This window comes from Prionailurus viverrinus, chromosome A2, assembly GCF_022837055.1.
Source record: "Prionailurus viverrinus isolate Anna chromosome A2, UM_Priviv_1.0, whole genome shotgun sequence".
Classification (NCBI taxonomy): domain Eukaryota; kingdom Metazoa; phylum Chordata; class Mammalia; order Carnivora; family Felidae; genus Prionailurus; species Prionailurus viverrinus.
Genome location: NC_062562.1, coordinates 76,130,791 through 76,274,969, shown reverse-complemented (window position 1 = coordinate 76,274,969; position 144,179 = coordinate 76,130,791). Strand labels below are relative to the sequence as shown.

The 144,179-nt window shown below is 40.6% G+C and overlaps 1 protein-coding gene, 1 pseudogene and 2 gene segments (V, D, J or C); 1 reads left to right on the top strand and 3 right to left on the bottom strand.

Annotated features, from left to right (window-relative positions):
* Positions 1 to 20,633: 20,633 nt before the first annotated feature.
* On the bottom strand, positions 20,634 to 21,525 carry LOC125160550 (cyclin-dependent kinase 1-like; annotated as a pseudogene).
* Positions 21,526 to 46,701: 25,176 nt separating this feature from the next.
* LOC125160794 (STARD3 N-terminal-like protein) lies at positions 46,702 to 97,192 on the top strand. Of its 2 annotated transcripts, XM_047850148.1 has the most exons (10): positions 46,702 to 46,900; positions 55,398 to 55,662; positions 73,702 to 73,969; positions 80,783 to 80,860; positions 83,121 to 83,198; positions 85,394 to 85,447; positions 85,562 to 85,679; positions 87,618 to 87,713; positions 95,443 to 95,518; positions 96,697 to 97,192. In XM_047850148.1, exons 3-9 carry the CDS (start codon positions 73,745 to 73,747, stop codon positions 95,499 to 95,501), a joined length of 708 nt encoding a protein of 235 aa, XP_047706104.1. In that variant the 5' UTR covers positions 46,702 to 46,900; positions 55,398 to 55,662; positions 73,702 to 73,744; the 3' UTR covers positions 95,502 to 95,518; positions 96,697 to 97,192. The 2 variants fall into 2 exon arrangements, with proteins under 2 accessions (XP_047706104.1, XP_047706103.1); XM_047850147.1 differs by lacking the exon at positions 55,398 to 55,662.
* Positions 97,193 to 101,499: 4,307 nt separating this feature from the next.
* Positions 101,500 to 132,851, bottom strand: LOC125160117 (T cell receptor gamma constant 1-like). The segment is given in 6 exon segments: positions 101,500 to 102,103; positions 104,588 to 104,635; positions 109,105 to 109,434; positions 116,504 to 116,564; positions 132,273 to 132,574; positions 132,670 to 132,851. Coding segments are annotated over 6 exon segments (975 nt in total).
* A 3,163-nt stretch (positions 132,852 to 136,014) lies between these two features.
* On the bottom strand, positions 136,015 to 137,886 carry LOC125160119 (T cell receptor gamma variable 4-like). The segment is given in 3 exon segments: positions 136,015 to 136,618; positions 137,273 to 137,551; positions 137,640 to 137,886. Coding segments are annotated over 3 exon segments (354 nt in total).
* Positions 137,887 to 144,179: the final 6,293 nt, after the last annotated feature.

Genomic DNA, 144,179 nt, shown 5'->3' with positions numbered 1-144,179 from the left:
GTGTTGTTTTTATATCTTGGTCTAAAATGTATTCCTTTGAACCAGATTTAAGTGTCGTGAGGAACTGTCATCACCTGAGGCTCATTTGGATGTGTTCTAGTCCTTGTAAAGGCAGGTAACAGCAAGCAGGACCTGCCTTTGCTTTTATTAAGCTTCTCTTGTGTCTCGTAGGAACCATAACTGTGGAAGGAGTCTCTCTAATGTCTTTTGCCTGAAATTTCCTACCTCATTCTCTGTATCAGATGCCACTTGTGCCTGCCTTACACCTTCTCAGCCTCATGTCTGATTTCAGCCATGTCACGGCAAAGAGCTCTGTGAACATTTTGTCTCATGGCATACTAACGGGACTAACACCTCAAGCACCCAGGGCTTCTCGGTGTCACAACAGAAGACACAGAAGACCACTCTGCATGAATACATTTGCAGCCAAAAGCTCAGGGAAAAAAGCCAAAGTTCCTGTTGAGGAACTGTCAACCAATGGGGGTCAGGGAGGGATGGTGAATCACTGCTCTCTGTTACTCCTCAGGAGGATAATTCTAAGAGGCATCTATCACTCCTCAGGGATCCAGCCCCATTAACTCATGGAGATGACTTACAAACTTTTGAGCGCACAGCAGGGGTGAATGAAAAAAAGAGTGGTGGGACTTCTGCTAAGGATCAGTTGGTGCCATGCTGGCAAAACAGGAAGAATGGGGGGAAGCACATAAAGGAAAACCAGCTATTAGCCACCCCATCTGTCAGTACACTGCATCCTTCCCTTATAATCAAAAGAGAAAGACTGCAGTAAAACATGCTATGTCTACCGAAGGCTCACAGGGAAATGCAAATGAAGATGAGTACACAACCAGTAATCACGATACATCTGTGGAAAGACTACAAAGCAACGGAGTTAATACAGCAAACTGCATGGAACTTTGGAAAATGTATAAATGGAGACAGCTTCCTCCCAGAGAGGCTCAGGAAGACTTTGTACCCCTCAAATACTCAAATAGAGATTTACAGTATTTAAAAGCTGATCATTATTTTAAAAGAATACTCTAGAGATTGGATACCCAGAAAAATGAACAAAGCTAAAAGACAATTAGTGAGCTAAAGATCAAGCTAAGGAATTCTCCCTAAATGAAATCCAAAGGAACCAACTGACAGCATGGAAGAAAGGATAAGAGACATAGCATGTACATCTCTAGAGATTCCAGAGGCACTTCCAGAAGAAGACAGCACAGAGGACAAAGTGTGTGGGGGGTGAGGGGGGTGGGGGGCGGTGGTGGTACATAAAATAAATTAAAAGAAATAAAAGAAGGCAATGTGTGAGAACTGAAGAGGCTTGGTGCAAGATTGAACGTGTCTGCTTAAGTGTCAAGATTAAAAACCTTGATTAAAAATAGATTAAAAATAAATCATACAGAAAGCTTCAGCTTTTGTACACACAAAAGTAAAATATCAAAGCATCAAGGAAAAGTTCTAAAATTAGAAGATAAGGAAATATAAAATATTAGTTATAAAATAATAAGGATTAATTTTCCTAGATGATGAGAAGATTGTGCCTCCTAGAAGACTGTCCTTATTCTTTAGAGAAGTATCCTGAATAATTAAAGGTGAAATCCCATGATGGCTGCAACTCACTTTCAAATAAATGGTTAAGCAAAAGAATGAACACACGTAGAGAGAGGGGGACACCAAGCAAATACGGCTAAATGCTCATGTAGGTGGCAGGTACCTGCATATTTCCTATACTATTCTTTCAACTTTCCTATTGATGTGAACAGTTTACCACTATGAAGTTAGGGAAAAGTTCTCAAGATCTTGTTGACTGTCAACTAACCAAAAATTATCTACAAATGACCAGGTGTCGGATTGAAATTAGACATCTTTCTAGTAACACTAGATACAAGAGGATAATGGTATAGCACCTCTGAAGTTCTGAGGCAAATATCTTTTGGCTTTCCCAGCTAGAAAAACTATTATTCAAATATAAAGGTGAACTATATTTCAATACAATTAAAATTAATGCGGGTAAGATAAAGTCAAATTAAGCACTAATACGTGGAGTCAGTAAACTGTTCATCTAATAGCCCTCCTAAAAATCTCCTAAAAATAATATTAAAGGAAAAAAGGTCTAAACTGACAAATACAAAGAGAACATGGGAAGGGGAAGGGGGACAGTAACGGAGGAGGAATTTCCAATCAGTTTCTAGAAAACAACATCTATGGATTTAATGAGACTGAGGAAACTATGGTCACAAAGCCAGACGGTGCATGCAGAGCAACAGTTCACTTGCTAGTGCTGGGAGAGACTTAGGGTTAGGAGAACCAAAGTACAGAGGCAAGTGATGAGGACACGCAGGGCAACACTGAATTTCTGTGGACACCACAAAGGTTGTACACAGTTAACTCCTCCATCCTCCTTCCTGTGCGACCCAGTGAGCTAAGCTCCTCCCATCTCCCGCCTTGGGCAAGAGACTGGCAGTTTCTTCTCTGCAGAGCTTAGTGGTCCTTGGGATATACCTCTACTAATGGTATTTTGTGGAACAAGAAAAACCATCAATGAGTGAGTAGTCTTCAAGCTAAACCACACGTGGCATCCAATTGGCTTTTCAGAGTCTCTCTATGAAATATTCATGGGAATGAAATTTTAGGAAGCATTTGAGAAAGATGAAAGTAGGGAAAACAATTTTCATATTTTCCAATATGAAAATAGGAAAAAAAAACAATCTTAGAGCTTTTTAAGGTTTTCTTCAAAACTGTTATCTTTATTTTAATATCCTCAGAGCAATCAGAGAAGATATTCTATAAAACAAGAACACAATGCTATGGAAAATGAATTGAAGAACAAAAAAGGGCTCCTAGAAATAGAACTATTTAAGGACAATCGCAGGTTTAATTAAAAGATGAAAATTAGGGAAATCTCACAAAAAAGCATGGCCAAAACCCAATGATGAGTGGGGAAACATGATAAAAAAGACAATGAGTTGAAGAGGTCCAATATCTTACTAATGACACGTTCATAAAAAGAGTAGAGAAAAAGGAAAGGGATAAAATGTTAACAGAGTAATGCAATCAAATTTCCTGAAGAAATTTTCCCACATCAAAATGGCCCACAAAGTATCTAGCACAACAGGTGGCCTTTTATTTACTTAATATTTTATATTCAATTAATATGTCAGCAGATATAAAGGAAAAATATTAAGTACATTAAATAACTAAATTTGAATCACTGTTTGTAACAAACTGCCTATGTCTCAAATTAAGAATTATGGTATTTAAAAAAAAAGAATTATGGTATTTTAGCTTTTGAATATCAAAAATTTCAGAAAACTCTTCCAGAGTTAATGAGCTAAAACTTCTAGTCCAAATCCAATCTGCAGTCCTTGTCATACAGCCTAAAGCTAAGAAGGGTTTTTACATTTTTAAATAGAAAAAAACAAAGAAGAATATATGAAAGAAACCATATGTGGCCCATAAAACCTAAAATATTTGGTACCTTGGTTTACTGACCACCTATACTAAGCATAACAATGAAATCTATCTGCTGTCTTTCCATTATGTTAGTCCTCTTCCAGAACATGAAAGAGGTTCTAAAAGACTCCATCCCTAAGACACTGAGAAATAGGGGTATCTTAGATTCACGGATGTCTAAACAGCCTCTGCCAAGTGGTACCTTACACCACAGGGGGTCTGAATACAAATGATTTGGTGCTGGGTTTGTTAGTTACATGAGAAAACACCTACAGTTGTCAAATGCCCAGGAGCAGTGGACGGGCCGGTAAGGAACTAGAGAGAACATACCTGAACTAAAGACATTCACATTAAAAACACACAAAAAATGTGCTGTTGCTGACTAATCAACACATCCTATTTGTATAAATTTGTGTGATTTGTACTAAAGTCATTGTCATATGGATGGATGTCAGGTTCTAGAATTTCTGCTGCCTCTGTAACTTAATTTGCTCATTTTCATCGATACCTAAGAATGAAAATTTTGCTTATACTGAGACAATCCCCTCTTCTCATATATTTGTAAATTTCTTGGATTAAAATACTTCAGGATGAAGATTTTCATGAGATGTGATAGAAAAAATATCTTAAGGCAAAAGGAGATGTGGCTTTGGGCTGAAGCTTATAAGATCTAATGCGATAGACCAACTTCCCGATGACCCCCAATAATCTCTGCCCCGTGCTAGTCACACTCTGTGTAATGCCCTCTGCTGGAATGAGGGCTGGACCTCTGACTTGTGCCCACTAGGCATGGATTAGGTTACAAAAATGATGACGTCTGTCTTGCTAGCAGACTCTCTTGCTGGCTTTAACAACATGTCTGAGAAGCCCACATGACAAGGAACTGTGGGCAACCTCTAGCCAACCATCAGGGGAGAACCAAGTCTTTCAGTACAACAGCCAGTGAGGAAGTGAATCCCACTGATGTCCACTGAAATAGCCTAGATTCAGGCCTGCCCCAGATGAACGTGGGGATGGCTACAGGCAACATCATGATTACAGCCTTGTGAAAAAAAAATGGAACCAGGAGACCTAGCTAATCTGGGCCCAGATTCCCAAATAGAGACTGAATGATAATCAGCACGTGTTGTTTTAATTTTGTAAGTTTTGGTGTGATTTGTTACACAGCACTAGATGACTAATACACATTATCATAGGAAGAACATGTTTTGAGTGTTGTTCTAGGACCAGTTTGTGATTCTGACAGTGTCTCAAGACGGTGAATATTCTACAGTACGTGTGAGGAGCTGTACCACACCAAGTCTTTAGTTCAGTTAAATTCTGCACCCACACATTACTTCCTCTCTGACTTACCCATTTTCTTATTACTATAACCCACATATCTAAAATTTAAAAAAGTAAGAGTCATCTCTAGTCTCAGTGGAAATTCATGTGTCTCTTTGGGAGATGAATTAGTACCTTGCCAGATACCCCTTACCAAATAACAGATCCTGTGATATGTAGAAACATTTATTTTAGAGTATTTTATTACTCTTCAAATAAATAAGGAGATAGTGTTATCAAGTAATATTCATTCAAAACATTTTAATACTGAAAAGTGTTCAGTAATTTTTATTTCCGCAATCACATATTTGAGAGCTTAATAAGACACATGTGACAAAGAGATAATATTATTTTATTCTTTTCTTCTGTTTTAAAAGATTACAGTCCACACTATGAGACTTCACATGGTTTTGCTTTTTAGATCATGTTTATGTCAGTTTCATATCCTTTAAAATGATATCTTACCTCATTTAATAAGATCCCAAAGTTGATTAAAATTTTATTTAGTGATATGATTCTGTAATTTGCTACAAAATAATGCATGTGGCAGAGGAATAAAAGGAATGACTTGGGGGCTAGGTTGTTGAAGCTGGTGGTAGACACATTATACTAAACTCTCTAGTTTTGTATAATATTTGTAATTTTCCATGTGTGTGACAAACTTTTATATAAATATTTCATTTTTCCCAAGGATCCTCCTATTGTAGTATTATGTGGTTTTGTTTTTCTATAAAACCACATGCTGCTTTCAAGTTTCTTGCTACACCAACCAGCAAAACAAACACATTTAACATTCTCTATTTCCAACAAGACTGCTTATTTTGCAGGGGACATGCTGTAGAGGCAGTTTTAGTAACAGCTTTTAATAATGACTAAATTTTATTGGTGACTAACAATGGAACAGACATTATGCTATATGCTTTACATGAATTATTTCACTTGAATCCGCAAAGGGATAGATTTATCCCAGGGGTGAGAGGTGACTAGGAACTTACCTGTGTAATTTACCTGAATAAGTTACTAGTATAACTTCTACGTGAGAAACTTATCTCAGAAGCTGAGTATAAGTCAGAATCTCTGTGAAAGACAGTGTACATTGTAAAGCATTGTACCCTCCACTGTGGCCTTATTTTCTCTTATCGTATAATGCTTCTCTGGAAAGTTCTTTGATGTCCTACCAAGTTTGATACCTTTTCTTTAAATACTTGGCCACTGTGCCTCAAAATACTTCCTGGCACAGATTCTGGTAGATGTTTATATTTTATCTTTGAAGGGCAAAGAACATAAATGATTCAGTAACTATTTTCACTGAGATCCTGCCTAGGGTGGTATTAGAAAATTATACACCTGAATAGTTTGATTTAACATTGGTTAAAAGTCTAGTCAACACAAGAGACCACTAGATTTCAAAATGGTTGAAAAGAAAAATCTGCAACAATAAGAAGGTAGTTGACATGAGGATCTGTAGAATTCAAAGCAGTGAGCAAGCTATTTGGAGAAGCCACAGAATACTTAAATCCTATTATTCTGTATACTGGCATAAAAATTTTGAGTTTGTTTTTCCAAGAAGTTTTCCTATGGTCTGCTTTTGCATAACAAAACACCAGAAAACAATGATGTTTATTTTGTTTTTGTGGGAAATTGTATTGATTCATTGTTTGTTTTCTATAGTTAAACTTACTCATCACCCTTGCAGAATTCAACCCACTGTCTGTGACGTCACTGGTGTTGCTATAATCAACACAACCGCCAATACAAAAGCAGTGTAGATTCTCTAGGAGTTAGAATAAGCACTTGTAAGCTTTTCCTTTCTCCCATATATTGTGACAGATTTGGGGGTTTTTTTTTAAATTTTTTTTCAACGTTTGTTTATTTTTGAGAGACAGAGAGAGACAGAGTGTGAGTAGGGAAGGGGCAGAGAGAGAGAGGGAGACACAGAATTCAAAGCAGGCTCCAGGCTCTGAGCTGTCAGCACAGAGCCCGAAGCGGGGCTCGAACCCACAAACTGTGAGATCATGACCTGGGCCGAAGTCGGACACCCAACCGACTGAGCCACCCAGGCGCCCCATGACAGATTTGTTTTTAAAATACAACGTAAGTTCTCAAACTTTCATCTCCACTTAGTTACAGAGTTTGCTGTCCTAATAAATTATCTGGGTTTGGATCCTGGCCCACCTTATACTCTGTGGCCATGGGAAAGCCTCTTGGCTTTTCCAAGTCTGCTTTTCAATCAGTGAAATGAAACCCAGGCCTTGATGTGAAGACAGTTATATGGCATATGGCATAAGAATCATAGTAAATGCTCAAAAAAGATCATTTCCTGACTTCATATAAGGGGCATGTTAATTTTCCTTTTATTTCTGTAGAAACCTTTCTTTTAAACAAATAATAGCAGTGTTTAATAAGGAATTAGAATTCTCATTTAGTTAAAAGATGCTGGGTAGGCAATTCAATATGATTATATTATTATTATGGAAGATGAGGCAGAGGGGAAACTTAATGGGTATGAATCTGATAAATCATCATCCTCAAACTTAAAAAAGATTTAAGGTATCAACTAGACATTCCTTACTTTAAAAAATGGGATAGTTATTTCTAAATACATGTATAATATTTGTAAGTTGAGTGCTCTATTCCTTTTTTTCTCAGAAATATTTCCCTATATTAGCTCAATGTTTCCAAACTTGCCTGACCATGAGGCTCTCCTAAGTTAAAAATAGAGGTTCAGATCCCCTCCCCCCAGAGAGGCTGATACATTGGCGCTGGGGCAGGAATCTGTACGTTTAACTGTGGTTCCAGGTGGTTCTTAGGCTCAGGCAAGGATAGGAAAGAGTGCATCAGCTGATCTTCCCATTTTGCTGATTGAGGGAAAGTGTATACGTGCAAGTCAACCACTAAAATTACATTTTTCCTAAGTCATAGCATACTTAAATTCAAACACTGATTCCTCAGAGTTAACAGCGGGTTAGCAGCCTGCAGAGATGAAAACTTAATTACAGTGAAGACTGAGAAGGTGATTTTGCCTCACGGTCTTTCCGAGCCAGGGTTAGATTTCAGAGTTAATGTACGTGCTTTCCAAGCAATTCTCCCACCCAGGGCTTTCTCACTAGTACACTGAGGACCTCTCTTCCTCCGTCCTAGCCTCCTTTCTTCCCTCTGTCCTTCCTTCCTTCCTTCCTTCCTTCCTTCCTTCCTTCCACCCACCTATTCACCTACCTAGCAAACACTAATGTAGAAATAAAGACTAAAAGAAGCTGTCTTAGTCTGTCTGGACTGCTGTAACAAAATACCATAGACTGGGTGGCTTATAAACAGAAATTTATTTTTCATAGATCTGGATGCCAGGAAGCCCGAGATGAAGTCTCCAGCAGATCTAATGTTTGGTGAGGGCCCGCTTCTTCATAGACCACCATCTTCTCACTGTAACCTCACATGACAGAAGGGGCTAGGGAGATCTGAGGGGTCTCTTTTATAAGGGTACTACTCCCCTCCATTAGGACTCCACCCTTATGGTGGAAGCACCCCCCAAAGCCTCGACCCTAACACCATCACACTGGGCATTAGATTTCAGTATGAATTTTGGGGAGACACAAATATTCGGGTTGCACCAGAAGGCTTTGGCTTCTGTGTCACAGTACGGTCAGGAGACATGCTTACCAAGATGAGATCAACATACAAGAAAGAGACAGGAAGCCAGATAACAAAAGGGAATGGGTAAAGAGTGGCAGGCTCACTGAAACAGAATATATATTCTCTCAGGGTGCCTGCGTGGCTCAGTCGGTTAAGCGTCCGACTTCGGCTCACGTCATGATCTCACGGTTCGTGAGTTTGAGCCCTGCTATGTGCTTATAGCTTGGAGCCTGCTTTGGCTTCTGTGTCTCCCTCTCACTGTCCCTCCCCTGCTCACACTCTGTCTCTCTCTGTCTCTCGCTCTCTCAAAAATGAAAAACATTAAAAACTTTTTAATAAATAATAAAAAATATATGTTCTGTCAAGTCATGTTGTCCCTCTCCTCCATTCGATCACATATTTATGCACCAATTACCAGTCTGATTGCCCTTTATTAGTAACACCTGTGTATAAATGCCATATTTGTGTCTTGCCAAAGTGCCAGAAAGCCCTAAAGGACATGGCGTCTTCCGTTATTGTATCTGCCTATTGTAGCTACTCGGCAGAGGACCTGGCACATAAAAGATGGTCTTATGTTTTTGTCAATTTTAAAGTGCTACACAAAGTGATTCACATCATTAAATGTGAAACAAAAATGTTAATGATTAACCATGCCTATCTGGTTCTCACCCTCCACAATCCCCTCTCTTCCCAGGACTCCAATATTTATGGCACTAGAATAAATTCTAACCCTGGCCACAATTCCTTATCTCTTTTGCTAACAGTCTGCTGTGGCAGTTAAGTGATCCTTGATCTTGCTTTGGTTCTGACCTTTTGTCCTGATTCTTATAACTAGACTCCTGTCTTATTCTTTGTTCCCTAGAACATTTCTGTGTAAGCTGACCACTACTTCTCTGGTAACTCTTAGACTGGGTTTAGTCTTTGTTATGGGTTGAATTGTGCACCCTCTAAAGTTATGGTGAGGTCATAACCCCCAAAACCTCAAATGTGTCACCTTCAAGTGTGACCTTATTTGGAAATAGGGTATTGCCAGAATAAGATGGGCCCTTAATCCAGTATGATCAGTGCTCTGATGAGAAAAGAAAGATGACTGAAGACAATACAGAAGGAGAGCACCATGTGATGACAGAGGCGGAGACTGGAGTGACACAGTCACAAGCTAAGGAACACCAAGGACTGTGGCCACTGCCAGAAGCTATGAAAAGGAAAAGAAGGATATTCCCTAAAACTTTTGGAGAGAGCATGGTCCTGCTGACACTTTGCTTTCAGGTTCCTAACCTCCAGAACTGTGAGATGAGAAATTTCTATTGTTTGAAGCCACTCAGTTTTGGGGGTACTCGGTTAAGGGAGCCCTAAGAAACTAATGGAGTCTTGTTGCTAGTTTCTTTGTAGACACTACCGACAAGTGCTGAATGTTAGCAATTGCTTATGCCTGCTGCGTGCACATACATCAGAACACCCATAACTAATGGAAATCTGGGCGAGAAACCTTTATTCATAGGAGTACTCCTTAGATATCTGCTGGGCAAAATACCTTTTCTTCAACTTCCGCAATGATTGTCTTCTCCAAGTATGTCACAAATTCCACGGCAGGGTGGGAGGGGGGCAAGGTCCAACTCTAAGTCCTCCAAAATATTAAAATAGTGCCTAGCCATGTATCAACACATTTTCTTTTTCCTTGCTGATGTTTATTAGTAGCTTTAAAGTTGGAAGAACAGGAAGAAAGCACACAAGAAAAAGCAACAAATATAAAGGCTCATCTACATGAATGGAAGCCTACTTAGCCAAAGATGGATTTATTTGTAATTCAATAAATAGCTGTCTGTCCTCTAACCTGTCAAAATGTGATATGTAATATCTTCATGAATAAATGTGATTTCAAAAGAGAGAGAGAAAAAAAAGAAACACTGCATCACTATCTTTGAGAGAATGGAAAGTATTGTATTTTATATGCAGGGAAAATGATAAATAACTATTGCATAGATGTGAAAAATCACAATGCATCTTTTTTTTTTGATAGTAAATCGAATGCTCCTAGTGAAGTTGATAAATTGATGGCTCAGCACATCTAGGGACTTGTTTACTCTAGTCTGCAATTGTCCTTGCCACAAAGGCTAAATTTTGCTCGCTCATGGTTTGCAGGATATAAGGACATAAAATAGATTTGTAACTCCTGGGTCACAGAAATCCCCTCATTCTTGTATCTAACTATGAAACCCTTAGGATTAGGCTAGTGTACAATACATTCAATCAGTCATGTACATGTGTGTATACATACGTAAGTGCACACTTGTATATGTGTACTGTAGTGGTAGCGGGATAATTTCTCTCTTTTTTTAAAAGTTTATTTCAGGAGAGAGAAAAATGCATGCATGCAGAGGGGAAGGGCAGAGAGGGAGAGAGAATTCCAAACAGCTGATGTGGGGCTCAATCTCACGTGAGATCATAACCTGAGCCAAAAACCAAGAGCCCGACGCTTAACCAACTGAGTCACCCAGGCACTGCACCATTTTTTATTTTAGAGAGAGAGAGAGGGAGAGAGAGAGAGAGAGAGAGAGAGCACACAGAAGCAGGGGAGAGGGGCAGAGAGAGAGAGAGAGAGAGAGAGAGAGAGGGAGAAAATCTTAAGCAGGACTCATGCTCAGCACAGAGCCTGATGGGGAACTCGATCCCACGACCCTGGGATCTTGATCTGAGCTGAAATCAAGAGTCACATGCTCAACGGACTGAGCCTTTGAAGCACCCTGAAATAATCTTTTTTTTAAAAAAAGTGTTAAAATATATCAACATATAAACATTATATTACATGAAATATAAACACACACCCAGATGCACACTAACACATCCCACCTACACATACATATGCTGCATGCAGCAAGAGTAAAATTATTATTTGAATTTGAATATTATAGTAAATTACTTTTTCATATGAAGAAGACCATAAAGTGATAAAGAAACCAAAGCAATTCCTGTAGAACCAATTTGTCCCACCTGCGAGAACTTCCTCACCGTTTTAAAATAATAGACAAGTTCCCTATCTGAAGACTGACTGAAGGATACCATTCTCACTCTAAAAGCTGACCACATGCTTCTCTGTCCATTCTAGGGCTGAAAAAATGCTTGGAAACTCCTAAAAAGTGGAAGCTCGAGAAACACAGAATCATGTATATTAAACTTCAGGCAGAGAGACTAGTTGAATACCATCCCCCCACCAACAAATCTTCTTGGGCAAATTATAAGTAAATTGTGGATGTACTGCTAGTCATGTTTGAGAAGAGATACATGGGTAGGGAGAAGTAATTGAAAAGGGAGGTAATGATATTGTGATAGATGGATATTTGAAAGCCTGAGCAATGTCAAAAACCTAGAGGTTAAAGCAAAATGGAATAGAAAACTAGAAAGCACCTAGCCTATGATGATTAAGATTTAGTGGGAAAGATGGTCAGTCAAAGCATATATATGACTTCTCTTCTCTCTAATGGCATTCTTTTAAAAGTACCCAAGAAGTGTGGGTGTGCATGTGTGTGTGTGTGTGTGTGTGTGTGTGTGTGTGTGAGAGAGAGAGAGAGAGAGAGAGAGAGAGAGAGAAAGGGAGAAAGAGAAAGAGAGAAAGAAAGAGCAAAAGAATAACCTGAATTATTAGTACAATAAGTTGATAAGAGATGCCAGCCCCAGGGAACAGACATTTGCTAACAGTCACCCTAGATCTAGAAACCTCAAGAATATTTACTGTACATGGTGCCAATAAGACCAGATTGGAACTGAAACAAATAAACAGAAATGCTCTTGGGTTCCAAAAATGTACTCCAGTTATGAAGGCAAAGGCTGGAGGCAGGGTTTGAAAGACTGAGAGAGACTCAGAACAACTGCCTTGGCCAGGGAGAAGGGGAAATTCAGGGACGACTGGGTAATGAAGTCAGATGCAGCAGAGGCTTTCCTGGGTAGCAGGCAATGGGGGCAGCAGCTCCGGGGTAGTGTCTCAAGTGTCCCTCATTGATTCACTGGCAAGCGCCTTGTTGAAATCAGACCCCAGGGAACAGGCATTTACTAAGAACAGCAGGCCACAGACAATGTAGCAATGACTTTGAGGTATGGTTTTCCCAGGTGATCAGGCTATTTTGCTAATATATTGAAGAACTTCTTGGTAAATTAGGCAGGGGGCTGAGTATTATGTGTAGTGACATCATAAAGCAGGCCATCAGTGGTGGCAGAGTGAGGACCATCTTCCTCAAAAGACAGGGTTGTTCTACATGAGCCAAGAGGTCTGTGCACACTGGGCCTAGATCTGGCAAGGTAACATTGCCAAACAGGAAATGGGTGGCTGGAAAAGGACAAGAACTAACAGATGCATTAATGGTATGGGTCTCTCTCCTACTTGTCCAGGCAATGCTGGAGAACTAAGAGAATGCCTAAGATAGCATCAAAATGGAAAATGAGAATCCAGGAAGAATCCACTCACCTGAGAAGATCAGACCAGGGTAGAAACCTCCCTGAAGAATAATTAGGGGGAAAAAGCAGCCTATGGAAAAGGTTTTGTGACTTAAAGAGCACCTAGGAAAGGAGATATAAATGACTAAAGAACACAAAATTTTAAGAATACCTTCTCAGTATTAAAAGTCTTTCACAGGAATTACAGAGCCCTTTGTGGCTTAGCACCGTATACTTTCCTGATCTCACCTTGTGCCACACTCAGTCACTTCTGGAATTCTGTCCCCCACCCAATAATAACAAAGCACCCCTCCTTATTCCATAACCACGTAGTGTCAGAGAAGACCCACCGGGGAGTTAGACACTCATCAATTGTGAACGCAACTCAAATGGAATGAAAGAGATAGTTTTAGCAAAGAAATAGAAGATATAAAAGGGTGGAAACTTTATAACTGAAAATCACAATAACTCAGTGTGTGGGATCAACAACTATCCCTTCTGAATAACATACAGAGAACAGAGACTGAAGAAAAAATGATAAATTATTACAACACTGTGGGACAAGATCTTACATTGCTGTAATCAGAGTCCTGGAAGACGAGGAAAAATGTGCAGAGCTGAAAAAGTCAAGAAATAATGGCTGAAAACATCCTAAATTAAGCAAAATACATACTTCTTACACATCTGAGAGCTGAGGGAATGCCAAAGAGAATGAACCAAAAGAAATCCATACCAAGATATGTCACAGTCAAACTTATAAAAACTAAAAACAAAGAAAAAATCTTGAAAGCAGCAAGAGAGAAGTGACACCTGACTTTTAAAGGAAAAACAATTCAAATGGCGGCAAATTTCTCATCAGAAACAAAGAAGGCCAGGAGGAAGAGACACAACACTTTTCAAGTGCTAAAAGAAAGCAACTCAACTTAAATGGTATATCCAGAGACAATAACCCCTTCAAGAGTGAAGGGGAAATTAAAACATTCCCATATGAAGGAAAACTAAGAGAACTGCCCACAGAATTATCCTCAAAGAATGGCTAAATAAAAAATAGAAATGAAATGATAAGAGAGAGAACTTTGGAATATCAGAAGGGAAGAAAGAATACAATAAACAAAATTGTGGGTATGGGGCATCTGGGTGGCTCTCTTGGTTAAGTGTCTGACTCTTGATTTTGGCTCAGGTCATGATCTCATGGTTCTGTAAAATCAAGGCCCCTGCTGGCTTGGGATTCAGCACAGAGCCTGCTTGGGATTCTCTGTCTCTCTCCCTCTGTTTCTGCCCCTCCTGTGCATGCACTGAATAAATACATAAACAAACATTTTTTAAATGGGTAAATACAATAGACTTTCTTTCCTCTGAGTTTTCTAAATGATTTTTGTTGGTGTAATCAAACATAACATCAATGTGCTTTTAAATGTATATAGAGGAAATATTTAAAGCAACTATATTATAAATGGAGACAGTAAAGGGATACAAAGAGAAGTGACTTTTATATTTCACTCAAAGTGATAAAATGATGACACCAATAGATTGTGATAAATTATGCACAAATATAAAGTAATACCTGGAGTAACCACTATAAAGGCTATACAAAGAGCTATACCCCAAAGTACTATAAATAAATCAAAACAGAACTCTTAAAAATGTCCGAGTAACCCACAAGAAGTCAGGAAGAAGGAAACAGCAAAACAAAAAACAAAAACAAACATAAAACAGGAAAACAGAGTTACAGACTTAAGCCTTACCATATCAACAATTAGATTAACTGTAAATAGTCTAAATAGGCCAATTGAAAGAGAGATTGTCAGAGTAGACTGAAAAACTTGTCCCAACTGTATGCCGTCTGTAAGAAACTCACTTCAAGTATAAGAAGATAGGAAGGTTAAAAGTAAAATGATGAAAAAGATATATTCTCCAAACATAAATGGAATAAAAGTAGAAGAAAAATAAAAGCGACAGCATTAAGTGGACTTCAAAGAGAAGACAATTAGCAGAGATGGAGAGACACATTTACAAATGATAAAGGGCCAAATGCCATGAAGACATAGCATTCCTAAATGTGTGTGCACCAAGAACTGGTAGAGCCAAAATGAGAGGTAGATGAATCACAAGAATCATTTGAGACTTCAACATCAATCTCTCAAAACTTGACAGAAATAAAAAAAAAAATCAGCAAGGATCAGGAATAACTCAACAACACCATCAACCGATGGTATGTAACCAGCATTTAGAAATGACTTGCTTTCAAAAACACCAGAATGCAAGTTCTCTTCAAGTGCACAGGAATCATGTATCAAGATAGGCCACAGACTGTAAAACAAATCCCAACAAATTCAAAAGAATTGCCATCATATGGAGTGCGCTCTCTGACCACATTAGAATCAAAGTAGAAGTCAATAACAGGAAATCTTGAAAGTCTTGAAAACTAAACAATACTTCTAGACAATTCATAGGTGAAAGAGGGAGTCTCAAGGGAAATTAAAAAGTGCATTAAACTGCATGAAATGGAGATGCAGCACATCAAAAATTGAGGGACATAAATAAAGTAGTTCAGAAAAGAAAATTTATAGCATTAAATAATATTTAAAAAGAGGAAAAGTTTTAAATCAATAGTCTAAGGTCCTACTTCAAGAAACCAGGAAAAGAAGAGCAAAATAAAACTGAATCAAGCAGAAGGAAGGAAATAATAAAGGTAACAGCAGAGTTCAATAAAACTGAAAACAGAAAAAGCAATAGAAAACACCAATGAAATAAGAGATGGTTCTTTTAAAATATCACTAAAACTGGCAAACTTCAGCAAAATTGATAAAGAAAAGAGGGAAAAGATACAAATTATCTGTATCAGGATATCTCTACAAAAGGATAATAAGGAAATACTACAAATGACGCTACACTCATAATCTTGACAATTTAAATGATATGGACCTATTCCTTGGAAATACAAATTACCATAACTCACCATTATGAAAGAGTTTGAATAGTCCTATAACTATTAAAGAAATTGAATGTGTAACTTAAAAGAAATATCCAGATCCAGATGGTTTCATTGGAGAATTATAAAGCTACACCAATCAAGACACTGTGTTATTTGTATAAAGACAGACATACAGATCAATGGAGCAGGATAAGGATTCCAAAAATAGACCCACATAAGTAGAGCCAATTGATTTTCAACGAAGGTGTCAAAAAAATTCAATGTGGAAAGGATAGTTCTTTCTTTTTTTTTTAATGTTCATTTATTTTTTGGGGGAGGAGCGAGAGCGGGGAAGGGGCAGTGAGAGAGGGAAATGCAGAATGCGAGGGAAATGCAGAAAAGCCCAAGCAGGCTCCAGACTCTGAGCTGTATGCACAGAGCTTGATCCAGGGCTCAAACCCATGAACCGCAAGATCATGACCTGAACTGAAGTCGGACACTTGACAGACTGAGCCACCCAGGTGCCCCAGGATAGTTCTTTCAATAAATGGTGGTGGAATATTTGGGCATCCACAAGGAGAGGAATCTCGATCTATAAAAGTTCTAGAGAAAAACACAGGAGACAATCTTATTGACCTAGGGGTAGGCAAAGATTTCTTATATAGGAGTACAAAGTGCACAAACAAAAAAAAAATAAGTAAATTAGACATTATTAAGTCATAAAGTTTGGCTCTTCCAGAGACAGTCAAGAAAAATGAAAGGCAAACCACAGACAAGGAGAAATTATTTGCAAAACCTATATTCAACGAGGAATTTATTTCCAGAATATGTATAGAACTCTGACAACTCAGCAATCAGCCAAACAACACAATTAAGACTTGAGTAAAAGATTTAAGCAGACACTTTAGAAAAGAAGACTCAGGGGTGGCTAATGATCACCTAAAAAGAAGTTCAAAGTCATTAGTCACTGGGGAAATGCAAATAAAACCACAATGAGCTATCACTACATGCGTATTATCATGGCCCCAACAAAAATAACCAACTATCAAGTGAAGGAAATAAAAGATTAGTATAAATTCTTGTACACTGAGCAACTGCAATGTTCACAGATTGCTGATGAGAATATAAACTGTACATTTTGAAAGTTTGGTGATTTTTTATGAAGTTATACAAACAGTCACTATATAACCCAGCCACGTACTCTAGGCATTTACTCATAGAAGATGAAAATTTGTGTTCACATAGAAACCTGCACGCAGATGCTTATAGCAACTTTAATTAACATCCAAAGGGGAAACAACACAAATAACCAAATGGGCCTTTATATACAATAGAATACCATGTAACAAAAAGAGACAAATTAAGGATACATAAAACACTGTGGATTCATGTTTAAAGCATTATGCTAGATGAAAGAAGCCAAATAAAAAGTAGCTCATACAGTATCATTCCATTTTTATGATATTCTAGAAGCGAAAATTATGGTAACAGAAAGCCAATCAGCGGGTGCCAGGGACTAGGGAATGGGAAGAAGGATTAATCACAAAGGGCATAAAGAAACTTTTTGGGGTGACAGAAATGTTCCGTGTTATGATGATGAATATATCTGTTGACGTAATCAAGTCTACACTCACAAGTTGTAAATTTTATGTATATTATATCTCAATAAAGTTAACTCCAACACAAAACAAGTGAACCAAACTCTTCATCAATTTAAAAAACACAACCACATGGGAAAAATATAATCATTTCAAATAATTTTGTAATATATTACTCTGACCAAATACACTGATGCATAAGAATAAATCTTAAACATCATATTGAGTAAAAAAGAGCAAACAGAAAAACAAGTAATTCACTTATATTACCTTCAGAAACAGAAAAAAAACTTAGTTTTATTAAAGGATATAAACATAGGGGGGATAAAAAGTAAAAAAAAGGAAATAAAGAATTAGTATAAATTCTTATACATGATAATTGCTAAAAAAGGAGGGAAGGAGAATAATCCAGGAGGGCCCCATAAAAAGATTCTGGGGTGTGATGATATTTTTTTTTTTGGTCTTGGTATTGGTAAAGATGTGGACATTTCATAACTGTTCTTTAAAAGAATGAATATGGTGTCATAAACTTCACTGTAAGAATGTCATATATCTCTGTATTTAAAAAAACTTAATTATAGCCATTAAAGAATAGAGATACAATCAACAGCTTCCAAACTAATAAAGGGGAAAAAGTACCATAGAAATTCTATTGATCCAAGGCAGGGAAGGATAAAATAAAAAAACAAAAAACAAAAAACAAAAAAAGACACAGCTGAGACTAAAAACAAGATAAACATCTCTTTGAAACAGAAACTGAAAAAAAATGCAAGCGGTCAGCAGGGCTGAGCCTACGGGCCTGCTGAGCTCTGGGTATGGAAGCAGCAACTGGGAGTTTCAGCTATGTAAGGTGACACACCAGAAAAAGATCCATCCAGCACAAGGAATTAGAGAGCTAGAATCACAACTCAGTGCCAGGGACTGGGGTGGAGTTGCCCTGGTCATGAAAGGGCACCGGGAAGGAAAAAATCAGCAAACTGTGGCTGACCAACACAACATGTGGCTACAGCTTTTAAGAAGCTACGGGCATAAGGAAATGGGAAGACACATAAACAGCCTCGTAAACAAGAATGGAAACCAACCACCTGCTGGCTCAGATCATGATCTGCATTCTGTCTATGCCACAGGAGAACTTGCGCATTAAGCTCTCATTATATTACATAAGACCTGGTTCTGGACTGGGAAGCCATATGATTCTAGTGGAGGCAACCAAACATGTGAGACTAAGAGACTGAGAGAGAGACAGAACTTCCCACTCCTAATGAAGCTGCAAACTATATCCCAAAACATGTGAAATAACTACACACAGTCAAAAAAATCACTAATTAGAGTGTGTTGACAAAAGCTTTAAAATCAGTGGGTTTTGAATGTACCTGAAAATAAAAAGGAATGAAGTTCTCATACATGCTACAAAATAAACACCCCAAGACATTTTGCCAGGTATAATAAACCAGCACAAAAGGACAAACACTGTAGGATTCCATGTAGGTATCTAGAATAGACAAATTAATAGAGACAAATAGCAGATTAGTGATTATCAGAGCCAGGGGGAGGAGGAATAGGGAGCTGTTGCTTAATGGTTACAGAGTTTCTGTGTGGATTAATCAAAGTTTTGCAAACAGCCGTGATGGTTACCTAACACTGTGAATGTAATTAATGCCACTGAATTGTACTCTTCGATACTGTGAAAATTGTAAATTTTATGTTATACATCTTATCACAATAAAAATAAAATATATAAGGCAAAATAGAGCTCAAGGAAGGTATACACATCCACAATTACAGTTGGGGAGGGGGGTGCTTACATGCACATTACCTATCATAAAATGATAGAACTAGTGAACAAAATTAGAAAGGTTATAGTACACTTAAATAACAGACCTAAACTGCTTGATTTGGTATACTTACACATGTGTGTATATAAAGACTGCTCCCAAGAAATACATAAAATATATTATTCTAATGTGTACATAGCATATTTAGAAAAGTTGCAATGCTTTGGGTATTCTTTCTTGGTATCTGGTCAAAAGAATCAATAGTGTATAAATTATAATCTCTGCAATAAAATTAGAAATAAATTTAACATTGTTTAAAAGGAAATTTGCCTATAACCTCCCATATTTGAAACCTTTAAAATGTAAAGAGGCTATCATAATAGAAAAATCATAAATGAACACATGTGAAAGTGCTACATATCAAAATTTATCAGATGCAGTTAACTGGGATTTAGAGGTAAATTTACATAATTAAATATATATACATATATACTATGTATAGGTGCATAGTATATACATATATACCTACATATAATCAAGTGATTTTAGGGTGCCTGGGTGGTTAAGCATCCAACTTCAGCTCAGGTCGTGATCTTACAGTTCATGAGTTTGAGCCCTGCATCAGACCCTGTGCTGACAGCTCAGAGTCTGGAGTCTTCTTCAGATTCTGTGCCTCCCTGTCTCTCTGCCCCTCCCCAACTCTCTCTCTCTCTTTCTCTCTCAAAAATAAATAAACTAAAAAATTAATTTAAAAAATGAAATGATTTAAAATTAATTAGTTCAAGATCAAGACATTAGAAAAGGAACAAGAATAATCTGAAGAAAATAGAATATAGAAAATAATAAATATGAGATCAAAAATCAATGAAATGGAAAATAAAAAAAAACAAGAGGGAATTCACAATCTTTTTTTTTTTTTTTAGTTTCAGGTGTACGATTTAGTGATTCATCACTTATATACAACACCCAGTGTTCATCACAAGTGTCCTCCTTAATACCTAATACCCATTTAATACGCCTCCCACCTCCCCTCTAGCAACCCTCAGCTTTTTCTCTACAGTTAAGAGTTTGTTTTATGGTTTCCCTCTCTCTCTTTTTCCTTCCTCCTCCCATATGTTCATCTGTTTTGTCTCTTAAATTCCACATATGAGTGAAGTCATTTAGAATTTGTCTTTCTATGACTGACTTAGCTCACATAGCATAATATTCTCTAGCTCCATCCATATCATTGCAAATGGCAAAATTTCATTCCTTTTTATGCCTAAAAGTAGATTTATACTTTTATTATGGTAACAAATAGTTGTTGAAGTGAGATCTATAAACATATACAGAATTATTATATTTAAATTCATATAGAACAATATTTACATTTTTAAGTTATAGTTTTGAAATCAGAAGACTAAGTACAGCTTAAGTTTGCAAGAAAGAAAGAGAAAAACACAAAACAAAAATAGACAAAGCAGTAAAAACATAACTATCTGTTTCTGATACGTAGAAATGCTCAGAAAGCTACATCTTCTTAATTTTATTGTCCAAATCATTAAAATATGGATGATTCAGTGCCATTGTGCCAGAAACTCATTTGGCAGGATCATAGATCAACATTTTTGAGAACAGACCCAAGCCATTTCCATCCAAGTTTTTGACACGGGATGCGAGACTTCCTGGTTTCCCCTTGGGAAATGTATTCTTATAGTCCTATAAAGATTCCACTTCTGGCCACACTTCATTATTGGGGGTGGCCAAAGCTCTGAAAATTCTGAAGAGTTAATCAATTTCTGAATCCCCATGGAAAAGTGGTTTCTTAGTTGTTAATTCTGTAAACATGGTGCCTAAACTCCAAATGTCAACTGGAGTTGAGTAGCGAGCTGACCCCAGCATTACTTCTGGAGATCTATACCAGAGCATCACTACCTCATGTGGTATATTCTAACAGGTATTCCAAAAGCTCTGGCAAGGCCAAAATCAGCTAGTTTAATTGTTCCTTTGTCATCAATCAATAGATTTTGAGATTTTAAGTCTCTGTGCACAACTCTTCTGGAGTAGCAAAACACAGTCCCTTGTAGGATTTGGTACAAGTAACTCTTAACAAGTGAAGATTCCATGAACCGACCAGGAGGGATGGAATCTAAGTATTTCTTGACATCCATGGAAGAGAATTCAAAGATGAGATATAAGCTGGAAACTTGCATAAGCACGTCTTGAAGACGAACTATATTTGGATGACAAAATTCTTTTAATAGAGAAATTTCCTGAATTGCAGTACTAGAAACCCTTCCTCTTCACTTTCTAGTCTGATTTTCTTCATGGCTACCACTTGACCTGTAGTTTTGTGTCTACCCTTACACACAACTCCACAGGTACCTTCTCCAATTTTTTCTATTTTGGTATAGTCTTCCATAGTTAACCAGTGAGGTGGTACGTCCCGGCTTTATTATCCCATGACGAAAGTGGCGGTGGCTACCACATCGGCGTCACTCTCGCTTCAACTTCCGAGAGCCAGGTTTTTCTTTTTTTCTTAAGCACTACGTTTTTAATATAATTGTTTAATCACGAACAGAGCTTAGTGATTGAGAGAAAAACTGTGCCACTGACTAACAACAAGGAAAAGTATAATTCAGACCTAAAGGGAAAAATACAAAAACCTTAGCATCAAACAGACCAGGAGTCAAATCTGGACTCTACCATGTCCCATTGGCGTGACCTTTAGCAAATATCATTTCTCTGATTCGGGGTTTCCTCCTCTGCAGAATAAGGATCACACTGCTCACCTCACAGAGAGCCGGGAGAATTAAATGAGAAATCAGGTGTTCAGAGGTCAGCATTACTGCCCAAATCATGGTAGGGGTTCAACAAATATTAGTTCCCTCCTACTGCTTCCCATGCAACTTTTATCAGCAAGCATCATAAAAGGGTTTGGAAACTGCTAAAATGTATTTCCTCATGTCTGGATTCACATTATATATATACCACAATTTCTTGATCCATTCATCGGTCTACGGACATTTGGGCTCTTTCCATAATTTGATTACTGTTGATAATGCTGTTATAAACATCAGGGTGCATGTATCTATCCCTTTGAATCAGTATTTTTGTATCCTTTGGGTAAATACTTTGTAGTGCAATTGCTGGGGTTGTAGGGTAGTTCTATTTTTAATTTTTTGAGGAACCTCCATACTGTTTTCCAGAGTGGTTGCACCAGTTTGCATTCCCACCAGCAATGCAAAAGGGTTCCTCTTTCTCCGCATCCTCACCAACATCTGTTGTTTCCTGTGTTGTTAATTTTAGCCGTTCTGATGGGTGTGAGGTGATATTTCATGGCAGTGTTGATTTGTATTTCTCTGATAATAGTGATGCTGAGCATCCTTTCATGTCATATTGCTTTTTAACATTAGTTTGCTAGTTAAAACAGTAAGGAAAAATAAACATAGGGTAGTAGAATTGAGACATAAGAGCCCAAACTGTTTGTATTTCAGATTTGACTATTGTCTACATAGAAAATTCAAGAATATCTATAGATAAACCCTTAGAATCAGTAATGTGGTTAGTGATGCTACTAGATACAAAGAAAAGAATCTACAATCCTCATATATCTCCAGTTATGAAGTAGACTTTTTTCTACTACTATTAGGGTAGTAGAAAAAAATATTCCATTTATAACAGTGACCAAAATTTATGGGTGTCCAGAAAGAAATCTAAATGATTTTTTACAAAATAAACTACAAAACATTATTGAAGGATGGAAAAGAAAACATAAATTAAGAGGAAAAAATGCCAACTCCAAAAATTGGAAGACTCTCCAGCAAAGACGGAAATTCTCTTCAAATAAATCTACAAATTAAATATAAGCACAAAGCCCCACCAGAGTTTTCCATGGAAATTGACAAAGAACCAAAAATCTGAAAGACAAATTTGAAGAACAGGAAGGGAGACATGTTATAAAGCAACAGTATTTAAGACTGTCTAGTATTAGCCCAGGGACAGATAAATCAAGCAAATAAAACAGAAGTGAGCAGTAGACTCAAAATAGCCCTGCTCACATATGGAAACCATATACAACAAGTATGTTCAAATGGATACACCATTCAATAAAAAGTCTGGTCCAACTGATTATGAATACAGAATAAAATTAGGTTACTACCTAACATAATATACTGAAAAAATCCCAGTTGGATGAATAGCTAGCTGCAAAAGACAAACTAGTGTTTTAGAAAAAAAAAAAGTAAGGTAACATCTTTATGACATTATTGATAGTGATAGTTTTTATTTACATTACAAATAAAGACTTGGCATAAACCAAGAATATAAGGTAAAATGACATTCTATTGACATCTCACCACTTGCAGATTTACTTTTGAACATGTGGGCTTTAAAGTTGCCAAGAAAGGGGAGTGGAGAGCTTTCAACCGGCTTGGAAGTAATATGTAACTTCCACTTAACACTCAATTAACCATGATCAGTCCCAACTTAATTGCAAGGGAGCCTGGGAAACATGGGGGTGCACTTGGAACCTGGGTGGTAGGGGTGACTAATACTTGGCTCTTCCACAGGTTCTTGATCTATGATTTCTATATTTCATTTAATCAAGCCCTTATTAATTTTCTATTGCTGCTGTAACAAATTACCAAAAACTTAATGCCTCAAAACATCTTCAATTTATTGCATTGCACATTTGGAGGTCAGAAGCCCCACATGGATTTCACTGGGCTGAAACCAATATATTGGCAGGGCCATGTTCCATCTAGAGGCTCTATGGGATAATTCATTTTTTCTTGTCTTTTTGATCTTCTAGAGGCTGCCAAAATTCCTTGAACATGGCCCTGACCAACAATCAGATCATTTCAATCTCTGCTTCTATCATCAACTCTCCTTCTCAGACTTTCCTGCATTTCTCTTTCACTTATGAGGACACTCATGATTACATTGGACACACCCAGATAATACAGGATAATCTCCCCATCTTGGGATCCTTACCTTAATCCCATCTGCAAAGTCCCTTTTGCCAGATAAGGTCACATATCCACAAGCTGTGAGCATTAGGATGTGGCCCTATTTGTAGAGCCATTATTCTGCCTACCACACATGGAATGATCCAATTCTTATAAAACATACAAACACACACACATAACTGGAAATTTATATGTGCCTATAAATGCAATTCTATATGTGTAACAGGATGTTAAATTTAAAGATGTAATAAATTCTATTCTAAAAGGCTTACTACACTATCTTCAGAATTTGAAATAGGGTAAGTAAAACTGGTTGAAGCTAAGAGATTTTGTGAGAAAGATTTCTTTAGAACAAACTATGAGTGTTTGTCACATACACACCCAGTGGAAGGGTGGGGGGGTATGTTAGAGGGTACTAACTTCTCTCAGGAAGGAGTCCTGTAAGAGCACTTAGAGGGTATGACATAAGTTTCTTGGAGGTGTGGGCTGGATGTCACAGAAAACTAATATGTGACAAAGGCCTCAGGATTCTAATGGAGAGGGGCTGTCGCTGTTATCCTGGGGTGGCAGAAGAGAGAAAGCGAAACCGGGCTCTGTTGGGAACATGCTAAACTTACACTGACGTGTGGCAAAGGATGCAAGAGTATTTCCTGTGGATCAGAACACAAAGGAGAGAGCTAGCCTGGAACCTTTACAACTCCTACTCATGAGGTTGACATTGAGATGGGACCCCAGAAGAACATCGGAATGGAGTACACGCTGAAATAACAGAGACTGAGTGGTATAGCTACCAAAAGATGAGAATGCAATTTTATATGTGTAAACAGGATGTTAAATTTGGAGATAAAAACAGGTATATTCCAAATTACTTACTAAGCTATGTACAGAATTTGAAATAGAGAAAGTAAAACTGTCAGTGAATGAAGAACATGTAAAAAAACACCAATGCCCAGGAGTGACACCAGCATGATGGTGGAACAGGAAGTCCCAGTCTCTTATTTCCCCACAGAGACACCAACTCAATGATATACAGACTAAACTGCCTTTGTGAGAACTCGAGAAACCAGTTAAGAATTTGCAGCACCCCTGGAGAGGGCAAAGTCAAGAAGAGCCACATGGAAGCTGGTAAGAAAGTTTGTTGCATTGACCCGGCATATCCCCTCCGCTTCTGCAGCACAGAACATTGGTAGAAAATGCCCAACCTGTGGCTTCTCCCTAAGGAGAGACAAAGAAAAGTGGAACATCTATCAAACACTCTGGCCTTTCAAAAGGCTGTCCCAAGGACTAGTTTTTGTCTCATTTAACTCAGTTCTGACAGGAACCAATATAGTTTGGATGCCTAGGGGCCACTGAGAACAAAGGCTAGCATGGTGGCTTGTTGCAACACCAGAGAGATTGAATTACCACGGGCAGTCACCAGGGAAAGGAAATATTATAAGCTCCTGAAAAGAAACAAGGCAAACTTCTTTAACAGAGAAATCACATGCACAAGCTCAGAGAAGTCACATATGCATAAGTGAGTTGAGATGCTCCAGAATCTCTAGCCAGCTTGATTTTTGAAGATCTTCCCAGTGCAAAGCCAGTCCATAAAGACCAGGAGAGATGGCTATTTTTTGAAACGCCCAAATTTCAATAAAATCACAAAGCATGCAAAGAAACAGGAAAATACAGCAAAAATCAAAGGAACAAAATAAATCTCCAGAAACCAACCCTAAAGAAATGGGGATCTATAAATTACCTGACAAAGAACCATTAAAAACAGCCTAAAAGATGCTTGATGAGCTGAAAGAGAACACTGATGGACAACTAAATGAAATTAGGAAAATAATGCATGAACAAAATGAGAGTATCAGCAAAGAGATAGAACCTATTAAAAACAAGATCAAAGAGAAATTTTGAAGCTGGAGTATACAAAAAGAGAATTGGAAAATTCACTCACAGGATTCAACAACAGACTTGATCAAGCAAAAGAAACAGTTAACATGAAGACGAGTCATTTGAAATTATGAGTCAGAATTATAAGAGAAAAAAGAATGAAGAGAAGTGATAGGAGCCAAGGGACTTATGGGACACCCTCAAAAGTATACTACTCAAAAGTGGTAATATATGCATTATGGGAGCCACAGAAGAGACAGGGAAAGGGGTGGATGGTCTATTTGAAGAAATAAAGGCCAAAAATGCCCCAAATTTGAGAAAGGTAATGGATACACAAGCTCAAGAAATAAAAAGAACTCCAATTGGGATAAATACAAAAAGGCTCATGCCAAGACACATTATAATCAAATTGTCAAAAGTCCCAAAGAGCATCTTGAAAGCAGGAAGAGAAAAGTGACTCATTACATATAAGGGAGCTCCTATGAGATTATCAGCAGATTTCTCAATAGATAGAAATCTTGCAAGCCAGAGGACTTGGGATAATCTATTCAATGTGATGAGAGAAGAAAACTGCCAAACAATACTGTATCTGGCAAAGCTGTCTTTCAAAAATGAAAGGGAAATTAAGATTTTCCTAGACAAATGAGGGCTGAAAAAGTCCACTGCCACAAGAACTGCCTTACAGGAAATGCTAAAAGGAGTTCTTCAAGTTAAAGTAAAAAGACACTGGATAGCAAATGAAAACAAAATTATAAAGCTCTCTCTCTGGGAAAGATCAATATAAAGACAAACAGTACTGTAATGTTGACATAAATCGCTTTTAATTCTGGCATAGAATTTAAATGACAAAGGCATTAAAAATAACTATAAATCTATGTTAATTGGTACACAGTATAAAAATATGTAATTTGTGGGGCACCTGGGTGGCTCAGTCGGTTGAGCGTCCGACTTTGGATCTTGTGGTTCGTGAGTTCAAGCCCCGGGTCGGGCTCTGTGCTGACAGCTCAGAGCCTGGAGCATGCTTCAGATTCTGTGTCCCCCTCTCTTTCTGCCCCACCCCTGCTTGTGCTCTGTCTCTGTCTTTCAAAAATGGATAAACATAAAATTTTTTTAATGTAATTTTGTGACACTGGTAACATAAAGCTGAGTGAACAGAGATGTAAAGCAATAGAGTTTTTCTACACAAGTTAAGTTAAATTATTATCAGTTCAAAACAGATTGATACGGGGGGGGGGAATGAGTGAAATAGGTAGAGGGGATTAAGAGTACTTTAACTTGATGAGTCCTGATAATGTATAGAATTGTTGAAGCACTATATTGCACACCTGAAACCAATATAACACTGTGTGTTAACTACTGGAATTAAAATTAAAGAAAAATAAAATAATAGAGTAAATTGCTGTAACTTTAAGATGCTTCTTGTAATCTTCATAGTAACCACAAATAAAACACTATAGAAGATACATGAAAGAAATGAGAAAGGAATCAAAGCATATAACTACAAAAGAAAATCAATGAAACAAAAAGGAAAGTAGCAAGCCAGGAAGAGGGACAAAATGGCTACCAGACACATGGAAAATCAGTAACAAATGGCCATAGTAAGTCTTACCCTATTATTAATTACTTTAAATGTAAATAGATTAACCTACCAATTAAAAGACATCGAGTTATTGAATGGGTGAAAAAACACAAGATCCATCTATATGCTGTCTACAAGAGACTTAGCTTTAAAATCTAAGAGCACACATAGGCTGAAAGCAAAAAGAGGGAAAAGACATAATGTGCAATAGTAAATAAGGCAGGGGTGAACATAATCATAACATAAAATAGGTAAGTTAAAAACTGTCACAAGAGATAAAGGACCTTTTATAATGATAAAAGGATCAATTTATCAGAAAAATGTAAGAATTATAGATACATGCACCTAACATCAGAGCTCCTCAATATATAGAAAAAAGTTGACAGGATTGAAGGGAGAAATAGACAGCAATACCATTATAGTAGGAAATTTCAACAGCCGTCTTTTAATAATGGTTAGAATTACTAGACAGAAAATTAATAAGGAAACAAAAGTCTTGAGCAACACTACAGACCAATTAGACCTAACAGGCATAAACGAAACATTCCATCCAAGAACAGCAGAATACACATTCTTCTCAAATGCACACGATACATCCTCCACAAGAGACCCCACGTTGGGCCACAAAACAAGTTTTAACAAATTTAAGAAGACTTAAGTCATGCCAAAGATCTTTTCCAAACAATGAGATGAAACTAGAAATCAAGAGCAAAAGGAAAACTGAACATTCACAAATACGTAGAAATTAATACTCTTAAACACCCAATGAGTCAAAAATGAACACAGTATCTTCAGACAAGTGAAAATAATAGAAAAAACAGCATAGTAAAACCGATGGGATGCAGTGAAATAGTATTAAGAGGGAAGTTTATGACAGTAAACAATTACATTAAAAAAGAAGAAATATCTCACATAAATGACCTAACTTTCAACTGTAAGGAACTAAAAAGGAACAAACTAAATCCAAGTTAGCAGAAGGAAAAAATAATAATAAATTTTACAGCAGAAATAAATAAAATAGAAAACAGAAATGTTGAAAAAAATCAAGAAAATATAGAGTTGGATTTTTAGGAAATCAACAAAATTGGCAAACTCTTAGCTAGACTGAGAAAAAAAAGAGGACTCACATAAATAAAATCAAAAATAAAAGAGGAGATATTACACCTGATGCCAGGATTATAAAAGGAATATAAGAGACCACTATGAACAATTATACACCAACAAGTTGGATAATCTAAAAGAAATACATAACTTACTAGAAATATAGAACCTAACAAGATTGAATTATAAAGAAAAAAAGTCCAAACAGACCTATAAACACTAAGGAGACTGAATCAGTAATCAAAAATCTCCCCCAAAATAAAACCTCAGGACCAGATGGCTTTTCCAGAGAATTCTACCAATATTTAAAGAAGAAAACAACAATACTCTTCAAACTCTTCCAAAAAATTTCAAACTCAGTTAGGACTCCAGCATTACCCTGAGACCAAAACCAGAGAAAGACATTATAAGAAAAGAAAACTAGAAGCAAATAACCTTGATTAATATTGATACAAAAATAGTCAGCAAAATACTAGAAAACTTAATTCAACAGCACATTAAAAGCATTCCACATAGTTACAAACAGAGAGGGAGGGAAGCAAACCATAAGAGACTTTTAAATACAGAGAACAAACGGAGGGTTGATGGGGGGTAGGGGAGAGGGGAAAATGGGTGATGGGCATTGAGGAGGGCACTTTCTGGGATGAGCACTGGGCATTGTATGTAAGCCAATTTGACAATAAATTATATACAATAATTAATTAATTAATTAATTAAAAATAAATAAATAAAAGAATTCCATAGTGACCAGGTGGGATTTATTCATAGAATGTCAAGATGGTTCGACACATGAAAACCAATCAATTTAATATACCACATGAACAGAATGAAGGGAAAAAAACACATGCTCGATTAATGAAGAAAAAGCATTTAACAAAATTCAACACATTTTCACAATAAAAATACTCATAAAACCAGGAATCAAAGGTAATTATCTCAAATAATTAAGGGCATATATGAAAAGCCGTCAACTTATATTATACTCAATAGAGGAAAACTCAAAGCTTTTCCTCTCAGATAAAGAACAAGAGAAAGATGCCCATTTTCACCAGTTCTATTCAACATAGTACTAGAAATCCTAGCCAGAGAAATAGGTCATGACAAAAAAAAAAAAAAAAAAAGACATCCAAATGCTAAAGGAAGAAATAAGATCATCTCTGTTTACAAATACATGATCTTATATGCAGAAAACTAAAGATGTGCACACACATACAAATGCTGTTAAACAAATTCAGCAAAGCAGCAGGATTCAAAAACAACAACCCAAATCAGTTCCATTTGTACACGCTAACAATGAACAATTCGGAAAGGAAATTAAGAAAACAATTCCATCTACAATAACATTAAAAAGAACAGAATACTTAGAAGTTTTATTTATTTCCACAAATAAATGGAAAGACATCACATGTTCATGAATTGGAACACTTGATAACAATAAAATGTCCATATTACCCAAAGCAATCTACATATTTAATGCAATCCCTATGAAAATCCCAATGACAATTTACAAAACTAGAAAAAAATTCTAACATTATATGGAATCTCAAGGAATCCCAACTAAATCTTGAAAAAGAACAAAGCTGGAGGCCTCACACTTCTTGATTTCAAAACATATTACAAAGCTACAGTAATCAAAACACAGAGTGGTACCATGGAAAGACAGACATATAGACCAACAGAAGAGAACAGACAGGCTAGAAATAAACCCTCATGTATTTGGTCATATTACCTTGGACAACATGGCCAAGACCACACAATGGGGATAGAACAGCATCCAACAAATGATGCTGGGAAACCCGGACATTCACAAGGAAAAGAATAAAGTTGGATCTTTACCTTATAGTATACACAAAAATGAACTAAAAATGGATTAAATACCTGCAGGTAAAACATGAACCTACAAAATAGGAAGAAATATTTGCAAATCACAGATATGATAAGGGGTTAATATATACAATATGCAAAGAACTCCTATAACTCAACAACAGCATCCTGATTTTAAAATGTGCAAAGCACCTGAATAGACATTCCTCCAAAAAGAAAAAAATACACCAACGGCCAACAAGCTTAAGAAAAGATGTTGACCATCACTAATCATCAAAGAAGTGCAATGAGGTGTCAAAAAAGTAAACCAGAAAGTAACAAGTATAGGTGAGAATGTAGAGAAATTGGAACCCTATGCACTGTTAGTGGGAATGTAAAGCTTCTCAAAAAATTAAAAATAGAATTACCACATGACCCAGCAATCACACTTCTGGGTATGTATCCAAAAAAATTGAGACAAGGATTGAAGACATTCGCACACTCATGTTTATTGTAGCATTATTCACAATGGCCAAAAGGTGGAAGCAACCCAAATTTCCACGGAAGAATGGATGGATTAAAAAAAAGGTGATATATACATACCATGAAATATTATTCAGCCTTAAAAAGAGAAGGAAATTCTGTCATATTCTACAACATGGTTGGGACTTAAGGACATTAAGTCAGTCACAAGAAGACAAATAGTGTATGATTCCACTTACGTGAAATATCCAAAGTAGTCAGACTCATAAAACAGAAAGTAGAATGGTGGTTGCCAGGGGTTGGGGGAAAGGGGAAATGGGGAGCTGTTGTTCAATGGGTACAGAGTTTCAGTTTTGCAAAATGAAAGAGTTCTAGAGAGCAAGTGCACAACAGTGAGAACACAATTAACCCTATGGAATGGTACACTTAAAAATGGTTAAGATGGTAAATGTTACCATATTTTAACCACAATTAAAATAACACAAAACACCCAGGCCCAGAGACCCTGAAACCTTCTTATAAAATTCATTAGAGTTTAACACTTTCCTGCCTACCTCCCACACCCATCTCCCCTTCCTCCCTATTTCCCATCCCTTTAGATTCAACTAGAGTGGGTCAGATATCACTGCTAGTGACAGGGAAAGAAGTAGCTAGGAAGAGGGGAGAAAAGGGGCAGGTGGTCTCCAGCAGCAGGTGGTCCATTTATAGTGAGCCCTGGGAGGGGAAGGAGGGATGGCTTGAATTTGCGAGATTGAAGTGCTGATCCATACATAGCATTTAGCATTCTAATTTCTAATAGAGGACTATAATTTAGAACTTAAGAGTTAACTAGGAAGGAGCAGATGAGTCAATAGATATGCCCAGTGGTAACCTATTGGCAGAGGAAGAAATTTCCCACTGAGCCTGTTTAAAGAGATAATGGAAAGCAAAAATAAAAACTGTTTTCAATTTATATCCAATGCATTTTACCTGTCCAGTATACTGGCTTCAACCGCTAATGTACATAATGTTAATATAGAGGAAAAAGCTGGGAAGGCTGTACACTAAATGATTAATAGTAGCCATTTGTGGGACTGGATTAAAAATGGGAGCATTTGGGGGCACCTGGCTGGCTCAGTCAGAAGAGCAAATGACTCTCGATCTCAGGGTCATGAGTTCGAGCTTCATGCTGGGTGTACAGATTACTTTAACAAATAAATACTAAAAAATTTAAAAATGGAAATGGGAGCATTTGAAAGATTTTTATTCTTCACTCATTATACATCTATAATATTTTAATTATTTGTAAGGAGTCTATTCATATATTAGTTATATAAGTGATATGTAATTTTTATTTATTTTTTATTTTTTGATATGGAATTTTTAAAGTCAGAATTTGGAATTAACATATTATGCAGGTTTATTTCATATATAGGTAATTGGTCTGTCTAAATACTGTCTACTTTGTTATAACCAGACACTAGTGAACCTCTTGGGAAAGACAAACTTTCTTTGAAATTGTTGGTATCCAGCATTAAAAATGAGGCCAGATGTGGGGCACCAGGGGGGCTCAGTTGGTTAAGCATCTGACTCTTGATTTCAGCTCAAGTCATGATCTCACAGTTCATGAGATTGAGCCCAAGTTGGGTTCCATGCTGACAGTAGGGAGCCGGCTTGGGACTCTCTCTCTCTCTCTCTCTCTCTCTGCCCTTCCTCTATGTGCACCCTTGCATGCTCTCTCTTTCTCAATAAACAAACATTTTTTAAAAAATGAGGCCAGATGTGAAGACTGGGTTTTCTATTTTTTTTTCCTTTTTCTATAGCAAAAAGAAGAAGAAGGAAGAAGTAAAGGAAGGAAGGAAGGAAAGAAGGGAGGGAGGAAGTGAGGGAGAGAGGGAGGGAGGGAGGGAGGGAGGAAGGAAGGAAGGAAGGAAGGAAGGAAGGAAGGAGGAAGGGTGAGGTAAGTCCAATCTCCTTTTCCCTATAAATTCTTAGAAAAAACTTACTAACTCTATCAGTTCCTGCTCATAGTGAATTTCACAAAGAGTGGATATTAGCATTATAGTGTTCTCTGTATTATTTTTCTCTTTTAAAACATCTTTATGGATAGCACAATCTTATGTTGAAATTTTGAATCAATATGGTGCTTTCTAAAGTTAAGAGTTACTAACAATGTCTTTACTCTTTTTTTCTTTTAAACACAGAAAGGACATCAGCTTACAGACACACACAAACAAAGACTAGGGGAACCTCCAATTGGTCAAAAAAGCAATGTGGAAAACTTTCTTTGAAAATAATTAATGACAAATGGTAAACATTACTTTCCTGGATATTCTGCCATTATTCTGGCCCTTCCTCATATGCTACCACTAGAATCTTATAGGAGCTGCTTCCTGCCAACATAAGCATTGTGTGAAAACTTTACAAACATCACTGGGAAGAATAAACCAATGACCTCTGTATGACTTCTTAGCAACTTTGCAAGCCAGAGGCCTAATTTGACATGTGGATTTGGTGGTTTGACCAGCCTTGGCTAACATCAGGTCCACATGTAAGAGGGGTGTGCAGTGGCTCCATACCCCAGGGAACCAGCTCAGTCTCATGCGCCATGAGTCACAGTGGAGAGGAGAGCCTCCTTCCTGGCCGTCTTGACTCACTGCGGAGCAGAAGAGGATGCTCATTGGGGTTGTGGTCCCGTTACGCGAGAGACCGCGGTGAGCTAAACAACTGCACCAAGATGCAACCAAATCCCTCAAATTAGGAGAGAACAGGATGAGAACGACCAAATTCACTGATGGTTTGAGTTGGCAAAATTCTATGAAGTTCTAACATTAGCTCTACGCTCATAAATCATGTTTTCCTTGGTCTTCTCAACTTCTAGTAATTAAACTGCTGCACCTCAAGTTGCCTTTTCAACAAATTCTATAGGAATTTATATTCTGCTTAAGAGTGGATTAAATTTAAAAGTCTATCTTGGATCAGACTGGATCAGTCTCAACTTGTCTCAGAACCCATGTCTCTTTGGACGGTACCTATCCTGCCCTTCCCAACAGCCATCCACCATTGGGTTCTTCTCTAGGGTTGGTGGTGTGTTGTTTCTTTTTAATTGGAAGCTTGAATCCCAGGTTTTTAACTTACTTACCTATAAAATAGCATCATTTTATGGGAACTAAACTGTAATGTATCCTAGTGATTTGCCAAATTCCTAAATTACTAGAAAGATTGCCCCTTTCAGACAAACTGTGTACTGTTTTAGTTGCAAACTAATAAACAATAAAGGGAATAGAAGGAAAACATTAGAAGAAAATGTGTTAATCCCTCTTCATCATATGACCAAACATAGCCTCTCTTCGAATCTAAAGTGACTTATCAGCTTAAATCACTCAGGGACCTATAGTTTCATGTACCATTCACTCAAGGCTTCCCTCAAGGCGGCTCACACACTGCTACCTCGACTTCTTTTCCTATAATTCTTGCCCTTCTCTATCTTCTGCTTACTTTCTTACTGCTCTACACCACTCACATCATTAAAGATACAGGTTACAATTAATCTTGAAGTAAATATTGCCATAGATGCCTCACTCTGCTGGGATTTCTATTCTGTAGTCACTATTTATTATTACTTTTGAAGTATAATTTACACAATGTTATATTAGTTTCAAGTGTAGAACATACTGATTCAACAATTCTATACGTTACTCAGTGCTCAGAGAATCACTAGACATATTATTACAATATTATTATTATTTTTTTTTTAATTTTTTTTTTCAACGTTTTATTTTATTTTTGGGACAGAGAGAGACAGAGCATGAACGGGGGAGGGGCAGAGAGAGAGGGAGACACAGAATCGGAAACAGGCTCCAGGCTCTGAGCCATCAGCCCAGAGCCCGACGCGGGGCTCGAACTCACGGACCGCGAGATCGTGACCTGGCTGAAGTCGGACGCTTAACCGACTGCGCCACCCAGGCGCCCCTTATTACAATATTATTGACAATATTCTGTGTGCTGTACTTTTCATCAATATGACTTATTTATTTTATTACTGGAAGTTTGCATCTCTTAATCTCATTTATCTGTTTCACCCCTCCCCCAAACCCCTCTCTTCTGACAACCACCAGTTTGTTCTCTGTAATTAAGAGTCTGTTTGTTTGTGTCATCGTTCATTTGTTTTGTTTTTTAGATTCCGCTTACAAGTAAAATCATATGGTGTTTGTCTTTCTCTGACTTATTTCACTTAGCATAATACCTTCTAGGTCCATCCATATTGTCACAAATGGCAAGATCTCATTCATTTTATGGCTGGATAATATTGCATTGTGTGGTGTGTGTGTGTGTGTGTGTGTGTGTGTGTGTGTGTGTGTGTGTATACATATACATATACACACACACAAAAATAGACACGCAGATAAACAGAACAGAATAGACAGCCCATAAATAAACCCATGTTTATGTGGTCAATTAATTAATGATAAAGGAAGGATGAATATACAATGAGGAAAAGACAGTCTCTTCAATGAATGGTGCCAGAAAAACCAAACAGCTACATGCAAAAGAATTAAACTGGACCACTTTTTTTTTGTTAACTTTTTTCATGTTTATTTATTTTTGAGAGAGAGAGAGACAGAGAGAGACAGAACATGAGTGGGGGAGGGGCAGAGTGAGGGATACAGAATCTGAAGTAAGCTCCAGTCTCTGAGCTGTCAGCACAGAGCCTGACACGGGGCTTGAACTCACAAACTGTGAGATCATGACGTGAGCTGAAGTTGGATGCTTAGCCAACTGAGCCACCCAGGCACCCCTAAACTGGACCACTTTCTTACACCATACAAAAAAATAAACTCAAAATGGATTAGATACTTAAATGTAAGACCTGAAACCATATAACTCCTCCAAGAAAATTTGGGCAGTCATCTCTTTGACATAGGTCTTAGCAACATTTTTTCTATGTATGTCTCCTCAGGCAAGGAACACAAAAGCAAACATAAACTATTGGGACTACACTAAAACAAAAAGCTTTTGCACAGTGAAGGAAACCATCAGCAAAATGAAAAGGCAACTTACTAAATGGGCAACTGTATATATATGCAAATGATATATCCAATAAGGGGTTAATATCAAAAGTATGTAAAAAACTTACCTAACTCAACACCAATAAAAGCAAATAATGTGATTAAAAATGGGTAGAAGACCTGAATAGACATTTTTTCAAAAAAAGACCTACAAATGGCTAACAGACACATGAAAAGATGCTTAGCATCACTAACCATCAGGAAAATGCAAATCAAAACCACGAATAGATATCACCTTACATCCGTCAGAATGGCTAGAATCAAAAAGCCAAGAAATAACAAGTGTTGGTGAGGATGTGGAGAAAAAAAATCCTTTTGCACTGTTGATGGGAAGGTACAGTGGTGTATCTACTATGGACAACAGCATGGAGGTTCCTAAAAGAAATTAAAACAAGAAAAACTCTATGATCCAGTAATGCCACAACTTTGGGTATTTACCCAAAGAAAACAAACACTAATTTGAACGGTATATTCTGTATTCTCTTAATTCTTGCTGACTTTGACTTAAATCTTTACCACTCCATCATTTTCAAGACATGGTTTTCTCTAGTCACTCATGACTCTTCTCCTGGCACTTTTCTGAGCTTTGAGTTCACTGTGTCTAAGTTTCCTTTTAGTCTCTTCTGCTTCCACCTACTCCTTAAATGATGATATTCCCTAGGATTCTGTCCTGGGTTCTCCTCCTTTCTCAATCTGTATTCTCCCTGAGTGATAACAACCTGAAGTGTCTATCCTAAACTCTTTAAGTTTATAATCTAGATGCCTGCTAGACACACAATTCCAAATGAACCACACCTATTTCAAACACAAAATGTTCAAAGGGGAGTTTATAACACAGACCCTGCCCAATCCAACTTTCCTCCTGAGTTTCTAATTTAAGTTAATGGTAAAATTCTCCAACCAATCCCCCTTCTCTATTCTTATTTTTCCAAAGACAATAGTCAGATTTTGTCTATTTTATCTTTTTAATAGCTTATATACATATTCATTGCTTACTTTTCAATCCACACTAATGAATATTACTGATTTCCATTATACACATAACTATTGCAAGCCTACAGGCTTTCATCACATCTCATAGAGACTAACTCATAGTGTCACTCATAGTGACAGTATAGAGGACAGTTTAGATGAGAGCATTGTATTTGCATGAGCATTGTAAAATGCTTATTCATCGTGTCATCATTCAACAAATATTTCTAAGTACCTGATCTGGGACAGAAAAAAGGTATAGCTAGCCAAATGCAAAGCTGGAGGGGGAGGGGCAGATGAGTTGGGCATATAATGGTAGAATTTTCTGCATTAACTTCTATCTTTACACTTACATAGCTTAAGTAGAACAGTGTAAATATGTTCCATGTGATTTAGATAATTCTTCCATATTTAAAATAGCTATAGGTCTCCCCACTACCTCAAATCCATGGAAGTCTGGGAAAGAGAAGAAAACTCATTTAAACATTTTTCTTTGGGATGGAGACAGGTTACTAAATTGTTAATTATTGAACCAAAGAAAAGTTCACATAACATAAAATTACCATTTTAAAGTTAACAATTCCGTGGCTTTGATTTGATGCATTTTAAATGTTGTGCAACCACCATCTCTATAAAGTTCTAAAACACGGTCATCACCCCAATGGAAAATCTCTCATTTTCCTCTTATTTCCTCAAGCACTTGTTCCTATTCTACTCCTCCTCCCCTAATAAGCATAAATGTACATTCTCTCTATCGATTTACCAATTGTGGGAATTTCATATAAATGGTATCATATAATACCTGATCTTTTGTGTCTGTATGGTATCATACAGGATCTTTTGTTTCATTCACACTGTATCATGTTTCAGTACCTTATTCCTTTTTATGGCTAAATAATATTCCATTGCATACATATACACCAAATTTTGTTTATCCATTCATCCATTGATGGATGTTTGAGCTGTTTCCACCTCTTTTTTTAAGTTTATTTTATTTATTTTGAGAGAGAGAGGGAGAAAGGGAGAAAGAGAGCGAGCACAGGAGGGGCAGAGAAAGAGGGGGAGAAAGAGAGAATCCCAAGCAGGCTCTGCACTGCCAGCACAGAACCTGACACAGGGCTTGATCTCACCAGTTGTGAGATCATGGCCTGAGAGGAAATCAAGAGTCAGATGTTTAACCGACTGAGCCACCCCGGTGCCCCAAGCTATTTCTATCTCTTGGCCATAGTGAATAGTGCTGTGGTGAACATGCATGTACATGTATTTATTATCTTTCTTAATTATTATTTTGTGTCTACACCTAAAAGAAATGTTGGGTCACACTATAACTTTTTGAGGACTGCCAAACTGTTTTTCACAAAAACTGCATCATTTTACATTCCCATCAACAATGGACAAGGGTTCCAATTTTTCCACATCCTTGCTAATACTTTTATTTTCCATTTTCATTGGGGGAGTTGTTTTGTTTTTTTTGTTTGCCATTCTTGTAGGTGTGAAGTGGTACTTCACTGTGTTTTGATTTTCATTTCCCTAATAACTAATGATGGATGTTGAGAGTCTTTTCACATCTCATTGGCCTAGTATGTATCTTCTTTGAATAAATGTCTATTCAAGTCCTTTGCCTATTTTTTCATTTGGTTGTCTTTTGTTGCTGAGTCATGAGAGTTCTTTATATAATCTGGATACTAGATTCTTATCAGATACATTATTTGCAAATATTTTTTCTACCATTCTGGGGTTTTCACTTTCTTCTCTATTGTTCTTTCAGGCACAAAAGTGTTTAATTTTGATGAAGTCCAATGTATTTACTTTTGTTGTTTTTCATACTTTTGTTGTCAAAGCTAAGAATCCACTGCTAAATCCAAGGACATAGAAATTTACCCCTATGTTTTCTTCAAAGGGTTTTATGGTTTTATCTCTTATCTTTAGAGTACTTGCTCCTTTTGAGATATTACATCTGCCTACTATCTATGTATCATCTAACTATCTATATCTATATCTACCATTGATGTAGGGGTCCAATTCTACTCATTTGCATACGTATGTCCAGTTGTCCCAGCATGATTTGTTGAAAAGACTATTATTTACCCTATTGAATGGTCTTAGCATCTTTTTTGAAAATCACTTCGCTATAGATGTTTGAGTTTACTTCTGGACTCTCAATTCTATTCTATTGATTATACATCTCTATTCTAGTATCACACTGTCTTGATTATTGTAGTCTTTTATTAAGTTTTTTAAATTTATTTTGAGAGAGAGAGAGCACACAAGCAGGAGAAGGGCAGAGAAAGAGGAAGAGAGAGAGAGAGACAATCCCAAGCAGGCTCTACACTCGGCAAGGAGCTGGATATAGGGCTTGAACCCACCAACTGTGAGATCATGACCTGACTCAAAATCAAGAGTTAGACACTCAACTGATTGAGCCACCCAGGCGCCCCTATGGTAGCCTTGTTGTAAGTTTTAAAACCAAAAAATATGAATTCTCCAACGTTGTCCTTTTTCAAGATTGACTTGTCTGTCTGGGCCCCTTGAAATTCTATGTGAATTGGGAGATTAGCTTTTCCCTTTCTGGAAAAACCACTATTGACATTTGGTAGAGATTGTATTGAATCTGTAGATGGCTGTGAGAAGTACTGCCATCTTAACAACATTAAGTTTTCAATCTATGAACATGAGATGTCATTCCATTTACTGAGTTCCGAAATTTCTTTCAGCAATGTCTTATGGTTTCCAGTGTATAAATCTTTCACCTTGTTGGTTAAATTCATTCCTAGTTTTTTTCTATGTTTGTATAAATAGAATTCCTTTCTTAATTCTACTTTCATATTTTTACTTCCGGTGTATAGAAACATACCTGATTTTTTGTGTTGATGTTGTATCTGCAACTTTGTGAAGTTCATTTATTAGCTCTAGTAGGGTTTTTAAAACATTCTTTGTATTTTCTACATATAGGGATATACCATCTTTGAATACCTATAGTTTTACTTCTTCCTTTCCAATTTGGATACCTTTTGTTTCTGCTTGGTTCCTTCCCTACCCAGGGACCAGGGTCACCGACTGGGAACACAGGCTGCCATCTTCAACACCACTACAGAGCCTGGAGGGGCCTGGTTAACGGCAACTAAAAGCACCCAAAACTATTTTATTATTCAAAGTTGCCCCTTCCTTGATTCAGCACATGCTTGTTTCTGTAAACTTTTATCTGTTTTCCAGACTTCTCAGAGAGTTTATTCCAATAGTGTTTGCTTAATATTTTAATGTTTCTATGGAGGAGTAGGTTATTGGAGCTGCCTGCTCCACCATTGTCACCAATGTCATCCCAAATATTTTTCTTGTGGTGCATGGCACTATTCTAGGCTAAGGAACACCAAAATAATATTATTCACACCTGTCAACATGCTCGATCCATTTTGAGCTATAATTGACTATTTGGTATCGGACCAACTTCCTACCAAGGATAACCACAAGTCTGAAAAGAAAACAGTTGCATCTTAGAGTAACCAAAATAGCCAGGAGAGCGAGCTTAGGTATCTCACCTTAGATAGCCTAGTAGAGATTTTTATCACCAGCAAGTATACTCTAACAAAGAATGAAATAATTTCAAATGTAATCCCAGAAAAGCAAAAAGTACTAGAAGGCAAAGTAAAGTGCATATGCATATATATATATGTAAATATATGTAAATATATATATATATATATATATATATATATGGGTAAATCTAAATTTCTCTATATAAAGCAAAATACTATTTTGTTGGGTTTGTAAATTTAATAAAATTAAAATACATGACAACAAGCACTCAAATCAGGAGTTGGGTAAATGAAATTAATGTTCTAAAGTCCTTGAATTGTCCAGAAACTAGAAAAGTATTAACTTATAGTACATTCTAGTAAGTCAGAGATTCATTTTGTAATAATAAAGTAAGCCACAGAATAAGAAAAATACACACAACACATATAACTGACATAGGAGTCATATCTAAAGTATAGAAAAACCTCTTGAAACCAATAAGAGATGGATAGCCTAATTTTAAAATGGGCAAAGGACTTGAACAGGAATTTCACAAAAGAGAATATCCAAATGGCATACAGACATATGAAACAATGCTAAATTCTTTTTTATCATCTGGGAAATGAAAATTAAATCAACAATGTGATACCTTACATATGCATCAGAATGTACAACATCACAAAAAAACCTCCATGCTCTTTTCCACAGTGGCTATACCATTTTTACATTCCCACAAACAACATACAAGGGTTCTAATTCCTGCATATCCTTGTCAACATTTGTTATCTTTTACTAACATCTATCCAAACTGGTATAAGGTGATATTTCATAGTGGTTTTGATTTCCATTTCTCTGATGATTCGTGATGTTAAGTAGCTTTTTATATATCCTGTTTGCTATTTATATGTCTTCTTTGGAGAAATGTCTATTCAAGTCCTTTGCCTATTTTTTTAAATTTTTTTTAACATTTTTTAATTTTATTTTTGAGACAGAGAGAGACAGAGCATGAACGGGGTTGGGGCAGAGAGAGAGGGAGACACAGAATCAGAAGCAGGCTCCAGGCTCTGGGCTATCAGCCCAGAGCCTGACGCGGGGCTCAAACTCACGGACCGCAAGATCATGACCTGAGCCGAAGTCGGACGCTCAACCGACTGAGCCACCCAGGCGCCCCTCAAGTCCTTTGCCTATTTTTAAATGGGGCTATTTGTGTTTGTTCTTGTTTTCTTTGTTAAATATTTTTACAAGTTCCTTATATATATTTTAGGAAGTGGGGGGAATTAATATCTTATCAGACATGTGGTGTGCAAATATTTTCCTCAGTTTTTAGGTTGCCTTTCCATTCTGCTTTCTCCCTTTACTGAAGGAAGCTTTAGTCTGATGTAGTCCCACTCATCTTCTTTTGCTTTTGTTTCCTGTGCTTTTGATGCCATATCCATATATTCATGAAATTATTGCCAACACTAACATCATGGAATTTTTACCATTTTCCTCCAGAATTTTTACAGTTTTAGGTCTTATGTTTAAAGCTTTAATCCATTTTGGGTTGGTTTTTGTGTATGCTGTAAGGTAGGGGGTTATTTTCATATTTTACATGTGGATATCTAGTTTTCTCAACTAGAAAAGAAGAGATGACCTTTTTCCCACTCTGTATTCTTGACACCATTGTTGAAGATTAGTTCCCTATATACATGTGGGTTTATTTCCAGGCTCTCTATTAGGCTCTATTAGTCTGAGTCTGTTTTTATGCCAGTATCATACTATTTCAACTATGGCTGCTTTGTAATATATTTTGAAATCAGGAAGTGTGATGCCTCCAGCTTTGTTCTTTGCATTGACTATTCTGGGTCTTTTGCTCTTCCACATAAATTTTAGGACTATTTTTCCATTTCTGCATAAAACGCCCTTGGAATTTTGATGGGAATAGCACTGAATATGCAGATTGCTTTGGTAGTATGGACATTTTAATGATATTAACGCTTCCAATCCATGAACGCAAGGTGTTTTCCACTTCTCTATATTTCCTTTAATTTGTTTTATCAGTGTATTATAGTTTGGGGTGTACAAATTATTCACCTCTGACATATTTTGGTTTTGATGCTAATGTAACTGAGAACATTTTCCTAATTTCCTTTTTGAGTAGTTCACCTTTAGTGTATGGAAATGCAACTGATTTTTGCATGTTGATTTTATATCCTGCAACTTTTCTGGATTCACTTATTCATTCTAACAGGTGTGTGTGTGTGCCTATGTGCATATATGTGTGTGTAATCATTAGGGTTTTATATATACGGTTCATATAATCTGCAAACAGAGACAATTTACTTCTTTTCAAGTTTGGATGCCTTTTATTTCTTTGTCTTGTCTAACTGTTCTGGCTAGGACTTCCAGTATTAAGTTGAACAGAAGTGGTGAGAAAGGGCCCCTCTGTCTTGTTCCTGATCTTAGTGGAAAGTTTTTAGTTTTTTACCACTCAGCATGAGGTTAGCTGTGGGCTTGTCATATATGGACTTCATTACATTGAGGTACATTCTTTCTATACCTGATTTGAGAGTTTTTAACATGAAGTGATGTTGAATTTTATCAAGTACATTTTCTGCATTTACTGAGATAATCATATGATTTTTATGCTTCATTCTGTTAATGTGGTATATCATGTTTATTGATTTGCATTCTGGCATCCCAGGAATAAATTCTATTTGATCACAGTATATGATCCTTTGAATATGCTGTTGAATTCTGATTGCTAGAACTTTTGTCACAAATTTTTGCATCTAGGTTTTTTTGTTTTTACAGATTTTTGCATCCATGTTCATCAGAAATATGGACCTTCAATTTTCTTATCTTGTAGTGTGTTTTTGTGGTTTTGGGAGCAGTGTAATGTGGGCCTTGTACGATGAGGCCTTGTACCAAGCAAACTACTGCTTCTCTTTAAGTTTTCAGAAAAGTTTGAGAAGGATTAGTGCTAAGCCTTTAAATGCTTGATAGAATTCACCAGTGAAGCCATCTGATCCAGGGCTTTCCTTTGTTGGGAGAATGTTATTCAGCCTTGAAAAAAGAAGGAAATCCTACCCTGTGTGACATCATGGATGGACTTATTTTTCAAGTGTTTAAAAAGTAGAAGCGAATATTATCTATACTTCTTCATTTGTATCAGAACTTATTTTTCATTTTAAGTGTCCTTTTATCTAAGTAACAACTGCTTTGAAGCAAAAGCAAAAGTGCTAATCCATGCATTTCTGGCCTTCCAAATTTAATTGGGTAACAAATGATCGCATTATCTAGTTCTAATTGCTTAAAAGGCATGGGATAGACCAGTTGCACAATCAGAGACATCTTCCTCTGACACTGTTTTACTTAGTTCAAGCATCACTTTTTCTGTATAGCATCTGTCTTGCCCAGACCATTCCTAGGGATTTCTGGAATACAAAATCCAGGGCCAAAACGTATCCTGGCCATCTAGGCAAACATGGATCCCCAGAGCCTGAACCTGGAGGGGGCAGAGAAGTTTCCGGGTTCAGGTTCCAGGTCTGGGGACATCTGAAGTGAGGTCTGAGTGGGGATGCACAAAGAAAGGAACAAAAGGTGACTCAGAGTCACTGTAGCACCTCTTACCTGCTTGTGGTCCCCTCATGATGATTACCCTCAGGGCAGACACTGAAGACCAGACCAGCTTGGGGCTTTCATGAAGTTTGGTGTGAGGAACAGAAGATATCGCATTGCCACGGAAAACATTATGCCTGGAAATAAGTCAGTCACAGAAGAAGAAATGCTGCATGATTCCACTTATATGAAGAATCTAGAATAGTCAAACTCATAGATGCAGAGATTAGAATGGTGGTTGCCAGGAGAAAGTGGGGAATTTTGTAATGATTATACAGTTATGGATATATACAAGATGAATAAATTCTAGAGCTCTCCCGTATGACATAGAGCCTACAGTTAACAACAAAGTGCTGTACACTTAAAAACGTGTTGAGAAGCGGGGCGCCTGGGTGGCTCAGTCGGTTAAGCGTCCGACTTCGGCTCATGTCATGATCTCACAGTTCGTGGGTTCGAGCCCCGCACTGGGCTCTGTGCTGACAGCTCAGAGCCTGGAACCTGCTTCAGATTCCATGTTTCCCTCTCTCTCTGCTCCTCTCCTGTTCACACTCTTGTCTTTCTCTCTCAAAAATAAAATAGACATTTAAAAACTTTTAATAAAAAAAAAACCTGTTGAGAAGGTAGATCTCACGCTATGTGCTCTTAGCTAGAACAACAACAAAGGCAAGGGGACGTATAGATGTAACCTTTTGTATATTCAGTTTGCCTCAATAAAATTGAAAACAACAACAACAACAAAAAAAAACAAAGAAAAAAGGATGAGCACAAAAGAAAACTGAGAATATCAAGTGTTGGCAAAGATGAAGAGCAACAGGGATTTTCATTCTCTGCCAGTGGGTTGTAAATTGGTAAACCAAAAAACTATTTGGCAATGTCCACCAACAGTGGACATATGCACATCCAGTGCCATAGTAAGATTACTCCTAGGGATATACCCAAACCAAACGTGTAACTGTGCAAACACCTAACGTCAAGCAGTATCAGAATAAATGGAGACATCTTGGAAGTATACACAAAAAATAAACTACTACATTCTTGAATATGGATCAATGTTACAAATATATTACTGAGCAAAAAGGGCCACATGAGAGTACACACTATCTTTGTCCATTTACGAGTGTTCAGGCAGGCAAAACTAATTTTGGTGGTAAAATTCAGAATCGTGGCGATTTGTGTGTAGGAGAGCAATGACCAAGACGAGGATGAGGAGAGAGTCTATGTTCCTGGTGAACTTTTAAAATCTTGGGCTAGGGAATGGTTACAGAAGTTCATTCACTTTGTTACCAGGACACGGACACATGATGACTGCACTTCTTTTGCACACGTGTCATCCTTCAAAATTTTTCTTACACTCATCAATTCGGAAAATTTTTTTAATCTTTTTTTTTTTTTTTAACTTTAGCAAGGATGCAGGGAAAGAGTTGCTCATATATTACCGGTAGGACTGTAAGTTGTAACAGCTACTTAAAAGGACAAATGAAGGGAATCTACTATGAAGATTTAAAGCGTACATTCTCTATCCAATACATTCACTTGCTAGTATTTCTACCCTAGAAAACGCTTGGGTATAGGTTCGACTTATGTTGAAGGTAGCCATGCTTCTGATAGAAAAACGAAAAGAAAAGAATTACATATCGAAGGGTAAGGAAGTCATAAACTGCTTCTATTGGTTCTGGACTATTGGTTCTGAGGACTAACGTGCAATAGTTTAAAAGAATGTTGATTGGAAAAAAATACCTACACAAAATGCATAGGAACTAGGGGTCATCCTATAGGGACTGGGTTTGTAATTAATGCCTGAAAAGGATTTTATTCTAATTTGTAATGTTTCCATTTATTATTCTGTGTAACTTAAAATTAATAATAGCACTTAGAATGTCTCTGGAAGAATATTCACCGAGTAACACTGGTTGCCTCCAATAGGTGAACTGAGTGCCCGAGGAACTAGTAGTGGAAGAATTTTCACTCTGTAGCCTTCTACATCTTTAAATATTTGAACGTTATAACTGTAGCATCTATTGGTAAAAAGTTCAATTTAAACTTAAAAGTAATTTGAAAAATAACAATAATTAAAAGATGCTCAGTCTCCTGGCCAAACATACAAATATAATTAAATGTGACTACTATTAAGATCCAAGTGTTAGATATGCGACAGGAGCACAGAGAAAAGGTCTCCTAAATAGGTCTGGGGGCCTGAGAATTCAGGGTGGAGGTGATGGTTGAACAGAGCAATGTAAGGTCCTACTTTTTAATTCCTGGAGAGCTCAGTGCGAGGTGCCAGGGGCCCTGAAATCCAGGCCACGACTATTTTCCACGAGCCGGAACCTAAATCCCCACCAAGAGACAGGAGGAAAGCGGAAGAAGCAGAATCGCCAATAACGGGAAAGCAGCCTCTTAATAAAACGGCAAGGGACAACACTCGGGCAAATCCAACCAGCCCGCAGCTCTCAGAGACCAAATTTCAGATTCCCACCCTCTACACGGGCGAGGCGAGCCCGCCCTCTCCCGCCTTCCGGCGTTGCTTACTGGGCGGCAAATGATCGATAGACCCATTCACCAATCGCTGGCTCTGTTACGGGAGGCAGGCGGGCCCCAGCCCAGTCTTTGGTCCCTCGGGCGAGATGGGCTTCTGTGCGTCGACGTCAGCGTGTTGACGTCACGGGCCCGGTACCAGAGGAGGTCCGGGGGCTGCTGGCTGCGGGCGGTGGGCTGCGCGTCGCCTGCTGGGCTTGGTCCCCCGTCCCCGCCCCGCCAAGCCCCGCCCCTCCGCCCGCTAGGGCTTCCGCGGGCTCAACCACGGAACCGCTGTCCCCGGGCCAGCCTGGGGCTGCCGGCCCGAAACCACCCGATGAGGTAGGCTGGGTTTCTCGTCACCCTATTTGACAGATTGGAAAACTGAGTCACCCGGGATCAGATGACTTGCCCGGGGCTCAGGGGAGACCCGTGAACGGAGGCCAGAGCCCGGGCGTTCGGGTGTTTGCTGAGCGCTGTGCGGTCCTCCGGGGAGGAGGAGGGGCTAGGCGGGCTGTGTTTATAAAGGATGCAAAAGTGAAGTTGCAGAATGCCGAGCCCCACCTCGTTCCACTGCTTGGGCTGGGATTCGGGGGATGGATACAGGTTGTGAGTCTCCATTCCTTCACCCTGCGGACCCCGAGGAGCCCTCGGTGGGGTCCCGCCCCGTGCTGGCGCCATGGGCCCTCCAGAGTCACCAAGAATGGTGACTGGGGTGATGCGTGGGTTATACAGACAAGGTCGATCATTGACCTCTTTTATTCTTTAAAAAAAAAAAAATCTGTGTTTCAAGCAGAACAAAATGGAAAAAGCGCAAGTTATGAGTGTTCTGGCCACAGTTTCATTTCACTGCTTTGCCCACTCATGGTATCCGGCCATATTTTGAAATCTCAGCAGCATGCTTATTTTTGTTTAGGATTTTCTAGAAAGATCTCCCCCCCCCCCCTTTTCGTCCAAATACGGGTTAACATTGTGGAACTTTTCCTTTACCATCCCATTACTGCACCAGTTATTCACCATGTCATTTGTCTTCTGTTTCGCAGATGGAATCACTGAATTCATTACTTGACTCAGTAATAGTTGGGATAAGTTTAGCAAGGTAACAAAGTAACGGGTCTGATCTCAAATATACTGGAATTAGTTCGGTTTGTTTACCTCACAGTCATTGTTGAGAAGGGTTCTGAAAGATAATTCCCATCTATATACCATCTACTCATCCACCCTCTCTTTCTAAAAGCAGGATCTCGAAAAACAAAACTTACAGTACCTTTGCTTTATGTATGGATTCATGCTCGTAAAGTGAAAAAGTGTACTGTACAACATATGCATACGTATATATTTTCTATTTTCATAAAAATGGACTTTTCCTTATGTTCACAGAAGGATGGTAGTTTTAATCATCGGAGTTTATTCTTTGAACAAGTTCATCAGATGAATACATCTGATCCTACATCATCTCTGTGCCACATTTTGGTTTAAGGTGTTGGGAGATTGAGGGCTGAAGAATTTAGGTCAGCTTCCTGCCCTCGCGGGCCTTCCATTTTGGTGGAGAAACGATAAACATGTAAACAAAAATGACAATTCTAGATAATGATAAATGCCAGAAAAAATACTGCAAGATAAGGGGGTAGGGTGTGACTGGGATGTGGGGGGGTGGAGGGAAATTTAGATATGGTGGACGCGGAAGACTTCCTTGAGGAATTGACAGTTTGGCGAGACCTGAGTGTGTGGAATGAGGCAGCATGGGAAGATCTGGTGGATGTTTCCAGGCAGACATAACAGGGCAAAGGAACTAAAGGAAAAATGGGCTTAGCATGTTACAGGGGTAGAAGAGGAGCCATGTGGAGTGCAGTAAACCTAGGAGACAGTGAGGTGGGGTGGGGCAAATGAGGTGGGCAGGAGCCACGGACACGATCATCTGATCCCTGAGTAAGGATTGCAGACAGGCAAAGGAAATAGGGCTTGTGTATTGCCAAGACCCGCTATTTAGTGAGACTCATAGACTGTAGCCAGCTCTCTGCTTTATTTCGGTTATGAAATCATTGCAGTAATTCATTATGGTTTGTTTTGTTTTGTGTTGTTTCACCAGTAGTCCTCTCTCTCGCTGAAAATCTGTCCTGTTCCCTGTATCCCATGCTGTTGTGTTCCTGGTTGTCATTATGACGTGCAGGACTCTAAGCCTCTGCTGCTTATCATCAGTTCCCTGCTTTTATCCTTCCTTCCTATGAGTCCTCCAGTATTTATGTGCTCACCCTTTGCAAAGGACTGGCACTCAATCCCTGCCATTCTCCATGCTGAGTTTTAGGAAACTGTGTTGTCAAGTGGATTACCGTTTGCCATCAGGACTTTCATCACTGGCCAGGGACTTAACGTCCACCTTTATTTAGTGCCTATAATGTGCCAGGTGCATTACGTACATTCTAACCCTTCCAGCATATTGCAGAGGTAAATATTATCCCTTCTTGACCAAAAAGGAAACGTGCACTGAAGGCCATCCAGCTAGTACTGAGTGAGCGTAGATTTGGGCACTCCAGTAGGCCTGCCCACAGAGCCTCTTCCGTGCCACTCCGCCTCACTGCTTCCCTGGATATGAAGCAGCAGCTATACATCTCCACTATCTGAAATTAAATTTTTTGAAATGGCATTTCAGAGGTCATGATTCAACCCTCTCAGTTTAGAGGTGGGCCTGTGGAGGGCCATAGGTGTTCAGTGATTTTCAAGACTTAACTGCCACCAAATTCTCTCACCTTCCTGATTTGCAGCCTAATTGTTTTTCTGTTATACTACATAAGATTTCTGCATATATGAAAATACAATATTTCAACATGACGGGCTTATTGTTCAAAACTCGTACAAGGTAGTAATGCTCCTTAGGATAAAATAATCCATTGTTTTCTTTCCCTTTTCTCAGCGGCGAGCAGGTGCAAACTCGCTGGACGAATCTTTGCTTTTAGTTAGGAGAAAGACAGTGGTTTCAAAATGACTTTAAAATTTAAGGTTTAATTTCACCTGTCTCTGAAAGGGAACTTAAAGCTTGTTACTGGTTTCCCAGCTTTAATGTTGTGTTTAACAGTATGGGAACATTGCCTAGAGTGGCTGCCTCATAGTTTCTGTTAGCAAGTGGAGTTTCTTCCTAGAATGGAGGAAGCCCTTGGGTTAGCTCAGGGATATAACTTCTCTTTCTTGGTAATTATCATTTGTAAAAATAAGGAAGAATCAGTTTGTGAATTCTATGGTTCAAAAATGTTCCTACAGTTTAAAAAATACCCATTATTTATTTCCAGGCTTTGCTTCTCAGTTATGATTGGGATATGGTAGGTGAATAATAGTAAACTCGCAAATAGTTAAGTTCACATTCTTGTGGCTTTTTGACTCTCCTCTAGCTCAATAGAGATTGCCTTTCATCAGTCAAATTAGAATTATGTTAATGGAATTGCCTTCTTTCTTCCATGTGGAAACTACTTAAATTTAGGCAAAAGAGAGCTTTTGCTCTTTAAGCCATTTGCTGGGCATTTTGACCGAGTATCTCCATCCTTCCAAGATTGTTGGTGCCACTGATGTCCATGTTCTGGAGATCTGGGCTGTCATGACTTGGCCTCAGACTGTAGTGCCACCCTTCCACCATGAGCCCACTGCCCCAACTGGACTCCTGGCCTTTCCAACTTTGGTGTCTTTGCTCGTGCTCTGCCTGGAATGCCTTCTAGATGGACAGATCCAGCCAAAACTCTGCCCATCCCTCTGTGTCCATCTGTGCTGCTTATTTAACGAGATATTTCCTGTGTCTTTAATGGAAACCTCTTTCCCAGCCCCTCTGGGAGTATTTCTCTGACAGTTTACCAATCCTGGTATCTTTGGTAATACATTCTTTTATACATGGGTGTTAAATATATATTTCTTTGAGCATAAAAGACACTTATCAATTCATGTTACACATGCAGTTTTTTGTAGATTGTAGAGACCTTTGGTTTTGTTTACACGTTTACGATTTCATCTTTGAGAGAAGCACCATTCTGCTTTTCTTGGCTCTGCTTCAACAGAACCTCTTTCCTGTTTCAGTTAAGGGTCTGACTTACCAAGGGATCCTGTGAGAGGAACTCAGATCTTTGGGTTGTGAATATTTAAGGCACACTGTCCCCCCAGAAAATCATTCTCTGTGTTTGTGGTGTTGGAAAAAGTAAAAGCAACTCCACTTGTTAATATTAAGATGAGAAAGGGCCAGAGAGGCCAGCCTGGGGCACCTGTGGTGCTGGGCTGAGAAGCCTGGTTTGTACTCCTGGTTCGCAACAGCCACGTGTCCTGGGTTCTGATGCCCGGCATCAGAAATCCTGGCAGCCACTTATGAGCCTATCAGCGGAGCTTTGGAGCAGAGTTTTGGAATGATTTCAATAAATAGCATTCAAAATACATTGGAAAAAGAGATGACCAAATTAATTAATGTGGGGCATTTTGATTAATTGTTTTGTCAGTTATAGTTCATTAAAGATGGAATATTCTTGGCTCATTCAATATCATATATTGAAACTCCAGACGTGTGTAGACTTGCTTCATTTTGGTTAACAAATACCCAGATCCCATACTTTTATATGATGATATTTGTAATTCATGAATTGAGCAAACAAATCTAATGCCTAACATGTGGCCAGGCATTTATTTCCCTGCCTGCGAAGAATATAGACAGGTCTTCTGGGAGCTTTTGGTATAGTACTGAGAAAAAGACATGTAACCAATATGTGAAATGTATATGAAAGATTTGAGGTGCCATTAAAGATATGTGGCATGTATGTTATCCAATTGGATTCAGAAGGTTTCTTTGAGGAAGTGGTACTTAAGCTTCCTTGAACAATGAATAGGCTTATTATTCCCATCGTTGAAGTGCTTGGAAGAAAAGGCTCTCCAGGAAGAGGGAGCATGAAGGAAAAGGCATAGATGGTGAAACCTCCTCCTGTACAGGGAACTTAAAATAGGTCTGTATGGCTAGAGCCCTGGGTGTGAGAGAAAAGGAGTTTTGAATAGAGGGATGAAATGGTTCATTCAGGTTTTCGTTTTTAAAAAACTAGCATGAAACCAGCATGGAGGATGTTTTGTAGATGAGCGAGTCTGAATTACTAGAGTAATGTGAATGAGTGGTGATTGGGAAAACCGTGGAAAAGTCCAGTAAGAGATATTAGGGGAATGACATGGTCATCAATCAGTTTGGCAAATGGAGCTCACAGCAGAATCAAATTTAACATATTGTCTTCATAATAATGCTGTACACAAGATCTTATGGGTTATTATTTGTTCATTTTTCCTACCTGAGACATTTTTGAAATATTTACAGTTAGTGTATGTTACACATCAATATATGTATGTTTAAGTCTTTCTTATAATTTTCTTTTTGACTTTGTAATTGCTTGTCTCTTATTAAATTATTTGAGAGGAAATAATAGAGCTGGTTTCAAACCTTTTTTGAGCTTTTCAAACCTTGTGAGCTTATGGAGATCCTACTACTTTGGTGATATCCTCTGCCTCTGTAACATGCTCTGAGCCCATTCTTATTATGAGGTTGTGATTCTGTTTTCTGGCTGTATTAGCCTGTGGTTGCATTGAGTCTTATAAACTAGTGGGGTGTGTGTGTATGTGTGTGTGTGTGTGTGTGTGTGTGTGTGTGTGTGTGTGTGTATTTTATTTTCTGAAGCACAGGTGAGTCTGACATGCTGATATCTTGAATTTCCTATGTGACCACCTAAGAAGTCTGATGAAAAAAGAAAAGGGTACTGTTTTGTTTTTTTTTTTTTAATCCAGGCATCAAAATTTTGCCATTGACTTTCTTTATATACCATGTGCACCAAGCAGACCTTCATCCATGATAAAGATTAATAATTATTTTAGGAACTGTGTGCCAGCTTTGTATATCAAAGTATAGGAGAAAGAGCCCAAATGTCTGTTGACTGATGAATGGATAAAGATGTGGTGTGTATATATATATATATATATATATATATATATATATATATATATAATGGAATATTACTCAGCCATTAAAAAGAATGAAATCTTGCCATTTGTAATGACGTGCGTGGAGCTAGAGAGTATTATGCTAAGCAAAATAAGTCAGGGAAAGACAAATGCCTTATGATTTCACTCATGTGTGGAATTTAAGAAACAAAACAGATGAACATATGGGAAGGAAAAATAAGGGAAGGAAGCAAACCAGAAGAGACTATAGAGAGCAAACTGAGGGTTGATGGGGGATGGTCTAAATGGGTGATGGGTATTAAGGAGGGCACTTAATGATGAGCATTAGGTGTTGTATGTAAGTGATGAATCACTGAATTCTACCCCTGAAACCAATATTATACTATATGTGTAATAACTAGAATTTAAATAAAATAAAAATTTGAAGCAAAAAAAAAAAAAAAAAGGGAACTTACTAATAGTAATGTTACTTAACACAAATAAGGAAACCAAAATTTGGAGAAATTAAGTGACTTGTCCAAAGCCATACCACTAGCAAGGACTTCCAAATAAGAAATAAGGGGGCGTCTGGGTGGCCCAGTCAGTTAAGTGTCCATCTCTTGATTTTGGCTCAGGTCATGATCTTACAGTTCCTGAGATTGAGTCCCACATCAGGCTCTGTGCTGACATCTTACCTGCTCACATGCACATGCTCTCACTCTGTCTCTCAAAATACATAAATAAACTTTAAAAAATAATTAAATTTAAAAATTTAAAAAACTTAAAAAATAAAAAAATAATAAAAAATAAAGATGTTCATTTTTAGAATCAGGATTTTCTCAGCAAAAAATAAATTTTCTGGACAGAATAAGAAATATGTCTGATTATAAAAACAAAAACAAGTGTAGGAGATAACATGTAACTTTTGCCTGTTGGGTGAAGATGTGAATGGCACTTCCTCTTACTGACTTGCTCTGGTTTGTGAATTAGGAAATTGGCCTTGGATACCTCCAGGGGCAGTTGATGTTTTATCCCCACTGGCATTACGCTTAGTGCGCCACTTTTGCCAGCTATGGAGCCCCTGCAGGAGCAGTGAGTACAGGATGGGACACTTGTGGGAACCCTTCTCTCTCCTCTTCCATGGAAGGAGTCTTGTGGTTTTGAATGAAGAGAAACCCAGTTCGCCCCTGGATAGCCACCTTAGCTTTGCTGTCTCCTCATCAGCTGGCTACTTGAGTTTAGCTTCTGTCTTCCTGTATAGAGAATGTAAGTTTGGGGAGGCCTATGGAGAATGTGCCATGAACACATTCTTAGTTCTAGTCATTGAGATGAAGACAGGTAGTCGCTAAAAGAAGTGAACTCTTGGGACGCCTGGGTGGCTCAGTTGGTTAAGCATCCAGCTTCGGCTCAGATCATGAGCTCATGGTTTGTGGGTTCAAGCCCCGCGTCTGGCTCTGTGCTGACAGCTCAGAGCCTGGAACCTGCTTCAGATTCCATGTCTCCCTCTCTGTCTGCCCCTCCCCTGTTCACGCTTTGTCTCTCTCAAAAATAAATAAACATTAAAAAAAATTTTTTTAAAGAAAAAAGAAGTGAACTCTTGTAGCCACTTTCCTGTGACTCCTGGCAGATCAGTGAACTCCCTGCCTTGGGATGGTACTGATTTTCACATCTAGATCAATAAGACCATAGTTCTGTCCTGAGAACTGAAAGCTTCTATTTGAATACTGCTTGCAGTAAGTACTGGTGCAGAGAGGTCTTCCTTCCAATGCATTGCTAAATATTTCAAGTTTCTTAATTGAGGGACTTTGTTGGTTCACGACTTCCTCAGGAGCTTCCTGGGTGTAATCTGAAACTGGCCCCTATATGTGTAAGGCAGGGAGAGAGCAAAGAAAGAAGAAAGAGGCAGACCACTTCACATTGGTAGTGGCGTTTTCAGGAGCAAAGGAGCTTAACTTACAAGGCTGTCTTGAGCTCCTGCAAGACAGTGGCTTCTCTCACCCGCCCTCCAGGGTCTGCAAAGTTGATGTAGAGGCCCTGAGTGAGTTCAGTCAGTCATATACCCAGTCCAGATAGCCTCGGCACCATGTTTCTGTTTCAAGGCTGTATCTTAGGAGCAGCTTCTGGGAGGGGGGAAGGCAAGCAGAGTACACATGCCAAGGCCGGGGAAGGGGGCGGCGAGCCTCCGACTGGCCAGGTCTGGCTCACAGGTTGACTGGCGGTCACATCTTCATCTCCAGCAGATGTCATCTGTCTAGATAGTAATGTGACTGTTGGCGCCATTGTTGCTAAAGCTGGAGGCGCATCTCTAAGAGGAAGCTTGAAATATTCATGAGAATGTGAGGCACTTAGGAGCAGCATGGTTCTCTGAATTACCATATACCTACTGATGGTTGACAGTACTAATGAAGTCCAAATTGGGAAAAATAGTGGTAACTCCATAATAACCACCAAGTATTTTATTACTGATCTCTTGTGATTTTTAAAGAAAACTAGATGTTCTGGAAAATGGTGGGTAGTCAGCAACCAGAGAAAGCAGTGTTACACCTGTGGAAATGACTCCGTGTGACTCGTGAAGGAAAATGGGATTATGTATAGCTTCTGTGACCTAGAAGATTAAAATAAAGCTGTTTGTAGAGGAGCCGTGTAAGAAATATTTGAGTATAGAAGTTAGAGCTGAAGCTGAGAGAGGGAGAAAAGCTGTAATATCTGAGCACCAGAAGAGACCTATTGGAGGAGAATCAGAATTTGGAGAGAGACTGTGGAAGGTAGCTGTAGAGACCCATGTTGTTCCACTCATTCGGGGCCCAGATAGCAGTTTCTGAAAAAGACGAGACAAGGGAAAGAATGTTCTTGTTCGCTAGAGCCCAACTTGAGACAGATTTTTTTTTTTTTTTTGGAACAGTGGTAAGATGTAGCCGTAACATGCCAGCCATCTGACTCAGCCAGTGCTGGTGACATAACTGGCTACCAAGGTGTCAATCCCTGCAGAGGTACTGAGCTAACAGCATGAACTACCCAACAAGACTGGCTACTCCGTGGCATGCTGCCATTTTGCCAACCTGTGATCTGTGGAAGAACAAATATACGTTGTCAAGTCCTTGACAGTCTCCAGCTGGCTCATCTTCCCCCGGACCCGGCACCACCCAGGGGCATGGTTATTGTCAAGGGTACATTGATTTCCTTCCTTTCTTTCTCCTCAGTCATTCCCTTCTGTTATCTATCTATCTGTCTCCTCAACTAGATGGAGATTCTGCTAAGAGCATGGGAACTCTTGCATTGCCCTTTGGATCCTTTTAAATGTCCTTGGTATTTTACATTTTGTAGGTGGTCAGTGCTTATTATTTAACAACATGGGAACTTTCAGTGGACTTAAAGAGGGCCCCCCCCTTAATTATTTTCTATTCTACAAATAAAGGCACTTTGTTTTTTCTCCATCTTTTATGGAAAGAAGGGAGAATATTCAAATTTCTGTTCTCTTGCATGGTTTTAACTTCCATCTATATGCTATCAACTCTCAGATTTCTATATCTAGCTCAGACCTCTCCTCTGAACTCCTGACTTAACGTACTTTACTATTTACTTTAATAATGATCACTGTCAGTGTGGATATTAATACGCATCTCATACTTTACGTGTCCAAACTAAACTGATGTTCTTCCTCAAAGTTGCCCTGAGACTGTCTTCTCCATTGCAGCAAATAGCAACTCCATCCTTCCATTTCCCCAGGCTATAATTCTGAAAGTTCTCCTTTAGTCCTTCCTTTATCCCCCCTGCCGCTCCCCCGCCCCATATCCAGTCCATCAACAAATGCTTTTGGCTCTGTAGTTAGAACCAATCAATTCTTACCGCTCCCACTGCTACCACTGTAGTCTCCCAAGTCAATGCGTCACCTCTTGCCTGAATCGTTGCTATAACCAGCGAATTGGTCTTCCTGCTTCTGTGGTTCAGAGAGCCTCTTAAAGCTTCAGTTGAATCAGGTTTCTCGCCTAGTGAAAACTTTCCAGTCTTCCTATCTCATCAAAGTCTTTACAGTGGCCTGTAAGATCCTCTGCCCCTTCTTCTCTCTTACCCTCTCATGTTGGTCTCCAGCTCTGTTACTTAGCTCCGGCAAAGCTGAAAGCCATTGACCTGTCTGGACGCCTACGCGGCCAACTTCACCCCACCTCGGGATGTTACTCTTATCCTTCCCTCTACCTGCCTTGCTCTCTGCTGGTCTTTGCTCCACCTTCTCAGGGAGGTCATCCTGACCACTCCCAGTTTAAAATTACAATGCTTTTTTGTTTATCTTCTGTCTCCTTACTTTAGAAAATAAGCTCAGTGCTCAGAGGAAGGCCTGACACGGTTTGGGTGCTCAAGACGTATTTGTGGAGTAAATAAAGTAGACGTGCTATATTCCTGGCAAACTTTGAATTTTCAGAAATTATCAAGGACAATTTTAAAATTTTGTAGTGCCCATCCAGATTCAGTTTCTCGGTATATGTTTTGGTTTGTCTCATAGAGTACAAGAACATCAGTATGCATTTATCCAGCCATCTTTAAATCTAATATTTCTTTTTTTAAAAAATTTTATTTATTTGGGGGGAGGGGCAGAGAGAGGGAGAGAGAGAGAGAATCCCAGAATCCTGTGTGGAGCCTGATCCCATGAACCACAAGATCATAACCCAGGCCAAAATCACTTAGAGAATTAAGTTTTTCTATGGGTGCCTTGGTGGCTCAGTCCGTTAAGCACCCAACTCTTGATTTCAGCTCAGGTCATGATCTCATGGTTTGTGAGATTGAGCCCTGCATTGGGCTCTGTGCTGACAGCATGGAGCCTGTTTGGGATTCTCTCTCTCTCTCTCTCTCTCTCTCTCTCTCTCAAAAATAAATAAACATAAAAAAATTAAGTTTCTCTAAAAACAGGTGTGGGCTTGGGAGATAAATTAGTGTTATTAGAGGACTGACTTAAAAACACCATATTTGTTTTCTGCTTTAGTTTTTCCAAGCCGTTGGTAATTAATTTCTAAATAAATCTTAGTCTTGAAGCATATTGTTGAAAGGTTAAATCCTGTTTATGTACAGTTACTTTGGTCTGCTGATATTAGCAGGAATCATTGAATGAGACAAGGCCGTGAGAAATGACGGGGTTTTAACAGAGAGCCTTGAATGTGTGTGCTTGGGGCAGAAAGTGTAGCAGCGAAGAGAGAGTAGATTTATCAGGATGGAACGAAAGCTTTCCTTATATCCCAAGTGAGTAAAGAACAGTAGAAAATATGAGACCCAGAAAATAAATATTTGGAATAAAACCATGGACATTATATAGAGATATCACTATGGAGCTGGACATTCTAAATTCTTAAAGCGAAGAGAAAGGACAGAAGGAAGTGGTGTGGAAGTGTAGGTACCAATGTTACTATAAGAAACCAGCTGCACGGGGGCACCTGGGTGGCTCAGTTGCTTGAGTGTCTGACTCCTCATCTCTGCTCGGGTCATGATCTCACAGTTCTTGAGGTCAAGCCCCAAGCCAGACTGCCCTGACAGTGCAGAGCCTGCTTGGGATTCTCTCTCTCCCTCTCTGCCCCTCCCCTGCTCGCTCACTCTCATTCTCCCTCTCTGAAATAAATAAGCTTTAAAAAAAAAAAGAAAAGAAAGAAAAAGAAATAAATCATCTGCATGCATAAAACGGCACTGAGGCTGAGCCTCAGTGGATGATGCCTTGTAAAATTCTTCCCTGAGGTGTCTGGGAACAGTTTGGGTACAAATCTGTGGAACCGAATGAAGGACAGATTTGGCTTGGAAAAGCTTACAGAAAAGTGATATCTTACGCACATTTTCATTAAAGACCTAAGCAAACTTTAGATCCTGAATTCTCCCTCAGTATACCCTCCGCTGTTTCATTTAGGCCTCGTGACAACAACAACAAAAAGGCCATTCTTAGGTATTTGACACGGGCTGAAAGTTCAGACAGAGTGACTCCTGTCTACAGTCACAAGCACTTTAGAAGTCTTCAGCCAGTTTTCATTTGTGTGGGGATAATTTGATAGTTATTATATAATGGGTAAAATGATTTGGGGGTCCTGAGCACTTATAGAGGTTTTCCTTTTAGTCTGTCACTGTGTCTCAAACTGTCATGTACAGAAGAATTATTATGCAAATGTGTACAAAATCGAAGTGCATTCTGCGTTATAGAAAAACTGGTTTAAGCCGTTTTCTAGGATGATTCTGGTTCCTCTGTACTCAAAAAAGGTAGCCCCCACTGTAGCAAAGTCAATTTAATGATTTTTTTGCAATGAAAATTTGCCTGCGCTCTCTTTAATATCTTTATATGCTACATACGCATATGCATACTGTATATACATTACATGTAAATATATTTGTATCATATGTATGTTTATAGATGCTGGATGGGTGGGTAGATAAATAGAGCAACTTTATTACAAAACATCTTTCTGTCCTTAGTTTTTCTGAACTATTTGTAAGTTAAGCTGTGTACTTCACGACACTTAACTACTCAGGACTTCGTCATGCATTTCCTAAGAATAGGGCCATTCTCCTACATAACCAGAATACTAAGCTATAATCAATTCCCCAATTGTCTTCTGTAACTTCTCTTCCTTTTTTTTTTTTTTTTTTAAATTCAATTTCAGTCTAGGCTCATGCATTGCATTTGATGGTTGTGTCTCTTTATGCTTTTTTTAAGTTTGAAGAGTATCCACAGCACTTTTCCTTTTTTCTGTTCTTTATTTTCTTTTTAACCACATTGACTTCTTTGAACAGTCCACAGTACCTGTCTTGGAGAACGTTCCAAATGCTGTGTTTGTCTGGGTGTTTCTTTATGACTGAAATCAGGTGAAACATTTTCGGTGAGGGTGTATCATAACAGATGATTGGTGTTACGTACTTCCTCCTACTTCATGTCAGAAGATATATAATGTCTGCTTATTCCAGTATTGGTGATGCCGCCTCATTACTCGGTACAGATGGTGGCTGCTAGATCTCTTCACTATAAAGGTGTATTATCCCCAATGGAATTATTAAATAATCTGAGGGATAATACTTTGAGACTGTGAAGATCCTATTTCTCAACAGCTTCATAATAATTTTTAGCATTCATTGAAGATTCTGACATGATTCTGTTATTCCAACTAAGGGTTACAGATTATTGATTTTTCTCATTTTATTATCTTTTCTTCCTTTTTAAAAAATTTTTTTAATGTTTGTTTTTGAGAGAGAGAGAGAGAGAGAGAGAGAGACAGAGTGCAAGCTGGGAGGGACAGAGAGAGAGGGAGACACAGAATCCCAAGCAGGCTCCAGGCTCTGAGCAGTCAGCATAGAACCCGATGTGGGGCTTGAACTCATGGACCATGAAATCATGACCTGAGCTGAAGTTGGATGCTTAACTGACTGAGCCACCTAGCTGCCCCTTTTCTTCCTTTTTTTTTTTTTTATCTGATATATTTTTCTGTAAATTTAATAATGTCATTACTTGTTTTCATGTTCAAGTTGTCCCACATTGGCCAGTGGGAACCCCTCAAGACAGCCAATATAGTTTTTTAATAATGATTATGGTTTTTTGTGTGTGTCTTCTCTAAGAAATCTTTGCCTACAAATAGGTTGTAAAAATATTCTACTTCACATTCTTAATTTTTGTCTGGTGTTAGGGTTCAAGGTTCGTTTTTGTTTGTTTGTTTGTTTTTCAGTTTTGATGTCTGGTTGTCCCAGCAGCATTTGTTGAACACAGACTTTCTTTCCACCATTGGATTGCTCTGACATCTTTGTCAAAAGTCAAATGATCAAATAAGTGCAGCTCTATTTCTAGGCTGTCTGTTATGTTCTGTTGATCTATTTGTTGATCTGTATATTAGTACCACACTGTTTTCATTCCTGAAGCATTATAGATGATCTTTAAGTTAGGTAGTAGGAGTCTTCCAGTTTTGTTGTTCTTCCTCAAGATTCTCTGGATATTCTCATTTCTTTGCATTTCTATATACATTTTAGAAATAATGTATCAATTTCTACCATAAAAACCTTGGTGGAGTTATTATTGGAATTAAGCTGACTCTGTAGATCAGTTTGGGAGGAATTAAAATGTTACCACTGAATTCTTCCAATCCATAAATGCTGTATATTTCTCCATTTATTTTCATCTTTATTTCTTCTCTCTGCAGTGTGTTACAGTTTTCAGTGTTGGGATCTTGCATATGTTTTGCTAAATTTATTCCTTAAATTTATTGCATATATTTTATTAAATTTATTTTAATGTTTTCAATGCAATTTTACATTTTCTTCTTTCCTTCCCCTCTTCCTTCCTTCCTTTCTTTCTTTTTTCCCCTCCCTTCCTTCCTTCCTTCTTTCTTTTCATCTGTCTCTTTCTCTTTAGTTTCTCCCCACTCTCACTGTCCAGAATGAAGGAATTGGTAAATAGGTGAATCACAACATTGTAAGCAAGCTGTTGCTTTAAAAAAAAAAATGAGCAAAAATAGTCTTGCTGCAGCATAATAAATGCCATTATAGAGGTCTATGCTGTTCTCTGCTCAGGGGAGAAAGGTGTGGAAGAGTGGGAGGAAGCCAAAGCCTCCCAGAGAAAATGGCGTTTGAGTTAAGGCTTACGGGATGAGTAAGCCAGAGACATAGGGAGAGGAGCAGTCCAGTAGAGGGAAAATTACAAGTAGAGGTGCCTGAGAATGTGATTCCTTGAGGGAAGTGCTTGTGATTTTCGGCCTGAAGTGGTTCTGGAGAGGGAGGCAGAAGTAGGCCACGTGTTAGGTTAGGCAAGATTAAGGAGTTTGAGGTCTACCTGAAGGTCCCTGGAAACTATTTAATAAATGATCTCATGAATTTAATTTGCTTCTCTAAAAAATTTACAGGTGTTGGATGAGAATTCTTTTTTATTCAAAAGAAATTTCTTTTCCTTTGTGTGCCTTGTCTTTCTTTGCCCATTTTTCTAATTGAATTGTAAGGTCTTCATTGTGTCTTTAATCACGTAAGTTTTACTTCTAATGTGTTTAAGATAGGGAAGCTTTTTATTTTTATGTGTTGAGATCTGTTTCTCTTTATTCTTACAGATTCCTCATCCTAAAATCATGTTATTCACCTGCAGTTTCTTCTACTACATAACCCATGAAGATGGCTTTGTTTCATTAACTTTTATTTATTTTCTAAATGCTTATTTTTTTGAGAGAGAGAGGAAGACTGTGTGTGCATGTGTGTGCACAAGCAGGGTGGGGGCAGAGAGGGAGGGAGAGAATCCCAAGCAGTCTCTATGCTGACAGAGTGGTACTCAAACCCACAAACTGTGAGATCATGACCTGAGCCTAAATCAAGAGTCGCTTAACCCACTGGGCCACCCAGGTGCCTCTGTTTCATTAACTTTTAAGTGGAACCCTCAGTATATTTTGATGTGTAGGTTTCTTTCTCCATGAGCTAGAAAGACTAGTAGTTTTAGTCTTTCGTAGCTGAATTTCAATGGCATCTTTATCATCTGTAGATATTTTTTGCAGAAAAACTTAGGAAAGTTCTGGGCAGATAGTTTATAGGTAATGAGTTTTCCTTGATCTTTAGTAGTTTTATTATTTGTTTAATTGAACTAATACTTGGTACTTGGTCAATTTCCTATTACAGTTCAGATTGCTGACTTCTCCTGATAAATCAGTAGTGTGGCACACATATGGCCCCTGAAGATGGGCACACAGTCCTCTCCTGTCTGCCCCTGTTCTGTGTCTCCTGATGCTGATTATCAGTTGTCGCTTTTTCTTCATTTACACTGTTGTCTTTCTTATATCACTAATGTATTTCCTTATGTCTCTTTCAAAACTTGGAGAATAAGAGACTTGAGAGAACCACATTTTGAGGAAAACGGAAGACAGTAGATATCTAGATGGAGATGAAGAGTCTCACAAAGTTTGAAGTTATTCCAGTCCCCCCCCAATTGAAAACCAGTCAAATGTGCATAATTTCAAAGCTTTTTGGCCCAAATGAATTATAGGTTGTGTTTATGAATGTTTTTGAAATGCAAAGAAACATTTTAATGGGTGAACAGAGATAATCTGCCTTCTTATTAGGTTTAGTTTTTATTTATATGAGTTTTTACTTATGTGATGTTTCAGGAACATTTGAATACAGAAGATCTACTCATGGGAGCAGTCGCGAGGTTTAAAGGAATCTAATGTACATTAAGAACTCAGCACTGTGCCTAACTCAGTCTGCACTATGGAAATGAATCATTTTGCTATTAGGTTAATATGTGGTATATGCAGTGTTATATAATATATAATAAGATGTCAATAGATAGGATTAGTTCATACTTGTGTTGTATTCTTTGTCCCTGTATGTTCTTGGTCAGATAATGTCGGATTATTCTAGCTTTAAGGGTAACCTCACTTTCTTTGTTTCTTTTTTTTAATGTTATGAAACATAACATAACATTTAAAGTTTGTAAAATTTTATTTTTTCCCCCCAATTTTGAAATACCAATCAAACTGTCTGACTCTAGTTCCTTTGCCAGGTAATTCTTTGTCACCTTTGTCACTTTTCCTTTTGGGTTCATTCTGGTTGATTCATTCTAGTCAACCCATCTACATCTTCTTGATGTAATATTTCCAAAGTATTTATGCTTTTCAAACACAGTGAGTGTGAAGTGTCACTTTCTGTTTGAAAAACCACCTCTCCTAATAATGTTACTTGTATTCCTTTCTTAATCGCCCCCTCTGCAATCCAGGTTTGCTTGTTTGCCCATTTCTTAGGCTTATTTATATATCTTAAACTTATGGAAACGTTTACCCATGTACAAAAGTAGGGAGTTTAGTGTAATGAATCACATTATACCCATCCCCCAGCGTGGAACATTTATCATTCTCCTTTCAGATTTATTTATTAATTGTGTTCACTGTTTTTCTTTTTTCCTTTTTAATGTTTTTCCCTATGGGATACTTACAGTTTTTGTAACGTTATAACTTAAATGCCTCATTTTTAAAATTTTATTCTTTATTTAAAAAGGAATTAAAGCACTTCAAGGAAATGAATTTGATGATAAGCACAACTATGACACCTTTCCACTGTTTTTACTGTCATTATTTTTTTAATTATACAACATAATTTATTGTTTTTCAGAGTAAGATGTGTTACTTCTATTGTATGCATTTCTCATCCCTGATATAGGAGAGGAGAAAAATGGATATTTACACTGAATATCAGAGAGTTTGACATGTTCTTATCTAAATGCATCTTTAATAGAACATTTTTAGAGTTCTTTTATAAACATCTCCCTGTGAACATTTTCCTAAGGCCTTACTGTCATTTTAAAAATACTATTTAAAAAAAATTAAATATATTTACCTCAGTAGTTATTTTAGAAAGTACTGCTATGTTATGAGTGTCTATTATGCATTGTTTTTCTGTAGACAGTTCCTAATTGCAAGACTTACTGAATTAGATATTTTTAGTAGTATAGTTTTATGCTAAATGTTGTAAGCATATCAAAATATGCTCAAAATAGTATATCGTCTGTGATTGAAGGGTTACAAAAAGAATTATCTGTCTTTAAAAAACTTTATTATGTATTCAAATAAATCAGCATCCGTATGTATATCTTCAAGATACCAAATAGGATTTTTTAAAAAATAAACTGTCACACCTTCCATTTTGATCATAATCTATCGTTTACTTAGCTTTTACATTTTCTTTGTTTTTAAGATGCATTTGTTATCTCTGTTCTGGTAAGGCATACATTATTGATACTGAGTGGTAAATCTTAAACCTGATTTCAAATGTATTACACTTCTCAATTTTTAGAAATACAAACATTAGCTATACTTGCTTAGTTAAGAGGATATATGGCAGAATCTTTAGAGCTTAATTATGAATCTTGAGTTTTTGAAGATTTTGTATACTTACTAAGAACCTCCCTGCTTTTTTTTTGGTTATGAATTAGTAATCATACTCAAATACTTGTAAGCCAGATTTTAAAATAAGCAAATGTACTGTATTAGCATTGCAGAGTCAAGTTCAGTTATTCTATATCTGTTTGGAGCCTGATAACTGTGGTGCTCTTAATAATTCACTTACAGAAAATTATTGATAATTGCATGTAAGCTTACAAAGAGATATTGGAAGAGGGGACGCCTGGGTGGCTCAATTGGTTAAGTGCCGACTTCAACTCCGGTCATAATCTCACAGTTCATGGGTTTGAGCCCCATGTCGGGCTCTGTGCTGATAGCTCAGAGCCTGGAGCCTGCTTCACATTCTGTCTCCCTTTCTCTCTGCCCCTCCCTCGCACATGCTCTGTCTCTCTCTGTCTCTCAAAAATAAATAAACGTTAAAAATTTTTTTTAAATTAAAGAGATATTGGAAGAATACTTCAGTAAAGGCACAGCTTTCTATACTTCTTTTTTAAAATGTCACCTCTTGCATATTATACACAGAATATGCTAATATTTTAAAGATGACTAACCCATCACTAAGGTGGTGTCTGAATGGTATCTCTAGATGTTTCCAGAAAGTAGTGCTTTTGAGGGTCATCAGGAGACAGCTAGACATCCATCTCCCAAACAGCTTCATAGTGGCATCACATTGACTTTGTTAGTGTTATAGTCCAGCCCTCTTTCTTGTTGACCGGGAGACCTGATTTGTCCCCATCTGTTTACAGAGAGCCCAGTGGAGAGTGGCTCTGCCTCACATGGGTCAACTCACATCTTAAAACCTGCAGTGAACACTGTAAGTGCTGTGTAGACTGAGTTTGTTTCAAGCTGACCAGTCTTACTGTCTCCCTACTCAAACTATGATATTTTAATAAGAAATAGAATGTTTAAAAGGTGGTGGGAAGCATGCAGGGAATTATTAAATTGTTCAGTGACAAAAGGGACTAATGATACCCTTAGCCATAGTTTTAATCAGAGGAATAATCTGACTGCTGGACTGGAGATACTTAAAATCCACCAGGCAAGGCACTCCCTCTTGAAGATGCCGGGTTGGGTACAGCCACCATTCGTTTGTGACACTCCTCTCCCTGTGTTTTCTGGACTGACCCATCTCCTCTCTGAAGGGCACATTTCCTCTTCCACTCCTTACAGCCTAGCTGATGATAAGTCCCGTCAGCACTCTCCTATCTTGGACTGCGAGCCCTTTGGCTTCTTGAGGGACACAGTACATCCGCTCTGATTTCATTGTGTGTTAAATGTATAGTTTAACTCTCAGAGAGCAGTATTATTTTAATTGTTTCAAAATTCTCCCCGGCTTTCCCGCATTGTAGTCCTGATGATATGGGGAAGTCTATAAAAAGCCTTGCAGAGTTTCATACATGCACATAATTTTTTTCTTTCTCTTTTTTTTTTTTAATTTTTTTTTTAACGTTTATTTATTTTTGGGACAGAGAGAGACAGAGCATGAACGGGGGAGGGGCAGAGAGAGAGGGAGACACAGAATCGGAAGCAGGCTCCAGGCTCTGAGCCATCAGCCCAGAGCCTGACGCGGGGCTCGAACTCACGGACCGCGAGATCGTGACCTGAGCTGAAGTCGGATGCTTAACCCACTGAGCCACCCAGGAGCCCCATTTCTTTCTCTTTTTTAAATAGTCCACTCAGTTGTCAAATTAATAGGTATCTACTGGCAAAATTTGATTCCTTGACTCAGGAAAGATTTGTTTTTATTTGAAGTAATACCAAACAGTTGGAGGGTTTTATTTAATTCTCCATAAAAATTTTTCACTATTACTTTGAAATAACTGATCCCCCCCCCCCCCCCCCCCCCCAGATTTCTCTATCTAGCAATCTCCAATTGTTTCTCTCTATCCAGGAATTTCCTCTTGTTTAAACTGCTAACTTGAATATGCTATGTAGGTGTTATAAAATCCAATCCGGTATTCATGTGTTTTGTATCTTAAATTCCACATGTGAGTGAAATCATATGGTATTTGTCTTTCTCTGACTTATTTTGCTTAGCGTGGCACTCTTTAGCTCCATCCACATCGTTGCAAATGGCAAGATTTCATTTTTCTTTAATGGCTATAGAGAACAAACTGAGGGTTGAAGGAGGGGAGGTGGGTGGAGGGATGGGCCAAATGGGTGATGATGGGCATTAAGGAGAGCACTTGTCATGATGAGCACTGGGTATTGTATATAAGTGATAAATCACAAAATTTTTCTCCTGAAACCATTATTATGCTATATGTTAGCTAACTAGAATTTAAATAAAAACTTGAAGCAAAAAAATAAAATTCAATCCTAGCCTAGCCTAGATTGTAAAAGTATTTTTCTCAACGTTGTATTTCGTTTGGAAAATACATGGCATAAAGTAAACCAAGACTGTTTGGAAATGTGAACATAATGGTAGTGGGCAGTCTGCTCATAAGTGAAACTTCTTGTAGTGTTTCGTAACTCCAGTTCTCCTGCTCGGGAAGCTGCAGGGTTGTACAATGGTGTCAGCTCCTTAACCTTGCCCCCTGCCAGTCTTTCTCAAGCCAGTTTCGTCAGCGTTCTCCCAGGTCTTTACTTTCAGGGTAAGGTTGGCATATGTGACAGCATCAACAGCACCAAGAAGTACAGGACGGCGAATCATACTTGTTTCTTCGTTTAGAACATCTTACCTACAAACAACTTTGAAAGTTTTAAAAAATACAAGCAGCTTCATGAAAGCAAGCATTAAGTAGAAAGCTGTATTTTATGAAAAGTTAATCATTGATTGAATTTGACATGACATTTTTAGGCATGGCAGAACTTTCCTCCCCCCATATTGATAACTTTAAAATATGAAGGCCATGGGGTGCATCAGTGGCTCAGTTGGTTAAGCGTCCAACACTTGATGGTGGCTCAGGTCATGATCTCATGGTTCGTGGGATAGAGCCCCGCGTGGGGCTCTGTGCGGACAGTGTGGGATTCTCTCTCTCCCTCTCTCTCTCTCTCTCTCTCTCTCTTTCTCTGTCTCTCCCCTACTCAATGCACGTACGTGCTCTCTTTCTCAAAATAAGTAAATAAACTTAAAATAAAAAAATAAAATATGAAGATTGCTTTACTATGTTTTTTAATGCCCCAAATTAGCTTTAGCTTCCTTCCCACATCCTCTCTTTCTGTGCATATTTATTCTTTAAAGTCTCTAGGTTTCTTAGTTACCATGCCTCTTTCTCTTAACTGGCAAGGCATGTTTGTAAATGTCAGGTTATCCGCTCAGTATTCCCATTCCCCAGTTCTAGCTGTTTCATCTTGGAACCTGCAGGCTCTAGATAGGACTTTTACCATCATAAACTAGGTCTAACATATGCGCCTCGCAAGAGGATAGTCAGCTCAGTCTGCTACCTGCTCCCACAGAAACCTGGTCTTAGGGTAGAGCGGGCCCAGCTGAGGCAGCCCGGGTCTTTGGGGAAGCTCAAATTCAATGCCTGCATCCAAGGCCCATTTAAACACCTACAGATGTCCCTCCTGTTTCCTCTTGGTAGTGATGGAGAGGAAAGAAGTAAAAGATTTGAGCTTTAATCCTAAAATATATTTTAAAATCTCTTTTAGATGGGCACATCCCTGTAATCCTGTTTCCTCTTAGAGTGATGGAGAGGAAAGAAGTAAAAGATTTGAGCTTTAATCCTAAAATATATCTTAAAATCTCTTTTAGATGGGCACATCCCTGTAATCCATGTAGGCCTCAGATTCTTCTTTCTTTTTTTTTTTTTTTCCAAGTATAAGCATACATTTGTTTTACAGGCAAGAATAACTTGGTTAACAAAGATGAAGAAAGCTTTGAAACAACATGATGAGACACAGTCTTCAGGCACTAATATGTCTCTTTGCCTGTGAAACAAGGGAGTGGAAATCGATCAGACTGGCAAACTTAAACCCCTCCGAGCTAGGTCGAAACTGAGGCCGAGTGGAAAGTGCGTATTACGTCTAAAGAGGTCAGCAGCCTTACTGCCGTGGTAAGGAAATGCAGGCCTCCTGATTCTGCTTTTAACTTTTCAAGGGAAGCTGGAAGTCTGGAGTTTTATATGAAACTTCATTATTTAAAATATTGACAGTTAGTTCAAAAACTTGAGAAACACTGTGCCAGACCAAGCAAAACATGTCGATAAGCCAGTTCCGCTCCCTAGGCCTTTGGTTAAGATGACGACCTAAAGTCATTCTGAATTAAATGATTTCAGTGTCTGTTATTCTGGCACTCTCTTGGAGGAGAACATACAGTGTCCTGACTGTAGCCATAAGTAGTAAGAGAAGAAGGCTGGGTGTTGGGGATGAAAGGTGTGGTTTGATGCCCCTAGCTGGTGCCCAGAGGCTCTCTCTAGGAAGGCGCAAGAAACTCTGGGACTTTTGTATGAGGCCAGCAGTGATGACTAGTGCTCAGAGCAGCCGCTGTTTAACGTCTGGAGAGTATCGATTCTGTGCTCAAGCAGATGGAGTTGAAGCTTTGGCTCAGCTTTGCACCCAGCCTGGGGACCAGTGCGGTGGAAGAAACCCAAAGATGTAAGCAATTCTTCTTGGAAACAGGATCTCAGTTCTTTTTGTTTTGTTTTTGTTTTTTTCCACGTGGGAAGGATATCCTCGTTTAAGAAGCTACCAGCATAGATGAGACAGAATTTTTCTCCAATTTTAGTAGTGTGGAGTTAAGGAAAGAGAATTAAGTCCACGAGCAGCGTGTTCATGCCATTTGAAGTGGCCCTCAGGTAAATGAACTGCAGGTTTTTGCTAACCACACAATCAGAGCACGCATTGGAAGGATTCATATTCATCAGTTAGCCTGCGGTTGCTAGCCTGAATCACTCCAGATCTCGCCTGGGTCTCCTTTGTGAAGCTGATGAAAGCAATCATCCCTTTTTCTGGAAAAATGCAGAAAGTAAATATGGTTTCTGTTGTGATAGTTCACCTCTGTCATCCTAGTGTGAAAGCATCCACAGACCCTCAGAATGGGTGTGGTGGTGTTCTGTTAAAACCTGATACTCAGAAACAGGTAGCAAGCCATAGTTGACCTCTAGGCTACAGTTTGCCAACCCCTGGTTTAGAGCACTGATAGCTGTGCCAGGCTGGAATATTAACCAGCAAATGTTCACTTGCCTTCTCCTCTCTGAGCAGAGTGTACATCCCAGCTCTACTGCCTTTGGGCATGGCCTTGAGAGAAGATTTTGGCCAATAGAATATGAGCAGACGTGATATATACAGAGATTTTAAATGTATTTACATGGTCTCACTTGTCTCGTGTGCTGTTGCCACTTGCCGTGAAAAGCACATGACCCAGATAAGTCCTGGCCTGAGGAGGAAGACAGACAGAGAGCCGACCTGCATCCAACACGATTTGAAGCCAAGTTGTGCTGCCCCTAGAAGCAGAGTTGCCCAGCTGAGCCCCCACGAGATCAGCTGAACTTCAGGCAACCTGTAGACCTGTGAGCCTGAGAATAAATGTAGATCGTGTTATGCCTCTGAACTTTGGAGCACCTTGTTAATGTAGCATAATGTAGAAATGGCTGGCTAATATTACAGTACAGAGGAGGACAGCAATTCAAAAACTGAAAGAACAAAAAGATTCTCATCTCCTCATGCAAATGCCAGAAAAAGATAAGGGGATGTTTTTCTTTTCTTTTCTTTGTAGTTCTCCACCCTCATCCCCCATATGTTCCCCATGGTTGGAATAAATCTTGCATTGCAGATTTAGGTTCCTGTGTATACAGCTCTTCGGTACTTACCCCCCTCCTTAGAGAGGCTTAGCTTTCCTTAAACCAACCCCAGAGAGGCTCTCAGTACCAAGAACTGAATATTTAGTGCTTCCAAAATTATACCTGGGAGAATATCCAAGCTCTTCCTTGGAAAAAACAGTTGTGGCCTCTCCGGTGCAGAGAATGTGAAAGCCGGCTCTGCGCGTCTCTGTGTGAGGTGGTAGAATTTACTTAGTCGACATTTGTTTTGTTCTTGCCATGTCCCGTGTACTGGGGTAGTCCTTGGGGCCCAGGGATGTGCAAATCAAATTCAAGGCCTTCACGGAACACACTGACTAGCAGGAGAGACAGGCGAGTGGATAATTAAGGCACATTGTGGTAAGCAGTTCCAGAAGTGACATAATATCCACGGCCCTAGGGGGACTTGGAGGAGATGTACTTGACCTGCCTGGGGATTAGAATATGGAGAGCATTTCAGTGACGTCTACTGTAAGGTTTCATACTTGAACCTTTTGGAAGGACAGGGTTAGGATGAAGTCCTGTCATTGTAGAGTAGAAAGGGGCTTTGTGTGGTGTTCTCTTTTACACCTTATAAGGAAGCTCTCTCTCTCTCTTTCTGCTCACAACAATCTGTGCTTTGGGTAACTATTGCTAAAGGTGTGCAAGTATCTGTAGATTCTAGCTACTTAGCAGTTCTGTGTATGCATCTGAAAGATAACAGAATGATCCTCATTTCTCAGGGAAGGTGTATGCCATTGAATGATGTCAGATTTTAGTTTGAAATAGTCTCAGATTTCTAGGAGTGATGTTTTGCTTTGGGATCCCTTTGTATTCATGAGGAGTGGGCTCAGGGAAGGAGGAATGCATGAGACTGAGAAAAGCGATTTTCTTCCTAAAAACAGCCCTGAGTTTGAATTGTGAATTTGTTGAATCGTCCATACGGTTTAGTAGATTTAAGAGTTTAAATTAATTTTTAGGGGTGCCTGGGTGGCTCAGTCAGTTGAACATCTGACTCTTGATTTTGACTCAGGTCATGATCCCAAGGTCATGGGATCAAGCCCCACGTGGGGCTCTATACAGAGTGTGGAGCCTGCTTAAGATTCTCTCTCTCTCTCTCTCTCTCTCCCTCCCTCTCTCTCTCTCTCTCTCCCTCTCTCCCTCTCTCCCCCTCTCCCCCTCTCCCCCTCTCCCTCTCCCCTTTCCCTGTGACCCTCTCCTGTGCACCCATGCTCTCGCTCTCTCTCAAAAAAAAATCATAAAAATTTTAAAAAATGTTTAAATTAATTTTTAAATATACTTGCTAATAGAATAATATTAGATCAGTTTAAAAACTACTTGGGTTCCTTTTTCTTACTGTAGAATGTGTTGCCACAGAAATATGTCTCCATCCAGGTTCAGATTTAGAGAGCATCTCTGGTATCTTTTTGAATTTTGTGTGTGTTTTATCACAGAAAACATAGTTACATTCCTTCTTACTTACTGTTCCAGAATTAACTGTTAGAAGTCTGGCAGAATAAAGTTAGTGTTTTGCAAGCTTTATTTTAAAAACAACTGGACAGGGGAATATGCCATTGGAATCCCTTCCCTTAGGATTGAGAAATAAATTGTGTAGAATACTTTGAACTTTTGGAATTTTGTATTTTATTTTACAAAGCACTGAAGTGGATTCCTACTGAGCTTTTCAGAATGCTTGATAGGCTGTTGTCTCCTGTCACCCAGATGTGTGAAAGAGAGGGAAGAGCCCCATAAAGTCCTGGGATTTCTGTCTAGGACTCTACCACAATGATGTTTTAATTTAGTCCCTGTGTTGTAGACACAATATGTGCAAAATAGGAAATACAAAAACATGGAAAAGGTAAAAGGGGGAAAATATATCACCAGGCAGAGATAATCAGTATTAGCATTTGATATGTTTCATAGGTACATTCTTTTAAAAATTTGGTTTTATTTTACAAAGTTGTGAAAATGCTGTCTGTGCCTATGTTCCATTTGATGTTGATATTTTAGTCTAGTTACTATTATAACGTAATCATTTTTCTAAGTTTTGAGTACCTTATTTAATGACTATACTGTGGTTATACTATGAGTTATCTCATTATTCCCTTTTTGTTAGATTTTTAGATTGTTTTCTCATTGGGACTATTATACATATATAATGATAAAGTCTACCTAACAGACACACACCATTCATATATGTGTATGTGTACGTAAGCATATAGCATTTTGAATATTTGCAAGTCAGTGCCCCATTGAAACTACTACCCTACATCAGTAAATTATCACTAAGGGAGCACTGCCATGGTACCTCTACTCAGGCCAAGAAATGGAATTTGACCAAACTTGTGAGCTCTAGTCTCTGTTCCCTCTCTCTTGCTCACGGGTCATCACTAACATCGCTAACCCAACCTCTATTGACATAGATCAGTTTTTGTCTTGGCCTGGGGTTACCGGACCAGTAGGTATGAATATCTTAAAGCATCTTAGTTCGAATAACCAAACTGCTTTGGAAAATGTTATGTCGTTTTATCGTATGAAAATGTGGAAGGGACTTTTGTTCCTGGAATATGGGAAGGGAAAGAAATGAGGACCATGTGTAGCGACACTGTTCTGGACTGTGAGTAGGACCGAGCGGGACCATGATGTTTCTGGGAGATGTCAGCAGTCTGTTTTCACCTTCCGTTTTACCTGCCTTGAAAATGTGCTTCCTTATCTGGACATTGCCAGTCACTGTGGCAGAAGGAAAGGAGAACCAGTGCAGGGTTCTTACGTGTGGACAGAGCGGGTTAAATTGGCCCGGGGAAACGCACATGAGGTCAGTAGAGCCAGGGGTCTAGTGTCCCCCTACGGGGAGAGGTGCTGTAGAAGGAACACAGCAATACCGTCCACCATACTGTTTCATGTTTTTGCCTCCTTCTTGAGGAGGTCAGATCATTTAGGTTAGTAATCTTTCACTTTTAGCGTAGAAGCACATCCTAGCCTTGGGGAGAGGGGGTCTTGGATCTCTAGAGAGAGCTGTAACTTGGGTCATCAGCAGAGGTGTTTGCGTAACGCTGATGAACTTTGGGGGTGTGGGTACTTTTCCAAGAAGGGGCCTGACACATGCTTATTCATTAAGACGTAATGGGGGAAACGCTAAGATCAGTTTATTAGATACTTTTGGTGGAAAGCAGTTCCTCTTCAGGAGACAATGTTTTCTGTGTCTAGTTTTCACGTCCTAGTCACACGCTCTCTGGGGAGCTTTCGGGAAATGTTTTCCTGAGTAATGACACACACTTGGAGAGGTTTTCTCCCTGGAAACGCATGGGAACCGGCTTGCTCCAGGTTCTCAGTTACCCCTTCCTCGTGTGGTCAGCATCCTGTCTTCCCTCTTTAGTGTGGCACACTTGCATTCTTCTCTGCTGCCAGTCATGTCTGTACCAGCTCGTTTGTAATATTGAGAGCATCAAGAGGCACGTCTCATTTCCCTTTGGGTTTATGTCTTCATCAGGACACAGGTGTCTTCAGTGACGACACTGTTGCTCAGCTAGAGAAACAGTTGTGCGGAGGTGGGGGTGGCATGGTGGTTTCAGGTGAGCTCTGATTTCACACAAAGCTGTCTTCTCTCCAGGGATGGTGAAGTTGGAGAGAGGCTCCCTTAACCCGCCTCCAGGATGAACCCCCTGCAAGAAGACATGGAGAACGCCCTCACCGGGAGCCAGAGCTCTCACGCTTCCTTGCGCGACGTTCATTCCATCAACCCTGCACACCTCATGGCCAGGATTGAGTCTTATGAAGGAAGGGAGAAGAAAGGCATATCTGATGTCCGGAGGACTTTCTGTTTGTTTGTCACCTTTGACCTCTTATTTGTAACGTTACTGTGGATAATAGAGTTAAATGTAAGTGTTTTTCTTCCCCATGACTTTACATAAGAATTGTTTCCAGAGCCAAGAAACAATTTTCTTATTTTTCTCCTCATTTCTGTGTCATTTAGTGAATTCCATGTTTTTCCAAAGGGGGGGATAGTGCTCTTTTCCAGCTGATTTTGACCTCTCTTGTTCTGTGCTGTTATTTTTTAAAACAAAGGCTAGTTCATTTAAAACTCACTTTGAAATTTGAATTCATGGTGTTTTGTTCTCTGTCAGGAGTTAGCGAACCATAGCCTGGGGGCCAAATTCAGCTGGCCTGTTTTTATAAAGTTTTATTGGAACACAGCCCTGCCCATCTGTTTACCTTTTGCCTGTGGCTGGCTTTTGTGCTATAGTTGACTTGAGTAGTTGTGACAGAGTCCATCTGGCCCACAAAGGCAAAAGTATCTATTTCCTGGCCCTTCTCAGAAAAAGATTGCTGGTCCTTGCTTCAAAAATGTAGCATGCCTCTGGAATATGTTTTAGATGTTACATCTACTTTTCTAATCCCCATGTTTAAGAATTTTCTTGCATTTATTCTTTACTTTTTCACAAAGAGATTATTCATCTTTTATTGAAAAAAAATGTTCAGAACCATTTGGAGGTTTGTCTCGATCTTGTCAGGTCTATGCAGTTATATTGTCAAATAACTCTCTAGACTAGTACTATCCAATGGAAATATAATGCAAGCCTTGTAGACAATTAAGTTCTCTAGTTGCTACATTAATAAAGGTGAAAATAGACAGGTGAAATACATTTTAATAATATATTTTATTTAGCCCAATGTATCTGTTTTCTCCCAAAGCCTTGACTCTGTTTACAAATAGGTAATCTCTTCCAAATGCTTTCCTCACAGGCAAGAATTGTTTAAAACCACACAAGCCAGTGATATGATGCACTAATTTAGAGTCTCTCTTTTTATTATTTGTTCCACATGTATACATTAAAGAAAACATTTAAATTAACATATATTTCAAAGGAGTAATATGTTTTCAAAACTAGTACCTATCTATTAAGAAATAAAAAAGAAATACATCTTTTTAATTTATTTAAAAAAATTTTTAAAGTTTATTTATTTTTGAGAGAGAGAGAGAGAGCAGGGGAGGGGCAGAGAGAGAGGTAGAGAGAGAATCCCAAGAAGGTTCTGCACTGCCAGCGCAGAGCCCAACTCAGGGCTCGAACCCACGACACTGCGAGGTCATGGCCTGAGCCGAAACCAAGAGTCAGACACTTAACCGACTTAACCAGGCACCCCTTATTATTATTTTTTTTTATTTTACTGAGAGAGAGAGGGGTAGAGGAGGAGAGAGAAAGAATCCCAAGCAGGCTCCACGTTTAGTGCAGAGCCCAACGTGGGACTCTGTTCCACAACCCTGGGATCATGGCCTGAGCCAAAATCAAGAGTTGGATGCTAAACAGACTGAGCCACCCAGGCACCCCAGAAATACATCTTTCAACAGGAAAGCATAGCAGCAGTTTTAGGGAGCTCACATAAAAATGATTGTAATGACAGCACAAAATCAAAGCATTTATTGATTTACCACCAAGATCACTACCTACTTTTAAGTGAGGGAAGCCTGGGGGTAGAGCTGTGGTGAGGGGTTCGTAGGATCACACTCACCTCCCTCCTCCCTTCAACTGAGTGAAGTGGACTGAACTCTGTTTTGTTCCTCAGGAGGGATTGGTTGATGTCTGTGTGCGACAGGTTATAAATGAAAAAAATCACCAGGCCTAGCAATTAAGAGATGTATTTTTGTTTAATTTTTTTTTAATTGAAGGTAATTAACATATGCAGTGTTAACATTAGTTTCAGGCATAAAACATTTCAGTATTTCTGTACATGACTCGGCTCTCATGCAGTAAGTGGAGTCACCATCTGTCACCAGACAACACTATTGCAGTCTTACTGACTTTGTTGCCTGTGCTGTGCTTTTCATCTCCATGATTTATCTATTTTATAACTGGAAGGTTGTACCTCTTAATCTCCCTTTTCAATTTCTCCCAGCTCCTCCCTGCCAACTCCCCACTGACAGTTTGTTCTCCATATGTAAGAGTCTGGTTTTTGTTTATCTCTTTTTTTCTTTGTTTGTTTCGTTTTGTAAATTCCATGTGTGAGTGAAATCATACGGTATTTGTCTTTCTCTGACTTATTTCACTTAGCATTATACTCTCTACATCTAACCATGTTGTTGCAAATGGCAGGATCGCATTATTTTTTACAGCTGAGTACTATTCCATTGTGTGTGTGTATATAATGTATGTATTTATATTATATGTATAATATATATGTGTGAGTATATATATATTGTGTGTGTATATATCTATACATGTCTATAGATAAATAGATATGCACACCACATCTTCTTTATCCATCATCTGTGGATAGATACTGAGGCTGCTTCCATATCCCAGCTTTTATACAATGCTGCAGTAAACCTAGAGATGCATATTTCAAATTAAGAAATGTATTCTAAAACTTTTCCACTGACTGCCAGTTGCCCCAGTTATAAAATGAAAAGATCACACAAGACTATATGATCTTTAAGATAGCACATCTTGACTTTTTTGGCAAGGTTTGATATTTTGGGTGTTTTTTTACATTCAGTTTCTAGTTGTGTTTGATTTAGATTGTCAGTCCTGACCTGGGCTTTTCACCACACACTGTACCATATGCCTTTTCTTTTGTGGTCTGTTTCTGTAATCACTCTAAACACTGAAATCCATTGTTCTTTTCACCTGTCTACACATATACTGAGTGCCAGACATAGGCTTCAGATTTAGGTGTGGCAAGCTCCACAGAAACATTAGTAAGATTTGAAGTTTAGCGGAGCAGATACAGCACATATCTTACACTGCCCTATCGTGCTGGTCTTTGAAAGAGGAAAGAAATAGCGCCAGGGGTGCTTAGGCCTTCAAAAGAGTAATGGGACTATGCAATCATAACAGTAACCCAAGTACTTTGCCTTTATATATGACTTCCAATTTAGCCAATTTTTCTCCTTTCTCCAAGGAAGCAAGATGCTCAGGCCAAAAATGAAGACTCATCCTTAATTAATTTGATTGTTTTGTGTCTCTCACATTCCCTATCCAGTTGAAAAGTAAGCCCTATGGGATATGCCTGCAAAATAGATCCAAGTCATGGCGTCTTCTCCATTTCTACCGTGGCCACCCTCAAGCCAGCCAGCGTTATGACTCCCCCAGACTCTTGTACCAGGAGCCCAACTGATTAGCCAGCTTCCATTCTTGCCCTCCTAATATCCATTCTCCTCCTAGAAGCCAGAGAGATTTGGGGCGCCCTGGTGGTTTAGTCAGTTAAGCGTCTGACTTTGGCTCAGGTCACGATCTTGCAATTCGTGGGTTCGAGCCCCACGTTGGGCTCTGGGCTGACAGCTCGGAGCCTGGAGCCTGCTTTGGATTCTGTGTCTCCCTCTCTCTGCCTCTCCCCTACCCGTGCTCTGTCTCTTTCTTTATCTCAAAAATAATAAATAAACATTTAAAAAAAATTGTAAAAACAAGCCAGAGAGACTGAAAACAACAAATCAAACAATGTTACTTTCTATTTATAACCCTTCTGATGGACCAGAGCACTTTGGATAAAATCCAAGTGCCATAGCTTGGCCAGCATAGCCCCCAAGGAGCCTCTCCAGCCTTCCTTTCCCACTCTCTGTTCCTGGCCCTCCTGGATAAGCCCAGACTTGCCTCCTGGTCTCAGGACAGAACAAGCTCCCTTCTGTCTTGGACTTTTATACCAGTTCCTTCTAAATGAAAATGGTTCATTTCCTTTATCTTGATGCAGATGCTGACGTCTTATGCTGGTATCTGTCAGCTTAGATCTCACCACAGGGAAGGCTTCCACTTAGCGTCCAACCCAAAGAAGTCAACCATCACTCCTGTCGCACTGCCCTGCTTCTGTTCTCTGTACAGCATGTATTTTCTTGTTTGTCATCTCTCACTCCTTGCTAAAACATAAGTTCCATAGAGACAGGGATACTGTTTTGTTTACTGAAGTATTTAGAACCATATTCGACACTTAGCAAGTGTTCAGCAAATATTCGGTCAATGGATAAAGATCTCATGGCACTGGTTTGCCAGTAGGATTACATTAGGGACAGATTGGCTGCAAAGCTGTGAAAGGAATCCCATGCAAGGTGGTGAGAATCGGAAGGAAAAAGTTAATCTTAGAGGCATCCTAAAAAAATAAGTATGCTGGGGGCGCCTGGGTGGCTCAGTTGGTTAACAGTCCTACTCTTGATTGTGGCTTAGGTCAAGATCTCACGGTTTATGAGTTCAAGCCCCACAACAGGCTCTAGTGCAGAGCCTACTTGAGAGTCTCTCCTTGTCTGCCTCAGCCCTGCTCACTCTCTCTCTCAAAAAATAGATAAACTTAAAAAAAAATTAAAGAAATGTAAGTATGCTGATAGACTTATTGATAAGCTGAGTTTTTTTATCTCCAGTATTCAGGAAGGAGTCAAGATTTAAACAAAAATTTTTTTAATGTTTATTTATTTCTGAGACAGAGCATGAGTTGGGGAAGGGCGGAGAGAGAGGGAGAAACAGGATCCGAAGCAGGCTCCGGGCTCTGAGCTGTCTGCACAGAGCCCGATGTGGGGCTCAAACTCACAGACCGCAGACCGTGAGATCATACCTGAGCCAAAGTCGGACGCTCAACCAACTGAGCCACCCAGGCACCCCAGGACTCAAGATTTCTAATGATAGAACATAAAAAGAACAGGATCACCTGTGTCATAACTGTGGGAAGAGATTCCATGTGAAACTAAAGACAAGTCTATGGGGGACATCTTGAGGTAGAGCCAGAGGTTTTGAAATTAAGAATTTAGAGCACAAGTTGGAGCTATAGGTAATAGATTTTCGATTTCTCTGTTTAAAGGCCAGGCAAAATCAGGGTCTTTTAAAGTATGCAGATACCGTGGAAAACCTTTTTCTACTGACTGTTTACTGAAGAACTGTTATCAGCAGCTTGATTCCCGGGCTCTCAGCCAGGAGGGTGGTCTCTGCTTAGAATAATCATTCTTTTAGTATTTTAGAGCTTGGTAAGCTTCCTTAGTCTGGACAGACACAGTTGATAAGACTACATGGTTGGTTGCCTTTTAATAATTATTTCCTTTTGCTCCCAAGTTTTCTGTTCTGTTTGTTATTAGGGATCTGTAGTCAAGCACATCTATAGCCCATCTGCACAAACTACACAGAAATCTAAACCCCCTTAAGAGATTTTAAAGTACTGACTAGTGTTTATAGTAAACTTTCATTTGAATAACATACATATACTTGTAAAAGTATCTAAGCCAAGAGGAGCCTTCCCTTAGGGCAACTTTAATTCCAGTTAGGCCGATTAGCAAACCTCGCAGGGGTGTTCCTTATTAATTTTTTCCCCCTTTGCCCAGGTCTTTGGCTCATCTCCTTCACTTTGTCCTTTTTCAGATATCTACATCAGTTTACCAGGACAAACGATGTGTATACTCCAGATCGGAAATGGGAATTTACTGTTGCACGTCCTGTGCCCTAATCCACGGGCCCTAACAGTTGTGGTGTCTGCTTGGGTGCTGCCGCAGGTGCCAGACACACGTTCCATTACTTGATTTTTTAAAAAATTTTTCAGGGCGCCTGGGTGGCTCAGTCGGTTGAGCGTCCGACTTCGGCTCAGGTCATGATCTCGCGGTCCGTGAGTTTGAGCCCTGCGTCGGGCTCTGTGCTGACAGCTCAGAGCCTGGAGCCTGTTTCAGATTCTGTGTCTCCCTCTCGCTCTGCCCCTCCCCTGCTTGTGCTCTCTGTCTCTCAAAAAATGAATAAATGTTAAAATTTTTTTTTTAATTTTTTAATGTTTATTTGAGAGAAAGGGAGACAGAGACAGAACTGGAGTGGGGGGGGGGGGTGCGGTGCAGAGAGAGAGGGAGACACAGCATCAGAAGCAGGCTCCAGGATCTGAGCTGTCAGCACAGAGTCCGACCCGGGGCTCAAACTCACAAACCGCGAGATCGTGACCTGAGCCGAAATCAAACACTTAACTGACTGAGCCACCCAGGTGCCCCTACTTGATTTTTAAAACAATATTTTCTATAGTGTAATATGTAGAATCTGAACTTGATCGTTTAAAATTCATCTTGATAGAATCGAGAGAGGACAAAGTTTATCATCTCAGGGCTGATTTTCATCATTCACTGTAACTTCATCACATTTGATTGTAGGTCTGGTCTTCCCCTTATTTCATTATCTATCAAATGAAAAGTATATATGAAAATTGCTAAGAGGGCAGGATTTTCAAATGCCAGGAACAAATAAAAAAGAAAAACCAGAGAGAATATCTGAACCTCTATCTTGTGTCACTGTAACTGCCGTCATTGATCTTTGCTAAGATCAGGGGACCCGTTGGCCTTCCAAGACCTTAAACAGCAAAGACTGGTCAGAAAGTGAGGGCAGGCTTGGAGGAATGTGACTTGTCTTCTTTAAGATTACACATTGGTATGTTTGAAGATTTTGTCTTAGAAGAGAAAAAGAATCATTTTTGAACATTTTACTTTGCCAAAGTAGGAACTAGTTTTTTACAAGGCATTGTTTTTCATTATATGTTTATATTTGTCGAGTGAATGAATTCAGAATTGAAGTGGGAAATACTACTCAGCATTTTTCTATTAGAGTTGATGCGTGTTTCGTTCCTCCCGTTTTAACATTCCAGGGTTCTGAGATGGTAGGCAGAAAAGTGTGTACGAGAACAACCTTAGTTGTATATTTTCTTGTATTATTTTCACACGTAAATCTTTCAGCTTTACTTCTCACCATCCTTCCCAGGTGAATGGAGGCATTGAGAACACCTTAGAGAAGGAGGTAGTGCGCTATGACTACTACTCCTCTTACTTCGATATATTTGTAAGTATTTTCTGTTTTCCATTTTATTTCAGATATGATGAATCTGTAACCAAAAGGTAAATTTCCCCTGAATAGATCTCCTAGTCTGTGCCATTCTTTTGTCCTCTCCTGAACACTGTCTTTCCTTTCCCCTCAGTTACTGGCCAACTCAACGCTCTCTCTCTCGCTGTAAGGAATTGTTTGGTCATAGGGAGGAGAGAAAAGAGAGATAAGGGAGGGCAGCAGAAGGAGCCATTCTGTTTTCTTGGAGGAGAGCCTTTATTCTTTTCCTAGAAGCCGTGGATGTGTCCTAATCGCTAAAAGGAAAAGTGACCTATTTATATAATAACTTGATGAAAATGCCATTCCTTTTCTGCCTTGAGATAGATTTCTGAGTGTACTTTTAATAATACTGTTTCATTTTTCTAGAATAGTTTTTGAGGAAAGTTCCATATTGGTAATCCTGAGCAACATTAGTCAGTTACGGAATTACACAGGTGCAGTTCTCTGTGGATGAGGCCTTCATTTCATTCAAAGAAATGCTTGCATTCTTTCTAGGGCATTCTGTGACTTTCATTGGGCTTGGTATCTCTTCCTGGTATCTCTTTGTAGCAGATGGTGTAAGCAAGTCAGGTTCTAACGTTGTGTTGGATGCAGGATAGGCAATTAATGTTCGCGGTGAGTTCCTCCAAATTGATTTTAACCGCATTAATCACTATCTCTAGAAGCTTTATGCACACCGGTTAAGAGTAGGACCCTTCACGTCAGAAAAACCTGGGTTTGATTCACAACGCTATCACTATTTGTATCCATCTTTTAATATATTGGGTCTAAACTTCAGTTTTTCATATGTAAAATGAGATCAGCATAGTTGTAAAAAGTAAATGAAATACTATATGGAAAACATTTAGCCCGAGGATAGATACCTCCAAGAAACTCAGAGAACCACCTGCAGTCACTAATCAACATCATCATTATTTTTGGTCGAGAATTTTAATAATCGGCTGATTATATTTTCTAGTGGTTTTCAAATTATACTAGAAAGGCTTTTGTGTTGTGGTGGTTTTATTTCTGAAGGGGGCTGCAGAAGTGTGTGGGGAAGGAGGTAAAGCTCCCGGGAAGTAGAGGTTAGGGTTCCCTGTCATAGCCCCTTGCAACCTAGGTGGTTCCGTTTTTATCTGTACGGTACGTTTGAGTTCCAGTAGGATTGTGCTGAAAAAGTGTTTGGCTGCTACAGAACGTTTGGAAAACCACTGATACAGTTTAATCCCCTCGTTTGTCACATGAGGAAAGTGAGTTTCATGGTTTCAGCGTCTTTGCCTACCTGCGCCAGGTCATTGAAACAGGGGAAAGAGCATGTCACATCCCACATCTCTTGATATTTCTTTCTTCTAAAGCTATTGACATGTAATAGCAAGATTGATTTCTCTTCTCTTATTTCCCTTGCTGAATTTATCTTCACATAGCCTCAGCCAGGAAGCCAGGTTCATCTACCAGCTAGACCACCAAGGGTTGTCTGTCCTTTATGCATAGGGACTTAATGGTCCTGGACAGATAGGTGGAGCCCATTAGCTCAGACTGAAAGGACTGACATATCTGGCCTGGAAAGTGGACACAGCTTCCAGGAAACCTTGGCACCCGGGAGACTTTGAGATAGAGGGCTGAAGAAGACTCATACTTTTTTTAAAAATATTTTTTCTAATATTTATTTTTGAGAGAGAAAGAGACTGAGTGTGAGTGGGAGAGGGGCAGAGAGAGAGGGAGACAGAATCCGAAGCAGGCTCCAGGCTCCGAGCTGTCAGCACAGAGCCTGACACAGGGTTTGAACTCAGGAACTGTGAGAGCATGACCTGAGCCAAAGTCAGCCACTTAACTTACTGAGCCACCCAGGTACCCCAAGACTTATATTTTTTGCCAAATCCAGAACACAGGGATAGAGTTGGAATGAATAGAGAAGCTAAACTACGTTTGAGGATTGTTGGAAAACACACTTTTTTAAACTTTTCTTTTAAGCTTATTTATTTTGAGACAGAGAATGTGAGCAGGGGAGTGGCAGAGAGAGAGGGAGAGAGAGAATCCCTAGCAGGCTCCACGCCATCAGAGTAGAGCCTGACGTGGGGCTTGATCTCACAAGCCGGTCTTTGGACCGGTGGCGGTCTGTGGCAGCCTTCAGCTAAACAGAATGATGAAGACACTTTGGTGGGTTCTTCCTAAAACTCAGTGATCTTATATTTGCATCTATTTTTTTTTAACTTACCTTGTCATTTTTGTTTTAATCTAGCTCTTGGCAGTTTTTCGATTTAAAGTGTTAATCCTCGCGTATGCCGTATGCAGACTGCGCCATTGGTGGGCAATAGCGGTGAGTATGTCACCACAGTGAGCGGTCCGTCTCCTCCAGTGCTGCTGGCCCAGGCCGGCTCACAACAGGGCTGGGCTGGGCCCAAATGCACCTCTCATCTGGGATGAATTCTACCAGCTTTTCCCGAGGCCCCTTCCTCCACACTTCCGTGGGTTTAAAACCAGGGCTTTGTTCCAGTAGTAATGAGTTCCTACCTTTGTCTCTACGGATACTGCCCCAGTTGAGGAACGTAGGGACCCATCAGTGGTTCTTTGCCATGCACCAACTCGCCCTCTACTGCATTTTACAGATGAGTGATAAGATCAGTACCTCTGTCACAAAGATACTTGGAAAATTTCCCCTTTGCTCGTTGGTGATTTTTCGTGACTGACTTGCTGCTTATTTTGATCATTGCTTTTCTTGCTGTTTTATCCCCTCCCCTCCCTCCAGTCTTCTTTTAAAATTTTTTAATGTTTAGTTTTGAGAGAGACAGAGTGAGTGGGGGAGAGGCAGAGAGAGAGGGAGACACAGAATCCAAAGCAGGCTCCAGGCTCCGAGCTGTCAGCACAGAGCCTGACGTGGGGCTCGAACTCATGAACCGCGAGATCATGACCTGGGCCAAAGTCGGACATGGACGCCCAACCGACTGAGCCACCCGGCACCCCACCCTCCTTCCAGTCTTAAAGGGAAAAGTTCCCACGCTGCCTTTTACTGTTGCCTTCAGGCTTCTTGAAGGCAGTGGTGTTTTTTACTCATCCCTGTTTCTTTGCATCTAGCACAGAGCTTTGGCACATGCTGTTCACCCTCGGTAAATATTTATTGGTTGAAAGAAGAATTATAAGCCATTCTGCCTCAGTGATTTTTGCCATGTCCACAGATGCCCGAACACTCACCTTTTTGAGAGCTCTAAGAAGGGTATATGGGGGGAATGCTGAGCTCCCCAAGCTGGAGTGGCCTGCTCAGGAACAGCCTACAGTTTTGTTTCTGGAGTGAGGCCTCAGTCGGTGTGGGCCAGCGTGGCATGCCCAGCTGAGGATGGGGTTGTGCTTCTTTCCCGAGACACAGTCCACAGGAGCCACATCTCCCTGGGCCATCTCTTCCGAGCATCCGCAGAATCATAGGGCTGACATCAGGACCGTCAGTTGAGCCCCAAGCTAATGTATCTCAGATGCAGGCTGACAGTAGTAGCCAGACTTGAGTCCCTTTCCTGAATACGTTTCTGCTGGTACCAAATAGCTGTGGCGATGGTCTCTTCCCAGTTTTCTAGGGTCTCCTTAATATGCACTAGTATTTGTCAGACCATCTGTCTCAAATTTGTTTCAGAAAAGTGAGTGACATTCACTGACTCTTTAGAAAGTATCTTTAATATCTAAACCAAATTATGAAGGGGCAGGTCATGTTCAGCGCATCCATATGATTGGTTTTGATTCTTCTTTTTAAAAACATTTGCAGGGAGGGACCAGCCAGCTGGAACAGAAGGTCGAGTCACCTGATACCTAAAAACGTACTGTCAGCATACAAAGTTAATTAGTGTCAGAATGCAAAATACCTTCTCTTCCAGGTAGCTCACTCTGGCTGGGGTGTGTGTGTGTGTGTGTGTGTGTGTGTGTGTGTGTGTGTGTGGCAGTTTGCTAACAATGCTGACCCCGCACTTGGTTAATACTTCCTGAGCTTGACACCCATGTCCGCTGACCTCCATTCTGTCAGTCAAGGCTGACAGTCAAGGCTGACTGGTGCCAGTCAAGGCACCCTGGTCAGCTGTCACATTGCTAGGATCCTAGTTGGGGGAAGGAGGGACAAGGCCCAGGTCCCGTGGGATTGTCTCTGGGCTCCCCAACCACCAGGGGGAGCCCTGGCTCTGTATTCCAGGGGTCCCTCCTGTGGGGAGAGGTCTTTGCAGGTTGGACCTTGTGGAGGACAAACCTGAGTGTCCCAGCACACCAGCCTGCTAGACTGAGGGAGGAAGGTCGCTGACCTGCTAGACCGAGGGAGGAAGGGTAGCATGAGCAGCCAGTCAGGGATCGGGCACCACGGAGAAGCCCACTGTGGCCCCGTCTGCGTTTAGGGGCTGGGGACAGGGTGATGTGGGAGGGCCCGGGCTGGTAGAGCTGCTCCAGGCCTTAGGTGCTTCTGGCGCCGACAGGTCTGTTTGTGAGGAGGGGGCTTCCCAGCGTAAAATGTCTAACTCGAATGGTGCTGGGTTATGTGTCTTTCAGCTGACGACAGCAGTGACCAGTGCCTTTTTACTTGCAAAAGTGATCCTCTCAAAGGTACAGCCTCCCACGTTTTCTGTACAATTACCGTCTATACTGGCGAAGGCTCATGTTCCAGTGTGAGCTCCTGGTAACTGCATTTCCCTCTCCTGGTCACGTCTGTCCTTCCAGCTTTTCTCTCAAGGGGCTTTCGGCTACGTGCTCCCCATCATTTCGTTCCTCCTTGCCTGGATTGAGACGTGGTTCCTGGATTTCAAAGTGTTACCTCAAGAGGCGGAAGAGGAAAACAGTAAGTGTCTCCCAGGTTAGGCTCCTCAGATGGGCTGGGGACCGAGCCAGAAGGAAGAGCCTGGAAGTCAGATTTGAAGGGAGCCACACTGGGTGGGGTAGGCGGGTCTCGGGTCTCCACCGTGCAGAAGACCCAGCAGAAATCCAGAGCAGGGTGGAGGACAGGACAGTGAGAGCACGTGGCTCCTCTCTGGAGCTGTGAGGCCAGACTTCTCTGGAAGAAAGTGTGAGCCCTGGTGAGAGGGACAGTCAGACAGCAGAAACAGCCAGCACCTCCTTATCCCCAGTGATCACGGTCCCAGGACACCAAGCACTTTGTGCATCTGAACAGGACTGTTCCTTAGGGACACAGGGATGACAGACAGGATAGGCTGAGCTGAGACAGAAAGTCTCAGAGTCCGCGATCCTGCCAAGTCTCATGTTGCTACCTTACAGCAAGCGGTGGCCTGGAAGGGGCCCCAATTAGCACAGGGGGTGCCTGGTGGGGGAGAGTGGTGGGTGAGTGAGGAACCCAGAGGGCGGGAGGGGGAAGACAGCAGCCAGACAAGTGTGCTCAGCTCAGGGTCCACCTCCCCCTGTGAGTAGCGGAGGGACTCCTAGAGATCTGTGACCATGAGCCCTGTGGGGCGGCTGTCATGTCCTGCGTGGACTCATGTGGATACTGACCAGGAAGGCCCAGTGATGGACTGAGCTGCATGATTCAGTATGGGGCTAGAATTCCTCTCTGCATGATGGCCTGAGTGGAAGCCCACGGGCCACATCTGCCCTCTGGTGGTGACATGTTTGAAACTCAGTACAGAGACCCAGGCCTTTTACCACGTGCCGTGGTTAGGTCCTTCATGCGTCTGGCTCAGATTGCCCTGCAAAATAGGAAAAATAAGGTCCTATGTCCTAGAGAAAGTGAAGTATGATTGTAACCTCAAAGGATAACGGAGAATGAGTAAACATGTAAATGGATTTATTTTGAGTAATCTCATTTACAGAGTAGAAATCTATAAGAACAGAATTATTATTCAAGAGTGCATTTTAAACACCTGAATCAGACCTAGATAAGTCTTCTGTCGTGTGTCCTCTGTGCTTGTATGAAAACCTGTTGTGGAGCAGGGCAGGTACAGCTAATGGAAGTCGCTTTTGGACTTGTGTATAAACATCAAATTGAGCTTGGGTGAAAGCATATCAGCTGTTAATGTCCCCGGGGCTTGAATGCGAGAGTGATGCCACCACGTTCAAAGGCACTAACAGGGCAGAACTGACGTTGATGAAAACGTGGAGCAGAGGGTACCTTCACGGTCACGAACAGGCAGTGAGCTCACACCTGCACCTGTGATTCGGCCGCGGCTTCCTCCAGCTTCTTTCGTGTTCGCTCAGCTCCGGACGAGACCCGCCGCCGATACTCCCTGTGCTCACGGGCACCCGTCCTGAGCTTCCACATCAGTTCCTCCCCTTTTCTGTGTTTGTTCAATTCCCTTTCCTGGGGGGACCTTTTTAAATAATAAATCTTTCTTCCCCATCTTACTGACGCTTTCCACATTTATACAAGTCTCTCCACTTATTGTGCCTTACATTTGCTATTTCCCTAACGAAGTGAATACTGGAGGCCATTTGTATGACCTACCAGGTGGTTTTGCTTTGTGCTTTGGTTTTGATTATGGTGATTTCTGCAGGGAGGAAAGTGTTCTCCAGGGAAAGAGGCCATAAATACTGACTCAAAGAATCCCCTGAGTCACAGGCAGGTTTTTAAGTCTGCTGCCATGTGCCCTCACAGCACTGGTTCATAGCGTAATAATAAAACCTATTTTTTGTTTGAAAGATTTTCTTTCTGGCAAGGGTTTTTCTCTTTTTTAGCGTAGCAACGACACCATTTTATTGTGCCTAACCTCGCCGAGAAGCTACCAGAACCGTGACGTCACTCTCAGCCTCTGAATTTCTTCCCTTCCAGGACTCCTGATAGTTCAGGATGCTTCGGAGAGGGCGGCACTCATACCTGGAGGTCTTTCTGATGGTCAGTTTTATTCTCCTCCTGAATCTGAAGCAGGTAACAAAAATGTGATTATCGCCTGTGTTTTCATCCGCCATTCAAAAGCTCAGCCCTCCCTGCCTCTCCTGTCAGAACGCTGCTGAGCAGACATCTCACAGCGCAGGCACGTAGGAGACGGAAGTAACCGAGACGTGGTCTTGATGTGGGAGCAGTGGGGAGACACAGAGTGTAAAATACGTGTAACCCGGGGACACAGACCCCGTGTGACCGGCCATGTGCATCTCAGACGACAGGCAGATGAGGGGAAGGGTCCGCTCCTCTTCTTACCCGTCATCCCCTAGCCCGACCTTCCTCCCGGGTCCCCGTGTCTGAGGGTGCAGCTCTCTCTGAGCTGTTGCCCGTGAAGAAAGCAGAGCCTCCCTGGGGACTCGGCCCTTTCTTAGGCCTCACATCCCTGCCTTCTCCAGGCCATTTCCACCCTCTGTATTTCTGCCTCCTTTACCTCATTCATTGCACCACTTCCTGTCTTCTCCACCTTCCCTTCAGCATTTCCTGCTTTGGTTTCTGCAGCCATTTGCTGCCTCGGTCACCCTCTCCCTGCCCCGCCAGAGCGCCATGTCAAATGTAACAATTGCATTGTCGTATGGCTTCCTCAAACCACTCGATGAGGTGGGAGTCTCATTATCCCTATTTCAGAGACCATCAGATTGAGGCACAGAGAGGGGAATCATTTGGGCAAGGTCTCTGGAGGAGTAGGAGGTGGTGGGATCTGAACCCCGGCTCAGTGCTGAAATCCGCGCTCACAGCTGATCCATGTGGGGCCTCTCAGTATTAATGGAAACACAGCATTGACCACCTCTTCCCCTGCCCAGAAGCCTTCAGTGGCAGAAAGGATTAAGGAAGTCCTGGGTCCTGAGCCTGGCAGAAAGCACCATTTTGACCTCATTACCCAGTTGTCCGACCTCCTGGTACCGTCTCCGTGTGTTCTCTTCTTAGCTTTGCTGAAAACGTTGTGAGCCCAAGCCATCAAGCCATCGGGCAGCTTGCTTTTTCTGTTTGTCACACTGTCCCTCTGCAGACCTGCTCTCCGAGCACGGGAGAGAAGGCTGTCCCACCGCACCCCTACCCTCTGGCTCCTGGGAGAACATTCTCTGCATTTCCTAGGACATTTCTCCCACCTGTGCGGGCTGCACTGCCTTCAGCCCTGACCTGGCCTCGTTCTATCACTGAGGTGGAAACTTGAGTTAGAGAGACTGTGTTATTTCATTCCCCGCATTGAGCTTAGTAACTATTTGAAACACACACACACATAGGATAGTAAAGCAGATTCCAGGCAGAATGAGGCATGTGAAAGATCAAAGGCCCAGCAATGTGACATAGTGAATCATTGGAACTCGAAGTAACTTGTTATCCTGGGCTATTCGTATTTGATATTAAAGCAGGTTAAATCAGGAAAGCATAGGGTCAGATGAACTACAGATGTGAATTGGCAGAATTTCTCTTCTCAGTCAGCAGAAGGTCAAAGAAGTATCAAACTCTCATTACCTCAGTATGAGGGTTACTTCGGGGAGATATTTGGTATGTCATAGGACTTGCTCTTTTGGCATGAAGGCAGTTCACAGTTTAGTCCGTGCTTTTGCACAGCTGTTATTTTTCTAACACTAGTAAAAGTTCTCAGCACTAATGTATTTACTTAACTAGAAACCCTAACTTGATATTCTCTGGACTATGTTGGATCTAAGCATAGGGTCAGACAAAATACAGATATGAACTAGGAGCCAATCTCTTTCTCAGGCGGCAGATACTCAATATAAGTATTCAGTTTTTCATTACCTTGCTATGAGGGTTATTTCATTGAGGTTTTTTTATGTCTCTTTTTTATGTCATAGGAGTCATTCTTTTGAAAGAAGGGAGTTCACATTGTTCATGCTTTTATCTAGCTTTTATTTTTCTAGGACTAATAAAAGTCTTGGTGCTAATATCTTTACCCAATTAGAAGTTCAGAACAGCCGGATAATGATAATGGGAGGAGTTACACCTTAGACATTCTTCATCAAACCTTCCAGTCCTGAATGCATTGGCTTCCTGTCTGACTTTTACCCCCACCTAGTGGAGTTCTTATCATGAATGGGCATTAAATTCTTCACGTGCTCTGTATGCATCTATTGAGATGATAATGTGGTTTTTGTCCTATATTCAGTTAATATGGTGATGCATTAAATAATATTTGGATGTCAAATCAGCTGTTTATATCTAGGAAAATTCCTACTTGGTCATGCTGGATGATCCACTATTATGTTTCTGGATTTGATTTGCTAATATTTTCTTGAGAATGTTTATCCTGATTCTCATGACATTTTACCTATTGGTCTTGTAGTTTTCTTTTTATGTCTTTGGCTTTAATATCAGTAATGCTGACCTCATAGAATACATTAGAAAGTCTTCCTAAACACTATATTTTCTGAATGAATTCTTCTTATGAATGATTAATATTTCTCCTTTAAATGTTTGATAGATTCTTCAAAGAAACCATCTGGGCTAAGAATTAATTATCTTTGTGGGAACACTTCTAATTGCTAATTCTGTATTATGTATAGATGTATTCAGATTTTTTATTTCTCGAGTCCATTTTGTTAATTTGTGTCTTTCTAGGAATTCATTTCTCCTAAATTATGTAGTTGTTGACACAAATTATAATATTTCCTTATAATCATTTTAAATTTCTGTAGAGTTGGTAGCGATATTCTTTTTTTCTTGATTTTGGAAATTTGTGTCTTCTTTCATTTCTTCTTTGTAACTCTAGGTTGATGTTTGTCAAACTTGTGATTTTCAAAAAAATGGACTTGTTTTCATTGGTATTTTTCTCTTGTTTTTCTGTTTTCCACTTCAGTTATTTCTGTTCCAATTTTTATTTCCTTTATTCTGTTTGGGTGAGTTTAGCTTACTCTTCTTTTCCATGATTGATTTTAGATTTTTCTTCTTTTTTGATAGAGGCATTTAAAGCTATAAATTTTGGGGTGCCTCGGTGGCTCAATCGGTTAAGCATCTGACTTCAGTTCAGGTCATGATCTCGCCGTTCGTGGGTTTGAGCCCTCTCTCAAACCCTCTCTCTCTATGCTCCTCCCCAATTCACAGTCTGTCTGTCTGTCTGTCTCTCTCAAAAATAAACATAAAAAAAAAAAGAATATGAATTTTCATCTAGGCATTGCTTTAGCGACCTCTTATGAAATTTGATGTGTTACGTTTTCTTTTCATGTGTGCTTGGCTTTCATCAGGTTGCCTATTATGTGTCTACATGTGAATCTGTTTGTATACATCATAATCAGTATTTCTTTACTTTATTAAATATCTAGATTATTATCTCTCAAATAAATTGGATGTTTTCTTCAAACATTTTTTCTGTTCTTTTTTTCCTTTCTGCCTCTCTGGGAGTTCATTCCATATATGCTATCTCATTGGTCTCTGAACTCTTTTCAATTTTTCTTCAGTCTTTTTCTCTCTTCCTAAGATCGGATAACTTATACAGCCCTATCTTCAGTTTCACAGATTATTTCTTCTGCCAACTTGAATATTCTTTTAAACCCCTCTAGAGAATATTTTACTTAAATATTATATTTTTCTATTCCAGATTTTACATTTTTAAGTACCTTTTCTGTTTTGTAATTTGTCTCATTCTTTAGAATCTATTTGTTCATTTATTGTGGTCATGTTTTCCTTTAATTTTTTAAACGTGGTTTTCTGTATGTCCTTGAACATATTTTTAATAGCTGCTTTGAAGTCTGTCTGCTAGATAAAATACCTGGACACATTCAGAGACAGTTTCTATTGAATTGTTACGGGGTTTTATCCCCCTGAGAATAGTCACACTTTTTGATTCTTTTCCTATCTTTTTTTTTAGTTGAAAAATATTTTGTTGAAAATATATTTTAGCAACTCTAGATTCCGATTTCCCCCCCAGAGGTTGCTTTTATTGTTATGTTTTTGCTTAGAAAATTGCTTAGGCAGAATCTGTGAAATTGTGTCCCTTGCAGTGTGTGAGTGTTAACCCTACTCAGATTTTTAATTTTTAATTTATTTTTAAGCTTAGCTGTGGTCGCCAGTGATTAGTGATTAGACAGAAATTGTGCTCAAACACCTTCATAAGACTTTCATCCTCTGCTAAGTGAAGTAAGTCAGTCAGAGAAAGACAAATACCATATGATTTCACTCATTTGTGGAATTTAAGAAAGGAAAAAAAAACCCACAAAGAAATGAAAGACAAATAAAAAAACAGACTCTTAAATACAGAGAACGGACTTTTTACCAGAGGGGAGGTGGTGGGGGGGGGGGGATTGGTAAAATAGGTGAAAGGGATTAAGAGTACATTTTTTGGGATAAACAGTGAGTAATGTATAGAATTGATGAATCAGTATATCAGACACTGAAATCTAATCTAACAGTACACATTCATTATACCGGAAATGAAAAAAAGACTTCCATCCTCTGACAAATGGTTATTTGTATATATTGAGTAGCACATTCACATTTTAGGGAATATCAAGTCGTCCTCTGCTTCTACTCTTGGCTGAGTTTTTTCACATCTCCTCTGCCTATGTCCAAGGCCTCGGGATTGACCAGGAGTGTGTGGCCGGCTTGGGCTCTGCTGAGTCTCCACTAAGCGTGCACACGGCTTCAGCCAAGCACACGTTTGCTGCAGCCACGACTGCAACCTCAGACCAGGACAGCCCCTGCCTTCCTGCCAGCGCACCCCTGAGTCTGTCGGTTCGCCCTCACACCGCTCCCCACTGCCTGTCCTATCTTGGAAGACCCTTCATGCCCAAGCAGGTGGGAGGTGGGGGAAGAATGAGATCAACGCCAGCAAGAGCACCAGTGTGGTTCCCTGAACTCTGCAGTTTTTCAAACATAAACACTTCTCAGATTGTTGTATGTCTTTGGACATTTCCCAGCTGCTGAAATGGTTAGTTTTGCTCATCTAGTTGAGTGTTACAGTTGCTTTTCAAGGAGAAGGTTTGTTAACTGCACTTGACCATAACCAGAAGGTCTTGTTACTATTTACTTTTGAATTATGTAAAGGATACATATTATTTAATGTACCTATGTTTTAATTAGAAGTTTGGCTTTATTTAGAACTCCCAAATTATTCCAAGACACTTGTCACTCAAATGCTCTTAGCTTGGCAGGTGGAAAGTAAGGTCAGAAACAGGAAGAAAAGGTATGACCATTCTCCTTAGACTCGTTTCAGAGTGAGAACTTGTTAACTGGCTCCAGTGTGTCTACGATTTACAGCAATTTAATAGGCTAGAAAGCGGAGCGTTCCAACCACTGTGCCTTTATCTATTTATGTCACCACAAGCTCACCTGGACTGTGTGACATTTATGAAGTTAGGATGTGGGACACAATATTTTCTTCAGATTCTCCACTGTTCATTCTACTGGACCAGATTTGTTCTTGGCTCTAAAGCAGGCAGACATTCTCAGAAGGGAAAAAAAAATGTGTTGTTTGAGGTGTCTTATCTGACAAGAGGAAAGCAGCTGTGAGGCAGGCTGTTTCCTTTGTGCGTGAGGAGGCCCTAGCCCTAACCTGTACCTTGGTCTTCCCACTGCTCCTTTTTTATGTTCCTTCCCTGATTGTGAGAATAACACAGGCCTTTTATAAAAATGTGCATAGAACAGCAACCAAAGAGGGGCGCCTGGGTGGCTCAGTCAGTTAAGCGTCTGACTTCAGCTCAGGTCATGACCTCACGGTTCGTGAGTTCGAGCCCCACGTCGGACTCTGTGCTGACAGCTCAGAGCCTGGAGCCTGCTTCCGATTCTGTGTCTCCCTCTCTCTCTGCCTGTTCCCTGCTCACTCTTTCTCTCTCTCTTTCTAAAATAAATATTAAAAAAATTAAAACAAAGAACAGCAACCAAAAAACCTGTCCTTCAAACTCCATGACCACATCAGTATTAACAATTCAGTTTGTCTCCTGCTAGTTTTGTGTTTGTAATGTCACATAGGTGTGGCCATACTGCTGATGTTATTTATACCCTTTTTTAAAGATGATAATTTAAAATTTATAAAGTCAGTTTGTTGTATGTATTTTGGAATATCCAGAAGTGATTCAAGTCATCTGGTTATTTTCTTAGAGTCTTTCTTATTGGCACGATGTATTTAAGTTTTTATTTTTATCAATACGATCTTACGGGATACAGTTTTTTTCATTGTGTATTTGCTTTTACTTTATTATAAAATAGGCATTTCCCATGCTGTTTTGAACTGTATAAATATAAATGGATACAAGATATTTTGTGGAAATAAGATAATCATTTAACTTTTCTCCTACCCTCAAACATCTAGATTTTTTCCCAGATTTAAAAAAAAAAAAATTTACGTCTATATATTTTTGAGAGACAGAGAGAGACAGAGTGTGAGTGGGGGAGGAGCAGAGAGAGAGGGAGACACAGAATCTGAAGCAGCCTCCAGGTTCAGCTGTCAGCACAGAGCCTGATGAGGGGTTTGAACTCACGAGTTGTGAGATCATGACTTGAGCTGAAATCGGACACTTAACTGACTGAGCCACCCAGGCACCCTTTCCCAGATTTTTTAGAAGTAAAATCTACTTAATGGAAAAAAGTATGATTGCGTCAGACATGTTTCCTCAAGGAATAATTGCAGAATGAAATGGCGGGGTCCAACGTACCAATAATCTAAGGTTCACAAGGCAGGACCCACCGCGGTGTCCCAGTGCTACAGTACTGTCACTCTCGGCATCAGGAAGTCCTCAAAACTCTCACTCACTGGGTACGGCGACTTTTAAAAATAAGTAGGGCGCCTGTTGGTTCAGTTTGTTAAATGTCCAACTTCAGCTCAGGTCACGATCTCGCGGTTCGTGAGTTCGAGCCCTGTGTCGGGCTCCGTGCTGACAGCTCAAAGCCTGGAGCCTGCTTTGGATTGTATGTCACCCTCTCTTTCTGCCCCTCCCCTGCTCATGTGCTCTCTCTCTCTCTCTCTCTAAAGCAAACATTTTGAAAAAATTAAAACAAAGTCATAAAAAAATAAAACAGTACTATATCGAAAAAACCCAAATATAAGTGGACTTGCATAGATCATAACTATGCTGTTCAAGGGTCAACTGTATACCTTAAAAGAACTAAACAGTTAATATGGGAAAATTTGTTTCTATAGACATATTCGAGCTAATATGTCATAAGCCATAAGATTAACATAGCATTGGGGCACCTGGGTGGCTCAGTGAGGTAAGCATCCGACTTCGGCTCAGGTCATGATCTCATAGTTTGTGAGTTCAAGCCCCACGTCGGGCTCTGTGCTGACAGCTGGGAGCCTGGAGCCTGCTTTGGATTCTGTGTCTCCCTCTCTCTGTCTCTGTCTCTCTCTCTCAAAAATTAATAAACATTAAAAATAAGTAGATTAAATGATTTGTACCAAAGCTCAGTGTCATCTACACTTGAAAAATACCTAAGCCTGTCAGCAAAGAGGAGGAGGACTAGGAGTAGATAATAATTCTTGCTTTATATGAAAACTTTCAGAACTACATAAGGGAAGTCCATTCAACTGATTAGTATGAGTGATCGATCCTATTTTAAGTGTTTTCTTCCTTTGAGAAATAAAGTAAAACTTTATTTTACATGTACAGTTTTTTAACGTCAACCTTTAATACTGAGGATTAAATGAGCAGATGCACCTCCCACATAAAATTTGATGCCCGTATATTATCATTTCAAGCAAATGGCTTGTGTCCTTAATGGAATCTGATACTTTTTCTCCTTCCCTTTCCCTCCCTTGTAGGATCTGAAGAAGAAGCTGAAGAGAAGCAGGACGGTGAAAAACCACTTTTGGAACTATGAGTACTACTTTTGTGACAGTAAGTGCAACCGAAAGTATAGCAACAAACTAGTTAAATATGGATCGTTTCTCTGAGTAGATTCAAGGTGAAATTCGAAGAATATGAGTATAAATCTAGAGCCAGCTCTGTCCCATTCACATGAATTTATGGTTACATTTTTCTCATGTGAAATTTCTTACCATTCTTTTGCATCAGTATGAATTTGTAAAGTATAAAAAATACCTCAGAGTTCCCATTTCTTCTTTTTCTAATTGAGGTTAAAATTGGCACATAGCCTTACACGAGTCTCCCCGCCTACGGCATCATAATTCGATTATTTGCATACACCGTAAATCCCTGCTGCCAAGTGCTGTCATACACCTGCTTCCCATCCACATCTCTCCAGAGTAAGAATGAGTTCGTTACTGTTTACTTAGCCAGAGCGTCTCCATGTCAGGTGTTACTCAGTTACAAACCCCACCTAGTGTGCTGAGTGAGGGTAGCAATCCTACGCGACGTGGGTACCGAGCATCTCTGTCTACACCTGGGCAAATGGGACTAGCATGGTGAGTGACCGTCCCAGCGGGCACCGCTGGCGAGTGGCAGAGCTGGGACTCAGGCCCGCCCAGTCTGGTACCAGGGTCCGCCCTGGACCTCCACCCAGGTGTCCCCAAGTGCCGTGGAGCTCCCGAGATGAAAGGTGTGGTCCGGCCAGAGCAGTAGCCTGATGGGCCTCAAGGTGGAGCGTGTTGTTCAGCCCCTTGAGGTCATCACAGGGAAACACTTCCACCCCGGAAATGGCAGCAAATGAACACAAAGTGAATTGTAGTGGCAGCGTGTCCACCTAATCACGTGATGACGGAAGGAAAGTGGTGCCGGGCTCAGAGCTGCTGAGTTGCTGGGACAGGCAGAGACTAGCCTGGGAGGCAGCCTGGGGGCAGTGAGCGGGCCCTGTTTCTAAAGCCCCTGCGCCCCAGCCCGCTCCAGCCCCGCTTTCTGCATCGGTGCTTGAGAGGCAGCAGAGATGGGGCCACGCGAACAGCCAAATTCAGGAAGGCTTTAAAATAAGTTCTTAAGTGGCCACACCCAGGTCTTCACGTGTTTGTAGCCGCCCAGCTTCACACAGACTTTCTCATCGAAATACAGGGCAAAGTGTAGCACTTTACCTGTTAACACTGCGTCTCAAATATTCGTGTGTTCTCATCTCTTCTTCCAAGTGTGAGAAATCCGTCACTGAAAGTCACTGGAGGAGGACAAGGACCAGAGCCGGGGTCTTTCCTGTTGCAGGTTGAAGTCCTGACACCCGCCGCTGACTTCAGCGGACGGCCGATAAGGAACTTATTTATTGTAATACCTCATAGACGTCTTACCACACCCACGTACATTTAGGAGCCTGCCTGCGGCAGGTGCATCATGTGATGAGCCACACCGCCTTGGGTGAGACTGAGTCTGATCTGTCCGTGAATACTTGGAGCCGAGTCTTGTGCTGTATTCCCGATCAAAAGACTTCTTAATATATTGGAATAACACTTTTTTAGTAAGCAAAATCTCTTTTTATTTGCTTTGCAGGGTTGGAGGTGTTTTTTTTGTTTCATGTCTCAGATTTCTTTTGTATTTCTTTTTTTAACATCCTACATTTCCCTCGTGTTTTTTAACTCACGCTTACGCGCTCTTTATACAATTTTAAAAAGTAATAAAATCCAACGTATCGAAGTGGTTCATTTTACTTTTCTTATTTGGCATTATGTATTTGGCTTAAAGTATTGGGATTACAGAATGGGGCACGGAGGGGTGTGGATGCATGTTCGAGCATAACCAGACATTTTGCATTGTTTTCATTATGAAATGGTATCCTTCCCTTAGCAGTACGGTTCTGAAATAACTGAGAGTCTTCTTTTGGATGAACAAGAGAAGACCGTGGCCATCATTTCTCTTTATGTGGCTAATTTGAACTGAAATAAACTAAATTACATCGTGAACTCCTTCTTTCAGATATGCATGTTCACCTCAATGCCTCATAGAAGGCAGCGTGTCTGTTAGTTTTCTGGTCTTATTCACTGTGTCCTTCAAGAAAAACTCAACTGTGTGTAGTGACAGTGGTGGCAACTGGCCGTCTGTGCAGGTCACGTCAGCTCCGTCTGTGCTCGTTCTGACACTGGACCAGAGGACCAGAGTGCCACGAGGAGGGTTGTGGGAGGCTGAGGCCTAAGCGGAAAGAGCCTCCTAGTGGAGAAAGGGTGAGGAGTGTCTGCAGGGTCTGGCCGAATCTCGAGAACTCAGTGGAGGGGCCTCAGGTAGAATACCCTGTCTCAGGAGGGGAGCTGCATACACACCAGGCCCCCAGATGATGCCTCAGCCGGATGTCCCTGTATATTTACCTTGAGAAAGAGCCCTCACCTACATACGCTGGGCTGAACCAGTAGCACGTGGCCCACGCTCCTGGAAGCCGAGACTCGCCCAAGAAGTTGACTCTCAGAGCACAGACCAAGAGGAATGAAGTCTGTGTTGAGAATGCGCAGTGAAGGCAGACTGGAAGCATAAAAGGCTGACCTCAGAAAATCTGCTTTGCCAGGCACCGGACAGATTGGGTCCCGGGGCTGGGCACCCTCTCTGTACCGTACGCGGGTGGCGTGGAGGTGGGGACACTTGCTCGTTGTGCTCACATTACTGAATGCTCTTCCACTTGACCCCCAGCACACTGTTATCTCCTGTGCATGTCTGCTATGGAACCTTGCTTAGCTTCATGCTACGGTATTGTGTCCCTTTGGAAGGACTGAGATGATCCAGCACGTGACATCCAATTACACAGTTGACTAAGGGCCTCCATATGTCTGTTCTCGTGAGGAAAAAAGTCCCTTCCTGTTGCCCCTCTACCTGTGCTAATAGTTTCATGTGCCCGGGTCTTGGGTTCCCCTGTCCGCACTGACAAAATGAGATCGAAAGTACCACCTGAGGAAATCACACGCCAGGGAGAAGCGCAGATCCTTGGTAGATATCAGGATTAACTGGGGCCACGAGAAGTCTGCGGGCCATTCCCCGCAGAACAGATGCATCGGACTGGACTGAAGGTGCAGCGTGTCAACGGTCCTGGTCATACGATTCCCAACTCATGAAGCAGCTACTTGGAATGAACTTGGTATAAAATAGGGGAACCCCTCACCCACAGGATAAGAGTATGTTTGGCAGCAATCATATGCGTGTGTGCAGATGGATTTTTCTTTCATTAGCTGTGACCTTTTGGAAGTGAGCAAAGTTGGCTGTGGTTTAACTGCCCTTAATTTATCATGCAGCACCCCAGCCACCGCTTGCACAGCCCCAACCAGTAGGGGCCGGTTTGACTTCAAGCATTTTCCACGAATCAACCACATTTGATAGAGCGAATAGACCAGAAAAACCCTGAGAAAACAAAACAGCAGCCCCTTCCTGCCCCCCACACTGTCCCCTGCACCACCGCCCTCCCCCTCTCTGCACCTGCCAGTGCAGAGCAGAGCCCGAGGGGCTGCCCAGGTCGGGTTGGGGAAGGGAGGGGCTGAGGATTGGAAGCCACAGGGGACACTGAAATCAGCCCACACGGCTCTGGGTCATTTGCTAGTCTCCCCTTTGCCTCTGTGCTTTCCATACACAGAAACAGTTCCAGATCTCTAGAGGCCCAGGTATTTGGTCTAAAGAGGCCTAATTAAATCCCTGAAAATGAAGGAATGGATGAAAATTAAATTTCCTCCTTTTGTGTATTTGGTGGGTCTTGTGCTGTTTCTACCTCCACTTAGTCTCCAAAAGCACCTGTTTCACAGAAACTGAAGCTGATTGTAAATAAACAAAAAATCCTTCCCAATTTTAAATGAGACATTATTTTATTCTAGTATATAAAAACTTTTACTTTAGGGGCACCTGGGTGGCTCAGTTGGTTGGGTGTCCGTCTTCTGCTCAGGTCATGATCTTGCGGTTCCTGAGTTCTTGCCCCATGTCAGGCTCTGTGCTGACAGCTTGGAGACTGGAGCCTGCTTCGAATTCTGTGTCTCCCTCTGTCTCTGTGTCTCCCCTGCTCACGCTCTGTTTCTCTTTCTCTCAAAGATAAACATTAAAAATTTTTAACTTACTTTTTTTTTTTTTGATGTTTATTTATTTTTGAGACAGAGACAGACAGAGCATGAACAGGGGAGGGTCAGAGAGACAGGGAGACACAGAATCTGAAGCAGGCTCCAGGCTCTGAGCTGTCAGCACAGAGCCCAACACGGGGCTCGAACCCACGGATCATGAGATCATGACCTGAGCCGAAGTCGGACGCTTAACCGACTGAGCCACCCAGGTGCCCCTTTTTAACTTTTACTTTAAAAGGATTCATTAGAAAAAGAGAAAAACAATCACTAATTTCTTCACCCACCTACTGTGCATTGAACATTGTGTTTTATACCCACATTTGTAGAAATATACATACACATATAAATGAGTGTCATACTTAATAGTATTATTCCTCAGAAATTATGGTCAAAGGACTGGACAAATATTGTACAAAAAAAGAAACATAAATGGACTAAATCTATGAAAATATGGTTATCCTCATCAGAAAAAACAAAACCACGGTGGAATACTACTTTTCACCTGTCAGGTTACCAAAATCCTGATGTTTGACAAGCACAGTCCTGACACTGACCTACACTGTGGTGGGAAGGGCACAAAGGCGTTACCTCTGTCGGGGTAAGTTGGCAATACCTTCAAAATTACAAGTACACATGTCCAATATTATAAAACAAGATTATAATTTCAGCATATTTTATAATAGTAAAAGATTGGAAGGGAATCCATTCGTCTATCACAAGGAACTGATCTTACAAAATGTACGTTCACCAGTAAAATACTGTTCAGCTACGTGTCCTTATATATGGACATAAAAAGAGCTGAAGAATATATAAGTGAGAAAAGCAGAATAATGTATGTTGTATACTACCTGTGTGTTGGAAGAAAATGAGACATATTTGTATTTATGTTTATATGTAAACTCATATTTGCAGAAATAACTCGAAAGATGCACAAGAAAGAAAAATGTGACCTGCAAATGTTGGGGAGGTAGAGACAGTGTTTGAAACAAGATTTCTTAGTTCAATTTTTAGAGTGTTTTGAATTTGAAATCATATGAAGGTATAATCTACCAATTTTATTACGGTCCTGCCGTGTATATTTCTTCAACAACACTTCCTGATTAATTTTCCGTATCTTTAACAATCTGCATTTTTTTTGTAGATGCATGTTAGTCCGTCATGTGACATCATTTAGTTTATTTTTCTGGTTTCTTATTGGGTGTTTGAGTTCATTTGCGACTGTTGTGAATGGTGCTACAGCATTGCACGTAAATCTTAGTGTGTTCAGTGTGTGTGTGTGTGTGTGTGTGTGTGTGTGTGTGCTATATTACTTCTAAAGTATATCTGCCAACAGTATATACAAATGCTATTGAGGACTTGCATGTATTCAGCATAAAAACTCATCGCATTCACAAAACTCCAGGAGATGTGTCGCTGTAAGTCCGTTTTATAAATGGGAAAATTATGGCACAGAGTTCAAATAGCTATAGACCCAAGATTTAAACCCAGGCACTTGGGGCCCAGAGTCCAAGCACTTAACCCCTCCAGCACCCTCCCTTCCCATGTTAGTGCAGCTCTCATGGGGTTCTTGTGACATCGGGAAACACTGTGCACGTGCACGTGCACGTGAGACACTGGTCCAGGTCTGACACACCAGCCAGGCATGCAACATGTTATAGCCTTTGCCACTGGAGTGTCTTAAACCAAATGAGTCTAATTCAGCTGCCTTTTGAAGGAGTAATAACTTGGGCACCTTCACTGGCTGTGGCTCCCCTGGGGACAGTGCCCCAAAGAAGGCATCACAAGGACTCTCTCAGGGAAAGAGTTAGAAATGTGGAATTGGCCATGATTACAACCAATGCTGAATTTGAAGGCTCAGTTGTCATGCTGTTCCTTACCTTAGCCTCTCAGATTTCACCAAATGAAAGAACACAGAGATAAAAGTACACTTTTGATTATTTTTATTATGCCTGTTATGAACAACAGAACAAAACTCAGGTAGCAAAGATGGCAGCTTCCATGTATGTAAAATAAAAGGCCTCCAGGCAATTATCTGGATACAGAGCCCCAGGGGCCGCGATGGAAGCTGCACGCCGGCTGTACTCAGAGGCGAGGGTGCTGGGTGGCTGACGGGCTGGTGGGCGTGAAGGAGAGAGCGGTACTGAAGCCCCGTGAGTGCCCCCCGGCCCCGCCCCTGACTCATGGCAGAGTCTGTTCTTGGTGCAGAGTGACATTTCCTGTTTGCCCAGCAGTTTGTAAACCCATTCTGCAGTGATGACACATAGAAAAAAGACACATGTGAACTGCAATAACCCACACCCAGAAAGAAAGCCCCGCTAGAGCCTCAGCAGACACCTTTAGCGAAAATAGCCAGTAAAGAAAAGTGGAGCCTTGGGCCACCATGTGTTACAACTCTTCTCATTGCGGCAGAGTGCTGGTCTCCCAAGCAGACAGTAGGTGATGATGATGGTGTAGACCATGCTCTTGACGAGGAGGATGACATAGGTGTAGTAGGCAGAGGTGTTCGCAAGCTGCAGCTGTAGGGGATCTAAAAGAAGCCATCGGTTAGTTTCACCTGTTGTTTTGAAAGGCTAGGACTTATTAATGGGAGGTAGGTCGTATTATACAATTCTGATGACTGGGTGGAAGTGACTTTCCTGCACCAACCCAACCCAACAGTAAACGTCTATACCACTGTCACCCCTACCACCACCACCAAGACAACCCAGAATCCAGCTTGCGGGTCAAGTGAATCAACAACTTCTGTGAAATTCACTTAGTACATTCCAAAGTCTTAAAAAGCAAGGTTATGTTTTAGATGAATGAGTCACCCTGAAAAAAGCATTCGTGATAAGTAGCTTTTACCATTTCTTCACCCCCCAGCATGTCTGTAAGTAACATATTGTTAGCTATTTAGCTAATATGCTTTAACCACTAACTAAATGCCAAATATTTAATTTTGAGAGTTTTGTGGGCAAAGCCTTAATCTTACTTAATTTTTCAGTAACCTACGAGATTATTATTTTCATTCCCATTTGACAAATAAATTAAGGACAGAGAAGGAATTTGCCGGGTGTCATACAGCTAGTAAGTATCACAAGCCAGATCTTAATCCCCGCAACACAATGTTCAAGAATACATTCTTACCAACTCTAATTCTGCACCTCCACATGCAATAAGTACCCCCAGCAACAAACAGTTAAGCAAAAATATAATGATGAATTACTGATTTAGCAGCATCTTAGCCATTACACATTGTGCATTAATGAGATTCCTACCAAGTGTAGGAATTTCCACACTCCATGGAAATTTGGTGGTGTTCACAGTAGGGTGGGTGGGAGGTTTTACAAGAAGGCATTAGTTGTGGAGAGCACTAGGTGATGAATGGAAGTGTTGAATCATTCACTATATTGTATACCTGAAACTAATATTACACGCTAAGTCAACTAACTGGAATTTAAATAAAAACCTAAAAAAAATAACAAAAGAAAATAAAGTGGAAGGAAGTAGTTAATCCAAATTCTCTCCAATGTTAGGAGGTCATAACTAACTCCCTTGTCTTTCCTGAATATTCCTCATTGGAGCTATGATGTTATAGAATGATTGCCTTTACTATCCTTTGAAGTTACCCAGGAAATATATGATGTCAAGAAGTAATTAATGACAATGGTTGTGGGACCAACTGACTACTCAATGAACCAGAAGGCAGGGTCTCTTCCTGTGGAAAATTCTTGTACAGGCTTTATCTCCAGAGAATCAGAACTCCAGAATTATTAGTTCTTGGTATGAAAAGGGACGTTGAGAGGTGAGGTACTCATAACTTCTTGCCTTTGGTCAGGTAATATGTTAGCTAAGGTCCTTGGTATTGGATATGGAGGGCAGATCAACAGGGGTGGAACCAATGCTCCTCGTCACTTTCTTGCACAGATGTGGGGAGAAAGGGACAGAAACTAGTACTTCTAATGTGTCAGCTAAATGAGATACCCTATGCTAGGCATTCCACATATGTGACCTTACGTCTTCAACAACTGAGGGAGGTGTTATTCATGTTATTCCTGGTTGGCTCAGATAATGTAAGTAATGTACCCATATTCATGCAACTAATAATTAAAAGGCTGAGGTTAAAAGTCCAGTTTGTGGCACTTGAAGCCCTGCACCCACACCCACGCCCCATGTGTGCACCTGTCTCAGGGCCTTGGCTTTGGAGTTTCTTGCACTATGATGACATCTTAGAGGAAGAATAGAAAACTGAGTAAGTATATGAACTCTTTTCTCCCCCATTTGTTTTTTGAGAGAAAGAGAGAGAGCGAGCGCATGAGTGAGGAACGGGCAGAGAGAGAGGGGGACAGAGGATCTGAAGTAGACTCCACGCTGACAGTAGTGAGCCTGATGAGGGGCTCAAACTCGTGAACCAAGAGATCATGACCTGAGCCTAAGTCAGACACTTAACCAACTGAGCCACGCAGATGCCCTAAGTATATGAACTTTTAAACCCTCTGTGTTGAAGCCTCAGATCTCACTGTGTGGCATGGTGCAAGGGATTTAATTAATTTTTGATCACTGCCCTCTTGTGTAAAATGGGAATAAAATCCTTCATAGTGAGTATTAAGAGAATTAAACAAAATGTACTCACAGTAACACAACGCCTTCTGTACAAGAACCTCTCAGTGTCGGTTCATGTTACTAAATATGAGCAAGAACACAGACTTAAAAAAATGTAGAAGCAACTTGATACTGTGTTTTCCTCAGTAAAAATAAAGACCACAGAAGTGAATGAAGTCCATTGGGGAAAGACTTCAGAGCCCCTCACTGCACCCCTAAGACTATAAAGTCCTCTCATTCCCAAACCAGCATTTATTGTGTGAAGTTGATCCCTGGGAAATGAAGGAGTGACTTAAAGTATCACTCAGTCTATTTTGCAAGATCCTGCCATTATGAGGCTTCTATCTGAAGCCAGGGAAGTTCAAAAGTAAACCTGATCAGGAGGAAAAATGCTATAACATATGATAAAGGCAAAGATACAAAGCCTTACCATTTTCATCTTTCAGAGAAGCTTCTATAGAATCAATGACAGCGAGCTCTACAAGATATAAGAACAAGTATTATTCAATTGTTCATTATTTGATATGTGTCTGTGTTGGGGCTGAAAAGAAAAAGAAAGAAAGAAAAAGAAAAGGAAAGAGAAAAGGAAGAAGGAAGGAAGGAAGGAGACAGGGAGGGAAGGAGGGAGGAAGGAAAAGAGAGAGGCAGAAAGAAAAGAAAGAAAGAAAGGGAGAGAAGGGAAGGAAGGAAGAAAGAAAGGGAGAGAGAAAGGGAGAGAGAAGAAGGATGGAAGGGAAAAAAGAGAGAAAGAGGAAGGAAGGAAGATAGGAAGGAAGGAATGGAGGAGGGGAAAGAGGGAGGGAAGAAGGCAGAATCTGTCAATCCAGATAGAGCCATTACAAATATGAGCCCCACAACTCCAGAAATGGTTGACCTGATTTTATATAATTCAGTAGATCAATTCATAGATTGTGTTTCTGCACATGAAGACGTTGAAGTTCATGAATGATGCATTTTTTTTTCTTTTTTTCTCACAACTAGCGGGTAATGTCTGAGACTATCTTGTTTTCTTCCTGTGCTCATAGCTCCTAGCACAGTGCCTGCCTCAAAGTAAGTGTTCTGTAAATACTTGTTGAATTAAAATAATAAAAAAATAGAAAAAGTGACTGCTATACAGTCCTCAGCACCCACTGCTGACATGAAGGGATACTACCAAAATAATTCTTCCAACCCTGGAATCCACAGCAGAATCTTACATGTTGGGAGAAGTTTGGTTTACATAATTCTCCCGTAGAAGCAAAGAAAAGCAGCCCTACCTTTCAAACCCTGCACTCCCCAGTAACCCCAACTCCTGCGCATGATTTTCTGGAGTGGAGCTGTTTAAAGACGTGAGAGCAATGCTAATGAAAGCCAATACCTATCGAGTGATTATGACCTGACCGTGCCAGGCACTGTGTGAAAGGTTCACTTGCATTGTCTCACCTGATCCCTCAGTCACACTGATGTGAGTTGAATCTGGAGGGCTCCATGTTACACACAAGGAAATACGGTTTAGAGAGTCTCACTTTACCAGACTCTTACCAGAAATTGGCTGAGCCAGCACTCACATGACAATTATGGGAGCTTAGATGAGCTAGAGCAAGTGGGAAGTACCTTGGGACACAATCCACGGAAATCGAACATACCTCCAGCACTGTGGACTCTCAGACATCATCTCTTCTAGTACCTTAATCGTTCTTGCAAGTGACCCTTTTTATAACAGAAGCTCAGCATTTCAGTGCATTCTTTCCAGGGACAGAAAGATACACTGAGTAATAATTATAGTTTTCTGAATATATAAAACCTGAGGTGAGGGTTGTATTTCTCTACAATGTTTAAAAAAAAAAAGCCCAACATACATAATAAGACAAAATTCCTTTAAAAAGATCACTGAATCGGGCTCTGTGCTGACCGCTCAGAGCCTGGAGCCTGCTTCAGATTCTGTGTTTCCCTGTCTCTCTGCACCTCCCCCACTCACACTCTGTGTCTCTCTGTCTCTCAAAAATAAATAAACATTAAAAAAAATTTAAAAAGGTCATTGACCATGGGATGCAGGAAGAGAGAGTTACAAGGTTGTTTTTGTTTATCCTTTTTCCACTCGATGTGTCCTTGTCCATACACACATGGTTCTGGGATGCAATTTTACACACTCCACACAATCCTGTTTTGGGGTGTGCTTAAAAATGGGTTTGAGGTGCAGTCTTTGGGGTAAATCCCCAAAATAAAAATGTTTGTGTAATCATATTTAGATGTTAAAGTATCCTTAAGAACTAATTTAAAATTTTTTTTCAATGTTTATTCATTTTTGAAAGACAGAGACAGAGCACAAGCAGGGGTGGGGCAGAGATAGAGGGGGACACATAATCTGAAGCAGGATCCAGGTTCTGAGCTGTCAGCACAGAGCCCGACATGGGGCTCGAACTCACGAACTGCAAGATCACGACCTGAGCCAAAGTTGGATGCTCAACCGAGTGAGCCACCCAGGCACCCCTCCTTAAGAGCTACTTTTAAAGTGTCTTAAAAGTCCCTTTCTATTTTATATGGTGCCTTTACTCATTAAAAGAGAAATAAGAATCTCTTATCACCATGCATTGATTGAGGTATAAGCAGTAAGGTAGCAATTTTTCAAATTAAAATCTGTGTATGTACCCTAGGTTCTCTTTCTCCATGCAAGTTGATTGAAAACTTGGACCAGATTAGTTTTATCTCTTCAAAAGCATGGATTTGTTGTCCTATATATTTTTAGCTTTCATCAAAAATAAAAACAACAAGCAGCAAACCTATAGCAATAGAAATTTGTTGTAGAATGGTATCAGAAATGCCTTTGTTAGCTTTGTTGCTATGAGAAGACCTTGGGAGACATTCCTTTCAGAAATTAATTCTCAGGGAAAACACATCATAAATTAGAACTTCCCTCTTTTCAGTAATCATCACCATGAAACTTACTGTGTTTTTACTTTGATCACTATAAAAATCAATACCTAAAGGACATTAGCCCAAGGGCTACATTAAACTTGTGCTTTGCTCATTTGCCTCCTCTCTGTTTCTTAGCTGTAGAAATTTTTAAAAATTAGGGCTGTTTGCACTCTTTTTTTTTTTTTTTTATTGTGAGAATTCTTTTTTTTTTTATTTTTTTTTTTTATGAAATTTATTGACAAATTGGTTTCCATACAACACCCAGTGCTCATCCCAAAAGGTGCCCTCCTCAATACCCATCACCCACCCTTTCCTCCCTCCCACCCCCCATCAACCCTCAGTTTGTTCTCAGTTTTTAACAGTCTCTTAGGCTTTGGCTCTCTCCCATTCTAACCTCTTTTTTTTTTTTTCCTTCCCCTCCCCCATGGGTTCCTGTTCAGTTTCTCAGGATCCACATAAGAGTGAAACCATATGGTATCTGTCTTTCTCTGTATGGCTTATTTCACTTAGCATCACACTCTCCAGTTCCATCCACGTTGCTACAAAAGGCCATATTTCATTTTTTCTCATTGCCACATAATATTCCATTGTGTATATAAACCACAATTTCTTTATCCATTCATCAGTTGATGGACATTTAGGCTCTTTCCATAATTTGGCTATTGTTGAGAGTGCTGTTTGCACTCTTACCTCAGTTAGTTTTAGGAGAGGATGCACATAAATACAAGAAGCACATGAATAAATGCATTCATGTTATATTTTCAAAAGCAAGCATTTTCACTGACATGATTGTATTTCTTCTTCATCACAGCCGGGGAGAAAGCAGAGATAAATGTGCAACCCTAATTTGATCATTGGAAACACTAAGGATCCAAGAAGATAAAGATTCATTTCAACAATTTTAAGCGGTACACAGCAAAGGTCTTTGCACATTTAGTTACGTGCGTGTTCCCCCTGCTTCCAAAGGGCTTGGTAACCACAGAGAAAAGTACAAACTAGTCCTGTCCAGTGGGCCCTCTGGGGCCTTGGTCTGTTATGTCAAGGCTCAGGACTTGACTTCTGAGTCTAGAGGTTATTGGATCACAGCCGGGTGCCCACGCTATCGAAAAATGATCAGCATTTGTACCAATGGTGATCCTACGGGACACCATGGCTGAATCACAAGTGACCGTGAGTGATTAGGAAACGTGTATTCACTCTACGGTAGTGATCCTCCTGGGGACAGTGGTCCATCCTGCATCCTTTCCAGGCCTGGCACACACTCGTTCTGCAGTGTTTGCTGGGCAGCATTTCCCAGGGGTAGAAATACATCCATTGTGTAGAATGGAAGAATATTTGTATACATTAGCCTCACACAGTCTTTACTTACCAAATTTCACCTTAGAGTGGTATGTAAAATTCAAATCTAAAAAACCCAAGACCATACTAAGACCTCAGCAACCAAATTATACTTTTTTTGTTGTTGTTGAGCTGTGCTCTGGCTCTTCAAATGAACAGCATTTTGTCACATACAGCTCGTTGTTTATGGGTTATACTTTGAGTACAGCAAGATTGAAATGAGAGGGACTTGGCTGGGTAGAACATTCTTGAAAGATGTGTAATTGTTCTTATTTTCTGATCAAGTAAGATCCTTAGAAATGGACTCTCTTGAACATTTATTGTGTGTGAGGTTGCTAGGTGCCTTTACATGTACTGTTTCATTTAACCCAAACAATGATGCTAAAAACATCACTGTAACCTTAATATTTTGGTTGATGAAACTGAGATGAAAAGGCTAAATGAATTTTTCTTTTTCTTTTTCTTTGTATGTTCCAAAACCCATAGTATTTTAGTTCTAGGGAGAAATAGCAGGACACTTATGCTACCATTAGGTAACAACATTTAAGAAAGATTTATATTTGTTTCTTTTCATTAATATTTGACAGAAAAGGTAGGCTACTGGAAGGTTATATATTATATTATATTATATTATATTATATTATATTAATTATATTATATTATTATACTACATTATATTATACTTAGATTAGATTAGATTAGATATGCACATACCTTTTTTCATTGAGCGAAAAGCAATCTCATGATCAACCCCTCCTTTATTAGTCTCATGTGTGAAGATACATTTGTGTTCTTTATTTATTGACTTTTTAGTGCGCGTCAACCAGGTGTATTTCATGTATGTGTCCTTCGTCTTCATGGTGTTTCCCTGCTGGGATATCAGAATTCTTTTGCTGTTCTTTTCTTTCCAGTCTATCTTGACAACATCAGGGAAGAAATTCTCAAGAAGACAAAGATACGTTCCAGTCCTATCGAATTTTATTTCAGCCATCGAAGGAAGAAAGAGTGTGGGCTTGGGGGAAGTGTCTGCATCAAGGCTTCTATCTGTGGATAGATAGAAATGGGGAAATGGAATAACAGTTAAAAACATTATTAGAGAAACACAAACATTGTGTGGTTTGGAACCACCTAGCACAGAGTGAAATGAAAGAAAGTTGCCATAGTATTCCTGCTTACCATGGTCTTTCATCCACAGTGGTTATGAGTTGCTCACTTTCTTAGTTTCCATGGGAAAACAGGTACAAGAGGTCATGTAACTTTCCCAAAGTCAGAGCTAATAAGTAAGTGGTAGAGTGTGGATAAACATGAGATTTTTTAAAACCGTATACATAGTCACTTTTTGAATGGGAATCTACTTCCACACATACTTGACAATCTATCAAGTTGAACTCTTAGCTTCAAATATGGATCCCATGCCCACTTCTAAAGCAGTGGAATCCTCCTCCTTGACTTCTGGTTTTATAGAACGACTCACTATCCCGCCTGAATCATGCAGTTTTTTGAGTAGGACAATGTTTAAAGCTGCACCTCCAAATTACTTACAGTGCCTTGAATTTAGAAGCAACGTGGCAACATATACAAAACTGCTATTAAAAAACTCTGATTATTTTCAGAAATGCCTTTATATTAGCTTCATGGAATAACACACTTACCAGAATTTGGTTTTGCTGTGGAAAATGGTCACTAAAAGCACATTTTCTATTGGAATTTCATTTGAAGTTCAAGTGTGACTAGGAAGACATCGTATTTTGACTCTCAGAGTCTCCACTCAAAGCATAATCTTCCTAGAAAGCTACTGAACTGTTTACAATGCCACAATAATTGGTGATGTCAGCTGCTGAATAAAGTTTTATGTAAGTAGTGTAGTGTTAACAGTTAGGGTTCCAGAGTTTCCTGTAGACATAATGGCAGAATACATAACAAAACATCATAGTTTTCAAGGGCATATGTTGGTATGTTAGTTGATCACACATTTGCTGTTAATGATTGAAATGATAAATGTTAGAATCCTTTCAAAATTGATTTCCAACTGAAATGCAAGTGCTTTACTGATATTCTCTTTGGGCTAGTTTGGAGTTAGTTTAACAGTCCAATGGACAATTTCTTAAGAAAAAAGCAGTCAGATTTCTCATTTGAGAAGTACAAGTAAAAAAATTATTTTTTGGGGGGGTACTGTTAATACTCAATTTTATTTTTTTTTTTTAGGAAAATTTTTTTTTGAAAATTTCTACCTGTGTAACAAAGCTCCTGATTTTTATACTAAGTCAGTAAGCAAAGGATGAGTTTTTATTCATGCTGCAGGTAGAATTAGGGCATAATGTGCTTATTTTAAGTTTATACATCTTGCTTGTAGTACAAATAGTTTTTTATTCATTATAACAATAAGATACTATATATTTCTCCAGCCTTATACTCTGCTTTTAATTTAAAAAACAAGCTAGATAGACAAGATTAATTTTTCAGTTGTACATGACATTTACATAATTTTAGCCTGTAGTCAATATATTAAGGAATCTAATTTTCATCTTAGAAAATTTGTTTTTTTTTTTTAATAAGAATACTTCTGATTCCTGATAGTATACAACTTTAAAATCAAATGATGAACTTGAGAAGTTTCTGGATGGTAACATACTGTTTCTAACTCTTGTCTCTTTTCCTTTTTTTAAATTTTTATTTTAAAAATTTCTTTTTAACGTTTATTATTGAGAGACAGAGAGAGACAGAGCATGAGCATGGGAGGGGCAGAGAGAGAGGGAGACACAGAATCCGAAGCAGGCTCCAGGCTCTGAGCTGTCAGCACAGAGCCCAATGCGGGGCTTGAGCCCACAAACCATGAGATTGTGACCTGAGCTGAAACCAAGAGTGGGATGGCCAACCTGCTGAGCCACCCACACGCCCCGAGGTTGATAGTTTTTCAAGTCTAACTGAAGATGACTTGAAACATCAGAGAAGATGTTTGCAAATCCCACTCTGCCACACAGATGCTAAACATGCACCATTCAAACGCATTAAAATGCCGGAGCCTAAGGTGAGGTTTACTTCCCAACACAATCCCTCAGGTTGCTTTATGTCCTTGGGCAATTTCCTCAGTAGAGGAAGCTCTTCTACTGCTCTGCTTTGATCAAACAATACTGCTTGGACAAGATATCAACCTGAAATAAACCCAATGCTAGTTTCAGAGGTAGCGCTGGTAACATGGATTTGGCAAATATTACTTGGGACGAAAAGCACTACACTTTACGCTTACATCGCACAAGTATAGAATAGTGAAGTGAATAAAAAAATGTTTTTTAAAAAAATTTTGTAAGTGAGTAATTTTCTCTTCAGATAAAAGATCCAGTGACAGCATCATAACGGGATGCCCAAACAGAAACTCGGACCCGGAGACAACTCAGGAATTTGCTCTAAAGTGGATGTTTTAGATGCATATGAAAAGTCTGAACAAAATTTGTAATGAAATGTGAGGGCAGAAAAAGCAATATTTCTGAAGTGATGCTGTACTGATATCATTTTTAACTTTGTAGGTATAATTCAATTAAGATATTAAATATACAAATGAATACTTGACTTTTTATCTATATCACTGTAAGTTTATTTATTTAAGTTCTGAAACTTCCTCCCTATTTCTCTATGTCTGGATATTTCCACTGAAAAATGAGAGATCACCTTTTATTCAGGCTAGCAGTCTTTAAAGTGAGGTTTATTACAGTCTCATCATTTTTACAAGCAGGTGACAATGAGTCTTAGGAGTTGGAAGTATTTCATAAATTCGACCATTTGTTCTAAAATGACATGTAGACTAGATGGTAATTAACATATTTTTCTGTACTCCTGATTTCATTAAAAAACTCCAGTGGGTGGTAATTTGAATTCTTGAAATTGTCATTCTTTATCTCTGACAACCTAATTTTTATAGTAGCTATTTCCATATTTAATTTCATTTAGTCTTTGTAACATACTCTTGAGATGGTTGTTACATTGATAGAATGAATGGAAGGAAAGATGGCAAATATTAACAGCAATAAGTGTCACTGAAAATTTTTAATTTTTTTCTTTATTTTTCTATTTTCCAATTTTTTCCATGATAAGCATTTATTATTTTTATAATTTTAAGAAAGCAATAATGACTGAATCAAAATTTAATCACTAAAGGATGGTTATCCAGAAAGTGATAGATCCAGATCCACAGTCTATATTTTGTGTACCACATTCTCCTAAAAGACATCTTTCAGGACTCCATGAATTATATCTAGGTCACCATTATTTAATTAGATTGTAAGAATTTACATTGATTACGTAGTCAATTGGAAAAAGGACCAGAAGCTTGCTTTTCAGCTTATGAGTTCATTTGTGCCTATGATCACAGCCATTAAGGAAAACACGATATATCATCTTTCATTTTTTTCAATGTTTCACCACCTTTGAGAAAATTCTTAAAAATTTTTGACTCACCTAGTACGCTAACCATCCCTGTGAGAAATTCTCCCCCCTCAGGCAAAATTTCATTTCTAAGGCTAATGAAGAATGAACAAATTTAATACTGCATTTAGGGGAAAAAGCCTAGCTTATCACATTTTTGAATATGTTTACACAGGTAAATATTTCGATATTTGATATTAATTATCCTTTGACAAAACACAAGTTTAGCAATTTTTTTTGTTCATCCTTTTTTGTACCATTTATTTATTTTTGAGAGACAGAGCCAGAGCACGAGTGGGGGAGGGACAGAGAGAGAGAGGGAGACACAGAATCCGAAGCAGGCTCCAGGCCCCAAGCTGTCAGCATAGAGCCCGATGGGGGGCTTGAACCCACGAACTGTGAAATCATGACCTGAGTGGAAGTTGGACACTTAACCGACTGAACCACCCAGGCACCCCGTGTTCATTCTTTTCCATTAGTTATTTTTGGATTTAAATGAATAAGATAAACTTCTTTACAAAACTTTCAACACAGAAAACCCAAATGGCCCTAAGATCTCCATCCCTTAGAAACCCCCAGTTGCTGTCACAAGTTAGCTCCTTGTCAATGTCCTTCACGGGAGCTCAGGTGGCAACTACCCCCAAGGACTGGGACGCAGTCACCTACCTCTCCAAGGATCCTGCTGCCATTTGCGACCAAACTGGGACTGAATCCTAGAATTCTGAGCCGGCACCAGCACCTAGCCTTCCGCCCCTGCATCCCCTGCCTCCCCTCCCTACGTTACACAGAAGAATGAAAGAATATTTACCTGTGACCCTGAGCAGTGTGCCAGGACCGAACACTTTGTTGCCCCAGCTATACCAGCGATACCCATCATACCACTCCCACTGTCTGAAAAGCTTGTACAGAAATCTCCCTTTGTGCCACCTTTTAAAATTGTGCCCACATTTTTTCAATATTTATATAAACATATAAAAAGTAGGTCCTGCTAACATTACACAAAGATGAACCTCAAGCAACGTCACATCAGAGATGAACTTAGTCAAGAATGGATGAACTGACCTCTCTCTGCCTGGGCAGCTGGGTTGTGTCCTTCCATCTCGCTCACACGCATTGGAGAATATGGTTTTACCTTCTCTCGACATTTTCCTGACCCTTAGAAATCTCTTCCCTTAAAAGACTTTGTCGTGCAATATCGCTTCTTTTATTAGAGTATAATTTGCAGTTATTATTTATTTTGTTTTTGAAGAGGAACAAAAAAGTATTTAATAAATGAATCTTCAATATTTTTACATGTTTTTTTCTTATTTCTAGGTATCGAGGGGTCGCTATCTTGTTTGACTTTAGGTAAATTCTTTCCAGAATCCAAGCCCCACTGATGGTAGACCAGGTGAGTAGTTACAGTCTGAAATATTAATAATAATCTCTTAATCTATTCATTCCTGAAAGACTGCCTGTTTGAACATGAAATTACCCCAACAGTTTCCAGGCATTGATTTAAAATCCTGAGATGCTCGTGGGGTGCCAGAGTGGCCCAGTCGGTTAAATGTCCGACTTTAGCTCAGGTTGCAATCTCACAGTTTGTGGGTTCAAGCCCCACATCGGGCTCTGTGCTGACAGCTCAGAGCCTGGAGCCTGCTTCGGATTCTGTATCTCCTCCTCTCTCTGCCCCTCCCCTACTCATGCTTACTCTCTCTCTCTCAAAAATAAATAACATTACAAATTTTTTTTAAATCAAATCAAATCAAATCAAATCAAATCAAATCAAATGCTGAGCTGCTCATCAGAGGATCCTGTCTGGTCTGGTCTTTCTGCCACTGCCCCGGCCTGAACAGAAAGGCAGCTGTGGGTCATGCGGCCAAGTCCTGCTTGTAGGTCACCTGCTCCAGCTGTCCTGCCCAAGTCAGTGTTTCTGGTGCACTTGATGCCAATGCGGAAAGAAGACTGAATGCGATGGTGTGGAAAGGACTTGTCATTTTATAGCAATACCCTAAGAATCACATTTTGAAAATCTAATGAATGCGTATTCAGCATGACTTACTGGATATTTTGGGAGGAGGAGAGGCCATTTTAATGCCATGATTGGAAGCAGAAGCATTGTTTTCTGTATGAGGAGCAGTATAAATTATGAGCTATTACTAATTAAGCATTCAACTAAAGAGTCTATTTTATTTTTTTAAATTTTTTTTAATGTTTATTTATTTTTTGACAGAGAGAGAGAGACAGAGCATGAGCGGGGGTGGGGCAGAGAGCGAGGGAGACACAGAATTGGAAGCAGGCCCCAGGCTCTGAGCTGTCAGCGCAGAGCCCGACGCAGGTCTCCAACTCACAGACTGCGAGATCATGACCTGAGCCGAAGTCAGACGCTCAACCAACTGAGCCACCCAGGCGTCCCTAAAGAGTCTATTTTAAAGGTCAGGCTGCACATGAGTAAATATCGACATATAAAAACATGGCTAAATGTTTCTAGTATCACATCATGGCCTACACCATGCATTCTGGGATGGACAGGTCTCTGTTAGATCCCACTTTTTTGACATAGTAACTCGCCATGTGAGTTAAGGCAAATGACTGAACTTCTCCAGACCCCACTTTCCATATCTGTGAACTTGGAATACGAGGACTTTCTGTATAGGGCTGTTGAGGAATGAATGAGATAAGGCGCTGAAACTAGTCAGTATGGTATCTGGCCCTCAGTGAAACTTAGCTAATATTATTATTCTCTTCAAGGGGGTGGTTTCAGGCCATTTTATTAAGATTTTCCACCAAACAAAACATCTGGATTTTATAAGCAATAGGTATTATACAAATTAATAAAGAGAGCTCACGAATCCAAGACTTTCTCTGTCTTACAGCTACATGCCGAAAAGGGATTGTGGCCTGAAGAAGCCACGATCTAGAATACTTGTCCTGTAAACCAAAAGCTTTTTGAGTGTTGGGGCTGTGTCTTTTTTACTCTTTATCTCTAGCATCCAACACTGAAACTGTGTTCAATAAGTGTTTCCTGAGATAATAAATGAACAAATGAAAACGTAAACCCAGGCAGACGGACTTTTTCTATGGACTTTGGAGTTGAAATGGTTTATTGAGCTCACAAAATCCATTAAACTGGACTGTCGCTAGGCAATATCACGAGAATCACAATAGCACAAATTTCGACTAGTCTCAGGCTGCCCTCTAAGAAGCTAGAGTAATAAGAATTAATGGGATTATTGACATTTTGTAGTCATTTACTGTAAGAGTAAATTATTTTTCAACTGCTAAAAGCTGAAAGCAAAAGCAGTTACAGAATTTGGCAGGTTATTAGAGAAAGAAGCACTAGTCATTAAGAACGGAGCACTATTCATACTAAAAGGAACTTAATCAAAGTGTCTGTCTCTTCAGAGACCATCTACAAAAAAAGCAGCTTGAACCATTAACTCACACCAATGGTTTATAGACACAGTCCTAAAAATCATTTTAATTTCAAGACTGAGTCTATTTTTGTGTGTATGTTTTTCTAAAAGTAGAAGTTCGCTCCGCTTGCAAGCAGAGAAGTAAATAAACGTTTGCAAAGTAGTTTTATTTCCATGTAGAGTGTCTGTAGCTGCGAAATTGCTGCCCATAAGCTGCTCTGATCCTAAATTGTTTTTTTCTAAAAAACATGTATCAGTTTTTTTTATTCACACGATCAAAGCAGAACAAAGTTACTTACCCGGGGGAGTTACTATGACCTTAGTTCCTTCTGCAAATACCATGATCCAGCCTGATTCATCACACTGGTTAGAACTTCTACAAAAATGTCAGCCTTGTCCTGAGCCTCATGGCATGACTGGCAAGTAGAAACCTGGTCCTGGCAACTTGATCTTCTGGGTCCCCTTGGAAGTCCTTGAATATAGGCTTCATGGCGTCTGACATTTTATAAATTTTCCTCAGATTAGTTGGCAAAAATGTCTGTTTTCCAAGGAGCCAGTAATTACTGAAAGTGCTGATAGAAAATGGAAACAATGAAAGCACCAGTAAAAAAGAGAGATTGGAAGTAACGAGGCAACCAACCAGTTATCTAAATTACCAGGAAAAGTGTTCAGAGAATTAAGATGTTTTGATTTCCAGGTGTTCGAGTGTGTGAAACTGCTTAGAGATCGCATCAAAGGCAAAAAACCCTTCTGTTCTCACAAACACCAAGCCTGCTCCGTTAGCAATCTGGGATTGTGTTTCTGAAAGAGGAAACTCTTCAGTAACCAGAAATACAAACATACCAACAGAAATATACTCGAGAAGTGTGAACAGTGTTCTCCATTTTAAAATCAGCTACTTTTACCATTTGACAACATGATTCTCTACCACACAGTGCAAAAATGAGAAAATAATTTGTTAGGACATTTTTTCCTGGAATAAAAGAAGAAAATTGTAGAAGTCCGTCTTCTATGAAATACTAGATTCCTATTTAAACCATAATTTGAAAACAAAATCCAGTTCTCTGATATGTTGAAAAAAAGAAGCCTCTTGGCAGTTATTCTGTGGTCTTTGGAAATGCACATGTAGCCCTATCTCTGTGGTTAACTAGCTTTGGACAAGACATTTGCCATCTCTGGGTTCCCATGTCTCTGCTTGTTGTGTGGGCACTGGGCTATGTGTGTCCAACAGGCCCTTCCTCTTCCAACAGCTCATAAACCTGTGATTAAGAGCAGGAAAGGGCCTGCTGTGGTTGCTCAAGTGAGAAAGGAGTTGAGGGTTAGTAATAAAGAAGGTTTTCTTACAAGTCCTTCTGACTCTATGACATTGTGAGATCCCAGCAGGTACACTAGCAGGTATCTTCATCAGACTGGAGGACCTTACTGATTATCAGGTAAAAGACTCTGTTGTCTTTCCTGTCTGTGTACAAGCCAGAAATGGTAATATTGGTTGAGCCATACAGGATTCATTTCAGAGCCTCTGCTTCTTTTGGTTGTTACCGGTGGACGATGGTCTTCGAGAGAGTAACCCAGACTGCTTACAATGTATATAAACTGTTCTTTCTGTTAGGTAAAGGAGAGTCGATCCTGAGGGATGCTTATTTTGGTGTCTCCATTTGGAAAGCATGGGAGTGAAATCAGAAGCACTTGAACAAGTTGAAAGTGGACTTAAAAACAGTGAAAAGACAGTCAACCTACAAGCCCAAGCCAAAGACACACAAATCCATGGGGTTGGCATTGCCATCCATTCTAACTAGTCAGAATGGACTCTAAGTGGGGGGCATGAATCAGGACTGGGGAATCAGTGGCAGCCCTCATTTTTCAGAGGCAAGGAAGGAGAGGAAGATTTACTTTAGAACCAATGGCATACTTCCTCAGTAAGACCTATGTCAGTGTTATTTTATTATGTTCCTGTATAAAGAAATATGAGATCCCAGAAGACCTCACCAAGACATCTGTGTAATAATAATTCAATATTATCTTCCCTTTGGGGTAAATACCTTCACATTTTTCCTTGAGGTTTTGCTTCAAACACATGTACCCTTAAGCTCTTTTTCATCTCTGGGTTACAGATTTTTCACCAAATTTTGTGAGTGTGGGAGCTATATAGCTATCATGAGAATTGGAAGAAAACTCTTACTACTATGTAATAAGAAATGAGATAATAACCCCAAAATATTATGCAGAAGTATCTACATTTTATAGGTCATTAGTTTATAGAAAGTTCCCAAAGCTTGGTGAAATTGAACTATTATTATAGTTACTGCTTTAGGTGTTATGACATTACTGTCCTCTGCTGTGAATGAAGAAAAATCTTGGAAGAAAAATATCCTTTGGTTTATGACCCTCAACTCTTATCCTATTCAAAATTCTTAGCTTTTCAAAATAAAGAAAACTTTACTGTTGTTTGAAGGCCAATGTCAGATGTGACTCTAATGAGTCCCTGAGCTCCTGTGTTAGCCGAGATGGCTCAGGGAAGCAGTTCAGTTGTAATGGGAAAGGACACTGTGATGTGTTGACCTTGTGCTCGAACTGTCCTGTGTGGAACCTCCTTCAGTCCCCAGCAACCCTATGAGAAAGATTTAGTAACGTTCCTGGATCGTGCTGTCAGTTAAGTGGCTGAGCAGGAATTCAAACCCAGGTTTGCATCGCTCCAAAGGTCTTGTGGTTTCCATCATTCATCCATCCATCCATCCATCCATCCATCCATCCATTCAAAGTCAGCAAACCATTTTGCACATTGATATGGCTCCCTTCCCAGAAAGCTTCTCATCAAAAGAGAAGCGGAAGATCAGGACACGAACAAAAGCCAGCCTGGGCCCCAGAGAGTAAATAGATGATAAAGTGACCTAACTGAAAGATCATCACAGATTGAGTTCTTAGGCTCTAACCTAAAACCTTGCTGAGGACACTGATGCAGGAGAAAAGTCTTGTATAGATGGTAGCCAGGTCCCTCTGAGAGGCAGAAAGGCGTGGGTATATGTTTTGGGGGTGTGGCGTAGTGGGAGGGCTTCTGTTCAGTGTCAGTGGCACATTTCCATACAGTGGATCCCAGCAGGTGCAGTCATACAGCCCAGCACCTGCCTCATTAACTCAGTGTATCCTCAGGCTCGCTTGGCAAATCCCTCTGTCGTTTTCTGGCTTCATATTTTCCCTCACTACACCTTGTTCGTGGACCACATTTTCACTTGAGGAAATACACAATGCATTTTAGAGGTTGGTCTGGCTTTTGTTGGTACCAGTGTATTATTATTATACATTCTTCCTTAAGACCCATTTTTATTTGGCATTCAAAAATGTTGTGTTTCCTTTTTTCTTGGTAATAGATGGTATGAGTTGTGTTATAAAAATGTCTCCACTTGAGGATGGTGTCAGGAGAAGTGGTTGAATACTGGGCTGATCACAGAGCACATGTGAGGGCTGATGTGGTAAGAGGAAGGGGCGCTCCGAGCACACAGCGAGGAACCATAGATGGCAGAGAAAGGGACCCACAGCGTTTACCCCAAATCATCCTGCAAAATAGGACTACTAACCTGTTTTATCAGCAGATTTTTCTCATTACTGTGCATTTGTTACCATCCAATGATATTAGTATAAAGAAGCCATTTTCTTGTTAAAGGACTATCGTCCTTCACCAGTTCAAATTAGAGAGTGGGAGGTGGGGGGTAATTCTTACAGTTCTCTTCTTCTATGACTTATGAATTATCTGCTTTCTTTCTCTGCCTCTGTCATATTCTCTCTCTCTCTCTCTCTCTCTCTCTCTCTCTCTCTCCTTCTCTCTCTCTCTCTCTCATCCTTCCATTGCAGTTCGGGTGATTTCTAATGGCCTATCTTCATGTTAACTAATTCTTGCCTTATATCTCTTAAATCCACTGATGAGCCTTTCAGGGCATTCTTCATGTCTGTTACAATGTTTTTTATTTCTTGCATTTCCTTTGATTCTTTCCATCTCTCTAATGAAATGATTTGCCTGATCTTGCATCTTGTTTACTTTTCCTATTAGATTAGATCCTTTAAAGTGTTCATCAAAATTATTTTAAGTTCCCTGATGGTTCCAACAACTCTGTCATGTCTCAGTCTGGTTCTGGTGACTGGTCTGTGTCCTCACACTGTGTTTCTTCTTGACTTGCTGAGTCAAGAGTCTGAGTGTTTGGCTGGAAGCTGGCCACGTTGTGTGGTAGAATAGATACGGAGGTAAATATATTTTGTGCTTGAAAATGAGCACACCTTTCCACTTTGGCCTTTAGTGTGGGGCTTTCTGTTAACTATTCAGGAGGTAGACTGGATTTGGAGCTGGTTGTTGCTAAGTTATCGGGTTGAAATGTGTTATTGTCAGAGTCCAGACACTTAAAAATTCTCTAATTGTACTTTGTCTCTTCACTTGTCTTTGAGTCTTCCCTTTGTTCTGATCCCCAGAGAAATTCTGTCTCTCAAAGTTCTCTTAGCTCTATTCTACTGTTACTGTCACTCAAAGTTTGCTACCTTGGAGGTGAAAGGTCACAAAGGGAGACATTCTCTGGTATTTTTAGTAAGTCTCATTTTGAAGCAGATACAATGAAACTGGGTCTTAATGTCACAGTCTTCACAAGTATTCCTGCCTCTTCTTCAGAGATGGAACATTTTCAATCCTTGTTCCTCTCCTCCCAGGGCAGGAAGTACCCACCTACTTCAGGTCGTGGGTTTGATGCCTATCCTTCTGCAGATGACCTCTTGTTACCTTGGGACATAGGGGAGATGTTCTGGAAAAAGTTTTGATGGTTGCCTCCTTTGCCTTCTCTCAACCGCAGCAGATTCCACCGGCACCTCCCCTGCAGATGAAGTCACCTCTTGTCTCCAGGGGTAACGGGGTGGATGGGGTCTGGGTGGATTTCAGCGGTAGTTGCTGTTCCCCTCCTGCAGCACCAAAGGGGGAGCTTTGTCTGGATTGTCCCTGGTCTTCCCTGCAAGAATTTTATGGGATTCCTCCAGAAGAAGCTTAAAAGGTGATGGAAAACCCCCTGTTTATGGTCCCAAGGGTTCACACCCCCCCCCCACTAGTCTATACTGTCTGATATTTTCTAAGTAAATATGTTTGACAACATCTATCCAAAGTGAGAAATGCTCACATCCTATGTCTCCCTGAAAGTGCCTGTCTGCCTCCAGTTTTTGTGTAAGTCACTTACCTACAACCTCAGTTCTCTGATGGATTCAAACAAAGTATTAAATCTCAGTTTGTCCCGATTTTTTAATGTTTATTTATTTATTTTGAGGGTGGCATGGAGGGACAGAAAGAGGGAGAGAGAGAGAATCCCAAGCAGACTCTGCACTGTCAGCACAGAGCCCGATGTGGAGCTTGACCTCACCAACTGTGAGATCATGACCTGAGCCAAAATCCAGAGTCAGAACGAACCATCCAAACCCCCTGTTCTGCTTTTTGAGTGTTTCTGTAAGATGGGAGCTGTGACATTTCCAGCTCTCTGTATCTCTAAGCACATGTGGGTCCTTTTTCTTCCTTTTTTTTTTGGTTTGTTTCTTTAATGTAAATTGTTATTTACATTAAAATTCTTCTATCAGAAGAAGAGAAGTAAATTTCAGTTGAGTTCTGCCCAATTACCATTATATCTCTTTCCAATTTTTAACTAAATTTCTTTCATTATTATTGAGTCTTGAGACTTCTCTCTATATTCTGGACATCAGTCTTTTCTCTACATGTATTTTGAGAATATTTTCTTTTAAGCTGTGGCTTTTCTTTCCATTTTCTTGAAATGTTCTATTTTCTTTCCATTTCAGTCTTGAATAGAACAGAAATGCTAATATTGAGGAAGTGCAATTTATTAAATATTTCTTTTATGATTCTTGCTTTTTGTGTCCTATATGAGGAATCTTTCCCCAACCCAAGGTTACAAAGATTGTCTCCTATATTTTCATCAAGAAATGTTATTGTTATAGTTTTTACAGTTAGGCCTAGAATCCAGTTTTTTAATGTTTATTGGTTTATTTTGAGAGACAGAGAGAGCATAAGCGGTGGGGGGGGGGGGGCAGAGAGAGAGAGAGGGAGAGAGAGAAAGAGAGAGGATCCCAAGCTGGCTCTACACTTGGCATGGAGTTGGACACAGGGCTCAAAGTCACAAGTTGCAAGATCATGACCTGAGCTGCAATCAAGAGTCAGACACTTAACCAACTGAGCCACCCAGGGGCCCCTAGAATTCATTTTTAGTTAATTTGTATATATAATGTTTGGTATGGATTGAGGTTTATTTATTTATTTATTTTTACATAGATGAACAATTGTTTCATAATCAGTTGTAGAAAACTGTATTCTTTGTCCATTGGATTTCCCATGGATTTTGTCCATCTTTGTTAGGAGTTAGGTAAGCACTTCGGTGTTGCCCTATTTCTGGATTCTGTTCCTCTTACCTATGTGGGTATGATTTCACCCAAACCCCTTTATCTTGACCATTGTAGCTTAATAGTAAGTGTTTAAACTCTTTTCAAAACAATTTTGGCAATGCTCTGTTTTCTGTAATCCCATAGGAATTTTGCAACCAGTTTATTGATTTCTATGAAAAGTTTTCCTGGGATTTTGGTTGGGGTTACATTAAATCTATTTATCAGTTTGGAGAATGTTTGCCATCTTAACTATATTGAGTCTTCCAATCTATGAACATGGTACATCTCTTCATTTATTTAGTTCTTCTTTGATTTCTGTCATTAAAGTTTTATTGTTTTCAGGGGCACGTGGGTGGCTCAGTTGGTTAAGCGTCCAACTTAGCCTCGGTCATGACCTCATGGTTCGTGGGTTCCGGCCCCAAGTCAGGCTCTGTGCTGACAGCTCAGAACCTGGAGCCTGCTTTGGATTCTGTGTCTCCCTCTCTCTCTCTCTTCCTCCCCTGCTCACACACACTCTCTCTCTCTCTCTCAAAAATAAACATTAATTTTTTTTTAAATGTTTTATTGTTTTTAGCATACAAATCTGTTTTTGCTCAAATTTACTTCTATGTATTATAGAGGTTTTTTGACATTGTTTTTGTTGGTATTGTAAATGATACTATTTTGTAAATTTCTGTTTCCAAATGTGAATTGCCAGGATATGAATTACAATTGATTATTCATCTCACATTCTATTGTATTTTGTATAGTCGTCCGTTAGGTGTATGTGTCATCATTTATTCCACCACTGTCCCTATGTTTGGATATTTATATCATTCCCAACATTTTGCAGTTACACAATGAATAACTTTATCCATTTGTATTTTCACATTTTTGAAAGTTGTGCCTTTAGAGTATATTTCTAAAAAGTGTTTTTACTTGACAGATAAATGCATATAAACTTTTGTTATATATTTCCAAATTTCCCCACAAAATGATTGTATTTTGCACCAATGTATGATTGCCCGTTTTCTCCCACCGCTTCACCAACAGAATGTATTGTCAAACTTTTAAACTCTTGCCAATCTCATGAGTGAGAAATGGTATCTCACTGTAGTTTTTATGGGTACCCAGAAAATCAAGGGAGACAGCCTTGATTGTGTGCTGGTTTGGGGATGATGAGATTGCCTTATTTCCTTCACACACCCTGTGCCCCTCCCAGGGTTGCATACAGTACATAGGAAAAGACGCATTTCGTGTTCAGTATGAAACCTTTCACCTTCTGGTTTCAGGGCGGAGTGATGTGAAACAGTGCAGCAATTTCCAATAACTATATCCAATACTGAGATCCCTATTGATATTGTTTGGATGCCACAATAATTCCAAAGGCGTGAGCAGTAGAATGCATTTAAAAACTTAATTTGGCCCCCACAATACAGATGCAATGCCAGAAAATCCTAATTTCAATGTCCTATCATTCACTTGTTTGGGACAACACCAGATAGACTAGAGTGTAGACTGGGTCATGCTTAAAGCCTGCCTAGACCTCATAGCCTCTCTCATGAGTATGTCAATACCTAGATCTTCTAGAAGTAATTTTGGTATGGGATAACTACATTGATAGTACTATATTTTTTAGCATTTATTATCTTTTAGGTGCCGTGCCTTATATATATTATTTCACTTTCTCATCCTAAAGGTCTAGACCTTTGAGATGTTATTATATTCACTGTTGTACAGATGAGGAAAGTGCAGCCAACAGATGTTAACTTGTGTATCCAGAGTCACAAAGCTGGTACCTAGGGGAGCCCGGATGCGTACTGGGAACTCAGTGAAAAAATTCTGTGGAAAAGGCAAAATATAATGATGACAATATAGGTCTTCCATTATTATAGCACTGTTGGGCAAACACCGTTTTCACTGTGGACCATTTATTTATAGTTTTACTCCTACAGTGTATACATATACAGATACACATAAAATTGTATAATTATATACAGAAAACTAATTTATACACATACATAATTTTAAATTATATGTACACACACACACACACACACATATATATATATGTGGTCATTCACATATAGACTTGTATATACAATTTATCTTTATTATGATCTTATGAATATTTTTATAGCTGAAATTTATAATTCAGTGTACACTTTAACATCTTAAAGTGTGTATTTTTCTTAATAAATGTATAGTAAATCATTTTTAACATTTTAAAAATCAGCGAAAGTGCACAGAAATAAAAATTATCCATCACTGATGGATAATTTACCATCTTAAAACTTTTAAATTTACCTTTATTAATATACACACATTCACATAACTGAGAGCTGACCATATATGCAATTCTTTGTTCTTTTATGTTTCTCAACATTTCCAAGTTAGGATTTTCAACTTTATTCCTTAAAGTCACCATTTTTGGTAGACATCTAGTGTTTCATATTTTGAGTGCAACACTGATATGCTTCACCATTTGCCCACCATGGACACCCCTGGGAGGGTAATGAGAAGCTGATACAGCTTCAACCCTTTTGTATTACTCATAAATGACCCTGTACTTTTAGATCCTGACTTCTCCGACTGTGAAGTACGCAGGGATCCTGCAGGAACCTTGTGAAACGAGATCGGCATTCAGGAGGCCTGGCTGGAGTTTGATTTTCTGCATTTGTAACAAGCTCCTAGGTGAAGTGGAGGCTGCTGGTCCATGAATCAAATGTTGGGCACCAAAAAGTTAGAAAACGCATCCAAATGATTTCATTTTCAAATAGGCAATAATAACCCATATACTCACTGCAATGCCCCAATATATTGAGCATGAGGCATGCCCCAAGCGTCGTGAGAACTTTATAGATATTGTTGACGTTACTTCTCTCAGGACCTCCTTCAGGTTAATATGTTTCCATTTTAAAATAAGGAAAATGAATCAGAGATATGTTATACAATTTATTCAGAATAAGTTCATAGATGGGGAGGGTGGCTATGTAATGAAGGGACATTGAAGAAACACTAAAAAATAGGGAAACATGTAATAACAATAAATGTCACTCTCAGTGTATCATTCTACAGTGGTGATTGACAAACTTTTTCTGCAGAGGGCCAAATGGTAACATTTTAGGGTTTCTGAGTCTCTGTTGCAACTACTCAATCTGCAATGTATTGCAAAAGCCGCTATAGACAATTTATGAACATGTGGAGAAGGTTGTGTTTCAGTAAAACTTTATTACAAAACTAGGGACTGCTGGGTATGAATATAGTTTGCTGACTTCCTGTTCCATGGCAACCATTATGGTTAATTGTAGTGTTTTAGTGTTTCAGTGTTTTAGTGTTTTAGTGTGTGTGTGTGTGTGTGTGTGTGTGTGTGTGTGTGTGTGTTTTATAGGAGATACAGAGTAGTAATATTATTACACAGAAAATTAAAAATTCATTAACAATTTAAAGTGTGTCTTATAGGGGCAGCTGGGTGGCTCAGTTGGTTAAGGGTCTGACTTTTGGTTTGGGCTCAGGTCATGATTTCACAGCTCGTGGGTTCCAGCCCCACACTGGGCTCTGCATTGAAAGTGTGGAGCCTGCTCTGGATTCTCTCTCTCTCTCTCTCTCTCTCTCTCTCAATCTCTCTTGCCCCTCCCCATTTGTGCTTGCTCTCTCTCTGTTTCTCTCAAAATAAATAAATTAATTAAAAAATAAAGTGTGTCATATACACAGGTATATTCTATATTGTTACATAAACAATCTCATCATTAAATGTACAAAATCAATACAAAAGTGACTGTTATGTATACATAATAAAAAGCTTTTTGTTACAATGTGCAAAATATCTAAAGGTACCAAGAGAATTAAAACTACCTTTCCCGGGACATCCACTGTTGAAACTTTGAAGAATTCCTTTGTGTTTGTTTTTTTAATGTATTTGAGAGCTTACTATATAAACCATCTTGATGCTTCTTTGCTCAATAAACAGCTTTTGTTATGCCTATCTTTCCTCGTAGAAAAATTCTGGGGACCCAGAAGTCAGAAAAAAATTGACTGCATAATAAAATTCTCTGCAGAAAATTCTCTGCTGATTGTCTCTAAATATACACCACGGGGATCAATTTAAATAACTCTGCGTGGCTCCCAGGGATGGAATATGCTTCATATTTTTAAAAAAAGAACGTAATCATTAAAAGGATGGTTAAATTCTCTATTTCTGTCCAACATGCCTGCTTCAAATGTTTTCTTTGTTTTGCTCATCAGATTTTGTAATCAGACAGATCTGGACTCAGATTCCAACTTGCTCCTTATTATCAGGGAACTTAATTTATCAAAGTATCAAATTTCTAAAATATCTATAAAATTGAGACGATGATAATAATTAATAGTTATCTCACAATGTTGTTATTAGAATTACATAACAAAAAGTATATGAAGTACTTAATACAGCACGTAGTACATAAGGAATGCTCAATTAACATTAGCTATTAGTATACTTATATCAAAATATCACACTATATTTCTTCATTTTCATATGGAACTGAACTTTTTTATTTTTATTTTTTAAATTCTTTAAAATGTTTTTATTTATTTTTGAGACAGAGAGAGACAGAGCATGAGCAGGGGAGAGGCAGAGAGAGAGGGAGACACAGAATCTGAAGCAGACTCCAGGCTCTGAGCTGTCAGCACAGAGCCCGATGCAGGGCTCGAACTCACGGACTGTGAGATGGTGACCTGAGCTGAAGTCGGAGGCTTAACCTACTGAGCCACCCAGGTGCCCCGGAACTGAGCTTCTTGAGAGAATGAGTACACATTCAACTCTGTACACATAAACTAATTAATTCTTTGTTTTTGGTTTGGATGAACAAAAAGAGAAGTAGAGTCAAAGGAATCTGTTGACCCATCGACTGCAAATTCTATGGCTTTCAGAATGTAACTTCAGATTTTTGGCAATCATTATGGAACTTGAATTTAGAAGTTCAAAAAAAAAAGGCAACAGAACCACAGTAGGTGGGAATGATCAGGTTGTGACTGAAAGGGTTAAATATAATTGACTCAAAAGTGACAAAACAAGTAGGTTTAGAAACTACAGAAAAGATGGATCAGTTAAAACAAGTGTGGGAGGTGGGTTTTGTTAACATTCTGAAAGTGACAGGCATTTCTCTAGTCTTAGTTATTTGATAAGAACTGGCATTGTTTCACTCCTGTACATTTGTTTATTGTATTAACATCCAGAACACAGAACTGGATACATCATAGTATCAGGTCATAAAGCACTATAATCATTTATCTACACATGGATCTCTTTTATGTTATTTATTTTTTTTTAAATTTATATGTTGATAACTTACTGAAAAAATCAGTAAATCCATTATTTAACAGAAGGAAAAAAAAACATTACAAATAATCTACATGCTCCTTTCTTAGTTCATCAAATAGAAAGGCACAGAATTTAATGATAATCTCTCAACACTTATCCAGTTTCCTGTTTTGTTACTGAAGGAACGGGGCACATCTTGTTCCGTTAGAGATGGGACCTTGGTGGCTTTGTGGAAACTGAAATGAAACAAACTAGATAAAATCTTCCCCCTACTCTCCAGCTTGTTCTACCAAGTTAGAACTAACATAACCCACTTATTTGACCATCTGCTTGATTTCTTCCTTTTGCTCCTCCAGATGGACTGCCCACCTCCGGTTACCTTGTCCTGGGCGTTACGAGGTGGACCCTCGTGGACCGCATGGATGGGTTTCCTTATTCTCTGGTTGCTATTTGGAAGCAGTCAGTGGAAGCATCAGGAGGAGGCTGGGAGTTGGGAGCAAAGTGAGCTCAGGGTTCCCTCCCTGACGGTTGGGTTGGCTGCAGCGTCCCCCGGGGCCCAACATATAAGGTCATCTACCCCAGTGACAGAGCTTTATGCTCAGGAAATAAAAAGGTGCAGGTGGGAGTGGCCATTCCCTTTTATACCAATTAGCCCACTGGAGGAATCTGTTTCTTTTCTCCCAGGGCCCTGGATCCACAGGCTTGGAAATCTAGTGCTCAAGAAGGAATGCTTTTGTCTGGTGACATGGTGATGATTTTTTAAACTTCAATTTGGATTTGCCACCACTAAAGAGAAATCAGAGCAAAGATGCCTATTAGTGGAATCCATAGGGGTTAGTCTCAGGGGGTCACAGAGTAGGGTGGGGAAAGGTGGGGGGGAACAGAAGGTTCCAGCAGAATCCACCCTTAATGTCCCTCAGTATCCACACTTGTTCTTTGACTGGGAGACAAATCCACGCCCCCAAAGAAGGGGACCCCCAGAGTCCTAATCGTAAGAGAATGAGGGAATCACCCTCCTGCAGCCCCTCATAAGACACTGGATTCAGACACGTGTCACCCGGGGGAAGGGGGTCACAACTCCGTCACCTGCACTGGCGCTGCTCCCACTGCTCTTCCGTGTCCCTGTCCCCTCCTGACGTCCCTCTGTCTCCCTCGCTGTGTCCAGCTGTTTGCCTTTCTCATTTCCTGTTGCTGTCCATCCCTCTGCGTCTGTCTCCATATCTCCCTTTCCAGCGGGGTCTCCTCCTTCTTTATTTCTCTCTGTCTCTCCTCTGTCTCCTCCTGATCGCTCTCCCTCTCTCTGTTTCTCTCTACATGTCTCTTATTTGTCTCTGTGTTTCTGTCTCTGTTCATCTCTATCTACCACCTGGTTTCTATTTCTATTTCTCTCTCTCTTATCGACTTTACACACTCTCTCTCCTTCTACCTCTCCTTCCACGGTCACAGTAGCTACTTGAAATTCTTCGTTATTCTGACATCTGTGTATTTCCCTGTCTTCTGATGACCAATTCCTGTCCTCTCAGCGCCCTCTTCATAGGAGCCTCTTTGTCCATCATCCCTTCTTCTTTCTGCTCTTTTCTGTCCCCTGGGGCCTGTGGGATGCAAGCCTGTGGTCTGTGCTAAGGGGGAAGGATGGGCCCAAGCTCACAAATGTACGTTTACTCCTTCAGTGTCTCCTGATGATCGCTCCTGCCACACATCAAGTGATCAGAACGATAATGGCAGTGACAGAACTGTCCCCAACATTGCTGCCCTGGGGGACAAGGTCATCACATGCACATGAGTGCTTATATTTCTTTCAGCTGGTTGTGAGGTGTTACCTAGTGACAGTGTGAGAAATAGTCTCTTTATCGTGATTTATTATAATGTCCTACGATTTCATGACCTCGTAATGGGTCTCTCTATGTTGTTTTGTGACCACAGTGAGGCAGGTCAGTAGTGTTCGTAACAAGCCATACCTCTCTGTATGGACTGGTTGGCCTCTGGCTGGTTTGTGTGGCCAAAGTGTCCTGGGTGAAGCTCACCTTAGCCAAAAGGAGAAGGGCAGGAGGAAGAAATGACTCCAAACATAGACTTGTTTCCTCCTCTCCATAGGGGGTGTTTCCTCCCTGTACAAGGCCGCTGTCCTCTCAGGATGCACATCAAAAGCACAATGGATCCACGTGGAAAACTGAGACTGACATGGACTTGGGATCACTTCTCATGAGAGTGTCTTCATATTTATCTAACTTCTCTCTAACTAAACCATAATAATCAGATCTCAGAGACCCCTCTGTGGAGTCAGGCACTGAAAAGGTGCAGCAAGACGAGAAGGTTGGGTTGTATTAGGAAATGGGGAGGACAAATGAGGGGACCACCCCCAAGAGGGAGGGAAGGCGACTTTCTGCCCCCTCAAACCCTCCCCCCCTCACACACTTCCTACACTTGCTGGAGGCCTTAACCTTGACCTGGGACTTCAGTAGAGGGTCCAGATGTTGTTTGGGCTCCTTCACAGGCAGGCATGTCTTAAATATAAATCTTCATCCACAAAAACAGAAGCTCATCGAGATGGAGGAAGATTTAGCAAATCTGAGAAACCAATTAACTTCCAATCATTTAGACTTCCCTTTCATTAATCATTTTTGCCAATGCTATTATGTCACATAAAGTTGGAATTTTCAATTGAAAATGCATTTAATTCAGCTTAGACCTCCTCAGAGAGCTTTATCTTCCCCCCACACAGCAGGGCCTTTCTGTTTGGGGCCAGAGAATCAGTAAATAGCTTTTCTTTTCCTTAATTTCTCTTCTTTCTTTTTTCTTTTTTTTTTCTTTTGGTCAAGAGGTTGACTAACTTTATTAGAAGTTAGTGAACATAGTGATATATTTTTGGTATAATTGTGCTTTAATACAGAAATCAGTCACACATTGTAGCAGTTAAACCTCCTCGCTTTACAGAGGAGAGAACAGAGGTCCAGGGAAGCTGGTCCCCAAATCCCATATGGAGTCACTTTCAAGGAGAAGGGGAAGGCGGAGGGCCCGGGGTCTTGTCCAGGGCCGATGCATGCACCTGCCCTGAGGATCATTTCCCCCACAGGAGAGTGAGCGCCAGGCTTGGGTGAGGGTGCTGCGAAGTTAGCCACACTGTTTCCTGGGCTTCTGATCAAAGAGTCTCTCTCTGCACAGGAACCAGCGGTGGGCGGGGCGGCGACTTAGAAACTGGAGTCAGGAGCTGCCTTCCAGTCTCGGCTTGCATCCATTTTGTGCAGAATCCCCGGAGAGTCTCTCGGCCTTGAAATTATTTGCACGATATTTTATTCCTGCATTCTTCAGGGGATGTGGTCAGAATCTTAAATGGCCATCCGTCACAGCTCTGTTCAATAGAAATAAGTGTAAGACAGAATTTGAGAGACAAATTAATAATTTCCTAACTGCTGTGTTAAAAACAAAGTTAAAGAAATAATTCTCGGACGAATTTTATTTAGTGAATGATACCCAAAATAGTATTTCAGTGTGCAATCAATACAGAAATTTTTAAGGATATATTTCATCTTCTTTTATAGTCTCCAGAATATGATTTATATGCTACACAAGCAGCCCATCGTGGCATGGACTAGTGCACTGGCTACATTTCAAGTGTTCAGTAGCCACATGGGGCTGGTGCCTGGTGCTGGTGGCCACTGCCTTGAGCAGCTCAGATCCTGCTCCAGATGCTTCAGAAGCTCCACCCTGGACGATCTTTAGAAAAGTGCCTCTAGATGGACCTGGGAGGCTCAGTTTGCTAAGTGTCTGACTTTGGCTCAGATCATGATCTCATGGTTGGTGAGTTCTAGCTCCACCTAGGGCTCTGTGCTGATAGCTCAGAGTCCCTCTTGCGCTCTGCCCCTCCCCCAATCATACTCGGTCTCTCTCTCTCTCCCTCTTTCTCTCAAGAATAAATAAACATTTGGGGCGCCTGGGTGGCTCAGTCGGTTAAGCGTCCGACTGCAGCTCACGATCTCGCGGTTCGTGAGTTCGAGCCTCGCATTATTCTCTGTGCTGACAGCTCGGAGCCTGGAGCCTGTTTCGGATTCTGTGTCCCTCTCTCTCTGACCCTTCCTCTCTCTGTCTCTCTCTCAAAAATAAATAAACATTAAAAAAAAGAATAAATAAACATTAAAAACAAAGTGCCTCCAGACTGGACAGCTCCCTGGTTCTGCACCAGGCTGCCCACCAGGGGCTCCTTAGCCTCCTGGGTTATGCCCAGTGGACCCGCGGAGGGGGCGTGGGTGTCAGGGGTACTGACCGTTGACCCCAGGAAGCCCCAGGGACCCAGCAACCCTGGGAGGTCCGAGCCTGGAGCGCCCTGGAAGAGCGAGACTTTTTGCTCAGGGAGCAGAGCAGGGCGCGGGGCTGTGAGCTTCCCAGGCAGCACAGTAGTACACGCCCTCGTTGGTCTTCTGCAGCTTCTTCACTGACAGTTCACAGCTGTTGCTTTCCTTGCCTTTCTTGGCATCGATTTTGTCCACTTCCAAGCCCCCATACCTCTCCACATATAACCTTGACATGTCCAGCATGAGGATCCTCTTGGGGTCAGTCCCCTCCTGGTGGAGGTACCAGTGGATGTAGCTGACATAGGCGCTGGCTTGGCAGGACAGGGTGGCCGAGCCGCCCACACGCCCCACGGCCACAGCCTGCTGAGTCAGGCTGATCGCTGCCATGCCACCTGCAAGGGGGACAGCGGTGAGACGGAGAAAGATAGGAGCCTCACCTCACCCCGCACCAGGGTCACCCCGCACCAGGGAAGGAGTCGGGACCTACCTGGAAACAGGAGGGCACACAGGAGGGCGAGGGGACCCAGCATGGTTCTGCTTCCCCGCTGGTGGGGAGAAGCCCAGGGTGACCTCCCAGCTGCACCTGCTGGACGGAGACTGACTGGATGGGTGGCAGAGGGCAGGTTAGGCTCTGAGCTCTGCTTCCCTGAGGCACCTGCAGGCACTGGTGAGAGAGAGGTGGGAGGGAGGAGGGAGGGAGGAGCCAGAGCAGGGACAGGTCTGACCACAAGGGGGAGAGGGACCACCAGTGGTCAGGGTGCTAAGAAACACTGAAGAACTTTGGTGCAGTAAGAGCACCACTAATAATAGCAATTTTTGATTGGACATCGACTTTTTTTGAGCAGAGCACTAATAGGTTTCTGCTCAGTGTCTCTTCCAAGGCTGAATGCATAAGGCGAATCAGGTGGGATGACAGCCGGGTCTGGCTGGAGACAAATCCCAAGCCTCAAATGGCCACCTGGCACTCACAGAGCAATGAGTGTGCGGCCTGCCTGGGGGGCAGGGACAAGCAGAGCAGCAATCCCCCCCTAAAAGGCACGGGGCTCCTGAGCAGGCACTGGAGCATTGTCCCCAGAGGTGGCATCAGGAGATTAAATGCCCTGTGTAGTCGTGGGCGAGCTGTTTCTCCTCCTTTTCCTCATCTGTCAAAAGGGACCTCATTCGTTTGCAGGCAGAGTGAACAGGAAATGTGAGCAAAGCGTGTAGCCTGTCCCAGGTGCATAGACAAGGCTCAGGAAATGTTAGGGACGGGTGTTTCACCTCAACACTGGCCTGGGTGCTGTCGATGATTTCTGGGATCCCCAGAGTGCAAAATTATAGGGAATATTACTCTTCTGGAAAATCAGGGGCATGTGTGTGTGTATGTGTGTGTGTGGCCAAAGGCAGAAGTCTGCGTTGACCCAAGTGGGGTGCAGACCAGGGGGCGGGACCAGGTCCTGCAGTTCCAGGGTCAGATCCTCAGAAATGGTAAAGGCGGGGTGGGAGGGAGCGGAGGGTGGGTGATGGGTATTGAGGAGGGCACCTTTTGGGATGAGCACTGGGTGTTGTATGGAAACCAATTTGACAATAACTTTCATATTTAAAAAAAACAGAATGGGTTGAATCAGTCATGATCTTTGCCCTCAGGAGCTTAGGGTTCAGAGGAAGAGACAAACTTGAAAACCCATAAATGTCATGCAGTATAATAGGTTTTATATTACATTAAAATTACGTTATTAGTAAAGAAAGAAAAGAAAGAAAGAAATGGTCATTCGGGGCCTCGTGAAGGGGCGGCTGAGGAATGCGTCTGAAATGAAATTTTGAGAAGTAAAGGGAGCATTGACTTCCGACTGAAATGAAGCTTCCTTTTCACTTATGTCCAGTATACCAGGCCTCCTGGGTATGTATGGTTATGGTAATTAGTTATGCCAATTATAGCCTGACTGCCTGGAGGGAAATGGCAGTGGGGATGGCCAGGAAGGGGACTTGGGTGGGCTGGAGGCTTGGGTCCTTCAGCACCCACTTCCAGAAATGCCAACATGCTGAGCTATAACCAAGATTCAAGGCCCAGGTGTCCGGAAATGCAGGCTTTCATTGTCCTGACCCTCAGCGAAGGGTCACTGTGCCACTGTCTGTAGTACTTCGTGTCTGTCTTCCACGGGGGAAAAGACACACTCAGCCCAAGTACCTACTCCGATTCTCCAAGAACGGACCTGGTCTCTAAGTAGGCTGATGGAGTCAGTGGGAATCAGAAGAGAAAACAGGATTTTGTTTTGTAACAGAGGCAAAAGTTGTTTGAGAAGAGGGGACAAAAGTAGTCCAGACAGAGGTCCATTTCAGGCCTTTCCAACCATCAGATTTCACATGTTGTATCTAAGTGCTCAATAATATGTATGATTTTGAATATTAAGTAACGTGAATTCTTTTTAGAGATACATTTTAAAATACAGTTCAAAAGCGATGCAAGTTGGCTAGGTGACAAATTAGGGTATAGAAGTGACATAGTAAAAACTGTCCTGATCCTAGTGTTTAGAAGTGACCCCTCCAAAGTTGTGCCCTTTCCTCTGTGTCCCTGAACCCATTCTGGGGGCGAAACATAAAAATCACCTGAAAAAATAGTCAACATGGGTTTCCATGCCTAGATACTTTTAGAATTGTGATTTCTAGGAGATGACTCTGAGGTAACAGACATGACTTTTCCACAGTACTGGTGGGTGTGAGCAGTTGGTATTGGATATTATTATACCTATGAAAATTGTGATTTTTTTGAGGTGTTCTTGGACTTTATTCAGCACTAATTTGATATTATAATGTTGCTTCTATTACTTTAAATCATTGCATCTCACCCACCTCAGGAATGAAACAAATGACTTGAGCCCAAATCATCAGGATATTTCTTTCAAGCAGCCACCTACGCAAAGTCCCCTACCCATGAGGTAATGTGAGACCATCACTAACATTCAATATGAATCTCACTTCAACAGAGACAGAGGCCCTGAATACTCCAATAAGATATTTTTAGTATTTTTACGAATCCGTGTTTTAAACAATCATGTAAGTAGAAATCTTTACTTAAGGCAGGGCTGGTTGGCCTCTGACTAGTTGGCCTTTACTAAGTGTGGCCAAAGTGTCGTTGGTAAAACTCACCTTAGTCAAAAGGAGAAGGGCAGGGGGAAGAAATGACTCCAAATATAGACTTGTTTTTACCTCCAGGTAGAGATTGTTTCCTCTGTGTACAAAGTCACTGTCCTCTCAGGCTGTAACTCAAAGACACAATGGGACCATGTGGAAAACTGAGATTGACATGGACTTGGGATGACTTCTCATGAAAGTGTCTTCATATTTAGCTAATTTCTCTCTAACTAAACTATAATAGTCAGATCTCAGAATCACCCCTCTGTGGAAGAGAGACTGAGAAGGTGCGACAATAGGAAAGGATGCGGTTGTATTTGGACAATGAGGAAGATGAATGAAGGAACATCCCCTACAGAGCAAAGGTAAGTTTCTGCCCACCTCCCCCCCCCCCCAGCCCACCCCTTCCTGAGCATGCTGGAGGCCTTAGCTTTGACCCAGGACTTCAGTAGAGGGTGCAGGTCTTTCATAAATCTTGTATTGTACAATCAGAAGCTCAGGGAGATAGACGAGGACTTAGTGAATCTGAGAAACCAACTTTTACCTGAGATCATTTAGACTTTCCTTTCATTAACCATTTTTATCAATGCTATTGAGTTATATACACAAAAGTTGAATTTTCAATTAAAAATTCATTTAATTCAATTTAGATCTCCTCAGAGAGCTTTTCTTCCCCACACACAGCAGCAGTTTTCCTGTTTGGGGCTGGAGGATCTGTAACACAGTGTTTCTTTTCTTCTTTTCTTTGTTTCTTTTCTTTTCTTTTCTTTCTTTTTCTTTCTTTTTTTTTGTCAAGAAGTTCACTAACTTTACAAGAAGATGTGAACATGGTGATCTTATTGCCATAATTGTCCTTTAATACAGAAATCAGTCACACATTGTAGCAGTTAAACCTCCTCGCTTTACAGAGGAGAGAACAGAGGTCCAGGGAAGCTGGTCCCCAAATCCCATATGGAGTCACTTTCAAGGAGAAGGGGAAGGCGGAGGGCCCGGGGTCTCGTCCAGGGCCGATGCATGCACCTGCCCTGAGGATCATTTCCCCCGCAGGAGAGTGAGCGCCAGGCATGGGTGAGGGTGCTGCGAAGTTAGCCACACTGTTTCCTGGGCTTCTGATCAAAGAGTCTCTCTCTCTGCACAGGAACCAGCTGTGGGCGGGCGGCAACTTAGAAACTGGAGTCAAGAGCTGCCTTCCAGTCTCGGTTTGCACCCATTTTGTGCGGAATCCCCAGAGAGTCTCTCGGCCTTGAAATTATTTGCGAGATATTTCATTCCCACATTCTTCATTGGAGATGGTCAGATTCTTGAATTGCCAGTCCGGCACAGCTCTGTTCAATAGAAATAAGTGTAAGACACAATTTGAGACACAAATTAAAAGTTCCCTAAATGCTGCGTTAAAAACAAAGTTAAAGAAATAAGTAACAAAGTTAAAGAAATAATTCTAGCACGAATTTTATTTAGTGAATGATATCCAAAATAGTATTTCAGTGTGCAGTTAATATAGAAATTTTTAAGGATATAGTTCATCTTCTTTTATAGTCTCCAGAATATGCTACACAAGCAGCCCATGGTGGCATGGATTAGTGCAGTGGCTACATTTCAAGTGCTCAGTAGCCACATGGGGCTGGTGCCTGGTGCTCGTGGCTGCTGCCTTGAGCAGTTCAGATCCTGCTCCAGATGCTTCAGAAGCTCACCCTGGACGATCTTTAGAAAAGTGCCTCCAGACGGGACAGCCCCCTGGGTCTGCACCAGCCTGTGAGCCGGGGCTCCTTAGCCTCCTGGGTCATGTGCAGTGGACCCACGGAGGGGGGTGTCCTCCAGTGTCCAGGGTACTGTTGGTTGACCCAGGAAACCCCAGGGACCCAGCACCCATGGAAAGTCCAAGACTGGAGCACCCTGGGAGTTGGGGACTTTTTGCTCAAAGACCTGAGCTTCCCGTAAGTCTGTGCTCTGCTTTTCCCAAACAGCACAGTAATACACACCCTCATCGCTCTTCGCCAGCTTCAGCAGCAACAGGTTAGAGCTTGTGCTATCCTTGCCTTTCTTGGCGTGGACCTTGTCCACTGTCAAGACACCATCTCTGGTCACATATGAGCGGGACATATCCAGCATGAGGATCCTCTTGGGGGCTGTACCCTCCTGGTGGCGATACCAGTGGATGTAGCTGACCGAGGTGCTGGTTTTGCAGGGCAGCGTGGCCCAGCTGCCTGCACGTGCCACCACCACGGCTGGCTGCTCCACACTGATCGCTGCCACGCCACCTGCGAAGGGGGACAGCGGTGAGACAGGGAAGGATAAGAGCCTCAGGGCACCCAACGCACCCGCACCGGGGAGGGAGTCAGGACTTACCGGGATACAGGAGGGCACACAGGAAGGCGAGGGGACCCAGCATGGTTCTGCTTCCCCGCTGGTGAGGAGAAGCCCAGGGTGACCTCCCAGCTGCACCTGCTGGACGGAGACTGACTGGATGGGTGGCAGAGGGCAGGTTAGGCTCTGAGCTCTGCTTCCCTGAGGCACCTGCAGGCACTGGTGAGAGAGAGGTGGGAGGGAGGAGGGAGGGAGGAGCCAGAGGGCAGGGACAGGTCTGACCACAAGAGGGAGAGGGACCACCAGTGGTCAGGGTGCTAAGAAACACTGAAGAACTTTGGTGCAGTTCTAATACTAATAATAGCACCACTAATAATAGCAATTTTTTATTGGACATCGACTTTTTTTGAGCAGAGCACTAATAGGTTTCTGCTCAGTGTCTCTTCCAAGGCTGCATGCCTAAGGCGAATCAGGTGGGATGACAGCCGGGTCTGGCTGGAGACAAATCCCAAGCCTCAAATGGCCACCTGGCACTCACAGAGCAATGGGTGTGCGGCCTCCCTGGGGGGCAGGGGCAAGCAGAGCAGCAATTCCCCCCTAAAAGGCATGGGGCTCCTGAGCAGGCACTGGAGCATTGTCCCCAGAGGTGGCATCAGGAGATTAAATGCCCTCACTTAACACGATAGCTGTGCAGTCGTGGGCGAGCTGTTTCTCCTCCTGTTCTTCATCTGTCAAAAGGGACCCGTTCGTTTGCAGGCAGAGTGAACAGGAAATGTGAGCAAAGAGTGTAGCCTGTCCCAGGTGCATAGACAAGGCTCAGGAAATGTTAGGGACGGGTGTTTCACCTCAACGCTGGACTATTGGCAGTAGTTTTCTGGGCAGTAGATGTTTTCTCATAGCATAGGATTAGTTTTGAAAAAAAGGGATGTTGGCTTGCATGGGCACACGAGTGTGTGTGTGTGTGTGTGTGTGTGTGTGTGTGTGCATCCAAAGGAAGAAGCGTGCATTGACCCAGGGGCAGTGTAGACCAGGCGGTGGAACCAGGTCCTGCAGTCCCAGGGTCAGATCTTCAAAAATGGGAAAGGCGGGGCCTTGTGAGGGGTCAGCTGAGGAATGCACCGGAAATGCGTGAGAAATAAAGATAGCATTGACTTCCAACCAAAACGAAAATTCCTTTTCACTTATGGCAAGTATACCAAGGCTTCCTGGGTAGAGTTATAGTAATTCGTTATACTCATTATAGCCTGACCTCCTGGAGGGCGAGGGCAGTGGGGACAGCCAGGAAAGGGACTTGGCTGGGCTGGAGGGCTGGGTCCTGCAGCACCCATGACCAGACCCAGCTCCCGTGCTCCTCCTCCTGGTAAAACTGGAGGGCAGACATGCTGAGCTATAACCGGGATTCAAGGCTCATGTGTCCCAAAATGCAGGTTGGGGTAGTGCTGAGTTGGTGAGGTGTTGACTAGAATATTCTGCTAAAAGAATATTCCAGGCCCGTCATTCAGACCCTCAGCAGGTGTCTAGGGCAGCTGTGCTTATTACGTGTTAAGTGGAAAAGAGAGTGACAATGGGGGAGACATCTGACCAGCAAAACGGCAGGTGGAAAGAGTCTCAATATAGAAGGTGAGCAGTGTGGGTGGTGACAAATTGGGTGACATTTTTCTTCCTGCTTTCTCTATTTCCTAGATTTTCACTGATAGGAAAATCTTACTTTGGGGGAGAAAATCCACAACCTTCTCTTCTTTTATGAAAACAAATCTTATTTCACATTGTCAGCATTCAAAAATCTGTTTCTCTCAATGACTTTTACCATGTTTGTTCAAATACTGCTCAAATTAAAGGCCCAAAATTGTTGGCCATGAACATCCTTAGTGGGTAATGAAGTCTGCCCCAAACCTCCAGCCAAATACTCTCTTGGGTGTGTCAAATGGCAAAAGTGAAACAATTTAGTTTGTAGAGTGTGATGTCCTTTATTGAAAGAAGAATAATCCACGGTTTGACGCGTTCAGTGCCTCACAAGCAGTGGACACGGTTCCCCAGGGATTTGGGCAAGAGGGAGTCTATAGAGCCTTAGAAGCAGCCAAGGGGGAACAGGCAAGATTAGGTGGGGTTCAGGGATCTCCCTGCAAGGCTAGTAGGTCACTGAGGGAATAAGGAGAGAGCTTTTGGCTCAGGTTGATTGGCTGGGGTTGCATATCTGATCCTATTTAGAACAGGGAAATCATTACAGATTCCTGGTGATGGGGACCGGCTGGCTGGGATATACTGTTTCTGGTCAAGGGCAGCATTGACAGGGACATGTAGCATTCAGTTGGTGAGGTGTTGTCCTGCTTGCTGACCTGGGACACTGGGCAGGAGCGGCTCCATCCTGGGCCTGGAGATGTATGTCAGCAGGTGACCATTGTTCACCTTTCCTCTACTTCTCTTCCTGCTGTGGAGCGCCCCTCGTCTTCTCTAAGTGACATTAAAGGTCATATTTCTTAAAAGATGCTCATGTTTAAAGAAATAATAGGGAAAACTCTTCAGCAGGAGAGAAAGAGTAGCCACCCTTATGTGGAGAGTGGAGGGTTCTGATCAGGACCCCACTGACTCCAGGAAGAGAGAAATTACACTGCACTTGAGGGAGCAGGACGTCCTGTCCCCCCAGGTCATCCCGCTGCTGCCTGAATGAAGCTGCTCTGATGGCCCCAGACCTCAGCCCCAGGGGAGAGGCGGCTGGGTCACAGCAGGTGTGGACTCAGGCAGACCCTGTGCAGAGGGCCAGGTGCTGAAGCTTGGACCTGCTCGGTTAACCTCTAAGAGGCTGGCGTGCTCGCCTCACCTGGGGCAGCTCCCCTCCGCCCCGCAGAGAGTCTGAGATCTCGTCCAGTGTGACCCCTTCCCTTGGTCACGTGGAATAAATGGATGTAGACATGACGTCAACCTTCGGTGAACGGGACAAGCCCGAAAGCCCAAAAGAGGAAAGACATTGATATATTTTGATGAGTGGACTGTGGATAAAATATTCTTCCTTTTTTCTTCCATTTACATGTTTATAACACTTTGTGTTGAATCCACATTTTTTCTAAAATTTATTTCTCATTTGTTAGATTAATAATCCCATTTTTTTAAAACTAAATCATGGGTAGCATCCTGGACATTCATACTTTGCTACAGAATCACAGAACTTTAAACACTTCAAGCTGAAGAAGAAAACCCTCATTCCAGATGCCTCGTTGTTTCTCATCTTTAAAGATGAGAGAAAAGCTCCCAAAAGCAGGTGATTCCTTCAATATAACAAGATCATGAGCAACTGAGGCAGGATTCGAACCCCTGTCTCTCCTCGGTACCGTGAACACATCGCATTGAGTGGACCTGTCATTTCTAATTCAGTATCTACATCAGAGCACCCACTACATCTCAACGCTGGGACCAGGCCCTTTTTCAAACATAAACGTTACTTTTGTAACCCTTGAGAGTTGTAAAATTCTGTGAGGCACACATTAGTGTTCCCAGTCAACAGATGACGACCGTCAGGCTCCTTAAGACATTCCGCACATTGGACGTTGGAAAACAGCTGAGCAAATCTGATAATCATTGAACCAGCTTTATTAGAAGAAATTAGGATCAGTTATGTTGGTCTGCATTGGTCCCTTCTCAAAGGTAAATGTGTGTGTGTGTGTGTGTGTGTGTGTGTGTGTGCATTCATAACAAATTAACTTGATAGAGAATTTCCTCCTCAAGTAAAAAGGCAGCCTCACAAAGGTTGTCAGATTTACAGGAAAGTGCAAAATGCAATGCAATATTTGGGTATAAACTACAATGATTTTGTTGTTTACCTGGAATTCAGGGAAATGTAAATCAAATCCACATTGAGCTAGCACCTCACACCTGATAGATGGCTGTAATCAAAAAGAGTACAATAACAGGTGTACTGTTATTGCAGTACATCGCAGAAGCTAGGAAGGGAGGAAGGGCAGGGACTCTGGCTGACCATCCTCTGCCCAGGGACCACGTGCAGGGGACACGAGGCTGTCGCAGGAACAGCTCCAAGAGCAGACTGTCCCAGGCAAGCGTGAGTGTCTGCGGTCCCGGAAAATCCCTGCTGGACCAGATGGGGCATGGTTTCAAAATTAAGAATGTATACCATGTATCACACTAGAGTGGAAGGGTAATTCTTAAAAAACCAAAACCAACAGGAGAAATCTCCTCCACCAGAATGTTACAGAAGCTATAAGCTACAGCACAAAAAAGAGCTCAGTATTGGCCCCAGAGTTTATTCATGAGAACAAGGTGCCCTAGAGGGGATGAGGGGAGAGGGAGAGAATGAAAAAAATCTTAAATTGCATCCTGTGGGCTTAGTGTTGTTAGTGGTGATTACAATTTGTTTACATTCATATTTTTAAATTCATGTTGAGAGTGTTACTTAGCAAGATGTCAGTATAAGGGGAAATGCAAATAAACAATTTTTAAGGATTAGCAAAACTGTGATCTATAATTGAATCCTCGTCTCTAAAAATTACTCCCTTTGTAGATATCCACTGAGAAAAGTGAAAGCCGTAATAACCCGGAACTCTGAGCACTCCTGGCATCGATGTTGTGGGATCAAACACCATTTCTTACTACGAGCACCAGGGCTCAGGTGAGAAATGACTGAAACCAGAAATGACACAATAGTACAGAGTCACCACGTACGCGCCCGTCTCCATACAAACTATGTTTCAGGACAGCACAGAGCTGACAAACGACAGCTTCACTTCATGGGCTCAGGATCATTACGTGCGGGGGGAATTAGAACTGGAGAAGGAGGGAATCGCCCTCCTGCAGCCCCTCATGAGACACTGGATTCAGACACGTGTCACCCGGGGGGGGGGGGGGTGTCACAGCTCCATCACCTACACTGGCGCTACTCCCGCTGCCCTTCTGTGTCCCTGTCCCCTCCTGACGTCCCTCTGTCTCCCTCACTGTGTCTAGCTCTTCACCTTTCTCATTTCCTGTTGCCGTCCGTCCCTCTGCATCTTTCTCTCCACGTCTCCCTTTCCAGCGGGGTCTCCTCCTTCTTTATTTCTCTCTATCTCTCCTCTGTCTCCTCCTGATCTCTCTCCCTCTCTCTCTGTTTCTCTCTACATGTCTCTTATCTGTGTCTGTGTATCTGCCTCCCTACATCTGTTTGGCCATCTCTAACACCCAGTTTCTATTTCTATTTCTCTCTCTCTCTCTTATTGACTTTCCACTCTCTCTCTCTACCTCTCCTTCAATGGTCACAGTAGCTACTTGAAATTCTTTGTTATTCTGACATCTGTGTATTTCCCTGTCTTCTGATGACCACTTCCTGTTCTCTCAGCGCCCTCTTCATAGGAGCCTCTTCTGTCCATTGTCCCTTCTCTCTGCTCCTCTTCTCTGTCCCCTGGGGCCTGTGGGATGCAGGCCTGTGGTCAGTGCTAAGGGGGCAGGATGGGCCCAAGCTCACAAATGTACGTTTACTCCTTGGGTGTCTCCTGATGATCGCACCTGCCACATATCAAGTGATCAGAACGATGATGGCAGTGATAGAACTGTCCCCAACATTGCTGCCCTGGGGGACAAGGTCATCGCATGCACACCTTGTATTTCTATCAGCTGGTTGTGAGGTGTTACCTAGTGACAGTGTGAGAAATAGTCTATCATGAATTATTAGAATTTCCTACGATATCATGACCTTGAAATGGGTCTCTCTATGCTGTTTTGTGACCACAGTGACACAGATCAGTAGTGTTCATAATGACCACATGCCTCTGTATGGAGAGTACTTGGAGAAAGGCTTAGAAGATGCTATACATTTAATATATGTGTATTAGATACCATATGTTTTAGAATATTATTATCAGGGTGTCGATAACACTGAATTACATACTGTGTTCCTTGCATAGAAGATTAGAAGAAACTGTCATGAACAGAATTCTCACGCAGTCTGGGCTGGGACATGGATGGGAACGTGACTTTATGCAAATCACTACTGAACACACTGGACTAAAACAGGGGCTGACAGTGGGGGAGAGAGGAAGCCTCACCAGGGCCCAGTTCACTCTCCTGGGCCTGGTGCTGCTCGGGGCAGCCTGCAGCTTCCCAGAAAGCAGCCCCATCCCCTGCTGGTGCCGGGGAGGGGCTGGGCCAGGGAACTTTCCAGAAGAGTTGAGGGCAGCCTGGAAACCTCAGCCAAAGCTCCACATCCTGCCTGCCTTTCCCACGGGCTCCGTGGCTGCCAGGTGCGTGCAGTCTGCAGGGACCTGCCCGTTCAGATGCCTCCACGTGTGGCCAGCCTTCAGACCCGCTTGTCTGGTGAGTGGTCCAGTCGTGGGGCCCAGCCAGGGGCCCCTCCACTCTCTGAGCAGCCAACACTGTAATCTGACACATGGTGGCTGAGGGGAGAGGTCCTTCTCAGCATGGAGCTGCCCAACAGGGACATTTGAAAGCTCTGAATGACACCTCCTGAGTCTGTGAAGATTTATTACATTGACAAGGACAGAATGACAGCTCCAGTCCAAGCCCTACCACTTGGAGGATGTGTGTCCTTGGGAAAGTCACTGTGAATGGGAATAATAATGCCTACTCTGGAGACATCATCCA

What these genes read in the sequence shown, in the direction of transcription:
- LOC125160794 (XM_047850147.1), top strand. Translation starts at nt 73,745, where the DNA reads ATGAACCCCCTGCAAGAAGACATGGAGAACGCCCTCACCGGGAGCCAG. An exon ending in TGTGGATAATAGAGTTAAAT is followed by an intron (nt 73,970 to 80,782) that starts GTAAGTGTTTTT and finishes CATCCTTCCCAG; the next exon opens with GTGAATGGAGGCATTGAGAA. An exon ending in CCTCTTACTTCGATATATTT is followed by an intron (nt 80,861 to 83,120) that starts GTAAGTATTTTC and finishes GTTTTAATCTAG; the next exon opens with CTCTTGGCAGTTTTTCGATT.